This window comes from Sorex fumeus, unplaced genomic scaffold (genome assembly GCF_029834395.1).
Source record: "Sorex fumeus unplaced genomic scaffold, SorFum_2.1 ptg000054l, whole genome shotgun sequence".
Lineage (NCBI taxonomy): Eukaryota > Metazoa > Chordata > Mammalia > Eulipotyphla > Soricidae > Sorex > Sorex fumeus.
In genome coordinates this window covers 34,454,651-34,598,829 of record NW_026606111.1, presented here as the reverse complement: position 1 = coordinate 34,598,829, position 144,179 = coordinate 34,454,651, and the positions used below count along the sequence as shown (strand labels likewise).

Sequence of the window (144,179 nt, the reverse complement as noted above, 5' to 3'; positions counted from 1 at the left end):
TCTGTGGCAAGGCATTCCCCTCTGTTCTCTCTCTCCTTTTGGGTGTTGTGGTTTGCAAAAGAAACATTGAGTGGCAATCATGTTTGGTCTATAGTCTACTTTCAGCATGCTTCTCCCATCCTGGGAGAATCCTCACAACACCTTTATTTGGTGTTCCTCTCTTTATCTGAGCTCCCTTTTCCCCTAGTATGTGTGGTTGGCCTCCAAGTCATGGAATAAAATTCCTGGTACTAATCTCGGCCATTCTTGGGTGTTAGTTTCCTATTTTGTTACTTTATGTTCCCCAGATGAATTCAATCTTTCTATGTCTATCCCTTTCTTTCGAAGTCATTTCGCTTAACATGATACTTTCCATGTGGTACACTTGTATGTAAATTTCATGACTTCGTCTTTTCTAACAGCTACTTTCCATGTAGTACCACTTGTATGTAAATTTCATGACTTCGTCTTTTCTAACAGCTACATAGTACTCCATTGTGTAAATGTACCAAAGTTTCTTTAACCAGTCATCTGTTCTCGGGCACTCAGGTTTTTTCCAGATTCTGGCTATTGTAAAGAGTGCTGCAATAAACAGGCAATTGCAGATGCCACTTCGACTATACTTTTTTGCCTCTCTGGGATATATTCCCAGGAGTGGTATTGCTGGATCAAATGGGAGATCAATTTCTAATTTTTTGAGAATCATCCATACTGTTTTCCAAAAGGGCTGAACCAGTCGGCATTCCCACCAACAGTGAAGGAGTGTTCCTTTCTCATCACATCCGCGCCAGTACCAGTTGCTTTTGTTTTTGTGGATATGGGCCAGTCTCTGTGGTGTGAAGTGATATCTCATTGTGGTTTTGATCTGCATCTCAGCAGGGGATATCTTTCTATTTCCTCTTGTCCTCTTTTATTTCATGTGGTAGCGTTTTGTATTTTTCTTTGTACAGGTCCTTTACCTCCATAGTTAAGCTGATTCCAAGGTACTTGATTTTCTGAAGCATAGTTGTGAACAGGATTGCTTTTTTCATGTCGCTTTCTTCTCTCTTATTATTTGCGTATGGGAAAGCCATGGACTTTTGGGCACTGATTTTATAGCCTGAGCCTTTACTATACAAGCCTATTGTTTCTAGGAGTTTATTGGTAGAGGTTTCAGGGTTCTCTAAGTATAGTATCATATCATCTGTGAATTGTGAGAGCTTGATTTCTTCCTTCCCTACCTGAATGCCTTTAATGTCTTTTTCTTGCCTAATCACTATTGTAACTAATTCCAGTACTATATTGAACAGAAGTGGTGAGAGTGGCATCCTTGTCTTGTCCCTGATCTTAGAGGGAAGGCTTTATTTTTTTCCCCATTGAAAATGATGCTTGCCATAGGCTTGTGATAGATGGCTTTGACTTTATTGAGGAAAATACCTTCCATACCCATTTTGGCAAGAGTTTTCATCATAAATGGGTACTGAATCTTGTCAAATGCTTTCTTTGAATCTATTGATAAGATTATGTTAATTGATTTCTGAATGTTAAACCATCCTTGCATCCCCAGGGTGAATCCCACTTGGTCATGGTGTATGACCACTTTTATGAGTTGTTGGATTCTATTTGCTAATATTTTATTGAGAATTTTTGTATACATGTTCATCAGGGATATCAGCCTGTGTTTTCTTTTTTGCAGTGTCTTTGTTTGCTTTTTGGTATTAGAGAGATATAGGCTTCATAGAAACTGTTTGGGAGAGTTTCTGTTTCTTCAATTTCTTGGAAAAGCTTGAGAAAGACTGACAATAGGTTCAATAAATGTTTGGAAGAATTTGCTAGTGAATCAATCTGGACCTGGGCTTTTGTTTTTGGGAAGACTTTTGATTACAGTTTCAATTTCTTTGATATTAATAGGTCTAGTCAGGTATTCCAGATTTTCTTGGTTCAGCTTTGGGAGATGATAGGAATCCAGGAATTTATCCATTTCTTCTAGGTTCTCTAGTTTCATGGCATATAGACTTTCAAAGTAGTCTCTGATGATCTTTTGAATTTCATTGATTTCTGTTGTGATGTCCCCCTTTTCATTTATGATTCGATTTATTAGGGTTCTTTCTCTCTTTTTCTTTGTGAGCCTTGCTAGTGGTTTATCAATCCTGTTTATTTTATCAAAGAACCAGCTCTTGGTTCATTGATCTTTTGGATTGTTTTGGGGGTTTTCATGTTGTTAATTTCTGCTCTTAGTTTTGTTATTTCTTTCCTTTTGCCTGGTTTGGGCTCCTTTTGTTGATCCTTTTCTAATATCTTGAGCTGTGAAGTCAAGTTATCTATGTAGGGCCTTCCTTCCTGAGGAAGGCTTGCAGAGCTATAAATTTTCCCTTTAACATGGCTTTAGCTGCATCCCTTAGGTTCTGGTAACTCGTGTCTTCATTCTCATTTGTTCCCAAGTATCTTTTGATTTCTTCCTTGATTTCCTTCCTAATCCTCTCGTTCAACATTGAGTTGTTTAATTTCCAGGTGTTTTATTTGATTCTCCGTGTCTTTGTGTTTTTCTTGTCTTGCAGTAGCCCCTTTAATCCTTTTAGGTTTGATTTTGAGTCTATGAAGTTCCTGAGCTGTTTTTTATCCATGAAATAGTGTATAGTTTCTTCTAGTTTGAGAGTATAGCTGGATAAAGCATTCTTGATGAGGCATTCATTTTATTGAGTTTTTTCCACTATATCCCACTACAGTCTTCGGTCTTGGAGGGTTTCCATTGATAGGTTTGCTGTAAATCTGAGAGGTGCTCCTTTATATGTGATTTCCTTCTTTGACCTTGCTGCTTGCAGTACTGTATCTCTATCGGTGGCATCCATCATTCTGACTATGATAGGTCTTGGAGTCCTTTCCTTCCTGAGCCTCTCGTTCAACATTGAGTTGTTTAATTTCCAGGTATTTTATATGATTCTCCGTGTCTTTGGGTCTCTTTTAGCTGGCAATCTTCGGGCTCCTTGGATCTGCATGCCTGCATTCTTCAGCTCTGGGAACTTTTCAGCAATGGTATTTTTAGCTGTGGCTTTTTTCATTGGGGTTGCCTCCCTGTCCTTCTGGTACTCCAATGATTCTAATGTTGTTCCTCTTGAAATCATCCCCTAGGTCTCTGATTCACCTAAGAGCTATTTTGAGTATTTTCCCATTTCTTGTTTTTCCTGTAAGCTTCCTGCAGCTCATCTTCAAGCTTGCTGATTCTGTCTTCAGCTGTAGCCACTCTACTATTGAGGGCACCCACTGAGTTTTTTATTTCATCTACAGAATCATTTCTCAGCATGGTTGTGACTGGTTCCGGAGGTCTTCAGCTGCCAGGGCTCTGCTCTGGGCGGGGAGGGAAACTCAACCCGCCCACCTCCAAGGGGCTCCACGAGGACAGCTAGGCGTGGGGGCAGGAGACGCTGCACTGTTTTCTTCCGGGAGCTGGGTTTTATCATCTCTGGGTCTTGGCCATTGATGGGATTACACAGTGCCAGGAGGGGGGCAGTTGGTGGGTGTGACCCGGTAACTTCACAATCATGCCAGAACCAGCCACAACCATGCTGAAACCACTCTCTACACGCATGAAGGTACCGACAGAGGAATAAAGGCATGCGGGTCCTGGGGCTGAGATATCCAAGCATGCTCAGATCGTGACTGAGCATCCTCCACCCAGATTCTCCATCTTCCAGTAGGTGGGGGTCACACCCACCAACTGGCCCCCAGCACCATGTAATCCCATCAACGGCCAAGACCCAGAGACTCTAAAACCCAGCTCCCGGACATCTTATTATCTCGTTCTTACTTTGAACAACCTGGCAGGCTACCTAATGTAACCTGTCCACACGGCAGAGTCTGGCAAACTCCTCGTGGTGTACCCAATATGCCAAATACTAGTAACAATGATGGGTCTCATTCTCCTAGCCCTGAAAGAGCCTTGAATGTGGCACTTTTTAGAATCTCATGGCTAGGACAAAGGAGACATTACTGGTGCCTGCTAGAGGCAATCGACAAACAACAGAATGATCAAGATTGTGATCATGACAGAATCATTTACTTGTGACACTTCTTTTTGTAGCTTTTTTTCTGCTTTCATTTCTTCCTGTATTTTCTCTGCTGTCATTCCATTGTTTCTTTTATGTCCTCCTTTAATTTACTGGATGTCTTTTGAAACGTTTCTTTGAGTTCATTGAACATCTTCAACATATCATCTCTGAATTCTTTATCAGAGAGATCGTATTTGTTGGTAATGCTTGTTGAGGCATCTGGACCCTTTTCATCATCCTTTCCTCATGGCAGGGATTTTCACTGTTTCTTCATGTTTTTGTAGTAGTATGGAGGTGGGACCTTCCAGTTCACTATCAGTATTTCCCTCTAGTTGCAAGCAAGGATTCTGAAGGAACTCAGTCAATGGTGGTCACCTTTTCCTCCTTCTAGAGTTTCACTTTCCTCTCAGGTGCATCTCTACAGTTATTGTGAGGTCTCTAGTGAAGCTTTTGAGGATGTGTACTTTTATATTCGGCTTATAGACCTTCTTGTGTCCACCAGTATTATGTTGCAATTGGAATAGACTATTGGACTATTGGATTAATGTGTTTGAGATGGCCAGGATATTCTCCACAGAATATCCACTTCTGCAAAGGTCACGCCCACTACAGCAATGTGGGCGAGGTGCCAGGGGGTGGGGGAAGTGGTGGCTGAGTTGGGTTTACTGACCTGCCTGAGGGAGCAAACCCCGTGCAGTGCTGGAAGGGTGGCACAAGGGTCATTCGGGTGGCGCTAGGGAAGGGTGGGTGACTCGGTGTCTGAAAGAAGACCTGGGTGCAGGCGCGAGGGAAAATGGCCACCCAGGGTTGGTTCACTGACCTTCCAGAGGGAAATTAAACAGATTCTTAAACTGTCACCATTTTTAATTTGTAAGTCCTCCACACACTGAATAAAACATCCTGTTGAAAAATACAAATCAGGGAGTCAGAGCAATAGTACAGCAGGAAAGGCACTTGCCTTACATGTGGCCAATACAGATAAAATCCCCAGCATTCCAGATGGTCCCCTGAATACCATTAGGAGTGATTCCTGAATGCAGAGCCAGTAGTGACTCTTGAGCATCTCTTGGTGTGGCTCAAAGAATTAAAAAAAAAAAGAAAAAATACAATAATGCTCCAAGAGGGAGTTAACACTCCAGCATATTACTGTGAAAATACATTAAAATAACAATGCTGGGGAAATCCTTCATGACATGATACTGTAGCAGCATTGTTCAGTAGGAATATAATAAATGTAATTTACCCAGAGGGTCTAAATATCCTTTTATTATTTTTACTGCCAGACACAGTAACAACAAAGTCTCCAATGGAGACGTTACTGGGCCCACTCGAGCAAATCGACGATCAACGGGAGGGCCTTTACCTTTACCTTTACTTCAAATTATTATTTTTGATCGAAACTATTGATTTACTACTATTGATTTACTACAATACTACTAATAATGGTTTCTCATGTACATAATTTCAATATCACACCCATTACCAAAATACTAAGTAGCCTGTTTTTCTCTTTCTTATTTTTCTTTTTTTGCTGTTGGGTCATACTTAGCTATGCTTAGAGCTTACTCCTGGCTCTATGCTCATGGATTACTTCTAGTGGGTGTTTGGGGAATCATGTAGAGTGTAAGAGATCTATCTAGGCTGGTTCCATGCCTACTGTATTATCTTTCTTGATGAGTAGGCTGTTTTTATTTCTTTTTAAAACTTAATTTTATTGTAATTTAGGTATTAATATTAAAGCAAATGGTACTGATATACAAAGTTATGGACACCAACTCCTGCTTGGTAATCTGTTTTGTAATCCCAGACAGAGAATTGTTATTGTTTGATATTGTCTATTCACATCTCTTATCTCTTTCTACTCCGCAAATGTGTACAATCATCCAGTATTTGTTTTTCCCTCTGACATTTCACTCATGTTATATCTTTCCCGTTTCATCCAAGCTGCAGCAAAGTTCAATTGTTTATACAACTGCTTAATTTTCTAATATGTACATGTACTACATACTTCTTGGTCCATTCATCTGTCATTAACATTTGGGTAGCATCCATAGACTGGCTATTATACTAAGTACTGCAATACACATAGATGTGCATACATCTTTTTAAATTAATTCTTGTGTGTTTGGGGAGTAGATGCCAAGAAGCAGAATCTCTGGATAGGGGTATCTATTCTTCATTGTATCACTGTATCACTGTCATTTGTTGTTCACCGATTTGCTGGAGCAGGCGCCTCTTAGCAGTCTCTCCTTACTTGTTCTTCCCAATGGTGCTGTATTGGAGGCTTTTTCAGGTCAGGTAAATGATACCCATTATTGTTACTGTTTTGGCATATAAGATACGCCACGGGGAGTTTTCTGGGCTCTACTGTGCAGGCAGGATACTCTCGGTAGCTTGCCATGTTCTATTCTTACTTCGTAAAGTCTCTCTACCACTTTCTATTGAGGATTAATCAGATGACATTCTAGCAACAGCAAATGGGAGGATTTTTTTTTTCACCACATCCCTGCCAACACTGGTTTTCCTGTATTTAAGATATGTGCCATTCTTACTAGTGAAGTGACACCTCATCATTGTTTTGATTTGCATTTCCCTGACAGTAGGCAGTTTGTAATAAATTAAATTGGCTTGATTTTTCTCTCCCTCTTTGATAAATAGAAACAAGTCACTCTGTAGAAAAACTACAGATAAACTCTTTCTTTTTTGATGAATCTTTCTCTGAATACTGCTATGTTGAATTTGTTTTCACCGCTCTCAGAACATTATGATTCTACATCTATTAAGTGTATTTTTTTCTTACTCATTTGATGACTTTATTTTTGCACCTACATATTGCTATTCCTTGAATGTGGAGTTGAATTGTATGACTGAAATGTAATCATGAAAATCTGTAAATCTGCAACTGTATCTCACGGTGATTTATTTTTAAAAATTGGAATAGAGGGGCTGGAGCGATAGCACAGAGGGTAGGCATTTGCCTTGCACGCGGCCGACCTGGGTTTAATTCCCAGTATCCCATATGGTCCCCCGAGCACCGCCAGGAGTAGTTCCTGAGTGCATGAGCCAGGAGTAACCCTAGTGCATCACCTGGTGTGACCCAAAAGTCCCAAAAAAATGGAATAGAAAAAAAAATAAAGAAAGTGACGTAGGCACCAGAGAATTCAAATACCCTTTTTATTATATGAGGGATGGCTCCTCAGCAGACACCAATTTTTTTGGTGCTTTTTTCATGACACCCAAGTGCTAGAACTGTGAAGAATAAAAACCTGTTGTTCATTAGTCACCTAGTCTGTCGTAATTTGTGTCTAGTTTCAGAGTTCTTAATAAAGATTTCCACACACAGCAGGTGTTTATCTCAAACAACTGAAGATTTTAAGATGTTAATGGTGTCCAGAAAGGCATTATTTTAATGGAGCTCAAAACGTGACAAGAGAAAAGTTGAAAAGTTACCCATTATTTTGGGTTTGGGGGTTTGAGAAGGGGGTCAACACCTGGCAGTCCTAGATTTATTCCAGACTCTATGCTTGGGGATTAAATTGAGGTTTGGCCATGTGTAAGGACCTTAACCTCCATACTATCTCTCCAGTCATCTACAGTTTTATAAGAAGTCTGAGACCTATGTGCAATTTCCAGCAGTACCCTCCCCCAAAAAAGTTCTTACATCAAAATAAATAACAAATGTGCAACAATAGAATTTCAATGAACATATGATAAAATTTCATGGAGTACTATTCTATTCATATAAAATTCAAAAACAAAAAAAACTAAGATTAATAATTTAGGAATAGACACCTAGGTGGTATTGGTAAAAATTATAAGCATAAATAAGGATATCATCACTCCTCAGGTGTAGGTGGACAGAATAAGTATTGTGAAGAGTTACACTGAGGAGGAGTCTTTTGAAGTGCTGAAAATATGCTATTTCTCTTCCATCTATGTTGCTACTTAGAGGTTTTCTTTGGTTTGTAATTTTGCGATTATTCTTAAAACTGTACTTGAACTTTTGTACTTGTACTTCTCTTATATTCCTATTTTTAATACCTCACAATATTTTAAATGAGAAATTACCTGATATTGTGGGGGTATTTTCTTATGTTTTGAAGATCAATTTTTGTTTTTTTTCTTTTGTTTGGGGGTTACACCAGACTATGCTTAAGACTTACTCTGGGCTCTGCACTCAGGGATCACTCCTGGTGGGGGATCATAAGGGACACCATATGTCATGGATTGAACCTGGGTCATCCACATGCCCTACTTGCTATACGATGGCTCAAACCCCTTGTTTGAAAGTTCTCAATGTTCTGTTGTGATGGGGAAAAGAATTTGACATAGCATCTCTCTTTTAAAGAAACAAGTATGTTATATTTAGGTAAGAATATTCTATTGTCCTTACAATACAGAGTAACTCACAGTCATTACAACACAATTCACAAGAGTGATCTTTTCACTTGATCATTTGACATCCCATTACTCATCAATCTGCTCTAGTGGGGGCCAGCAATATCTCCATTCGTCCCTGTCGAGTGCTAGTGTAGCCCAATGCCACCTGCTGGTTCTAGGATCATGAAAAGCTTCAAACTGATTGTTTAGGGTTTTGACAAAGAAGTCTGACCATCTCATAGGTGGGTGGCCACGCGATCTTTTGACATCCTGTGGAATCCAGTCGGTAATGGCTCTAGTCCAGCAGTCATCTCCAAATCTCATTACGTGTCCAGTCCATCTGATTTTCGACATCTTAAAAAACAAGACAGTGTCCCTGATTCTTGACCATCAATGGAGGTCGAAACTCCGGATTCTTTCTCTCATTTGAGTGAAGTGTGATACTCCAAGCATAGCTCTTTTGATTCCTCTTTGGGAGACCCGAATAGCGTTCTCATCCTGTTTTAGTAGTGTCCAGGTCTCTGAGGTGTATGTTAATGCAGGAAGAACAGTGGAATCGAAGAGATGTGCTGGAGCTGTAGATTCTTCGTACACTTAGCTATTTCTTCTATGCTCTTGAAGGCATTCCAAGCCACTCTTTTCCTCCTGCGCAACTCAGGTGCCAGGTCATTTGTCATGTTGACTTATCGACCTAGGTACACATAACTCTTGCATTCGGAGATGTTCGTCCAGTTGAGAGTGAATGGAATGTCAGGAATGAGACTGTTTCTCATAAATATTTTCTTCATGAGATTCAGCTGTAGTCCGACCTTTCCACACTCACGGTCGAAGTTGACCAGCATTTTTGCTGCTTGGTTGATGTTTTCTATTATTAGAACGATGTCATCAGCAAAGCGGAGTTGGTGTAGTGGACAACCGTCTATCTTCACTCCCATTCCTTCCCATTCCAGTCATTTCATGATATTCTTGAGGGTGGCGTGGCACTGACGAGTTTCAGTGAAACGGTATCACCCTGCCAAACTCCTCTCTTCACATCAATGATCACCTCCTTGTAGAATGGTGAGATCCTGGTAGTGAATCTGCAATACAGCTCACAGAGGATCCTGATGTATTGAGTTTGAATGTCCTGATTGGCTAGGGCTTTGATGACTGCTTCTGTCTCAACAAGATCAAAGGCCTTCTTTAAATCAATGAACGTTAGACAGAGAGGCATCTTGAACTCCTGAGAAACCTCAATGAGCTTGGTTATCGTGTGGATATGGTTGATCATGCTGAATCCTTTTCAGAAACTGGCTTGCTCACATGGTTGTCCTTCATCTAGTGTTCTGCCAATCCTATTCAGGATGACTTGAGTGAACAGCTTGTAGACAACAGACAATAGGTAGATTGGGCGATAGTTGCCAATGTCGTGGATGTCTCCCTTCTTGTACAGTAGTACAGTCCTGCTGGTTTTTCATTGGGATGGAAACTTACATTCAGACAGGTAGCATATGAAGAGCCGAGCCAGCGTTTTGATGAGTACTGAAGGCAGGTTCTTCAGGTGTTCAGGTCTGACCTTGTCTGTGCCAGGTGCTGTTCATTCTTTACCAATGAAACGGTGTGTCGCATTTCGAAAGGGAGAACATTGGGAATGACATATCCATCCTGCGGAATTTGGTATGTGGAAAGGCGGACGTGGCTATTGAAGAGATCCAAGTAGAAGTCACGGATAATCTTCTCCATTGTCCTTCTGGAACATGATCTATCAGGACGTTGGAGGGCAGTCATCTTGGTCTTGTAGTTGGCAAAGGACAGGTGGGCATTGCGAATGCTTTTCCCAGCTTCTGTCACAGATGTCAGCACTGCTGATCTTCTCTCTTTGAGGTCTTCCTTTATTGCTTCTCTGCACTGCTTTGCGAGCTCAGACATTCGCTTGTGGTTACCTGAGGCTTGCACCAAGAGACGTTGGTGAATGAGCTCGAGAGTTTTCATAGACAGATGTCTTTTGTGGCTCTCTCTCTCTCAGCATTCTTCGCACAATCATGGAGGTGCTGAACCAGTTCGTCATATTCCTTGTCAATGTTTTCAATGACGGCATCTTCCCAGGTTGCCTCAATAGTGCCAAAGAGCTCCCCGTTGGTGGTCGTTCTGGGAGCTCTCTTCTTAAACTTTGCAGTCCTTTCTCCCCACTCTGTGAAGTAGAATTTTGCACAAAGGAGACTGTGGTCCAATCCTGTTTGGAATTTTGGGACAACAGTGACATTGGTCAGGCAAAACCGTCGATTGAATATGATGTGATCAATTTCGTTGTGGAACTGTCCACCAGGAGACTCCCATGTCCAATGTTTAGATTCAGCCTTCGGAGTTGTGAGTTACCATGGATGGTCTTGGTTGACATGATGAACTCAGACAGTCTCTCACCCTGTTTGTTCCATTCTAGGCCATGGGTCCCGATATGGAGTTCTTTGGCTGATCTTCTCCGTCCTATCTTGGCATCAAAATCACCGATAATGATCTTGTAGAAGGTGTGGTCTTCTTTATAGAACTTCTCCAGCTCCATGTAGAACTTCTCAATTTCTCCTTCATCATAATTGGATGTTGGTACGTAGACAACGAAGATAGAAACTGCCGGAAGTGAGCCATATCTATTCTAGTGTACTCATCCAATTCAGGTTATTAGGCATTAGAATAAATCAATGTTTATGGCCAAATTCGTATTGACAAGGACGCTGATACTGCTGACACCTCTTTTTTCGCATGTCCCAAGGAACAGTTCTTCTCCAGTGTTGAAAATGGCATGATGTGATTGATGCCTTCTTGTCTCGGTCAGAACAATGATGTCGTACTTGCTCTTTCTCGCTTGTCCCATCAGGTCCTCAATGAATGCATTCGATGCCAGCATACATGCATTGAAAGTACAGACAGTCATTTTTGTTCTTCTTCATTTTGGCAGCCTAGTTCGGCCCTGAGATTTTATCAGCCTCTCCTTCCTCATCCTTCTTATTGCTTGCTGCCATATTGGTGGCTCCTTCAGGGTCAGGGGAATGAGACCCATTGTATATACTGGTTTTGGCATATCGAATACACCACGGATAGCTTGTCAGGCTCTGCCGTGTGGGCGGGACACTCTCGATAGCTTTCCAGGCTCTTCAAGAGGGATAGATGTTTTTAGGGTAGCCTCTAATTGTCCTTGCAGGTTCAAACCATGGCTCAAACCATATTTGAATCCTATCAAGTATGGTACGGTAATCTTGTATTAAGTGTTTTATGATGTGATGCTTGGCCGCACAGTCCAGAAAGCGTCCTGGAGCGTGGGGGTGGCTGGGTAGTGAAGATAGTGCAGGTAGTGGAGGTCGGCCAGGCTGCTGGGAGTAGGCAGAGGATCTCTGTTCCCAGGTCCATTGAACCTGGAGTTCAAGGTCACAGAGTTCCACTTCCCTGGTTCTGTGGGGCTTCACGAGTGAGTCTCGGCCCGAGTGTCCAGAAAGTGTCCTGGAGTGTGGGGGCATCTGGGAAGTGGAGTAGGTCTGGAGTTAGAGAGATATCACGGTGAGTAGGGCACTTGCCTTGCAAGAGACTGACCTGGCTTTAATCCTGGGCACGACATATGGTTCCCAGAGCCCACCTGGAGTAATTCCTGAGTGCAGAGCCAAGAATAATTTCCCAGCACCACCATATGTGACCTTCAAACCAAACCCAAACAAAACAAAACAAAAGTAACCCCAGCCTGGAGCTTGACACGGGATAAAGTGCTCAGTGGGAGTTTACATTAGGTGCTGCTGCTGAGGTTCATTCAAACAGGAAGCAACGCCCATTTCAGGAAGAGTCATTTGTTATATTCTCCCTACTAAATGAAAGCTCTTTTGAGACGTAAAAATTTCAACATGTTTTTTCCACCAGATAATTTTTTGTTATTTTTGGGTCACGCCCAGGACTGTTTAGGGCTTACTCCTGACCCTATGCTCAGTGATCACTCCTGGTAGTGCTTGGGGTAGTGCTTATGGATGGAGGCTAGGGATGAAACCCTGGTGAATAGCTTACAAGTCAAATGCTCTACCTGCTAAGCTATCTCTCCCAGCCCCCACCAGACAATATTTCTACCAGAAAGTTTTCATTAGAGAATTTGCCTATGTAATTAGTTCTGGCCAATAATGCTTCAACTAGAATTATCTTTTCCCCCCCCCCCTTTACATAGCACAGCGGGTAGGGTGTTTGCCTTGCACGCAGCCGACCTGGGTTTGATTCTTTTGCCCCTCTTGGAGAACCCGGCAAGCTACCGAGAGTATTGCTCCCACACAGCAAAGCCTGGCAAGCTACCCTTAATGTATTTGATATGCAAAAAAACAGTAACAACAAGTCTCACAATTTGTTGTGAGAAGTTAATGCTGCCCACTCGAGCGAATCGATGAACAATGGGAGGACAGCGCTACAGTGCTTTAAGCATATAGCAAATTTATTTCTTTTTACTCAGCCCAAATTACTTAAGAAAATTACAAATAGAATTATTAGAAAACAAATCAATAAAAGTCAATGTGTGATATTAATTGCTATGTTTTAACCTTTCTTTTTTTTCTTCAAAATATTTTTATTTTTATTTTTTTTTAATTTTTATTAGTGAAACACCATGAGGTACAGTTGCAGACTTACAAATTTTTGTGCTTGTGTTTCAGTTATACAATGATTGAGTACCCATCCCTCCACCAGTGCCCATTCTCCACCACCACTAATCCCAGTATCCCTCCCACCCTCAATCCCCCCATCCCACCTTTTGTTCTCTCTCTCCTTTTGGGTGCTGTGGTTTGCAAAAGAGGCAATGAGTGGCAGTCATGTTAGTTCTATAGTCTACTTTCAGCATGCATATCCCATCCTGGGCTGATCTTCCCAACACCCTTTATTTGGTGCTCCCTTCTCTATCTGAGCTGCCTTTGCCCCTAGAGTGTGCAGCTGGCCTCCAAGCCATGGAAAATTATCCTTTTAATCAATTTGTCCCAGTGTGGATTTGTACTGATCAATGTGTGTGTCCTGGGAAAAGAATTTGTGAGAACCACAAAAGCAAAAGCAAGCTCAGGATTTTAGAAAGTGAAAGTACAGAGTACCAGTAGAAAATCCATGGTGGTCTCTGAGTGTTGTGTGTGTGTGTTTGTGTGTGTGTGTGTGTATGTGTGTGTGTGTGTACTAGGGGATGAACTTCAGATAGGGAGTATGTGTGCCCTTGTGCAAGACTAGTTACTTTACCTCTGTACTATTTCTCCACCCCACCCCTCTTTATATTTTTTCTGGTTCGTCATGTTTGAGGTTCACACCTAAAAATCTTCAGGTGTTACTACTGGCTCTGACTCAGGAATCACTCCTGGCAGTGCTTGGAGGATCATATAGGGTGATAGGGATGGAATCCATCTCACTGCTTGCAAGGCAAGTGTCTTACTCCCTGTACTATTTCTCTCAGTCACTGTTCTTTATAGTCCCTTAATCAATGCTCTCTATGTTAATTTCTCTTGGAAAAGGGGGGTGTTCCCTTAGAGTAAACTGTTGGCCTGACTTCTCTAGGGGCTGCCAAAGGAGAACTGTGAAACCCAGGAGAATGAGTTTCTGCTTTTGGTTGAGATGTGATTATGCATCTGTTCTTTTCTTGGATATCTGTGAAAAGTCTCTGTCTACTAGCCTCAATGTGAAGGTGTTAGCTCTTTTCCCTGCCAGCTTTCTGTTGTTTATGAAAAGTCCCCTCTTTTCTCCTTTTAATTCCCTTCTTCTCTCCCTCTACTGCAATCCCTGCTGATATCTATCAATTCTACCTAGTAGATATCAGATAGATTCTACCTACACAGCTCAGGTTTGCAACCACCTAGTTCCATCAGAATTCATGTTTTTATACATGACATAGGGCAAGTTTCCTGATAAATTATGTTCTGTATAAATTATTTTGTTTTCCCATTATTCAAAATAATGGAGGTTTATCTCCTATATGCTTTTTTTTTCTTCAGAAAATTGCTTCAGCAGGTATATTATATGATTTTTTAAAATTTTAAAATTAAGCCTTTAGGGGATCATAAAGCTTGCATGATTGCAAAAAAAAAAACCAGGATGAAGTAAGCACTGAGCCAAGTATATCCACTGAGCACCATTGGGTATACTCTTCAAACCAAAAAAAATAAGATAATTTTGAATGCCAGCAAATAAGTGTTCTATACCAATCATAGAAATGCTTCTCTAGCAAGTGCTGTGGACTGTTTGGGGCAAGGTGTGAGGACATTCTGTTATATCCTGAGTTTTGGGTTTCCTGTTCACAGAGACATCAGTTTCACACGTGAGAATGCAAAAGCAAAAAGTCTTTATTGCTAGTTTGAGCTAGGGTCCAAGTCTCATCCAACACAGTGGAGTCTTGACAAGGACTCTGACTCCAAGTTACAAGCATTTTATATATGTTTTTGTTTCATAAAAATTGCAACATATGTTGTATAACAGTTTTTCCAAGAACTAGCTAGCGGTCCCTTCTTAATATGGCTATGGGCCTGGGTATGGGGTATCACCTAATTGGTCTGGGCTGCCTACTGAGCTTGGGGATCTTTCACTCAGGATGTGGTTAGTTGTCCCAGCTAGTGTTTTAGGGATGTTATTTCTTGTGAAGCTAAACCCTGTTCCCCGGGAAATAGAAACTTAGATCTAATTAGTTCTTCAGTTTGCTTGAGGCCTGTCATGGCAGTGCCTTTGTGCCTCACAATCCTACCAAACGTTGGTGACAAGGTTTCCACTTCAGACAACTGTGTTGTGCCCTGAGCTCACTGTGGCTATTGAAGGTTGACTTGATGATATACCATTGCCAAGTTTATAAATAAGATTTTAAAAATATTGGGATGAGAAGCTGGAAAAATAGTTCAACAGATTGGAGCATATGCTTTGCATGCAGGAGTCCCTGGTTTGATCCCTGACACTGCATGGATACTGCAGAGTGTTCTAGAACTCCAAGTCTGGAGTACCTCCTAAGAACTACCGGATGTGGCCCCAAATCATGTGTGTGTCTGGGAAGGGGAAGAGGTCACAAAGAATATATGCATATTTTCGTGTATCACAATTACATGCGAACTGAAAGGGAAAAATCAGGCCCAATAGTAATAGCATTTAAGTGGCAAAGTGGCACCTTCAAATCATGTGATTCAGAGAGCCTGAGACTCTGAGTATCAGTTCTGCTTTTGTTGACCATGTGACCTTAGACCAGTAATACTGTATCTTTAACTTTTAATTTCTTACTTGAAATTGTGAGTGATGTTCCTATGGTATGAAGAAACTTACGAAAATTAAATAAAATTACTTTGTTGAGTATCAAGTTCTGCATCCATAAGAGTTATTTTTAATTTTCTAACTAGACAAACTTAATATTTATTACTCCACAGGGCCAAAACAATAGTACAGTGGGTAGGGCATTTGCTTTGCACACAGCTGACCTGGGTTTGATCACTGGGATCCCATATGGTCTCCAGAGATCTGCCAGTAGTTATCTCTGAGTTGAGTCAGGAGTAAGTTCTAAGTATTGCTGGGTGTGTTTCTTCCCCCCAAACAAACCTCTAGATTAAAAGTGAAAATGACTTAAAGAAAAATACTGTGGTTCTGGATAGCGCAGTTGCTAAGGCACTTGCCTTTCATGTGGCTGACCCAGGTTCAATCCTTGGCACCACATAAGATTCCCCAGAGCCTGACACGAGTGATCCTTGAGCACAGAATGGAGTTAAGTCCTGAGTATAGTTTTTGTCGGACCCAGAACAAAAATCAGTAAATACAAACACAAATAAATATCTTTGATGCAGCATTAGGATGCATAATATACAAGAGAGCTTGTTTGGAGGTTCTAGCAGGGGAGTGCAGCCTCGACCGAAGACCTGTCTGTCTCTATTCGGGGAAGGCCGTCCTCTTCGACTGAGCTTCGGGAGGGACGCACATGGAGTGGTGAGGGAGGTAGCGGACACCCGCCTAGCCAGCCAGATCAGCCAAATCCACCCTGGCAATCAATTGGGTGACAGATGTCGCAGCAGATCAGCGGTAGGGCGTTTGCCTTGCACACAGCCAGCCTGGGCAAGCCAGGTTCGATTCCTCTGAGAGCCTGGCAAGCTACCGAGAGTATTCAATATGCCAAACACAGTAACAAGAATTCTCACAATGGAGATGTTACTGGGCCGGCCCAAGCAAATCGATGAACAACGGGAGGACAGTGTCAGTGTTAATATACAAGAGAGTATATATTAAAAATGTGACTATTACGTGATCAAATAATAGGGAAGTGGAGAGAGATAAAGGAAAAAGTAAAAGGGCCCAAGGACTTTTTTCATACAAGAGCACTTTCTTGATTATTTCAAGCTTACAAGGAACCCATGTGTACCTATAATTAGTGCCTTGCTATTCCTGCACAAGGTAAAGTAAAGTAAAGGCCCTCCCATTGATCATCGATTTGCTCGAGCAGGCCCAGTAACGTCTCCATTGGAGACTTTGTTGTTACTGTGTTTGGCATATCGAATACGTCACAGGGGGCTTGCCAGTCTCTGCCGTGCAGGTGAGATACTCTCGGTAGCTTGCTGGGCTCTCCGAGACGGGTGGAGGAATCGAACTCAGGTCGGCCATGTTGGCTGCGTGCAAGGCAAACGCCCTACCGCTATGCTATCGCTCCAGCCCTGAACAAGGTAACAAAAGAAAAGATGATATATAAAACCAATGAGGAAAGTTTGTGAGTTGAGTTAGAGTGATCCCAAGCCTTCCCAGAGGTGACTTGAGAACACAAAATGCTATCTCTAGCATTTCTAGCATTTCTGAATATGCTGACAAGAAAAAAGTAAGACTTAGAGAGAAATAAAGAAACTGTGTCAATAGAGAAAGCTGATAAATGAGTCCATAAGATACTAAGATGCTGCTGGGCTTCCTATTTTGTAACAAAAGGCAGGACTTGGAGAAGTCACAGGGAGAAGACATGCTCCGGTCCATCCTTTCTCATCCCTGAACCTTAAGAAAAAGAAAAAAATAGAGTGAGTTCCTGTTCAAGGTGCGCAACAACCTTAGCAGTTCCACAAGGTGGTCATCAAGCCATACCTATGTCCACTTGATCTGCTTCCACTTGATACATTAAGTCTGGGAATAAACCCTTGGTGCCCTTATGTCACGGGAGCCACGTAACTCAGGTCAAGAAAAGAAATAACATTGGGAGGGTCCAGAAAATGATGTGAAAATGGACTACACCCAATAGATCTGGGTTCTCTGGAATTCTGAAAGAAAGAAATCAGAAGACTAAATTATAAGTCAAGGTTGCTATCATGCCAAAAGAAAAAATTACAATCAAATTACATGGCACCATATGTTTCAGGGGTGTGTATACTTATATGTTTAAGTATAAATAGTGTATCAGTTAACAAAGAATCACAAGGGAAGAACATACAAGAAGAAGTTGAAAGTGAAATTTAGCAAGTGAAAATGAAGACCAGCATGTGATTATTTTCAATATCATCTATTGGAGAGCAGAAACAAACTGGTCATGCAACTTCTGCTACCAACTCTCTTTTAAATATGACTCTTAACCACAGGATATAACATTCAGCTCTGCTCCTGAGCTTTTGCAACAGAGAGTATACAGAAATAAGTACAAAAATCTGCCATGAGAGAAAAAAAGACTATACATAACCAGCGTTCAAGAGTTTTACAGTTTAAAGTTTTTACTTTGCGGGGATATGGTGTTGCCAACAGGTCAACCTGTACCTGTGGGGTGAGTGCATCAGCAGCCTGATGGTGACCTCAGGATTCCTGACACCCCAAAATTTCCACTGTGCCTTTGGTCGGACCCCAACAATTTGGGAGAAAGTTTACCAAAAATTAAACAGCTAAAAGTTAGGTATGTGGAAGCCATGCCCACAAACCACCTGTGCGTCAGCTATAAAAGCTCATTTATAGGCCTTATTTCAGAGACCCATAGAAAAATCTCTAAAGAGATCAAAAGCCACAGTTAATCTCGGACCTGCACATGGCTGAACAATCTGGGGTAAATCAGAAGGGGGTAAGTTGCTTTGTGCCTGCCCAAGCAGAGCCCCCAGCAGTAGCTTGCTTCCACAATCCAAAATCACAACAGGGGTTGGAGAGATAGCATAGCAGCTAGTGCATTTGCCTTGCAAGAGGCCAATCCAGGTTCGATTCCCAGCATCCCCTATGGTCCCTCAAGCACCACTAGGAATGATTCCTGAGTGTAGAGTCAGGAGGAACCCCTGAGCATTGCTGGGTGTGCCCCCCAAAAAAAGAAACACAAAATGCCGCCATACCCTTTCCCCCCCACCCCCGCCTGACTCCACTGTCTCAGAACAAACTTCACCAATATATAAATATAATATACAGAAAATTTGGGTATGCTAGTTTTGTGACTGGAGTTGGGAGGGGTACCTCCCCCCACTTCCCAATACACATAGAAGCACTGGCAGTCACCCCCACAAACCAACTCTAGTGCCACCCTGTAAACTCTATTATCAGCCTTGCTTCAAAGACCCATAAATAAATCTCAAAAGAGATCAAAAGTCAGAGACACAGCAGTGAGTCCTGGAAGACACCACAGAGCCAGAAACCCTATACCAAGCCAATTTCACTGGGGCACCCCAGATGGAGCAGATGCAGTCTCCCCGCCTACTCCACATAAAAAGCTGGCAGTCAAGAGCTTCCACAAGCAAGGCCCCGGTATGCAGATTCCAGAACTAATCTCCCTGCCTCATGGCAGCAGAGGTGCTGGACTGTCCCTCGGGGCTCCCTGCCCACTCATCTGTCTGGCTGTCACACCCACAATGTGCCTCCAAGGTGCCATCTTAGTGCACCAACAACCCTGGTCTAGAGACACCCAATTGAATCCAAAATGGATTGGTGCCCTACAGAAATGTCTCTGGATCCAACCATTTACAATCTAGGATTCAAGAAGTGCACGACTGTGGCACCCAATATATTTGATCAATGGACAATAAATGATCTAGCATCTGCCCCTGGTGGGCAGACTTGAATGGTGGTGGGAAAATTCGAGCAAAACATAATGCCCACTTCTAAGCTGTGGAGTAATCCTCCTGGTACTTATCTCTACTGTTCTTGGATGTTAGTCTCCCATTCTGTTACTTTATATTCCACAAATGATCACATGCGGGGAAAAGGCAGCTCAGAAATAGAAGAGACCACCAAGTAAAGGATGCAAGGAGGGCCCTGCTCGGGTTGGGAGATGTGGGTTGAAAATAGACTATAGACCCCGAACATGATGGCCACTTAATGCTTCTACTGCAAACCACAACACCCAAAAGGGGAGAGAGAGCAAAAGGAAATGCCCTGCCACAGAGGTGGGGGAAGGGTGGAGGGGATGAGGTGGGGGGGTAGGAGGGATGTTGATACCATTGGTGATGTAAAATAGATAGTGGTGGAGGGATAGGTACTTGACTATTGTATGACTGAAATATAAGCACAAAAGTTTGTAAGTCTGTAACTGTACCTCACGGTTATTCACTAATAAAAAAAATTAAATTAAATAACTGTTAATAATAAATATTATTTTAAATAGAAATTTATGAGGACACTTGGGGCATATTTAAGGAGTATATAGTTGGCCTCTTGAAAGTCTTGCATAAAAAATTCAAGAGATCTTTTCTGTACCTATTGTGCAAGATCTGTAAATGTTTTTATCCTCCTAGAATAATAAACTTATTAGAACATGCAAAAAAACCCATAATGCCCAAAAGTAGAGAGAGAGTATTGGGGAAATTGTCTTCCATGGGGGCAGGGTGAAGACTGGGATGGGGTTGCGGTGGAATATACTGGGGACACTGGTGGTAGAAAATACACTGGTGGAGGGATGGGTGTTTGATCATTGTATGGCTTTATCTCGAACATGAAAGCTTTGTAACTGTATTATCTCACTGTGATTCAATAAAAAAAAAAAAACCCAAAGTAATGTGGAGTTCATGCCCAATTCAATCAGCTTAATCAATGGCTGAATATATAGCAGTCTTCCTAACATTAAAAAAATAAAGTTTTTATTTTGAATTTTTAAAAGTGTACAAATTAGACATAAATTTGGACCACAGGAAGAAATGATACAGTGTTTGTATCCTATTAGACTGATGCCTTGATCTTATAAGGCAAAAAAAATTTATTTGTTAATGTCATTGGTCTTAATATCTTTGCATTCCTTTCATGAACAAATCCCATCGCATCTAAGTTCAAAAATCTGCCTTAAATTTATTGACTGTTTTCATTTTGTCAACATCAAGTTAAAGTTCACAAGCCACCTAATTGTACTGCAGAGATCATGAGATTATTTTCTCTATTTCTGCCTTAATCCTTTCTGTTCCCCTTGTCTACTATGCCCAGCTCCCACCTCTTCTCCCAGCAATCTTGAACACCCCACACACATACAAAGAAAAAACGTATATAATTCTTCCAAAGTTGCTCATAGAATGAAAATCAGCATTCTTTGTACATCAACCTCTTCTTGGTTCATTTTTTTTCAGGTACCTTTAATGTTTGAAAATGTGCCAGAATCTTTCTCACCCCAGTTTTTGCACAAACTATTTTTGCATACTGAATTGTCCATAGATCTCTCTAACCTCTTCCTCCCCTCATCAAGTTACAAATGTATTTCTATATTTATTTGTATGGTATGGGTTTTATCTGACCCAAACACGCACTCAGTTGAAGCTGAGTAATGACTATATGACAGTTTGTAACATTATTCTTTCTATTTGAGGGTTTATATGAAACTTTTCTTGGTAAACAGCTTTTAAAATTTCCATCAAAATCATAGCAACAGTTATTGCTATCCTAAGATAAGATTTTCAAATTTTGCATTTAAAATGTTTCTCCATAATGAATTCTTGCATTTATCTTTAGTAACCAAATTAGATTCACAAGTGACATTTTAAAGTTTCCAATATCAAATATGCAAGAAAGTGACCCAAAAATGAATAAAGGACAACTTAAAACAAAGTGTAAATTTCAATTGCCCTGTCACTGTTTTTACCACTAAAGTATTTTATTTGAAATTATTATTATTATCCATTAGTTATGGACCATTTTTTAAAGGATCCTACAGTAGGTATATAAAACTTCTATTTCTATTTTGTAACTTTGAGTGAACTTTTTATTTTATTTATGAATTGTTCATTTTATTAAGTGTTTATTTATTACAGGGGCCTCTGCAAAGAATGCTCAGATGAGCAGTAGGGTTCTAAGTAAGGTACATGGCCAACAGGTGCTCATGGTAGTCAGGGCTATACTTGTCATATCTGAGGGCAGGGGGCCTACAGCACCAAGTACTAAACCAGGATCTTTCGTGAGCTAGACATGTGTTCTACCACTTAAAGTATTTCCACTGCCCCTGAGTAAATTATTTAACCTGGTTTCTTTTTAGTAAGTACTATGATTTAAAAAAAAATTGTTTCAGATGTAAAATTCTTTTTCCACAGTTTGAAAGACTTTTAAAAGGCAACCATAAACAATACCAATTTTTAATGATGTAACCACTCAAAAGAACATTCCATTTTATTCCTTCATCGGGTCATGTACCACGATTGTCATGTAAAGTTTGTTCATCTACCATGCTTTTTAAAGGATGCATAATTTCATCAGTTCTCTCAGACCTGGTGTCATAATTCCCATCTCTCGCATTTCTGTATTTGTGCAACAAACTGTAGTGCTGGTCATTCTTATTGAAAGTATAGAGTGATGAAATTTGCTGCCAGGCTTCAGGACTTGGGATTTGGTTCTCTTGAGAACTTGAAACCTCAAAAAAATAGTTAACATTCTCTCTTGCCAATATATTTGCACGAACTTTGGCTTCCTCTGTAAGGATCTTCTGCTCCTCTTTCAAATATATTTTCCAAAATTCTAGCTGCATAAGACTAAATGGAGATCTGCATCGGGAGTAACATGTTCCAACCAGAAGACAAAGGACAATCAGTGCTATGAGTATCCAGCCTCCCACCTTAGGAAAACACACACACAAAAAAAAAAACACAATTAATCACATTTTCTGTCATTTTCTGAATCCTCAGGTCAAATCTAAAGTACTTCTCTTATTATCAGCTAGCAATGATTTGGAATCTTAGTCCCTTCAAAGGAGGAGTGGCAGGGAGCTCTGGAGCTCTGGACAACTGCTGGCCAGACCCGTCCCCATATTCTAAGTCCACTCGAAGATCCAGGAATGAACCTCTATATCCTTACCCCAGAACGCAAAACTTGGAGCTTTCACAAATGCAAGTAAGCCATACATTTTCAAAGTCTTTTCTAAGCCCAATGGCTGTAGGGCTGGGACCTCCGAGTCAGACAGACTTTCTGCTAACAGCTTTTTCTGGCTGCAAACATCAGAGGGAGTGCCTTTACTCCTTTTCTCTGGTTTGACTTCAATAGTGCCTCATAGTCTTCCTATAAAATAGGCAAGTGACTTTTAGTTTGTTTTCTGATGTCTTAAAATGCGTGATTTGGGGCCAGAGTGAGAGTACAGTGGGTAGAATACTTGCAGGCAGCCACAAGGGGTTCCATCTCTGGCATCCCGTGTATCTGGCATCCCTGAGCACCGCCAGGAATGATTCCTGCGTGCATTAAAGCCCTGAACACAGCTGAGTGTGCCCCCACTCCACACTCGCCCCCAAGCAAAGAAAAAAGGCCCGACTTTTGCCTCCCCGCTGCCTCCTGAGCCAACCCTGACCTGAGAGTGCGCCCGGAGTTCCTGCAGGAGGTCCACCAGGTCCGGCTCTCTGTTCTGCAGGCAGGGCATCTTGGGCAGCAGAGTGATGCAGTCTTCTCGGTGGCCGCTGCACATGAATCGCACAAGCGGGGCTATGCCGCTGGCCCCGCACTGGTAAAAGGTTCCCCCGAGCAGCGCCACGGCCACCCAGGTGAAGGGCGCGACTAAGGCGGTCGCAGTGATCTCCAGGCACACGTTGCAACTTTGCTTCTTCGTCGGGGAGCGGGGCCGGGCACCCCGCAAGCAGCAGCCGGTCAGCCAGCGCCAAGTGCGGGTTCGCAGCACAAAAGCCAGGATAAAGAGCAGCAGCGCGGGCACCAACAGGAAGACCAGCCCATAGGACAGGTTCCAGCTGGCGCTGCAGGGGCACTGGAACACCACAGCGGAGAAGATGCGCTCCCCGCCCGCAGTCAGAAGGGTCACCAGCCCGTAGCCCAGCGCGTAGCGGTGCTTGAGCATCAAGTCCAGTACCGCATGAAACTTCTCCATGGGTTTCTCAAACAAGGTCGCCAGGGCCAGACCCCGAGGTGCTTCTTTCTGCGGCTGGCACGTCCTGTGGTTTGATTGCAGCTGAGGCCAGGGACTTATGTTCTTTGATAAACAATAAACTCGGAAAAGGAAGAGGATTTGCCAGGCCCTCCAGAGATGTCTTTCGCTTTCTTTTGTCAACCAAGTCAGCTCTGGGTCACTGAGAATCTAAGGGAACACATCCTCTCCCAGCCTCTCAGCCTCCCACCCTTTCCTTCCCTCTCCGCCCCCTTCGCTGGCGGAAACCACAGCGGTGATTTTTCTTCCCTGTTTCTCACCGAGAACGACCTTGTTGACTGTTACCTCTACAGCTACCAAACTGATAGCCAGGAAAGTTTCACTTCAGATCCTGACCAGAAAAACATCCAATGGGAAGAGGACCTTTTGCATTTGAATTAGGGGAGAAAAAGCCAGCTGGTCCTCCAATGCAACTACTCCTACTTCCCAGGCCAATTATCAGTAAAATCGAACTTGTGCCAAAATAGCTGCACAATTACTGGTAAAGGTTAAGTAAAATTTCTAGTTTCGCTTTCATAAGTTAGAACACTGCAGAATAGAACCACCTATCTAATTTACACTTTGTTTCCTGCCTGATCCTCTAAAGAACAGTGAACTGAATATATTGCATTATTTCAGCCTTCCCTTCTCCTGCCTCAGTTATTTCACAACACTCTCAGTACCTGGAGGACTATAAAATTTTTCCCACCGACCACCAACTTGGGGAGCAAGCAATGAGGAGTTAAGTGTGTTTTGGTTTTGTGGTGATGGGAATCAAACCCCGGGCTTCAATTGTTCTCTACCACTGAGTTACACCTCTGCTGCCAACCCCCACCTAAATTTTATTTTAAATTTGATTTTGAGGGACCACAAATGGGGATACTCAGGAATTACTCCTAGAAGTGCTCAGCGCACCATACAGGAACTGACAGGGGTTGAATGTGAACCAGCCATCTGCAAGGCAAACAGCCTACCCTGCAGTATCATTCTGTCCCCATCCCCAAGTTTTAAACCCCAACCACATCTAACTAACATGTTTTTCTCCATCTTCAGTTTTCTCAAGGCACCATGCTCTGCCACTACTGTAACTACTTCTGTGAAACTATATTTATTCTGCGGCTTGAGGCATTTGAAGATAGAAATGGGTTTTGAAGTCAGGTGCATTGTATCTGGGTGTATATCTGCATGTATGTTCAGCAAATCAGCTTCTCTAAGGCTCAACCTCCTTATCTATAATGAAATAAAAACTAATTGTTCGCTTTTCAAGACTGTTGGGATAAGAAAATTGACTAGCATATGTAACACACTGCAGTTGTGAGGGCAAAACGGATGCCGTGACAAGCTGCAGCTAACATTAAGTCTCAACTAGGCTTCAGTTTCTGTTTCCCCGAAGTAGCATTTGCAGTTTCTGGTAAACTCTCAGTTGAGTTATTTGCCAAGATAAGTAATTGGGCAGTTAGGTCTGGCCACTCATGAGGGGTCACTGTACCCTCCTTAGAAACTGTTACTAACCATTGCCTAATTGCTGACCACCATTGGAATAAGGTCGATGCTAAAAATAGACCAATATATAAATTGCCTCTTCACTCTAAACCCTATATGAACTGCTTGTGATTTGGAGTCGGGGTTCTTATCAAAACTCCACTGCGTTAGATGAGACTTGGACCCTAGCTCGGGCTAGCACTGGCTCGGGCGAGTAATAAAGTCCTTTTGCTTTTGCATTATCGTGTGTGGACTGGGTCTCTCTGCAATTGGGGATCTGAAACTCAGGCATAACACAGGTTGTTAGATAAGGGATTACTTTTTACTTGCAAGTATGAGAACAGACAAAAGGAACAAGAAACCTATACTGAACATAATTTGAGAGTCCAAATTGCTGTTAGATGAAATAATAAACTGAACTAATATCTATCAACTTTTTTGCCTTTTGCTGTCTGCCTGACTACCAGGGAATGTGTCTGGGGATGGATTCAGGGTGTGCAGGTCATAGTGAACAGAAAACAAATGATGTACATCCACAGGTATAACTTAACTGAGGAGAATAAGCAGTCCAAAGAACTGAGGCAATTTTTAGAGAAGTAGCAAGAGATATGTTATTCGTCTCTATGTACAACTTGCCTTCTTCACTACATCTCAACCACTCCAAGCCTCACAAACACCATACCTTGTGTGTGTGTTGGGGGAGGGGAGTAAGGATGCTACCATTCTGGGTCTGGAGACATAGTATAGATATTAAGGATCTTGCCTTGCATGCAGTTAACTCCAGTTCAATCCCCAGCTTCCCATTATTGTCCCCTGAATACTGTCAGGAGTTAACCCTGAGCACAGGGCTAGGAGTTGAGCCCTGACCATCACCAGGTATTACCAAAATAAAACAAAACCCTCACCATTTTATAGTATTTTGAGGAATAACTTCTCTCTTGTATGAGTGTCAGATTCCATCTCCAGATCAAAATCCTTGTTATGCAGGATAGTTGGGATTCTCTACCCTGAGATTAGACCAGATACTATCAAGATCCCTGTAAACTTGTATATGTCAAATAAATTATTCCTACTCATTCATCTCTGCTCTCTTACATCACCAAAAATAAATTTTTTCCTTGTCCCTCACATGACTCTCATTCTTTTACTGAGGGGCTCTTCTTCCCCACTTCCTAGCCCACAGCATCTCTGGACTAGAGTGATAGCATAGCAGTTAGGGTGTTTTCCTTGCATGTGGCTGACCTGGGTTCAATTCCCAGCATCCCATATGGTCCCCCGAGCACCACCAGAAGTAATTCCTGAGTGCATGAGCACTCATGAGTCAGGAGTAACCCTGTGCATCACTGGGTGTGACACAAAAAAGAAAAAAAAGATATAGCATCTCACTCTCTATATGCCTTCTTTTCTGGAGGGGTCATGCCTGGCAGTGCTCAGGGCTTACTCCTGGCTTTTAGCTTAGGTATTATTTCTGGTGATCTCTTTGGAACCATATGAAGTACCAGGGATCAAACTCATATTGGCAGAGTACAAGAATATCACCCTACCTGCTATACTAACTTTCCAGACCCTCTATATACTATCATTTAAAAAATTCTGCTACATCTACTACTTCATGTATATGGCTTTATTCATATCTCCCTAATTGAAACTTAACTAAATGTATCTTCCTCTTGAGTGAGGTTTCTTTATTCTCCCATATTTCTCAACACAATAAATGCTTGAATTCTCCCATTACAATGTCCAAACCCAGGATTTTCTACCATTATGTAATAGTGTATCTTCAACTAAAGCTCATGCTTTTCAGCATCATCATCGTCATCCAATTGCATCTCCATCTGTTTTCATTATCTTCATTGAAGAATTTACAACTCGTGACAAACTGTCCTTAATCTCTATTATTATTTAATTCAAGATTAGTTTAAAATTTTATTAGTCGGTCTGGAGAGATATTGCAGAGGAGATAATACTTATCTTGCAGTCAACCAAACCAAAAATTAACTCTTAAAAACACATACAATCCCCTTAGTAACACAAGAAGTGTTCCCTGAGCACAAGTCAGGAGAAAGCTCTGAGCACTGCCAGATGTGATCTAAAAACCAAAAACATTTTTTTAAAATTTTTATTAATGAAACATCATGAGGTATAGGTGTAGACTTACAAATTTTTGTGCTTGGGTTTCAGTTATACAATGATCGAGTACCCATCCCACCACCAGTGCCCATTGTCTACCACCAATGATCCCAATATCCCTCCCACCCCCATCTCCCTATCCCACCCTGCCTCTGTGACAGGGCACTCCCTTTTGTTTTCTCTCTCCTTTTGGGTGCTTTGCTTTGCAAAAGAAGAATTGAGTGGCAATCATGTTCGGTCTATAATCTACTTTCAGCATGCATCTCCCATCCTGGGCGGATCTTTCCAACACCCTTTATTTGGTGCTCCCTTCTCTATATGAGCTGCCTTTACCCCTAGAGTGTACGGCTGGCCTTCAAGCCATGGAGTAAACCTCCTAGTACTTATCAGCTATTCTTAGGTGTTAGTCTCCTATTTTTTTACTTTATGTTCATCAGATGAATGCAATCTTTCTATGTCTGTCCCTCTCTTAATAACTCATTTCGCTTAGCATGATACTTTCCATGTAGTACCACTTCTATGTAAATTTCATGACTTCATCCTTTCTAACAGCTCCATTGTGTAGTTGTACCAAAGTTTCTTTAACCAGTCATCTGTTCTCGGGCACTCAGGTTTTTTCAGATTCTAGCTATTGTAAACAGTGTTGCAATGAACAAACAAGTGCAGATGTCACTTTGACTATACTTTTTGCTTCTCAGGGAAATAGTCCCAGGAGTGGTATTGCTGGGTCAAATGGGAGCTCAATTTCTACTTTTTTGAGGATCATCCATACTGTTTTCCAAAAGGGCTGAAACAGTCGGCATTCCCACCAGCAGTGAAGGAAGGTCCCTCTCTCGCCACATCCACGCCAGCACCAGTTGCTTTTGTTCTTTTGGATGTGGCCCAGTCTTCATGGTGTGAGATGATATCTCGTTGTTTTGATCTGCATCTCCCTGATGATAATGATGTAGAGCATTTTCTCATGTACCTTTTAGCCATTCGGATTTCTTCTTTGAGAAAGTTTCTGTTCATTTCATCGCCCCATTTTTTGATGGAGTTGGATGTTTTCTTCTTGTGGAGTTCTACCAGTACTTTGATTATCCTTGATATCAAAACCTTGTCGGATGTGTATTCGGTGAATATCCTTTCCCATTCTGTAGACTGTCTTTGTATTTTGGTCACTGTTTCTTTGGAGGTGCAGAAGCTTCTTTGTTTAAGATAGTTCCATTTGTCTATCTCTGTTTTCACTTGCTTGGTCAGTGGCATGACATTTTTGAAGATACCATTAGCTTCAATGTCATGCAGGGTTTTGCCAACTTTGTCTTCAATGTACCTTATGGAATCTGGTCTGATGTTTAAGTCTTTAATCCATTTTGATCTTACTTTTGTACATGGTGTTAGGCAGAGATCTGAGCCCACTTTTTTGCATATAGCCGTCTCGTTTTGCCAGCACAATTTGTTAAAGAGGCATTCCTTGCTCCACTTCACTTTTCTTGTACCCTTATCAAAGATCAGATGATCATATGCTTGGGGGAAACATTTATTTTTTTAGTCACAGTTCTTACTTTCATCTTATTGGTACCCTCCTCCAACTAGAGATAATTGCCCACTTATAAAATACTTTTTTATTCAATATTTATTTGAAAGTTTGATAAGCACTTAGAATATGCTAAGACCTGGTAAAGTGCCTGGTATTATTGAATATAGGAGCAAGACAAGCAGATTCCCTACTATCATTGAACTTATTTATAGTGGAAAGGATACGGTTATATATGTATAGGGAGGGTAGAGCTCCAGATATTATGCAGGTAATTAATAGGGAATCTTTTGTAAAGAAAAACAAGGGTTCTAGAGTACTAAAGATCTTGATATCTTATCATTTGAAAGAAAACTAATGGCACAATATAAAGGCAGAGATCAGGTGGAAACTTAGTTTTAGGGACTTGATTACAATTCAATTTACTATCCTAATCCTAAAACTCATTGCAAACAGCTGCATCCTGACCTATTTTTCTATCATTTGTTATCTCTGAATGCCACAGCTGTGTTTGCTGTTACTAAGTTCTTCCACTCATGGGTTTCCAGAATGATGGTGCTTTTGTACATACTACTGGCTAGCATAACCATGAAAGTTGAGTTTTAGTCTGGTAACTTAAATTTCCCCTTGACATGTGCAGTTGGGTCTAGCACTCTGCCATCAATTTCTACAACCTCTGGAGCAATGGATGATTCTAAATTCTGCTCAGCCTTTCATGCCCTGCTCTAAGAAGACATCCCCCAGTGCAAAAATAGTAATGTAATAACTATGTGGAAAGTAATCAAAATTCTGTCTGAAATTATTTTGTCTAAATAACATTTTAAAGAGTTTTGCACTTTTTAAAGTCTATATTTTAACCTTAACTTACTTTAAATATTAAATGAGATTCTCATGTTAAGCACATTGGGTTATAAGTTTGGTTTGATTCTAGTATTTTGTTTCTCAGCTTTTCATTATTATGTTTAAACATTAATTTATGAAGCCACAAACACATTTCAGAAAAGAAAAAAATCAAAAAAAAATCTTAAAAGGAAACATTTTCAAATTTTGATTCTGTGAAAAGGTGGAAGTTTCTTGCAGTCCTCTTCAAATGAACTAGTTATCAAAAATCGTTTTTAATTGCTTTCTAAAAACTGAAAAAAAATGGTGTCTCTGCATAAAGCAATACTGCTAGGATCTAATAAAGTGTCACTCACTCCTATCCCAGAAACCCTCCCACACTAGTAAAATCAAAATAACATTAATATATCTTTAAAGTATGAAAGAACCAATTTTCTGTGACAAAATTAAAAACTCAGAAAGTCTGAGTCCAACTAATCTTGGAAAATATTTTCTGAATGCTAAAATATGCTAATCAATATTTATGTTAATTAATGTATTTGAAAATCTGGAGAATGCTATTAAACTTTAGATTTTTGAAAGTTTATAAAACTTCTTCCTATGCAAGAATAAAACAGATCATTTGTTAAATGGGAATTCCATAGCGCTTAAATTTCAACCATTTTACAAATTATTTTTTCCTTTTATTAGCACGAATTTTTTAAACCTTTAAAAAAATTTTAATTAGTCACTAAAAATTTTTTTCAGGGCTGGAGCGATAGCACAGCGTGTAGGGCATTTGCCCAGCACGCGGCTGACCTAGGTTCGATTCCCAGCATCCCATATGGCCCCCGAGCACTGCCAGGAGTAATTCCTGAATGCATGAGCCAGGAATAACCCCTGTTTATCGCTGGGTATGACCCAAAAAGAAAAAGAAAAACAGAACATAAATTTCTTTTTCTGTTTTACGTCCTACCAAGGCCACGAGTTGCCCCCCACGAGTGGCTCTCCGGCACAGCTATGGCTCCAGAGGCACATGGACTTAATGCAGAGCCTGGCAGCTTACGGCAGAAAAGTGAATGTACTATGTGTTAAACTATGGCGCTATGCCTCCCCAGGAGGGAGAGGGTGTCTGTCCCTTCCACCTTCCCCCACCCCCAATCCCCAGCAGCAAGGTGGCCACCACCTCAGAGCTTATTGGAAAGCCAGGTGTGAGCTGGCAGTGACAGGGCAATTGCAGCCTCATGTGAAGGGGGCCAGTACCAGCTTGTCCTTTACGTCTTACTGAAGCCACGAGTTGCCCCCCATGAGCCATGGCTCCAGAGGCACAAAACCAATCTCGTAATTATCTGGCTCTTGGCAGAAATCCCTCCAGACTAAATTAGTAAAACATCAGAAATCCAAAATTGTGCGACTACTATCATGGCCACGTGACCTCATATGGTTCTCATAACCAGCTATAGAAAACAAATTGTTTCACAATGCCTTTTCAGCATTTCTGATTGGTGGGTGGAAACTCTAAACAATAATGGTGCATCTCTTGTCGAAATAATGAATATGATCAAAGTAGAGAGAGAGTTAGGTAAAAATCATCTGCCTCACAGGCATTAGGAGGGGTGGGAGGGGGGTAAATTGGAGTTCTTGGTGGTGAAAAATAAGTACTGGTGAAGGGAAAGGTGTTTGATCATTGTATGACCGAGACTTAAACCTGAAAGCTTTGTAACTTTTCCCACAGTGATTCAACAAATAAATATAACACAAAAAATTTTTTTTTCTATTAAAAATTATCATCTTAATTCTGAGAACCCCTAGAAGTGGCCAGTCTTTGTCACCACTTTTGTTGTTATTATCAGCATCATCATCACCATCTGGTGATATAAGATTATTAATAGTTCTAGCTTTTGCTACCCTAAATTTCCTGAAATTTATATCTATTTGCCTATTAATGAATAAACATATTATTTAATATAGGCTGAAAACTTCAATTATAAGTAACAGAAAATTATGGGAAGGAAAACGACTTGTTATTTCAACAAATATATTGTTATATAAACAAAATTCCAGTATTTTCGATATGTGCCATTTGCACTGGCATAAAATGATGTCTCATTGTCATTTTTGTTCGGAGGTCCCTAATAATAAGTGATGATGAGCTTTTTTTTATGTGCCTATTGACCATCTGTTGGTCTTGCTCAGAGAAGTATCTATTCATTTCCTCTCCCTATTTAACTTTTTACTGAATCATCGTGAGATATACAGCTAGAAAGCTGTTCATGATCAGTTTCAGTTATACAATATTCCAACACTCATCCCTTCACCAGTGCACATTTCCCAACAACAAATGCCCCCAGTTTCCCAGTTTCCCTCTGGGCTGCATCCCCCTACCCGGGTCCCACAGCCTGCTTCTGACAGACATTTTTTCTTCTCTCCCTTTCTCTTTTCCTTTAGGCACTGTAGCTTGCAATATTGTTACTGAACAGGTATCATTCATATCACTTTACCTCCTTTCCACACTCAGTTTTTGTCCAGAATGATCATTTCCAATTGACATTGTCAAAGTGGTCCCTCCTCTGTCCTAATTGCACTCCTACTCTCATTTTGTGTCAAGCTTCCTACCATGGACCAGTCCTCATGACCCTTTTGTTGTTGTTGTTGAATGTGAGTATTTTGTAGATCCTGGCTATCAACCCTTTATCTGATGTGCATAGTGTAAATATTTTCTCTCACTCAGTTGTCTTTAGTCTGTGTTTCTTTTCCCGTACAGAAACTTTTAAGCTTGATGTAGTCCCATTTGTTTAGTTTAACTCTGTAACCTTTTCCAGTGGCATCAGATCATTGAAGACTCCTTTGAGGGCTAAGTCTTTCAGAGTTCTGACTATATTTTGCTCCATGCCCTTCGTAAATTCAGGTGTGATCTCAAGGTCTTCTTTGAGTTGACTTTTGTGTAAGGTGTGAGATATGGGTCCAGCTTTAATTTCTTGCATGTGGTTATCCAATTCTCCCAAAACCATTTGTTTAAAAGGCTATCTTTATTCCATTTCATGCTCTCAGCTCTTTTGTCAAACCACTTAACCATTGCCTCTTTAGAGGTAGTTTGTCCATGATAAACATATACATCACCATCCCTGCATTTATACCCTCTTAGGCAACATTTGCATCTTAGGGAGATTTTAATAATTCTGTAACCGCTAACCCATTGGGCATTTCCTGTTTCTTTTTCACTATAGGTAATGCAATGGTCTGAGTGCCAAACTTCTCAATTCAGAATCTTAACAAATGTGATAGCATTAGTAGATGAAATTCTTGGGAGGCATGTTAGGAGAGCATTCCTGAATGTGATCAGTGGTTTTATGAATGAGGCTCTTGAGAGATACTTTGCCTCTTCAACAATGTGCAATCAAGGGGTATGGTGCCGCCAGCAGGTCAACCTGTACCTTTGGGGTGAGTGCATCAGCAGCCTGATGGTGCCTTCAGAGTTCCAAACACCCCAAAATTGCTGCTGTGCCTTTGGCCAGACTCCAACAACTTGGGGCCAAGTTTACCAAGAAATTAAATGGCCAAATGTGGGAGCCACACCCACAAACCACCTTTGGCTCAGCTATATAAGCTCATTCATTGGCCTTATTTCAAAGACCCATAAATCTTAAAAGAGATCAAAAGACGCAGTTAGAGCCATGACTGACATCTCCAAGCTGCCCGCCTTGATGGGACTGGGCCTCATCCCCCCAGGTCCCCAGTTTTCTAGTAGCTTGACAGTCACACCCACAAACTGCCCCAACCCCCTGCCCGCGGCAGCGTGTAATCTCATCAACGGCCAAGACCCAGAGACTATAAACTAAAGTTCCTGGAAGAAACAACACAGAATTTCCTGGACATTATATTCTACCCATAACAAGCAATACAAAACAAATCGTCTAGCATTGCCTTTTTGGCAGGTTTGAGTGGTGGTGGGAATGGTGTCAAAATATCGAACATAACCAAAGTAGAGAGAGAATATGGGGGAAATTGTCTGCCACACAGGCAGGGGAAGGGTTGGAAGGAGTGTGGGGAGGGGAGAATACTGGGGATTTGTTACCTGACCTCCTCCAGGGTATCAGGCACCTGCACTGCTTACTTCATTAATACTGGGGATATCGGTGGTGGAAAATGTGCGCTGGTGAAGAGATGGGTGTTTGATGATTGTATGGCCAAAGCTCAAACATTTGTAACTGTATCTCATGGTGAATCAAAAAAAAAAAAGGGAAAATAGTAATAAAAAAATAATAAAATAAAATTAACATTCTGAATAAAAAAAACAGTAATGTGGAATTCATACCCAATTCAATCAGCTTAATCAATGGCTGAATAAATAGCAGCACTCCTACATTATAGAAAAAGTAAGGTTTTTTCTGCAAAGATCATTCCTATCTGTATGGCCAAGTTCAGAACAACAAAAAAGGCATTTTGTCTTACCAACCCGGTGACAAACAGAACGTAAATATCCCCAGGAAGGGGCAGAGTAACACCAGAGAGAAGACAGGGCCATACACAGATTTCAGTTGCAGTTGAATGTCCACCTAGACACCCACTCCCTCTACGGTCATCAGTCATAAGTCACAGCAGGAGATGGTGGAGTTACAGGTCTTAACCAAGCAGGGAGTCTCCCACAACTTCCTCTTGCCAACTTTCCTTCCCTTTGCAGTTTGTTTATTCAATGGAGATGTCCGGAATGCAGTTCTTACTCCCACTCACACACAAACACACACACACACACACACACACACACACACACACACACACACAGACACCATCTTCCTCACACCCACACATAACCGAATTACAGGAATGATTTCTCTTATTACCTTTAGCTACACATTAAAACCAAAAGAAGAAATTTTAAAATATTTTATTATTACATTTCTTGACAATTTGAAAGTTTTCAAATGCTTTTTTAAACCAATAAAGCAAGCCTGCTACTTTTTGTTGACACCTAGATTCAGAGTTTAGCAATTCATGACTCCACTTTGGAATGTTACCTGACTTCCTCCAGGGTATCAGGCACCTGCACTGCTTACTTCATTAAGCTTGACTGCGAATAACACCTTTCAGGCTCACCATTTAACCTCATGAGCACTCATGAAACTCTCTTTCCCTGGTTCCTTCTCCAAATCAATACTGGCAATCATTACAGCTGAGCTCTACATATGTGCATTCTGAGTAATCTCCTTTTAGACCCCCACTTGCTCTACAGATGACTTTGGGCAAGCTAATTGGCTCTCTTTACCTCAGTTCTCTCATATGTCAAATGGAAATTATTTTATCTACCTCACTCAGTTATTGTGAATAAACATTAGGTGAGTTGACACACGTAAACTCCTTAGAATAGTGCTTAGCATATAGGAAATGCTTTAAAGTTTGTCACTTATGGTTATTATCTTTGCTGGTTTTGACAGTCAACTTTAATTAAACATTTCTGAATCTTCACCTCTCACTCCTCCCTCCATTAAATTCTACAACAGGCCTGTCTGATTGCCTGGCAGACATTTGAACTTTATAAACTGCAATCATCCCAAACCTAAAGCAGAAATCATTTTCCCCTAGAACTTATTTTGCTTCCAGGAGTTGCTGGCATTAGAGATATCAGTTTTTCAAGCTAGAAAAGTCAGGGTCACCTGTGGATGTTATTCAGTTTCCTGTGTAATCTGTTGCTATTTCAGGGACATCCTTCAGAGTGAACCTCTACTTTACCTTTTAGAGTTAACTTCCTGAAAAAATAATTTGAACATTATTATTATATAATTATTATATAGATATGGTAGTAGTACTGTTCATAATTAGCAAGAATAAGTTTTTGGGGTTTTTGTTAAAATTAATAGCATCATTTATGAACCATGAAATAGAGAATAATGTACAAAAGTGTAAGTATATAAATTCAATACAAATATATAACTGAATATATAATGAGAATAAATCTTAAAGATATATTAAGGAGTTAAAATTAAATGCAAAGAATATGCTCATTGTTCTTTAATGTATAGAATTCAAAATAAATAACACCAAAATTTAATTTCTGAGAATGTGTACTATCACTAAAACTTTAATAAAAAACAGTTTAATCACAAAGATAATGGTTATTATTTATGGTGCTTAAGTGGGATTGTGATTGGCGTAGAAAAGAGAGGTAGGGTGTTAACTATGCTTTATTTCTATACCAAGGTGAAGATTATATCCCATGCTTGTTTTAGTAATTATTTAATTATGTGTTATATTTCTCAAATCATACAGCAAGAAAAATATCCAATCATGTTTTTGTTTCCTTTTGAAATCTCTCACGGTCCATAATTATTAGGATCATATATCCTTTTACTACTTATGTTGTATGGAAGCTCTTTCCAGTATTGCTTCTTTCATCTCTATCCCATTCAACCACTTATACCCCAATTTCCAATAGTACTGACCCCTGAAATACCATGTATCTTCTTCTGTTCTGTATCTCTCTCTTAGTGATTTATGCCTTGAATAAAATTCCTGTGATTTATTTCGCAAACGACTTACCTCTTTTAAATTTCACTTTGATGTTAATTTTTCATTTAAATCACATTCAAAATCCCCAAGAGAAATGGTGGATCTGTCTCTTTTCTCCCACACCATTAAAAAAATTTTAAAAACACACTAATATATATTTTATTGTACCTATTGCAACATCCTTCCAAGATTTATGTTTCTGCTACTGAGAGTTTCCAGAGGAACAAGACATCTTATTAATCATTCATCAGTCAATAGTCAGTTACTCCTGTCTCTACCTCTCACACTGAAATAGCCCTCACCACATTGCATATGAGTTTTCTCTGGAGCGATAGCACAGAGGGTAGGGCATTCGCCTTACAAGTGGCCAACATGGCCGACCCGAGTTCGATTCCTCCGCCCCTCTCGGAGAGCCCAGCAAGCTACCGAGAGTATTCGATATGCCAGACACAGTAACAACAAAGTCTCCAATGGAGACGTTACTGGGCCTGCTCGAGCAAATCGACGATCAACAGGAGGGCCTTTACCTTACCTTTACCATACAAAGTTATTCATCATATGAAATATAATTCTGGGGGAATTGTGTCAAATGCTGCAAGAACTCAGCACAGTATTTAGAACTGATTTTGTAAAACTTCACCTGTCTAAGATTTTCTAGTAGTGACATCTCAGAAATGTGCTAGAGGGCGCTAATTCACCAACATAACAAGCTATTATGCTTCACGGGGTGTCAATCCACCAAAGAAACAAAACCTAATGCTTAGAAAGCAAAATATCTGTTATCTTTAATCCAATAATTTAAGTCTAGAACTTACTTGTAATTATTTTGGGAAGAACAATTCAACAGACAAAAAAAGTCATAATAAACTTGTTTTTTGACCCAATTTGTTTTTTCCCATCCTAGGGTTGGCCCAATTAGCAGTGGAAATGTCAAAGTAGGCAATTTTGATTTTCGTGATTTTCTCACTTTTCATAAAGTGAAGAAATTCCAAACAAGGAGTTTTCTCAACTATAATACAATATGGTGATACTAGATCATCTTTAGATTCCTTTCAATGACGTTCTATAGTATAGAAAGGTAGTGAAATGGAAGGAAGGAAGGAAGGAAGGAAGGAAGGAAGGGAGGGAGGGAGGGAGGGAGGGAGGGAGGGAGGGAGAAAGAAAGAAAGAAAGAAAGAAAGAAAGAAAGAAAGAAAGAAAGAAAGAAAGAAAGATAGAAAGAAAGAAAGAAAGAAAGAAAGAAAGAAAGAAAGAAAGAAAGAAAGAAAGGAAGGAAGAAAAAAGAGTTGTTATAAGAGACAAAATTCAACCAAAAATAAGAAGCATTTAAAAATATTTGAAAATAACAGAAAATGCTCAAGCGGGCCCAGTAACGTCTCCATTGGAGACTTTGTTGTTACTGTGTTTGGCATATCGAATAAGTCACAGGGAGCTTGCCAGGCTCTGCCCTGCGGGCAAGATACTCTCGGTAGCTTGCCAGGCTCTCGGAGAGGGGCGGAGGAATCGAACTCGTGTCGGCCATGTTGGCTGCGTGCAAGGCAAATGCCCTACCGCTGTGCTCTCGCTCCACTTTTTCATTGATAAAATGATGTTATGAAAAATGTAATGTGAATCAAAAATCATTTGTTCTCTGAAAGAGGTACGAATTGTGAAAGGTGTTCTTGTTGCATCTATATCTACAAACCTGTTAATATTTATTCCAGTCAGATATTTACCTTCTTTAGGTGAGGACAATAAAATATTTGTATTTTGCATAAACTATTAGCTGTCCAATTAAAGTTTTATAGATTTTATAAAGATTTATTTCCACTAAGAAATCCCAAAGTTTATGTCTAAGGGAAAAATCAGGGGGGAAATTTTATTAAATAAGAGATGGATGGGAAGAGATTAGCAATTTGTTTATGAAACTCTTAAACTTTAAAATAATAAAAATGACTCACACTCTGGTGCAAGATGACATTAGAAGCAATAAGCAAACATCTTAACTTGCAACTCATGTTACATTGTTCTCTCTGTAGGCTATGCCACAGTATCCCAAACTATGACAAAGAGTTTGTATACTTATTTCTGAAATATGAGGCTGTTCTGAGATTTGGCAAAAATGTTTCTTTCTTTTGCTTGCTTCTTTTAGTTGCCCAGATTAAAGGTTTAGAAGAAATCTGAATTTGGGCCAGAGAGTTAGAACATAGGTTAAGTTGCTTGCTTTGCAAGTGGCCAACACTAGTTGAACCCCTGGCACTACCAAAAGACCGCTGACACAGAGCCAAGACTATCCCCAGAACACTGCTGGTACAGTCTATCCCCCTTCCGTTATATGATGTATTATAATTTTTATGTAATTGATCTTATAGCTTGATTAATAGTTCAAATCATTATGGGGCTGAAAAGATAGGACAGAGCATAAAGCGCTTGCCAAGCTCACGAGTGATTTGAATCCAATCCCTTGGCACCGCATGTGCTCCCCTGAGCACTGCCAGAAATGAGTGATCCCTAGGCAGGGAATAAGTACTGAGAACTGTCAGTTTTTCAGATACTGCAAATAATTTATGACATTTTTATTAATAAAATTTAAAAATCAAATTCAAAAGTTTTTATATTAAAGTTTATACAGTAGCCACTAGTAATTGCTTGCTATGTGTCTCCGGTCACTTTTCTTAAACTTTCAGGTTTCAAAGAGAAGGCCATAAGTAGTATCTTTATCATTGATTTTGCAAGCAGACGTATGAAGCATTCCTGAACTCAGTAAGCTACAGTAAGATGGCTATTATTAAAAATCATTGCTCTCCAATATAGACTGATATAATAATGATGCAAACATGGATTGGGCAATGTTTCATGGATAGCACATTAAAAAGCCCAAAACCTAATATGTGGTTTTTAATATATAGTTTAGGAGGGGGGCAGACCTGGTTGTGCACAGGGCTTACTCCTGGCTCTGTGCTCAGATATCTCTCCTGGCTATCTCTGGAACCATATGAGGTGCTGGGGATCCAATCCAGGTTGGCCACACACAAGCAAGTACTCCATTCAATGTACTATCATGCCAGCTCCCAGATCCCAGCTTCTAAGACAAAAGTTATATTTTTTAAAATTTTTATTAGTGAAACACCATGAGGTATAGTTGTAGACTTACAAATTTTTGTGCTTGGGTTTCATGTTCGAGTACCCATCCCTCCACCAGTGCCCATTTTCCACCACCACTGATCCCAGTATCCCTCCCACCCCCATCCCCCCCCATTGCACCCTGCCTCTGTGGCAGGATATTCCGTTTTGTTCTCTCTCTACTTTTGGGTGCTGTAGTTTGCAAAAGAGGCGCTGAGTGGAAATTGTGTTTGGAAAGAAAAAAGTTATTTTACAGAGTTATCACATAGTCTGTTTTCTAATTCTTCCCCTGGCCCCAAAACTATTAGGTATTTTTCATTTAAAAAATGACTTGTGCAGTAATAAATTCACATTATTTCTCATCCTCTATAAGGCTCTTAAAACATCAAGATAGTATCAAAAGCCTATTTAAATGTCAAGAAAACACAGCCACTTAAATGAGATATTCTCATGTCAGGAAGTTCTTTGTAATCTGAGGTATTCAGGTCTGACTCTCCATACATGCAGGTGTGGCTGAGAAGCCAGCTGAATAACCAACCCTTTCACCACCTTAGCAGCCCACACTCCCTGCACCGACACCACATTGTCTTATGTTGTCTAGGAAGTTAGCTGCACTGATGTGGTTTTGCTTTCTGGATTGCACAATCTCATGAGCTCAAGAGATTCTCATGGCAATTGCTGAAACTTAGCAACTGTCTGTTGATTACTAGTAGCTTACAACATCCCACACAAATAGTGTTATTTAAATTGTGCTTTGGCATCTAGATTCTTTATCCCACTTGTGACCACCATTTGTATAATTGCCATAGAGCAGGTGCATGTAAATGTTGTTAACATCTGTCTTTTTCATGTAATCTGTCGAGATAAAATTTCAAGACCACCATATTACCCAGGAATAACACTATTAAAACAGATCCAGGATATAGTTGAAGCTTCTCTCGGGATCAACATTCTCAGCAGTGTGGGAGGTTAATAATGTTTGCTCATTATTAGAGTCTATTTTCTTCTGGGACTACAGTCTTCTCTGCTCCACCCACTCATTCGGTCAATTTATCAATTTCGTAATATTAAGTGTCAAATACTGTGTAAGCATCAGGCATCTATATTCAACACGAGACAATTCCTGCTCTGAAGGAGTATTATCTGGTGTAGAGGACAGAGCAGTGATTTTTATGGTCTTTTCTTGTCTCCTAAATGCATGTGAGTTACACAAGGGCAGTATTCAGTAATGGGGATGAGTTAAAGATTGTAATTTATATTTCGTCTTTAATAAAACATTAAGTGAGGGCAAAGAGAGATAGTACAAGGTGGGATGGGGACAAGACGCTTGCCTTACAAGCAACAACCCTGGGTTTAATTCTTGACACCATACACGGTTCCCCGAACATCTCTAGGAGTGAGCCCTGATCAGAGAGTATGGAGTAAGTCCTGAGTACTGTCGGGTGTGGCCTTAAAACAAACAAAAACTTTAGTGAATTCCTCCTTGAAAATAATCACATTTCCCTTTCATAATTCCTTTTTGTCGGGCTGGAGATATAGTAGATGAGTTAAGGCACATGCCTTATGTGCCAGAGCCCAGTTCAAACTCCAGCACTGCATATGGACTGCCAAGTGTGGCCCCAAACAATCACAAAACATACTTTGTTAGAGAGTTTCAAAAATATACTGCACCTCCTCAAAATCACAGACCTCTAATTAATGACAAGAAACCATCCTTCTGTCAGTAAAACAAATTCCATAGGAAAAAAAAGAAGGAGCTAAGGAAACCAAGACATCTACATAAAATGGCGGTATGTGAAATTTCTTTCACTCTAGTGATCATCTCTTATCCTAAACAAAATTGAAAGTGACAAAAACCCAAATGTTTAAAAGTTGAAGATAGGGAAAACTAATAAGATATTTTCTTCATAGGAAGAGTTACTTCCAAAGTCCAGTTATTACTATGTCTTTGTAAAAAAAAGTAAGATGTCTTAACCACAGGAAACTTTTTTGTTCAGAAAATAATTTCAAATATATACTAAAGTCATTTCTCATTAGTTAATTTGTAAAGTGAAGGGCTAACTGAACTGGTTTTTATAATCTATTACCTTAAGAATTCTATCTTAAAGAGTTCATCCAAATAGTTTCTTTTGGGGTTAGCTATTGAAATTATATGATCATGATAAAGACTTATGAGTAACTCATTTTTTCCTAGACTCTCACAAAAGAAGCAGCACTTCCCTGTGATCCATTTCAAAAAGTCTGTAACTACCTCAATCAATCAAAATGCTTATAAAAAATGGCACTACTATTTAGAAATGATACTGGGAAAAGAGAACCGCAATTATCTCTTGAATTGAGATAGGTTGATCTATCTCTCTGTCACCCTTTCCATTTACCCTTTAAGAAAACACAGACAACTATTCTCTGTCAGAAATCATTTTTTTTCATCACCTTTACATCCTACATTCTAGCTATACTAATCTAGGTAAAGTGCTTGAACTGGGCAGGTTAAAAATGGAAATGACAGAGGCGTCCTCTGAGACTCTGAGCTGCCCACCATCCCTTAGACTCTTCCTGTTCATCCCCAATGCCATGCCAGGTTTTCTTCCCCTCCCAGGCTGTACCCCCAACATAGACCAAGTACCCATAGGGTGCGTGGCCTCTTCAGATGTGCGCATGGCCTAATTCTGGACCAGCGAATGCTCACACGGCCACAGATAAATTACTCATACCCAGCAATCTTGTGTAACATCTCAGTCTCCATACCACTACACCAACATGAAGAAACAATGCAAGCCCCCACCACGAGGAGAGGACAATGAAAAGAATCCAGAAGCCTCATTAGGTGTTACTCACTTAAGGGAACTTTCTGAGAAAGAATTCAGATATGAAGTAATGAAGATGTCAATGAACTTAATGAAACAGTGAGACAGATATCCAGTAAATTAAAGGAAAACAAAAGAAAGAATCGAGAAAATACAGGAAGAAATGAGAGCAGAAATTGGAAAGCTACGCACAAAAGTATCACGAATAAAACATTTGGTAGATGAAATAAAAAACTCCGTGTGTGCCCTCAATAGTAGAATGGCTACAGCTGAAGATAGAATCAGTGAGCTGGAAGATGAGCTGCATGGAGCCAACAGGCAGCAACAGACAATGGGAAGAGACCTCAAAATAGCCCTAGAGTGAATCAGAGTCCTAGGGGATAATTCCAAGAGGAACAACATTAGAATCATTGGAGTATCAGACGGTCAGGGAAACAGTCCCAACTAAAAAGCCATAGTTAAACAAATCATTGCTGAAAAGTTCCCAGAGCTGGACAATGCAGGCATCTAGATTCAAGGAGCCTGAAGGGTGCCAGATAAAAGAAACCCCAACAAAAACACTCCGAGAAATATCATAGTTAGAATGATGGATGCCCCGGATAGAAACACAATACTGCAAGCACCAAGGTCAAAGAAGGAAATCACATACAAAGGAGCACCTCTTAGATTCACAGCAGACCTATCAGAGGAAACCCTACAAGCCCAAAGGCAATGGTGGGATATTTCACTGAAATGAATGCTTCACCAAGAATACTCTATTCGGTTAAAATCTCACTCAAACTCGAAGGAATGGTACACTATTTTCTAGATAAACAGCAGCTCAGGGACTTCATAGACTCAAAACAAAACCTAAAACAAGGGCTAAAGGGGCTACTATAAGACAAGACAAACCCCAACAAGCACAACAGAACCTTACAGAAAGATGACACAAAACCCCATAACAATAATCTCTCTCAACATCAATGGTCTAAATTCACCAATTAAGAGACACACAGTGACAAAATGGATTCAGAGACAGTACCCAACATTCTGCTTCCTACAAGAAACTCATCTCAACAGTCAGAGCAAACACAGACTCAAAGTGAAAGGATGGAAAACAATCCTGCAAGCAAACAGCTCCCTCAAAAAAGCTGGGGTGGCCATACTAGTATCCTACAACATAAATTTCAGGTTGAAAAAGATTAGAAGGAACAGCAAAGGCTATTTTCTCTTCATCAAGGGATAAATACAACATGAAGAAATCACGCTCTTAAATGTATACACACCTAATGAGCGAACAGCTAAATATTTAAAAAAAAAACTGCTAACAGATTTTAAGGAGGACATTGCTAGCAACACAATAGTCGCGGGAGATTTCAACATCACCTTATCACCTCTGGATAGATCAACAAGAACAAAACTCAGCAAGGAAACAATGACTTTGAAAGAAGAAATAGAAGAGAAAGGGTTTATAGACCTATACAGGGCTTTACACCCCAAAAAGAAAGAATACACATTCTTCTCCAGTGCGCACGGACCATTTTCCAAAATAGACCATGCGCTAGGACACAAAACATACCTCAATAGAATCAGGAAGATAGAAATAGTATTAACAATCTTTTCAAACTACAATGCACTGAGAATAGAAGTGAATCACACACAAACACGGAGAACCAAATCAAACACCTGGAAATTAAACAACTCAATATTGATCAACAAGTGGGTCAGGAAGGAAGTCAAGGAGGAAATCAAAAGATACCTGGAAACAAATGAGAACGAAGACATGAGCTACCAGAACCTATGGGATGCAGCTAAAGCCATGTTAAAGAGAAAATTTATAGCTCTGCAAGCATTTCTCAGGATGGAAGAAAGGGCCCACATAAACAACCTGACTTCACAGCTCAAGATCTTAGAAAAGGATCAACAGAAGGAGCACAAATCAGGCAGAAGGATCACTTGATTTCCCGTTAATCATTGATTTGCCTGAGCGGGTGGCAGTAATGTCTCCATTTGTCCCTGTCGCGTGCTAGTGTAGCCCAATGGCGTCTGTTCGCTCTAGGAACACGAAGAGCCTCAAACCGATCGTTCATGATCTTAGTGAAGAAGTCTGACCATCTGGCAGGTGGGCGGCCACGTGGTCTTTTGACATCCCGTGGAATCCAGTCAGTAACAGCTCTAGTCAAGCAGTCATCTTTAAATCTCATTACATGACCAGCCCATCTGATTTTTGACACCTTGGCAAACGAGACAGTGTCCCTGATTCTTGATCGTCCACAGAGGTTGGAACTCCAGATTCTTTCTCTCATTTGAGTGAAACATGATATTCCAAGCATAGCTCTTTCAATTCCTCTTTGGGAGACCCCAATAGCGTTCTCATCCTGTTTGCATACGGCCCAGGTCTCTGAGGCATATGTTAATGTAGGAAGAACAGTGGAATCAAAGAGATGTGCCCGGAGCCGGAGGTTCTTCGTCCTCTTAGCTATTTCTTCAACGTTCTTGAAGGTGTTCCAAGCCGCTCTCTTCCTCCTGCGCAGCTTGTGAGCCAGGTCATTTGTCATGTTGACTTTTCGACCTAGGTACACATAGCTGTTGCATTCGGAGATGGTTGTTCCATTGAGAGCAAATGGGGCCTCAGGAACGAGGCTGTTTCTCATGAACATTGTCTTCTTAAGATTCAGCTGTAGTCCGACCTTTCCACACTCACGGTCGAAGTCGGCCAGCATTTGTGCCACTTGGCTAATGTTTGGTGTTATTAAAACAATGTCATCAGCAAAGTGGAGATGGTGTAGTTGCTGACCATCTATCTTCACTCCCATTCCTTCCCATTCCAGTCGTCACATGATGTTCTTGAGGGTGGCACTGAAGAGTTTCGGTGAAATGGTATCACCCTGCCGAACCCCTCTCTTGACATCAATGATTACTTTTTTATAGAATGGTGAGATCCTGGTAGTGAATCCGCAATACAGCTCACGAAAGATCCTGATGTATTGAGTTTGAATGCCCTGATTGGCTAGGGCTTCAATGACCGCTTCCGTCTCAACAGAATCAAAGGCCTTTTTTAAATCAATGAATGTTAGACAGAGCGGCATCTTGAACTCCCCAGAAACCTCAATGAGCTTGGTTATCGTGTGGATATGGTTGATGGTGCTGAATCCTTTGCAGAACCCAGCTTGCTCGCATGGTTGTCCTTCATCTAATGTTCTGCCAATTCTATTCAGGATGACTCGGGTGAACAACTTGTAGATGACAGACAATAGGCAGATCGGGCGATAGTTGCCAATGTCATGGATGTCTCCCTTCTTGTGCAGTAGTACAGTCCTGCTGGTTTTCCACTGGGATGGAACCTTGCATTCAGACAGGTAGCATATGAAGAGCCGAGTCAGCGTTTTGATGAGTACTGACGGCAGATTCTTCAGGTGTTCAGGTCTGACCTTGTCTGGGCCAGGTGCTCTTTGTTTCTGTACCAACGAGATGGCATGTTGGATTTCGGAAGGGAGAACATTGGGAACGACATATCCATCCTGTGGAATTTGATATGTCAGCAGGAGGACATGGCTATCGAAGAGATTTGAGTAGAAGTCATGGATAATCTTCTCCATTGCTGTTCTGGAGGATGTGATAGATCCATCAGGACGTCAGTGGGCAGTCATCTTGGTCTTGTAGTTGGCGAAGGACAGGCAGACGTTATGAATACTTTTCCTGGCTTCTGCTGAATCTACCAGACCTTCTGCTCTTCTCTCTTTGAGGTCTTCCTTGATCACATCTCTGCACTGCTTTGCGAGCTCGGACGTTCGCTTGTGGTTTCCTGAGGCATGCGCCAAACCACGTTGGCAAATAAGCTCAAGAGTTTTCGAAGACAGGAGTTATTTTGTGGCTGTCTCTCTCTAGGCGTTCCTCACATAATCATGGAGGTTCTGAACCAGTCGATCGTACTCCTCGTCAATGTTGTCAACAATGGCATCTTCCCATGTTGCCACAATAGTGCCAAAGAGCTCCCAGTTGGAGGTTGTTCTGGGAGTTCTCTTCTTAAACTTTGCATCCCTTTCTCCCCGCTCTGTGAAGTAGAATTTTACACGAAGGAGACGGTGGTTCGATCCCGTTTGGAATTTTGGGACAACAGCGACATCAGTCAGGCAAAACCGTTGATTGAATATGATGTGGTCTATTTCGTTGTGGAATCATCCACTGGGAGACTCCCATGTCCAATGTTTAGATTCGGCCTTCTGGAACTGTGAGTTACCATGAATGGTCTTGGTCGACATGATGAACTCAGACAGAGCTCATCTGAGGCAAAAGGAAAGAGATCATAAAACTTAGAGCAGAAATCAATGGCATGGAAACCAAAGAAACAATCCGAAAGATCAATGAAACCAAGAGCTGGTTCTTCGAGAAAATAAATAAGATCTATAAACCACTAGCAACACTCACAAAGAAACAGAGTGAGAGAACCCTAATAAACTGAATCAGAAATGAGAATGGGGATATCACAACAGATTTTAAGGAGGACATGTCTCTCTAATACCAAAAAAAAGACACCACAAGAAAAGAAAACTACAGTCCGATATCCCTGATGAACATGGATGTGAAGATTCTCAGCAAAATACTTGCAAATAGAATTGAACAACTCATCAAAAAGATTATACATCATGACCAACTGGGATTCATCCTGGGGATGCAAGGATGGTTTAACATTCAGAAATAAATCAACATGTTCCACCATATCTACAAAAGAAAAGATAAAAACCATATGAGCATATCAATAGATGCAGAGAAAGGATTTGACAAGTTCCAGCACCCATTTATGATGAAAACCCTTGCCAAAATGGGAATCGAGGGGATTTTCCTCAATATAGTTAAAGTCATCTACCACAAGCCTACAGCAAGCATCATCCTTGACGGGAAAAACTGAGAGCCCTCCCCCTAAGATCAGGGATGAGACAAGGATATCCACTCTCTCCAGTGCTGTTCAATATAGTACTGGAAGAACTTGCAATAGCAATTTGGCAAGAAAATAATATTAAAGGCATCCAGGTAGGAAAGGAAGAAATCAAGCTCTCACTATTCGCAAATAATATGAAACTATACTTCGAGAACCCTAAAACCTCTACCAAGAAACTTCTAGAAACAATAGACTTGTATAGTAAAGTTGCAGGCTACAAAATCAATGCCCAGAAGTCCATGGCTTTCCTATATGCAAACAATGAGAGAGAAGAAAGTAACATCAAGAAAACAATCGTGTTCACAACTGTGCCCCAGAAAATCAACTACCTAGAAATTAGCTTAACTAAGGAAGTAAAAGACCTGTACAAAGAAAACTCAAAACGCTACTTCAGGAAATAAAAGAGAACATGAGGAAATGGAAAGATATCCCCCGTTCATGGATTGGGATAATTAACATTGTCAAAATGGCAATACTTCCCAAAGCACTGTACAAATTTAATGCAATCCTTATAACGATACCCATGACATTCTTCAAAGAAATGGAGCAAATACTCCTGAAATTCATATGGAACAATAAACCCCCACAAATAGATAAAGCAATTATTGGGAAAAAGAAAATGGGAGGAATCAACCTCCCTAACTTCAAACTGCACTACAAAGCAGTAATAATTAAAAAGCATGGTACTGGAACAAAAGCACAGCTGCAGACCAATGGAACAGAGTTGAATATACTGACATCTCTATCAAGCATATGATCATCTAAAATCTTTGGTAAGGGAGAACGAAATGTGAAGTGGAGCAAGTAAAGCCTCTTTAACAAATTCTGCTGGCAAAACTGGACGGCTACATGCAAAAAAATGGGCTCATATCGTAGAAAAGTAAGATCAAAATGGATTAAAGCTTAAACATCAGACCGGTATCCATAAGGTACATTGAAGACAAAGTTGGCGAAACTCTCCATAACATTGAAGCTAATGGTATCTTTAAAGATGTCATGCCACTGCCGAGCAAGTGAAACAAAGATGGACAAATGGGACTACCTTGAACTAAGAAGCTTCTGCACCTCCAAAGAAACAGTGACCAAAATACAAAGACAGTCTACAGAATGGGAAAGGATATTCGCTGAATACATATCCAACAAGGGGTTGATATCAAGGATTACAAAGTACTGGTTGATCTCCACAAGAAGAAAACATCCAACCCCATCAAAATATGGGGCGACCAAATGAACAGAAACTTTCTCGAAGAAGAAATCTGAATGGCTAAAAGGCACATGAGAAAACGCTCTACATCATTAATCATCAGGGAGATGCAGATCAAAACAACAATGAGAAATTATTTCACACCACAGAGACTGGCCCACATGCAAAAGAACAACAGCAACCAGTGCTGACGCGGATATGGCGAGAAAGGGACCCTCTTTCACTGCTGGTGGGAATGCCGACTGTTCGGCCCTTTTGGAAAACAGCATGGATGATTCTCCAAAAATTAGAAATTGAACTCCCATTTGACCCAGCAATACCACTCCTGGGAATATACCTCGGAGAGGCAAAAAAGTATAGTCAAAGTGACATCTGCACTTGTTTGTTCATTGCTACACTGTTCACAATAGCTAGAATCTGGAAAAAACCTGAGTGCCTGAGAACAGATGAATGGTTAAAGAAACTTTGATACATCTACACAGTGGAGTACTATGTAGCTGTTAGAAAGGATGAAGTCATGAAATTTACATATAAGTGGTACTACATGGAAAGTATCATGCTAAGCAAAGTGAGTCAGAAAGAGAGGGACAGACATAGAAAGATTTCATTCATCTGGTGAACATAAAGTAACAAAATAGGAGACTAACACCCGAGAATTGCCGAGAAAAGTACCAGGAGGTTTACTCCATGGCTTGGAGGCCAGCCTCACACTCTAGGGGTAAAGGCAGCTGAGATAGAGAAGAGAGCACCAAATAAAGAGTGTTGGGAAGATCCTCTCAGGATGGGAGATGTGTACTGAATGTAGACTGTAGACCAAACATAATTGCCACTCAATTCCTCTTTTGCAAACCACAACATCCAAAAGGAGAGCGAGAAGAAAAGGAAATGCCCTGCCACAGAGGCAGTGGGATGGGGGGTTGGAAGTGGGAGGGATACTGGGATTAGTGGTGGTGGAGAATGGGCATTGGTGGAGGGATGGGTACTTGATCATTGTATAACTGAAACCCAAGCACAAAATTTTGTAAGTTTACAACTGTACCTCATGGTGTTCACAAATAAAAATTTTTTTAAAAAGTTAGGTATGTGGGAGACACACCCACAAACCACTTCCAGCTCAGCTATATTATTGGAGGCGAGGCCTCTCTTGTTCCTGATCAAGCTGCTTAATAGTCATGATCCCTAGACTCAGAAACAAACCTTGGACCCTAGCGGCTTTTGGCAGAAATACGTCCAGTCCCTGCAGTAGGTTACTGTCATTGGGCCACCCCAGAGGGGAAAATGGTGCTGTCCCTCCACCTGCTCCGTCTTGGCAGCTCAGTGGCCGGCATCCTCCAGAGGCCATTTGGCTGTCAGATTTGGGCCCGTTGTGATGAGACATGCGGGGCCTCACGGGATGAGTGTGGAGCCGGCCCTTTTGTCCTCACCCCAACGAGACCCCAAGACACCGTCTACAAACGGCATCTCTGGCTCCTGATCAAGCTGCTTAACAGCTATGATCCAGAGACTCAGGAACAAATCTCAGAACCCAACAGGTTTTGGCAGAAATCTCTCCATATTTAGTTGTTAAAATTTCGGAATCCCAAAATCACATGCCACAGCAATAGAAAGCAGGTTGTCTACGGTTGCCTTTTCGGCAGATCTGAGTGTTGGGGTCAGATCCCAAATGGTGGTGGTGGGTCTGGTGTCGAAATATTGAGTGTGATCAAGGTAGAGAGTGGTGTAGAGGTCATCTGTCCCACAGGTAGGGGAAGGCTGTGGGATGGGGGATACACTGGGGTTTTCAGTGGTAGAGAATGGACACTGGTGAAGGGCAGGTGTTTCATCATTGTATGACTGAGACGTAAACCCAAAAACTTTGTAACTGCTCTCATGGTGATTCGAGAAATAAATTTATAAAAAGGGGAAAAAAAGTAAGGTGGAGTTCATGCCCATTTCAATCAGCCTAAACAATGGCTGAATAAATAGCAATACACCTATGTCAAAATAATTTTTAAAAAGTGAGTTGCTAGCAAAAAAAAAACTGCACCCTCCAATCTCAGTGCTATTTGTCTTTCCCAAGCCGCTGTTCAATTTGGATTATGAAATCTTATTTTCAATGATATAATTAATTTTATATAATTTTCTTATTTTATCTCTTCTGGAGCGATAGCACAGCAGTAGGGCGTTTGCCTTGCACGCAGCCAACATGGCCGACCCGAGTTTGATTCCTCCGCCCCTCTCCGAGAGCCCAGCAAGCTACCGAGAGTATCTTGCCCGCATAGCAGAGCCTGGCTAGCCACCCGTGATGTATTCGATATGCCAAACACAGTAACAACAAAGTCTCCAACGGAGACGTTACTGGGCCCGCTTGAGCAAATCGATGAACAACGGGAGGGCCTTTACTTTACTTTACTTATTTTATCTCTTCTAAATTGCTCTAAAGTACATTAATTTGTCAGAACCATCTCTAGATTGCAAGTACTGCAATCTAGAATCTTAATTTTACTCCCTAGTGAAATATTCTGTTCTAGAATGGTACTTACATTAGTTATTACTCAAAAAATATTTGTATGTAATTGGAAAATATAAGACATATTTAGAAACAGAGAAGATGCAAGAAACTAAACATGGAAAGTAAAGATAGAAGGTTATTAAACAGGAAGCTGAAATTCAAACCAGTGAGAATGAGATTGGAGTTGGAAAAAAAAGCAATTTCCCTCTGCAGAATGTAAGATATCTCTAGAATCATCAATGGATACCTTTGAAAGTGGGAATGTGACCAAGCATAAAATGGAGTCATAGCAGGTAGGAAGTAGTAACTTGTAGCAGATGAGGCACTGACTTCCTGAAGAGACAAAACCCAGGGGTTACGCTTTAAAAGGTACTTAATCAGAGGGTGAAATCTACTTATCAGACTCATTTTTCCATTTGACTTTGAAAACAAAAGCAGTTAAGCCAACTAAGCAATCTCCTTCTCCGGTATTCTATCACCAGTCTATGTTGGGGAAAATATTACAATTTATGTTTAAAATTGCTCAGCACAGGAGAAAACACTCAGTAAAAGACTTCTCAACACTTCCACAAGAAATAAATATCATGATCTATGCCTATACAATTTCAAACAACTATTATTTCCAACTAAAAGCTGTTTGATTAACTGACCAATCAAGTGAATAAGAGAACAGTTTTTCTTTTTCAGATGTGAAAGAAGGCAAAAGACATACTTCTATGTATCTTCTTTCAGGAATGTTGAAAATGATGCTTTACCAAAATGAGATTTTAATGAAGTAAGAGCACTGTAGCACTGTAGCACTGTCCTTCCACTGTTTATCGATTTGCTCAAGTGGGCACCAGTAACGTTTCCATTGTGAGACTTGTTACTGTTTTTGGCATCTAGAATACGCCATGGGGAGTTTGCCAGGCTGTGCTGTGCAGGCCGAACTCTCGGAGAGAGATGGAAGAGTCGAACCTGGGTTGGAAGCATGCAAGGCAAATGCCCTACTTGCTGTGCTATCGCTCCAGCCCGAATGAAATAAGAGAAAGAGTGAAATTCAGAAAACAAAATATATGTCTAAAATAGAGCTACAGAAAGTCCTCAGAGTGATGATGAAAGGAAATGTGAGGTCAACCAACAAGTAGAGCTGGGCAAGTGACTCAGCAGCAGTGTTTTTGATTTGCATGTGTAACGCCCTAGGTTTGATCCCTAGAATGGCAAAAAGAAAGAAAAATCAAATCATAATGATCTGGGCACTGTAGTGACTGAGACTCTAGACTAATGAGCTTTTACCTGAAATAATCATGAAACCAGATACAAGAAAGAGGAAGGAAGACCAGCACGAAGAACAAAAACTGCTGTAACACACAGATGGTACTAAATACATAATGAAGAATCACACTTAATTGGAAAGTGTGAGGATAAAATGAAGTTGCTAGACAACTAACCAAGTGAAAACAATACTAATTATTAACTCTGGAGAAACCAAAATTTAATATTAAATGAATTAAAATGTACCCTATATGTATAACCTTCAAGTCATTTACCTATTGCATTACATACAAATTGAATATGACATTAGCTAAAATTACGAAAGTTAGGAAAAAATTAAACAATATAAATAGGAGAGCTAAAATAGAAAAGAATTCTAGAGAGGTAATACAAAGATCAGAATTCATACCAACTCTGGTTCGATCCTCAACACCACATTTTCAGACCCTCTTGTCGAATGGCTGCCCAGTAAGCCAAGATTCACTGAGAGCAGGCCCTGGGATCCCTTATTTCTGCTTGGTAGGTCTACCCACCAAAAGAGATGAGAAACTCTTCATCATATATAGGAAGCTTCTAGCCTTATAAACAAGGACATGTATGCAATAGCTAACTTGTTCACACATTTATTATTTCTGGAAGCATGAATCAAGACTAAGACATTTCGGATATTATAATGTTGCAATTAACAAAGGAGTACATATAGCTCTTTCAAACTTTGTTTTTATTTACTTTGGTTATATAACCTGGAGTATAATTGCTGGGTTATATAAATTTATTTTTAATTTTTTGAGGTACCTCTGCATCACTTTCCATAATGGTTGGACCAATTTACACACTTGTTGTCTTTTGTCTTATCAATGATATGTTTGCTATCCAAATGACCTCAAAGAATATTTTATTTAAAATGTGAAATATATAGAATGGACTATTCACACATGATAAAGAGGATACCCTAACATTTTCAACAACATGAGTGGGCCCTAAGTATTGTATAATGTCACTTATATGTGGAATATTAAAAATGTCAAATATATTTTTTGAAAAAGAATGAAGCATGGCACAATGGCAGTTATCAAGGATTGGGTTTGGGGGAATCAAGATTGATGTGACTGAAGGATATAAACCTTCAACCAAAGTAAATAAACCAGAGTACATATAATATCACATTAAAATTACATAATAGAATAAATATTGATATAAAAAATCACATTGCATATAAACATTAAAATAACATTTCACACCTTAAATTTACATTTTTGTGTCACATTTATCCTATTTTTAAATGACAAGGGAATTGGCTAGATTTTAAAAATATCTTCTTGTACTATTTCAGTTTTATAGTCACATATTCTTGTAACGTGAAAATCCAACCTCCAAAAAAAGAAGGGAAGTCAGGATGAGGAAACTTCAATTTTTTTTTCTTCACATGGTTACTACGTCTCCTTTGCTTGAACCTTAAAAACATGTGACCAAAAATTAAAAGTTTAGTCTATGTAGGGGAATGCGTTTGTCTGAGTCATTTCCTGAAAGCCTGTCAGCACTGTATTGACATTCCACACAAAGAGCTGAAAAATCTGCGAAACATTGCTGAGAAAATGTCATCTTTGCTGATAAGCTAAACAAGGCATACAAACCGACCTTTGCTCAGCATGAACAGTAAGAGGAGGGAATCTGGCAAATGGCTTTGCCAGCAGAATAAATGAGCACAGGAACAAGAACAAGGCAGGGAGTGGGGAGATGAATGACTGCCCTCACTTAATGTTTATCCATATGTAGATTTTAGAGATTTCATCAAAATCACCTCATCCCTTTTATAGCACAAGCCTTCAAGTTTTAACTTCACACACCTTTCTAACCTTTATTTTCTGAATTAATCTATGACATAGATGACCACATTGTCATTTTCCAAGTACAGATCTGGGTCTTATCTATGACTTGTTCCTTAACTTTCAAAAGTTGAGAGGTAAACTACATAACCATCTGCTCATCAAAGTATCTCTTGCATTATACTTCAATGGGAAAACTGGCATTTACATTGTAAATGTAATAAAACATTGTTAATCTGTACCTGTGAGGCGAGTGCATCAGCAGCCAGATGGCGCCTTCAGACTTCCAGATACCCCAAAATTGCTGCTGTGCCTTTGGCCAGACCCAAAAACTTGGGGCAAAGTTTACCGAGAAAGTAGACAGCCAAAAGTTAGGTATGTGGGAGACACACCCACAAACCACCTCCAGCTCAGCTATATAATTGGAGGCATGGCCTCATCTGGTTCCTGATTGAATTTCTTAATGGCCATGATCCCAGAGACTCAGAAACAAATCTTGAAACCCAATGGCTTTTGGCAGAAATGCATCCAATCCCTGTAGTAGGTTACTGGTGCCGGGCCACCCAGGTGGGAATAGATTTTGTGCTTTGGTCTGTTCCCCTCTGGCAGCCCGGTGGCCACCATTCTCCAAAGGTCACTGGACATTCAGGTTTGAGCATGCAGTGATGAGACATGCGGGGTTTCACAGAACGGGGGCATAGCCGGCCCTTTCCCCCAGTCCCAACAAGACCCCGAGTCACCGCCCATGAATGGCCTCTCTGGCTCCTGATCAAGCTGCTTATGGCCACGATCCCAGAGACTCAGAAACAAATCTCGAAACCCAATGGCTTTTGGCAGAAATGCGTCTGGACTGCGCAGTAGGTTACTGTCACCGGGCCACCCCAGGGGCAAAAGGGTGCTGTCCCTCCATCTGCTCCAACTTGGTGGCTTGGCGACCACCATCCGCCAGAGGCCACTGGACTGTCAAGTTTGGGCCTGCAGTGATGAGCCATGCGGGGCCTCACGGGATAGGGGTGGAGCCGGCCCTTTCCTCCCCGCCCCAACAAGACACTGAGTTGCCGCTCACGAACGGCTTCTCTGGCTCCTGATCAAGCTGCTTAATGGCCATGATCCCAGAGACTAAGAAACAAATCTTGGAACTCAGTGGCTTTTAGCAGAAATGGCTGGAGCGGTAGGGCATTTGCCTTGCGCGCAACCAGCCCCGCCGAGCTGGGTTCCATTCCTCTGCCCCTCTTGGAGAGCCTGGCAAGCTACGGAGAGCATCCTGCCCGCACGACATAGCCTGGCAAGGTACCTGTGGTGTATTCGATATGCCAAACACAATAACACAAAGTCTCACAATGAAAATGTTACTGGGCCTGCTCGAGCAAATTGATGAACGGGAGGACAGTGCTACTACAGTGCTGTGTCCGGACCCTGCAGTAGCTTACTGTCGCGGGGCCATTCTTGGGGGAAAGGGTGCAGTCACTTCGCCTGCTCCCCCTAGGCAGCTCAGTGACTGCCATTCTCCAGAGGCCATTGAACAATCAGGTTTGGGCCTTCAGTGATGAGACACGCAGGGCCTCATGGGATGGGGGTGGAGCCAGCTTTTTCCTCCCCGTCCGAACGAGACCCTGAGTAACCACCCACTAATGGCCTTTCTGGCTCCTGATAAAGCTGCTTAATGGCTATGATACAAGAGACACAGGAACAAATACCAGGTTTTGGCAGAAATTTTCCAGATTTAATTGTTAAAATTTCGGAATTTCAAAATTTCGTGGCCACTACTGCAGCCACGCAACATCATATGTTATTCATAACCAGCAATAGAAAACAAATTGTCTACTGTTGCCTTTTAAGCAGTTCTGAGTGTTGGGGTAAAATCCCAAATAATAATGGTGGGTCTGGTGTTAAAATGCTGAATGCAATCAAAGTAGAGAGAGAGAGTAATGTGGAAATCATCTGCCCCGCAGGTAGGGGGAGGGTGTGGGATGGGGGTATACTGGGGTTTTTGGTGGTGAAGAATGGGCACTGGTGAAGGTATGGGTGTTTCATTGTATGACCGAGACTTAAAACCTGAAAGCTTTGTAACTGCTCTCACGGTGATTCAATAAATAAAATTATAAAAAATGAAAAAAAAATTCACAACTTGCTTTCTCTAAACACTTGTAGCAACTTTTGATTCATTTAGAGACAGAATATGATCAATAATAGTTTAATTTCTGAGGTATCTCTGCATCATTTTCTATAGTGGTTGGACCAATTTACACACCTGCCGTCTTTTGTCTTCTCAATGATAGACATTTTTACTACCCAAATGGCATCAAAAAATAAATAAAGGCCCTCCCGTTGATCGTCGATTTGCTCGAGCGGGCCCAGTAACGTCTCCATTGGAGACTTTGTTGTTACTGTGTCTGGCATATCGAATACTCTCGGTAGCTTGCCGGGCTCTCCGAGAGGGGCGGAGGAATCGAACTCGGGTCGGCCGTGTTGGCCGCTTGTAAGGCGAACGCCCTACCCGCTGTGCTATTGCTCCATTTAAAATTTTTTAAATGTCATCATGTCAGGATTTTCTCTTAAACATTTGGAGGTTGTTGGAGAGATAGCACTAGGAAGTAAAACATTTACTTATTTTGCATGCAGCTGACTCCTGTTTTATCCCCAGCACCACATATGGTCTCCAAGAACCACAAGAGAAAGTCAGAAATAGCCCCTAAGTAGCATTAGGTATGGTCCAAACACCCTCCTCCCCACCAGATTGGAGAACTAGGGATGTATTCAGTGATAGAGCATGTACCTTGCATCTGAGTTCAATTCCTGCAAAAATAGAAAAAAAAAACACATTTGGGTGCCTCCTATACTGTTAAAACTATTTTCTAATAAAATAGTCATTTCACAACCTCTTAAAAATTTAAGTTTTTTTTTCCGAACTGCAATGGGGCCGCCCCAGCTCCCAGGCAACCTCTGATTCCGGAAGTCATGCCCACAACTCGCACCCCAGCGCCATCTTACAGCACACAGTAACAAAGAAGAAAACCAGCTGGAGGGCCCCACAGCTCCCGGAGAATGCTCCAGGCCCCAAACTGGGAGGTCCCAGATGGGGTAGGTGCTATCTCCCCGCCTTCTCCAGATGGAATCCCCGTGAACATAAGCTTCTACAAGCATGGCTCTGGCATGTGGGTACCAGGACATTTTCTCCGAACCACGGGGCCGTGCGACATTTCCTTATATGCAAAATGATCAATGGAAAGTAAATCATCTCCCTGAAAATCAGGCTTGGTGGTGGGAAAATCTGAGCAGAAGATAATACCTAACCGAAATGCATCTGGACTGTGTATTTAACTATGGTGCTATGCCACCCTGGGAGGGGAAGGGTGTCAGTCCCTCCACCTGTTCCCCTCTGTGGCAGCGACATGGTGTCCTGCATTTTTAGAGCCTAATGAACAGCCAGGTATGTGACTGCATTGATGAGGCACATGGGGCTTCATGGGATGTGGGGTGGAATTGGCCCTGCTCCTCTCCATGACAATGCTCCGGGTTGCCACCCTCAAATGCCTCCTCCGGCTTCTGACCGACCATGAACCCAGAGGCACACATACTAATCTCAGAATCCAGGGGCTTCTGGCAGTAATCCCTCTAGGTTTATTACTAAAATATTAGAATTCCAAATTCACGTGACCACTACTGTGGCCACACAACATCATATGCTCTTCATAATCAACATTAGAAAACAAATTTTCTAATGATGTCTTTGTGGCAGGTCTGAATGTTGGGGAAAATTCCAAATAACAGTGGTGGGTCTTCTGTCGTAATATTGAATGTGATCAACGTTGAGAGAGAGAGAGAGAGAGAAGTGGAAATCTGCCACACAGGTGGGAGGTGGGTGGGAGGGGGGTATACTGGGGTTCTTGGTAGTGGAAAATGTGCACTGGTGAAGGGACAGGTGTTTGATCATAGTATGACCGACCAAGACTTGAACTGAAAGGCTTTGTTACTGTTCTCACAGTGATTCAGCAAATAAATAAAAAATATGCTCGAGCGGGTCCAGTAACGTCTCCATTGGAGACTTTGCTGTTACTGTGTCTGGCATATCGAATACTCTCGGTAGCTTGCCGGGCTCTCCGAGAGGGGCGGAGGAATCGAACTTGGGTCGGCCATGCTGGCCGCTTGTAAGGCGAACGCCCTACCTGCTAAAAAATTTAAGGTTTTTTTGTGGGAGTATTAATTCAGTATTTTAGGCAATACAAAATGAATTATTAAAATAGTCCCAGTTAAGGTCTTCTACTTGACTTCACTGACAATTGCTCTGATCTCAAAAGTATATTCTCTCATCAGATCATCCATCAGCATAGCTATTTATAAACTAATGAACACAATCTAGAAATAGGCCCCTTTCACTATAGACAAGGCCTGTTTGCTGTTTCCCAAATTTTCTTTAAGACTAGGAACACAAACCCTGCCAGTTCCCCAGATAACAGGTTGTGTATAATCCAATGAATTTGAAACACTTCTTTCATAAAGAGCTGCACTGAAACAGATATCACAATTAATTACTCAGTTTCAAAGGAGACTGAACATTACTTGGTTTACTTGAAGATACAAAGAGTCCCTTAGTTTTATCATGCATGTACTAGCTCTGATATAAACCATATCTCACTATGCAGAATTGATTTGTTTCCACATGTTTTTCACATAGCCACTTAGTCACTCTTGGCAATTTTTTCTATGAAATAAAAAAGAAATTTACTAGAAGAAAAACAAGCCGTTAAATTCATTTTGTTTTAAAGATACATGATTACCTTTTTAAAAAATTTTCTTTAATTTGGACTAATGTTTTAAAATGAATCATGCAACGGAGACTAATAAAACATCTTAACTTAATGAAAACAGAAGGAAAACTGGATTTTGGCAATTGTTTGTACTTTTTGTTTCTAGCACAAAGTGTGTCAAAGGTTTTGGACCTGGGATCAGGTTTACTTGGAAGTCTCTAAGACCAATTTTCCCTTTTCATAGAAATTTCCCTTTGATCATTTGAGACAATTTAACCTTTCGAATGAGAAAAGAGTAGAAGAGAGGAATGTAGAATGAGGTTAAGTAAACGGAGAATCTGTCACATAAAGCAAGTTTAAATCCCAGTAACAGCATCCATGCAGGACAAACGGAAGCATTATTCTTTCAAAAACATTATTCTTTTAAACAGTGTGTAATGACATCCTCCCTAGAGACTTTTTCCAAGAAAGAAAAAAAAAATACTTCTTCAAAAGCCATTTTCTAGATTCCAAGCATTGAAGTATAATGAGTGAAGTACAGTTAAAATTCTGTGTTCTGTTTGTGAGAAGGTTTAAAATGAGAACAATAAAAAGGTGCTCATAAAAGTTTCTCCCGTGCTCATAAAAGTTTCTCCCATGCTTGTTTCAGTTACATATGGGTACTTCCACGAAGGGATTTTCATTACTACTTTTATGTCTAACTGTAAAATTTGAGTCAATCATATTTTATGTTTTTAAGGGAGAAATGACTGAAATAGGCCAAGTGTAAGATAGTTTATTTTTAATTTTTTAATATACCATCTTTTAAATGGTGAAGAATAAACCATAGAATATCTTTACAATTCTCTATGCTGTTGTTACCTCTTGACAACTTAAGTACAAAAATTCAATGTTTTAAAGCTTAGTGTTACTTATCAGAAGTTGACTTGTTTTAAAAGTTTAAAATATTCTTCAACAGTAAAAAAGGGAGCAGAGAAATAACTTTTCCCAATTTTAAACACTGTAAGTTTAATATATGTCCAAATAAACATTTCTCTTTAAAGATTTCAAAACTGCTGCATGCAAACTGAATGTAATGGGACAATAAAAGAAAAACACTGTAAGCGAGAAATGGACCCTCCTTCACTGCTGCTGGGAATGCCAACTGGTTCAGCCCTTTCGGAAAACAGTATGGATGATCCTCAAAAAAGTAGAAATTGAGCTCCCATTTGACCCAGCAATACCACTCCTGGGAATATATCCCTGAGAGGCAAAAAGTATAGTCAAAGTGACATCTGTACTTGTTTGTTCATTGCAGCGCTGTTCACAATAGCTAGAATCTGGAAAAACCCTGAGTGCCTGAGAACAGATGACTGGTTAAAGAAACTTTGGTACATCTACACAATGGAGCTGTTAGAAAGGATGAAGTCATGAAATTTACAGACAAGTGGTACTGCATGGAAAGTATCATGCTTAGAAGTGAAATGAGTCAGAAAGAGAGGAACAGACATAGATTGCATCCAGCTAGGGAAAAAAAAGTAACAAAAAGTAAACATAAAGTAACAAAATAGGAAACTAACACCCAAGAATTGCCAGGAGGTTTACTTCATGGCTTGGAGGCCAGCTGCACACTCTAGGGGTAAAGGCAGCTGAGATAGAGAAGAGAGCACCAAATAAAGGGTGTTGGGAAGATATGCCCAGGATGGGAGATGCATGCTGAAAGTAGACTATAGACCAAACATGATTACCACTCAATGCCTCTTTTGCAAACCAAAGCACCCAAAAGGAGAGAGAGAACAAAAGGGAATGGCCTGTCACAGAGGCAGGGTAGGATGGAGGGATTGGGGGTTGGAGGGATACTGGGATTAGGGGTGGTGGAGAATGGGTACTGGTGTAGGGATGGGTACTCAATCATTGTATAACTGAAACCCAAGCACAAAAATTTGTAAGTCTACAACTGTACCTCATGGTGTTTCACTAATAAAAAAAAAGAAAAACACTGTAGAAGAATGATAATTATATTTATTTAGCAAAATAAACTTGAAGAAATTTTGCTATCAAAAAATATAAGAAATCATAATCAAAATTTAGCTTCCCCATCTTATTTGGTACTGAAATCTATCTATAAAAATACTTAATTTTGAGTTTTAGTTGTTGGATCCACAACCTGTTTTCCAAGTAAGTAAAAAGTAGAGAATTAAATAAACTGTTAATCTCTAATTTACTAGACCCACAATGTATGAAAAATTGTAACAGGTGCATGGTTTTATTTTGGAAACCAAATATTATTCATAGATGTGATTTTAGTGGAAATACATTTTAAATTTTTAATGAAATTCTACCACCACCATAAATAGTATCCAGATAGTAATGCCACATACAATCCTAATATTCACTTGACTAAAGAACTACTCTTTCAAGGAATTACCACCACCATGCCAGGGCAGAGCAACATTACTTTCCCAAAACTATACCATTTAAAAAAATCTATATTTCTCAGATTTTGTGCTCTGGCATTTTCTGTCATTTGGTATCTGCAATTTGGTGAAAACATTAAGATATTTTTAATAAAATTCAGTCTAAAATTCTTGTGTGTCTTTTAAAGTAAAATACTCTTCAAGCTAGACTTTGTTTCTTCTAAAGTTGAATTTATGGATGCCCAATTTCACTGTCACTGTCACTGTCCTCCCATTGTTCACTGATTTGCTCAATTGGGTCCAGTAACATTATGAGACTTGTTACTGTGTTTGGCATATCAAATACGTCACAGGTAGCTTTCCAGGCTTTGCTGTGCGGGCGAGATACTCTCGGTAGCTTGCCGGGCTCTCCGAGAGGGGTGGAGGAATCGAACTCGGGTCGACCATGTTGGCTGCGTGCAAGGCAAATACCCTACCCGCTGTGCTATTGCTCCAGCCCTATGGATGCCCAATTTAGTCAAGACAAAATATAAACACTATATAAGAAACACTATAAGACAATGGAGCCACTCTTATCCCTTTGATAATGTTTTTGCTTGTTCCAATTTGGATTTCTCCACATCCTTGCTTTCTCATATGAAAGTACCTTCACTTTAACTTACAAAAAAGGAACCTGAAGAAAACTCCAACAACAAACTAGGGCAATGGAATTTGGTGTTCTTTGCAAAGACTCTTGTAATCACAACATGTTCAAGCAATTTACAGCTTCAGTGCTAACACTGTGATTGGGAACACGAAGAGTACAACCACAACAGAATACAGCTGTCAATTAGAAGCACGGCATAAAGACATCTTTGGCCATGTAAGCTCTGGGCCCTTTGGAAATAAGTCAGCTGCATTGCCAACATGACAAAGAAAATGGCTATATTCAGAATTAGGAACAGCCTGGTATACGAAGCAGACAGTGATGGAGCTTTGCTGTGAGTTGTTCCCATCCTCCCCTGTCCAAAACGGCCTTTCATCAAGTCACTTTTGTGTTTCTCATAGGTTACATCAGCAAAATCTAGAAGGTCTTTCATTTCTTCATCTTCATCTACAGGCTGTTCCTTCTGTGCCAAAATCTGAGCTTTCTGTCGAATCTTTTTTTCATTGTCTTCAATTTGTGCAAAAATATCAGGAATGGCATCCACAAATTTATAGCGTTTCCCTACCCTTCGGTTTTTCTTCAACTTGATTTGCTGCTGCTGCTGCTGCTGCTGCTGTGATATAGCAAAAATCCTATCAATGGCCTCCTCAGTTTGCCTCTTATCTGAAAATCTCAGCAGCCGTTCAGCAGTCTTTCTAAAACTAGCTGTGTTCCGTACTCGGGACAGGATCTGTTTCTCCAGCAGCTGGAACACTGGCTTAAAATGCTGCAGATTCTGTTCCACAATAGCAGTATAGTCCTTCACCTCCGGGACAAGGGTGCTCTTAATGGCAGAACTCTGGTCAAAGAGAATTTTCTGACGGTCTGCAATGACCTGTGCAAAAGCAGACTGTCCTGTACTGTCCCCTGTCCAAATGTAAGTGGCATAGGCATGCTCACTGGTAGCTATGAACACATCCAGCTGTTGAGAGTCTCCATGAATGCTGAAGCTCTGAACATCTAAAGACGGCCCTATGAAGAGGTAAGCTGTCCTGGTGAGGGGACTTCGGAGGTGCGTGGTAACATTCACATAGTTTGTTCCATTGTAGGGATAGCCCCGAGGGTAGGTCACTGAAGCAAAGTTCCCTTTCTCACTGTAGCCTGTATCATCCATCCAGTACATTTTATATAGACCATCTCGCTGTCTGATGAATGCCCCATGGACCCCATCTACCACTGTTTCCTCAAAAGGCACATCCACATTATGAAAGAAGCTTGCCACAGATTCCAAGGGGGTGTCCTCACCCAGGTGAATTTGGTCCACAAGGAGAAGCAGCTGTGGGTGCAGGAGGATCAGATTCCTCTGGACATGTTTTAGCTTGAGCTGGGGGTTATAAGCTCCCACCCCTTCTCCTCGAATGAAAACCACTCCATTTTTCTCCACTGCTGCAACCACCCTCCCCTGACAGCTAGCCGCCAGGTCATGCTTGTATTTTGACCATTTTGATGAGCAATCTTCTGTGACCTGACCTTCCCAAGGAGAGAAGCAGCTCTTTGACACAGCTGGGGAAAACATCAAGACGTTGTTGAAGAATGTGTATTTTGGCCCATAAAGGGCCTCAGTAATGAAAGGCACACCGTTGGGAGCAAAAGTAAATGAGTTTTGGTCCGGATGTTCATGTCCAGCATTAAAATTTCTCCATCCTTTGATCCAATCTTTGTATTTGTTTCTGTGGACAATGTCATATATTGCACGCCCCCCGAGTTTTCCTGACTTAAAGGAAAGGAAAGATCTATTTATTTCTGCAGGCAGAGCACTTCCATAAGTCACAACACCCCAGTCTTCAAAATAATGCAGTGTAGGGGTGCCAAAATCTGGAGGAGGAACAGATTTCAAGCTGGCATCGTACCTGAAAGAATTAATTGTTAAAGATTAAATGGTGTCTGATAAAAGTGAAAATAATACACAAAACAGTAATGCCATCCACCCCAAAGGCCCAAAACTATATTCAGAAAAGGCATTGCATGCCTGTATAGCACTATTCACAACAGCTAAAATATAGAAACAACCCAAGTGTCCAAGAACAGATGAGTGAATGAATAAACTGTGCACTGGGGTAAGAGAGAATACAGAGGGTAAGAATCTTGCCTTGCAAAAAGCTGACCATTATTTGACCCCCAGCACTCCATATGGTGCACAGAGCCAGAAATAACCCCTGAGAAACAAAACAAACAAAAAAGAAAAGTTGTGACGTATATATCTATTTATACAATGAAATAACCACTTGCTATAAGAAAAGAAAAAAGTCATGCAATATATGGATCTTAAGAGTATCATGCTGATTGAAGTCAAGGGGAGAGGGACAAAATGATCTCTTTCAAATGAGGAAGGAATATAAAGAAATATAGTAAGGTAATAACAAATGGTTAAAGCAAAGGCAACAGAGCCTGAGAACTGGTCTAAAGAACTGAGGTCACCATGCTAGGGGATACAGAGGGTGGACAATTAGGAGACAACCTAATGGAGGAAATGGATTGTTTTAATTGTTGAGGTTAAAGTTTAGAGCTTGGGAGATAGCTCAAAGGGCTAGAGTGCATGCTTTGCATATGGGAGCGTCATGTTTGCTCACTGGCATGGCATGGTCCCTCAAGTACCACTGAGTGTGCCCCTTCCCCAGAAAAAGGTAAAAATTTATGTTTTTTGGTATAATTAAAAGTAAAGGCAGAAACTTAAACAAAAGAAAATAAAAAACAGTGAGCCTACATGGCAATATGGCTACAGAGACCCAAAAATAGTAGCTTGCTATGACAGTGACACTGTTGACTGTATAAGGGAATACTTCGAACCACAACCTTTGATCATAAATGGAAGAAATCAGGACACATGGAGTCAGAAAGAGAGTACAGGAGGCAAGGCAATATCTTGGTTTGAACCCCAGCACCACATTTGGTCCCCTGAATATAGACAAGTATCACTCCTGAGGATAGTGCTTGAGAATTACCCAGGCCTGCAGACATAACATGGCCCAAGATAATATTCTTTACATGCACACACAGGTACCTGTTCAAGGAAAGAAAGCAAGACCCCTATTTTTTAACTCTTAGCTATATTTTTTTCAAAAGTAAATCAATGACTCATGGAATCTTCTTGGAATTTGAATTTGGCGACTTCATCTGTTGTTCTAGACTCTTTAATTTCAGGAAATTAGAAATTGATTTAGCATTATGTTGGCTTAACTGCTGCGATTTAACAAGCCCAAATACAAAATGAGATAGCTATCTTTTTCACGGGTTTTAGTCAGCTTATATATACGTATACTCCTACAAAGGAAGAGTTTTAAAAATCAAGTTAGACTTGGTGTTAATCTGGCTCCTATTGTAAATTTAATAGAACTCTCATGATTGCCTCTTAGGGACAAATTAAACTAGTAAACTATTAAATAATTACTTTTAAGTCCTAGAAACCAGGAATGGCTATATATTAATATACTTAGCTCATCTGTGAAAACAGTTTTTAGAGTTGCTATATAAACTACAAACAGTTACCACTCGACTAATTTTTCTTAATTGTTTAAAAATTAATAATACAGAGAAACAATTAAAGCTGAAAAGAAAAGCTTATTTTGGTGTTGAATGCAAGTTTCAATAGCTTGAAAAGACATCAAAGATTGATGATTAACTAGTTCCCTGTAATTTTTCTTTTCATTTATTGAATGACAACAATATGTTTGGCAGTCCATTTAAAAGGAAAGCCTGGCTTCTGCTTCTAGGCTTAAAAGATTAGGGGGTGGGGGTGGGAAATCACAATTTTTTTTAATTATCAAAGTGAAACTACCTAATACTCTCAGACACTTTTAAGCAGTTTTGAAATTTTAATACTCTCAGACACTTTTAAGCAGTTTTGAAATTTTAGTCATAGCCTGGTTGTTAGATTATAATGCTCCATTTACTAAAACAAAATAAAATATTTTACGTTTATTATTTTTTGCTGTGATTATCAAAATAACCCAGCCAGATTTTGTGGTTTTCTCTTTATGAATTTAAAAAGTAAAGTGATGTAAATCACTTTTTATTCATACCTATGAAATAGTATGAGTCCAAAACATCTCTAATACAAGAAAACCAAAACTGAACAACAGTTAATTAGATCTTTGATAGTAGGAAATTTTTTTAAGAGTTTCAAATGCTCTGATAGGCCATTAAAGTGAAGCTGCCAAGTACTTAGTGATATGGAGAAAAGATTAAAAAGTGTTTTAGGGTTTTTTTTCCAAGTGCCAAAAGCCAACCAGTGTTTTCTGGGCACAAGTTCTCTTTAGTGCCAGCCCCACTTGTCATACCAGAGAAACTCCGTGTGAAGAGTACACCAGCGCTGCCCTTTGGATGGGGTCCCGGGGCCTTCCAGCACACGGCTCCTTCTGATTTGATCAGCCAGCCAGTTGCCACTGCCATTACGCATAACAAATTTATCCAGGAACACTAATTGGCTTTCTGGACCATAAAACCAGTTATAATTTGAGTCTGCGATAGCCACTGTTCTTTGAAATCCTGGGGAAAGAGGTTTGACAAAATTAAGATCAAGAGAAATACGTAGAGTCCCATAAAAGTTTGAACAATTATTTTCAGGCTTGGTTGCAAATTAGAATCAATTGTGCATTTTTGATCACTGTCACTGTCCTCCTATTGTTCATCAATTTGCTCAAGCAGGCCCAGTAATGTCTCCATTGTGACAATTGTTACTGTGTTTGGCATATCGAATATATCACGGGTAGCTTGCCAGGTTTTGCCATGTGGGCGAGATACTCTTGGTAGCTTGCCGGGCTCTCTGAGAGGGGTGGAGGAATCAAACGCGGGTTGGCCATGTTGGCCACTTGCAAGACAAATGCCTTACCCGCTGTGCTATCACTCCAGCCCATTGCACATCCAGCCAAAGGAACATTGGGTTGGTGCATTTTTGATTAAATTAATTATTAAATTAAAGGCCCTCCCGTTGATCGTCGATTTGCTCGAGCGGGCCCAGTAACGTCTCCATTGGAGACTTTGTTGTTACTGTGTCTGGCATATCGAATACTCTCGGTAGCTTGCCGGGCTCTCCGAGAGGGGCGGAGGAATCGAACTCGGGTCGGCCATGTTGGCCGCTTGTAAGGCGAACGCCCTACCCGCTGTGCTATCGCTCCAGCATTTTTGATAACAAAGAACAAACAATGGGCCAGAAAGATGTATCAAGGATTCAGTCACATACCTTGCATGTACCAGACTGAGGTCTATGTCCAGCACCACAGGACCTCTGAGCACCATAGTGTAGCACCTGAAGACTCCAGTGATGCTGGGCATAGACCTAGATGCCCTTGGCACCACTGGAGTGGTCCAGTGGGCCCAAGATTGTATCCTCAGGCTCTAGTACTGAACTGCAGGTCTGAACCTAGTATCTCCAGGAATGGTTCCCCCACCCCTGCCCCCAAAATGGCTTGGTAGACTTCTTTTACACAACCTCCCCAATAAATAACAAAACCACAATATTCACACTTCACCTCTGAGAAATTAATCAAAATTCCTCTGAAAGTGTTCCATAAATATTGTGTGTAAATTTGTATTTTTTCTGTGGCAATATGTTTTTGGTAATGTCATAACTATTAATGCATATATATGTATATATGGGCTGGGGCAATAGCACAGTGGGTAGGGCATTTGCCTTGCAAGCGGCCAACATGGCCGACCCGAGTTCGATTCCTCCACCCCTCTTGGAGAGCCCAGCAAGCTACCGAGAGTATCTTGACTGCATGGTAAAGTCTGGGAAGCTACTCGTGAAGTACTCGATATGCCAAACACAGTAACAATTGCCACAATGGAGACGTTACTGGGCCTGCTTGAGCAAATCGATGAACAACGAGAAGACAGTGACAATGATATGTATATATGCATATCACGATCACGACCATCCTGTTGTTCGTCGATTGCCTCGAGCAGGCCCCAGTAACGTCTCCTTCGCCCTAGCCCTGAGATTTTTTTTTTTTTAAAGTGCCATATTCAAGGCTGTTTCAGGGTTAGGAGAATGAGACCCATCATTGTTACTGGTATTTGGCATACTGGGTATACCACGGGGAGTTTTCCAGACTCTGCCGTATGGGCAGGTTACATTTGGTAGCCTGCCAGTTTGTCCAAAGTAGAAATGAGATGATAAGATGTCGCGTGGCCGCAAATGTGGCTGCGCGCTTCTGGGAGCTGAGTGTGATAATCTCTGGATCCTGGCCGTTGTTGGAGTTACACGGCAGTTGGTGGGTGTAACTGTCTAGCTACTGGCAGGTCCAGTCCCAAACCGTGCAGGCTTGGAGATCTCAGTCCCGGGTCCCACACACCTGGGTTCCTCTGCAGTTCTTTTATGCGTGAGGCTCATCCAAGTGTGTGGAGAGTGGTCCCAGCATGGCCTTGGCTGGGGCCCAGAGGTCTTCAGCTGTTGGGCCCTGGTGCAGACAGTCAGGAACAGGGTAGGAGACTCTGCCTTGTTCTCTCCCGGGAGCTGAGTGTGATAATCTCTGGATCCTGGCCGTTGTTGGGGTTACACGGCAGTTGGTGGGTCTAACTGTCTAGCTACTGGCAGGTCCAGTCCCAAACCGTGCAGGCTTGGAGATCTCAGCCCCGGGTCCCACACACCTGGGTCCCACACTCAGCTCCCGGGAGAGAACAAGGCAGAGTCTCATACCCTGTGCCTGACTGTCTGCACCAGGGCCCAACAGCTGAAGACCTCCAGGCCCCAGCCAAGGCCATGCTGGGACCACTCTCCACACACTTGTATGAGCCTCACGCATATATGCATATATATAAGTAAAGTAAAAAGTAAAGGCCCTCCCGTTGATCGTCGATTTGCTCGAGCGGGCCCAGTAACGTCTCCATTGGAGACTTTGTTGTTACTGTGTCTGGCATATCGAATACTCTCGGTAGCTTGCCGGGCTCCCCGAGAGGGGCGGAGGAATCGAACTCGGGTCGGCCATGTTGGCCGCTTGTAAGGCGAACGCCCTACCCGCTGTGCTATCGCTCCAGCCCTAACACATATATATATTTATATCCAACCCTCCTCACTGTCTAATATCCATGCTGGATTGCTGTACATAACTATTTAGAAAGCTACCTGGGCTATCCCCTTATGCTTGGTGAGTTCCTATACCTGGGGATGCTCCAGCAAAGCATCCCACTTTCATAGACCAAGATAATACAAAAGACTTTATTTTGTCATCCAACAAAGAAGATGCATCTTCTTGCATCATCCAACGAAGATGCAAGATTTAGGGAAGAAACTGAATTCCTATATGAAGAAAACTGTTTCCATAGGAAATCGTGCCAGTGTATAATGCTGAAAGTAAAAGAAAAGTGAGAAAATTCAAAGATCATAGTCAAAAGGGTGAGGAAAAAGAAAATAAAACAGGCATGACTAAAGATACCTAGGCATTCTTTAAAAAGAATGGGAGAAAGTGTGGCTTGGACAGGAATAATCATTATTAGACTAGTAAAAGGAGACAAGAGAAACATTGTTGAGAAAAGAGTCACTTCTGAAATGTGTGCCCATATTTACATAATTTACAGCTAATGGTTTAGTTTTTCTACCAGTAGTTTAATTAATGTACTCCCATGAAAATCTTGTTATAAATGTGATTTTAGAATCTTCTTCTAGTCTGTGTGTTTCTTGACAATAGACAATATTTTACTCTTCCTTGCATCCCCTCCCCAGTACACCACCGGGTACAGAAATATTGATAAAGTTTTATATAACTAATTACACAGAAAAATTAATCTTCCTCATAGAGGTATTCTGTGTTCTCCAGTTTAACCAAGTTGCCACAGACACAACTCACAGCTGCCTAAGCCCAGAGGCTGCTGGCAGGCAGAATCAAATTACAAAACAAGAGCCCTCTTAAGGGTCCTTGTATTCTTCTTTGCTGAAATGAGCTACAAAACAGCCTCCTTCAGCATTTCTATGAACTAAAACCGCCTGTGGTTCTGCGTGTACTGGACACTGGTAAAGGATTGGTGTTGAAACATTGTATACCTGAAACCCAATCATGAATATCTGTTATTTCATTTTGACTTTTTATTTAAAATAATTTTTAAAAAGAATTAACAACAACAACAAAAATAAATAACCCATAAACTAGATCTTAATGTGGTTTTTCTGGTCTTCAATATTTATTGGATAATCAGTAATGGAAATTCTAATTATGTGTCTATAATCAGGACAAACAGACTGCATACTGTAGCCTTGGTATAGAATCATCATTGAAAACTTGCATTTCATGGGGAGGGCTGGAAAGGGGAATCTATTCTGATAAAAATCTGCCTAAGCCTTACTGCAACAGTTTCATCCTTTTAGAAAAGAGCTGTTACAGGGCCTCCTATAAATGAATAAACCTTTAGGTTCTATATATCCTTAAAAAAAACCTGACTGGGAAGATGGTGTCACAAATCAGTGTTCAGGAAGCTGCAAGGGCCCTTCTGGGGATCCTCAGCCAAGCAGGGGAGCTGTTCTACACAAGGCTGGAAGAATCAGTACTGCTTGGATTACCTAGACCACTTTGGTGGTATCCTAGGGCCTTCAGGGCTACACCCAGGGACTGGCTGGGTCATGAACTTTTGGGGCCACACCTGGTGGTGCTCAGGGCTTCCTCCTGACTCTGTGCTCAGGAATCACTCCTGGTGGTGCTCAAGGGACCATATGGGATGCAAGGGATCAAACTCGAGTCAGTTGTATGCAAAGCAGCTACCCTACCCACTGTTCGATGGCTCTGGCCCCCTAAATTACAAGTTTATAGCAATTTGTTTCTTGGTCATTTTATATACTATTTACTGAAATAACATTAAATTTCCCACTTGCATAGCTGTTATCTTTCATTTTGAATCATGTCTGTATAGTTTAGAACACTGAAAACTAAAAAGCAAATGAGGATTTATCAGTGTTCACACAAAGGAAAATTAGCATATGATCACAGATGTTCATGTTCTAACTCATAAAATGGTCTTATATGCCGGTATAAAATCTGTGTATACAAAAATAAAAGTTTAGGAGTTAAGGTCAATCCTGGTTCAAACTCCAGCACTGCGTATGCATCCCTGAGCACAGGGTCAGAAGAAAGCCCCGAGCACTGCCAAGTATCGTCCAAACACTCCCTCCCCCTGCAAGGGGAAAAAAAAGTATAAAAAAGCACAAAAAGTACAAAAGTACAAAAAAGTACAAAAAAATAAAAGAGTTACAAATTATGTTTCTTTCCTGCTCTGTTCCAGGCTTTCCAATAAATCTAAATCACAAATCTTCTCATTAACAGTCAAAATATTATGGCCACATAAAACTCTTGGGATCTTTAATTTTAAAAAAAAGTCCCTTTAATCTTAAAAGGACTCAAATCATGCATTTCTTTTCCTAGACTTGCCCATTTTCATAATCAAAGAACAGTATAATAGTTGATATTTTTTCACTTTAGATTCCTGATATACCTGGCAGGATGGTTCTATACATAAATGCAAAATGTTGCTTAAGCCACGGATGGCCGAAGTGGTTGATGTCAAAGTGCCTCTGAACAAGAAACATGTACTGGAATAGGGATCTAGTGGTGTAGCTGCCGTATGCAACGCCTTCGTAGAGGGAGCCGTCTGTCACCTCTTGGAGCAAGACCAGAGACTTCTCCATGATGGTCAGAACTTGCTTGGTCCATAAGTAGGCTTCTTGAAGGTACCCTAAAAGATGAATATAGTAAGTCAAGGATGTAACAAAGCATCAATAAAACATAGCCAAACAAAACTCTGCGAGTTGACTAATAGTTTATCACAGATTGTGTTTCATAAAACTTTCTTGTCAACATTACAAGTAATGTCTTGCTAATCCAGTTTGTGATGGGCCCATGTTATAAATTTAGTTCACTTATTAAATAAAACTGTGCCTTTCAATATGTATCATTTTCTAATTCCTTATAAATTTAAACTGTACCACCTCTCAGATTATATGACTCAGATCAAAGTGCAAACAACCTTTACAGCAAGAAAACATATGGGTTGAGCTTTTTGTTAAATTTTTCCTGAAACATCATTACTGAAAATATATTTGAAGTGTGTAACTTCACAAAACCTTCATCACTTGTATAGGATTTACAACAACTGCGGAGATAATAAATACTAAGCAGAAAGTATTCAATTTACTCAGTCATCGGGGAACAACTTTTCATTGTCTCTGTGGGCTTAAAGATTCTACAGAATATGAAAAAGCAGCACAGCCCTGGGAGTGAGCACTGAAATGGCACCTTAATGGCAAAAATCAACACAGCATCCAGACTCTGACAAAAACAACAATAACAACCAAAAAAAAAAACCTACATTATGTTATTATTCATATCACTTTTTCTTCTTCATTTTCTTCTTTATTTTGAGGCCACACCCAAGAGTGCCCGGGCTTACTCCTGGCTCTGCACTCAGGGATTACTCCTGATGGGGTTTGGGGGACCTTGTGTGGAGGCAATGATGAAACCCAGTTCGTTGAATGCAAGGCAAGAGCTTTTCTAGCTGTATTATGTCTTGTTGACCCTCAAAAACCTTTGGAAATGCCATACTTTACAATACTGTTTATTATACTTTTCATGCATACATTATTCTAACATCACACCCATCACAAGGGTGCCTAGTCTTTCCACCAATATCTCAAAGTCATGCATTTTTCTAACTTGTCACATGCTTAAATTTCCCCACCTGAAAATGAAAGTGAACACTTCTAAATAAAATCCTTGACTCAGAAATACTAGCTTTCTGTGATTCCTATAAAACTAGTATGTAGGGAGCTACAGAGAGTACAGTGGTTAGGGCAGCTTGCCTTACACACGGCTGACCCTGGTTTGATCCCTGGCATCCCAAAGGGTCTTCTGAGTACTGCCAGGAGTAACCCCTGAACAATGCTGGCCAAAAAACAAACAAAAAAACCCATTAGTATATAGTAAAATAAAACAAAACAAAAACCCTTCACATTTCTATATAACATTTATAATTTACACATCACTAAACAATAATCTTACCTAATCTTTCTAATTGATAATCATACATTATTAGTTCAACAAGAGAGAAGGGCTGACTTGTTAAGGACCTCTGACACATTAATAAAACTTTGATCTGCATTTAGGTATTTAGATGCAAGGTTTGCCTTGTCTACTTTTACTTAAAACACACAACCCCTGCAAATAAAATTATGGGATGACTCTTGATTACCACAGATGTGTCTGTGTGATCATCAGTGCTGAACATTCTACAATGGCTCACAAGGTATGTGACAGGCAGCGTAGACCAGAAGCTCACATGCCAGGCTAAGTAAGTTCTCACTATTGTCTCATGGGGGCAGCAGTGTTCTCAGGCTGGGATGTGCAAAGGTGACTGTACCCTGACTCCTTTAAACTTAAATTCAAACTTCATACATTTATATGATATGTAGCCATTACTTCACAATTACCTATTATTTCACCCTTTGATACTACTGTAACTAGTACACTACTGTTTTCAATATCTGTTTTCAATCCAATTCATTCATGTTATCTTGTGGGTCAGATAGGACGAGAAAACCAGAAAGTAAATTAAAATTCTCCTACTTCTGAAGTTTTTATGTGAGACCATTGGAACCTCAGCATGCACTAAACTACATCGCTCAGTATCTATAAAAAATGGCTTGGAGAATGTGAAACTATTGAATATTACCGAGGCAGCTCCTAATGTTAGAGTGAGTGTTCAGGAGGCTGGATTGTAACACTATTATTAGTCTTAACTGTACTAACTGAGGTAAGGAAAACCAGAGATGTTACCCCTTCTCCTGTCCACTCTACTCATGAATTTGTGTACTGTACTTTACAGGTGGGGATTCTGGAAGGGAGTACCCCAGAGTGATAAATAAATTTAGTCAGAAATTGGATGCATGTGAAAACTCATGCCAGAGGAGAACAACAAATTTAATCCTACTGAAAGCACTGGGCTGGAGCGAAAGCACAGCGGGTAGAGCGGTTTCCTTGCACGAGGCTGACCTGAGTTCAAATCCTCCATCCCTCTCAGCGAGCCCGGCAAGCTACTGAGAGTATCCTGCCCGCATGGCAGAGCCTGGCAAGCTCCCCGTGGCATATTCGATGTGCCAAAAACAGTAACAGTAAGTCTCACAATGGAGATGCTACTGGTGCCTGCTTGAGCAAATCGATGAACAACGGGACAATAGTGCTATAGTGCTACAGTGCTATTGAAAGCATCAGTTTAGGTGCCTGCTTATTATCTGAAACAATTTCATTTGTCACAGAATGAATAAATAAGTTATATTCCTGCAGTAAAGAATAAACATTACTTAAAAGAAATGAAACTATATTAGACTAAAACTCACATTACTTAAAAGAAATAAAACGATATTAGACTAAAGCTCAAAGCCCCAAACTAAGATCCAGTTCATTCAAGGGTTCTTGCCATCATTTCGTGATAACCCTTGGGTTTTCTGAATCATTTCATGAATTTTCACACAGTTTACATTTTAACTTTAAAGGTTTTGTGAGAGTGGAGCACAAAGGGAAATAGAATGAAAATTCACCATGTTGATGAAGTTATCCTTTACTGCAAAAATTCTGCTCTGAGAGAGGCAACAAAATGTAGTGGCAAAAGAATGAACTTTGAATATGATGAAGTGGGCCAACATTCCACCTCCTTCAAAATGTACACATGAGAAATAAAATGCACACACAACTCAGCAGTTCTTGTCTACTCAATTAATATTTCTTTTCCTCTAAGATTGCATTTATAGTAATGGTTGATGAGGTAAGGAAGAAGCTAATCTCACGTAAAATTTTTAATGCTGGATAATCTGTAAAATTCTGTTCCAGTTCACACAAATTATTTTGGGCAATATATAAAATTATTTTTAGATTTATCAGCTCCATGTATACATTTAACATTCTAAAAATTCACTGTGATTTTAGGACTCCTTTTCTTAAATGCAACTTTATTCAGATACTGTATGTCGCCACACAACCTTTGATCTTCCCTTTTACCCCCTTTACTGCATACCCACTTTTGTCTCTATAAAATCACTGCTTGCCCTGAAGAAACTTGTCAGTGGACCACCAGTAATTGGCCCACATCTATTGGCTCCCAGTGAATAGCTCATGTTTTTGTTTATGAACTATCAGTCTTAGACTGGGTTCAAATGGCCCATGGGTCCCTGGTAACCCATCTCCATGGAATGGTGACAATATAAAAACAAAAAACAGTAGTATAATGATGTACATCTGTATGTGAACCACATTTTATCTCCAAATAATAAACCATTTGTTGGACTTTCAAAAACTATTTATTCAGGGTAGATGTCTTCACTGTCAAATGCTTTGGAAAAGAGACTATTTACCACTGACCTATGCTGTAATGAATGGTTTGTGAGAAATCAAAACTCATAATTAAATAACCTTCAGGCTAATGTAACTGGAGGAATGAGATGTCTCTCAATTCTCTAAGAGATGCCCTAGATATTGTTTCATCTCATAGACTTAATTAGGACCCAAGTATGAACATGTTCTAAGGCCAGTAATAAAAATTCTTTGCTCACAACATGGCAAATACAACTGATATTAGCTAGGGCATTCCCTTGATTTTATTCACACATACCTTGATTCATAAGAATTAGGCTTCCTGTGAGCAAAGCCATGCAGTTGGTGGGCTGGTGATTGTGCAGGTACTGAAATCCCCATCCTCTCCTGTATGAAGTTTCATACATATATCCCGAGGCATTGGCAATCACTTCAAGAAACTTTTCTTGTTGTGTCTTGCTCAGGTAGTTGTACAAGAAGTCATAGGCAGTGGCAAAACCAACCAAGGAGTGAGCAAGTGGGACTTCATCCCAAGGAGCATCTTTCACCAACCTACAAAGGAAAATAAGCCACGCAAGTAAGCATAAGAAGGCGTACAGCTTTCATCACATTTTTAAAGTGTCTATTTCCCAAAACAAAAGGACACATTGAAGATATGATTCAAGAGTTTTAATGACACAGAATCAACTTCCCTCCATATTAAACATGGCACCAAATTTGTCTAATGTGAAAATTACAGACTTAATGCTTTGCTCTCTCCAGCTTCTGACAACATAAAGATGCTGAGAATTTTTTTCACTTTCCAGCTTTTACTCTAGATGAAAGGTAATAGAATATATTTGAAGAAATATAAAACAGGGGCTGGAGCATAGCGGTTAGGGTGTTTGCCTTGCACGCAGCCCACCCGAGTTCAATTCCCAGCATCCCATATGGTCCCCTGAACACCACCAGGAGTAATTCCTGAATGCAGAGCCAGGAGTAACCCTTGTGCATCACCAGGTGTGACTCCCCCTTCCCCCCCAAAAATGAAATATAAAACACATGACAGGTAGAAGCATAAAAAAATCTTTGTCACATCATTTAATTAGTGCCTACCCTCCCATAAGAGATCTGTAGTTCTATTCTTACAATTGCCTTGCTAAAACTAAAAACAGGGATCTGAAGAGATCACAGAGATTAAGGCACTGGCTTCGCACATGGCTAACCCTAGTTTGATCCTCGGAACCACTTACGGTCTCCTGAGCACTGCCAAGAGTGATCCATGAGCACAAAGCCAGGAGTAAGCCCTGAGCACTTACTCAGGATGTCCCATCCACCCCCTCCCCCACAAAAAACAGTCAAGCATTAACATTCCATCTTATTTCTATAAACTGATCAAGGTGAACACAGAGCTAAAAGGTCTCTCAATCTGGACCCCCTGATTGAGAGTGAAAAATAGAGAGATAAAATCATGATAAATAGAGTGGCTAAAAACTGGAAATAAGTGAGTGAAATGAGCAGATTTTAACTCAGATGTATAAACCTTATTCTTATGCAATGAACAGCACCACCTTTAAAGTTCACTATCTTTCACAGAAATGTAAATGAGGATCTATAAGGTATTAAATTGTTGTCTTTTAAGAATCAAAAGATATTTGACTTGCTACACTGTTTGCAAGGGCTTTAATAGTGTGAGGACTGTATTAAACAGGATGCTAAAAATGATATTTTACAGTCACACTTATGAAATTATCCAGAAAACCCTCCCCTCTGTTCAGGATGTATTTGAGTAAATTCTAAGAGGGGAAATAAATGGTGAGTGTGTTTTATTTTTTGGAGGTGGAAGAGAGCTTTCAACCAGGGATTAAATTAAAGCTTAATATTTCTATGCCATGAGCCACTTGCAATCTAGTGCAATATTAGCCTTTTTTTCCATATGTTTAAATATATGTCTTAGAGTTCTTTTGAGGAGTTTGGGCCACATACATTTGTGCTTACTCCTGACTCTGTGCTCAGGGATCATTCCTAACAGTGCTCAGATGAACATATGTGGTGTTGGGGAAGAAACCCAGGTCAGCTGTGTGCAAGGCAAGCACTTTACCTGTTGTACTACTTCTTCCACCCTGTTTTAAAACATAATCTTAAGACATAATACTTAGGGATATATTAGGAAACCTATTACTTTGAAATTTAATTCAACACATATACATTTTTAATTATATTGTCTTTGTTATGGTATAAGAGAATAATATTGAACAAAAGGAATAGCTGTCACCAAAATTTTTTAAATTTGCTTTTTTTTTTTGGCTACATCCTATTTGTTCCAGGGTTTAAGTCTGTGCTGGCTTTGTGTTCAGGAATCACTCCTGGCAGGCTCAGGGGACCATGTGAGATGCTGAAGATGGAACCTGGGTCAGCTGCGTACATGACAATGGCCTATGTGCTGGACTACCTCTCAAGCCCAGTCACTATAATTTTTTAAATAAGGAGGCACACGCACACACAGACATACACACACACTGTGTCTCCTAGCAGAGGAGCAGTGATTAGAGATGGTTGGGGACCACCAGAGCTATATTTGGCGGTATTGAGATCATCATGTAGTGCTGGAATTGAATTCAGGTTCTCACATATGCATTGCTTGTTCTTTACCACCTGAGTTATTTCTTTAACATCAGTCCTTAATATAATTTGAAAGTAGTGATGGATATAATGTTGTGAAAAGTCCACAATAATTGCAATGAACATGAAAAGATCTGTTACAGTTACAGGGTTCCGACCCAAGTTTGATCCCTCCACCGCTGTCAGAAAGCCCAGCAAGCTACCGAGAGTATCTCACCTGAATGGCAAAGCCTGGCAAGCTCTCCATGCCGTATTTGATATGCCAAACACAGTAATAACAAGTCTCACAATGGAGATGTTACTGGGCCCACTCGAGCAAATCGATGAACAACGAGGGGACAGTTATTCAAGATTAAAACGCGATATTCACCACCCCCCCTTTCACCCTTTACAAATCACACAGGCCTCAGTTTAAGAATAATTCAAAACTTAAAGCAAAAAGAAACTGAAAACTGGTCTCTAGTAGGAAGCTTACAATAGTGTTGGGGTGGGGTGGCGACACTGGGATGCTGGTGGCAGGTGTTTCATGTATGAAATCTATTAATAACAGTTTTATAAAATCCAGTGCCTAAAATGTAATAAAATATTTTTAAAACTTTCTGAGAGACTACTAACTCTTCTAGATAGTGTTCTCCCATGAGGAGTTGAAGGAAGTTATCTTAGCAAATCCTTCTCTGCTAGGATCTCAACATCATTCCTCTTCAAATTTTTTTCTTTTCCTCACTTTTGTCCACTTGGCATGTACATTTGTACATGTATATGCATATCTGTAAGTACACACATAAACTTAGATATATATGAATATATAAGAGTCCTCAATATGCCATCAGGCTACACTAACACGTAACAGGGACGAATGGAGATGTTACTGGAACCCGCTCGAGCAAATCAATGAACAACGGGATGACAGTGATACAGTGATACAGTGATACATGAATATAAACATATACCTAATCCTTCCTCGAATTTAAGTTCTATAACTGCAGTTGAGTTTCGCCCCCTCTATCATCCCTCTTTAAAGTTTTATTGTAGCTTAGGTAAAATGCTTGTAAGAATGCAAAAAATAATGTTTATTGTTTTGATATACAAAGTTACTGCACTTTTGGGGCTGGAGCAATAGAACAGCCAGTAGGGCATTTGCCTTGCACACAGTCTACCCAGGTTCGATTCCCAGCATCCCATATGGTCTCCCGAACACCACTAGGTAATTCCTGAGCATCGCTGGGTGTGACCCAAGAAGAAAAAAAAAAAAGTTATTGCACTTTCATCCACTACCCAAGACCCTTCACCACTGGCTTTTTGTCACTTCAAGTCCAACTCTCTCCCCTCCCTCATTTCTTCCCCCCAGCTTCTTGGTAATGTGCTTGTTATGAAAGGTCAAGGGTTTCTTATCATCTTATTATCTTCTACTATCTATTCCCTTAATTAGTTTCTCTATACATCACAAAAGGTAAGACCATCTGGTATATGTTGATTTCTCTCTTTCCCTTGATTTCTCTCTCTCTCTCTCTCTCTCTCTCTCTCTCTCTCTCTCTCTCTCTCTATGGGATCCTTAACTCTCCAAAAGAACTTTTAATAAATATTTTTGGAGAGAAAGAAAAAGTGAGGAGACAAGCTTCTAAAATGGGGTCACTATTGACAATAACATTGTGATAATCATGGGATCAGGAATTTTAAGGAACATCTTGGCATTTCAGAGCTTAGTTAGCCATGTTGGAGATACAGCCTAGCATTTAAAAGACTAAGAATGACGAGTTTCTTAACTACTATTTGATCACAAATAAAGCTATCTGCCAATCTGTTCACTGGTGTGTGGGGTCTGAGTGTAAACAAAATAGAGTGGGAATTAATTCTCTTTGCCAGGGGTGAAAACAATTCATGCCACAAGTTCACTGCTAGGGAGTTAGAAACATACTAGTGCCTTCATTTATTCATGATGATCAGTGTGCTAAGAAAAAAATCCGAGTCATTTGTGTCCCTTCCTTGTGTACTTACCTATGTACTGGTGCCTTTGTAAATGACAGCATACACAATAGTCAAGCAAAATCTCTGAATTAATGTCATCTAACAAACCTGGACTTGTAGTATTTATCTAAACTCACTTAGAGTGCTTCTTGATACTCAAGAAATAGTATGTGAATTTCTGGGAAATTTTCCACATAGCTTTCTTCAATTCAACAAAAAAAATTAACATACTAATAAAAAGTTTTTGGTACTTCAGAATCATTCATTTCTTATTATCATTAAGAAATATAACATGTAATAGCTATGTTTATAAAACATTATCTAATATCGTGGGAGGGGGCCTGCATTGGCCCTTTGCTATTTACCAACCCTCAGCTCCACACACACTTGTGGTTAGTTTTAACCACTGACCCTTATCTTATCCCTTTTTTTTTCCATTATTTGCATCTTAACCAGAACAATCTTGCATGAGTGCAATAAAGGAAGAGGCCATATTTTGTTGTCAGAGAAAGCAAAGAAAATCAATTTCCAGCTTATGGATGACAGCAAAGAAATAATATATTCAATACAATCCTGACTAGCGACTGATTAATTTATTAAAATAGTTAACTAAATGAAATAAAAACAATTAAAAATTTTTTGGTTTGGGGGCCACATCTGGCTTTGCTCAGGGCTTACTCCTGGCTCTTAGATCAGGGACCAGTCCTTGCAGTCTTGAGGGATCACACGGGGTGCCAGGGATAAAACTTGGGTCAGCACATACAAGGCAAGCTCCTAATTCGCTGTACTATCTTTCTGGTGGTCCTCTAGATAGGGTTCTTTTAAAGAATGATGCACATATTCATTTTAAATTTTATTTCAGCTTAAAAAATATATATGTATAAACATCTACTAATCTTTTGAAGGTGCATGAAAAATCATTTATTTGAATAAATATATCTCTACAGATTAAAGTTTCATGGCTTCTTCCTCCAGAGTGTATACATAATACATTATTATAATTTCCAGTCAGTTTTATTTATTATATAGAAAGAAATTAAATATACTTATGAGAAAATGTGGACTCCTCTCATATTTTTAGTGCTTACCTTAACTTTTATAAATTTCGCCTACATTAAATTATAAAAGCAATATTTTTACAGAAGTTATTCCAAAGTATTTAAGGTGGCTTTAGGACATTAATTCTTTTTCTTTTGAACACATACTTATTCTATTTACATAATACTATTAAATTTATGTAATTACAGGTATTAATAATTGGCACCAACCAGTTTGAGAACAAAGACAACTAATTTGCTTAAGCGCCTAATTTTCTGGTGGAACAGAAATGAAAGTCTACTTCTACGGATACCTACAAGCCTACTGCTGGCATTCAGTATTTTATGAATGGAGATTAATATCACTGACAAGTTAAAGGAAGTTAGGAGAATTTGTACAATTTCTACTGTTTCACATTTTATAAACTACACATTTTACCCACAGAAAGTTGTTTTTAAAGCAAATCTGTCAGGGGTATGGTGCTGCCAACAGGTCAACCTGTACCTGTGGGCAAGTTTATCAGCAGCCTGATGTTACCTTCAGGCTTCCTGATACCCCAAAATTGCTGCTGTGCCTTTGGCCAGACCTCAACAACTTGGGATTAAGTTTGCCAAGAAATTAAGCGGCCAAAAGTTAGGTATGTGAGAGTTACACCCACACACCACCTCCAGCTCAGTTATACAAGCTTACTCAGAGTTGGGATGGCTACCTTCCCCACTTCCCAATACACATGGAAGAACTGGCAGCCACCTCCATGAACCAACTCCAGCGCCACCCTGTAAGATCTACTATTGGCCTTGCCTCAGAGACCCTTAAATAAATTTCAAAAGAGATCAAAAGCCACACTTAAGCTCAGACCCATACATGACTGAACAGTCTGGAGTAAATTGGAGGGGGCGTGGTGCCCTGTGCCCGCCCAAGCAGAGTCCCCAGCAGCCACTTCCTTCCACAATCCAAAATTGCCACTGTACCCTAAGCTTTACTTCACTGTCTCAGGATGGACCTCACCAAGATATAATCTGCTGAAAATTTTGTAATGTAGGTCTTAGCGCACCAACAGCCCTGTCTCAGAGACACAGCAGCAAGTCCCAGAAGACACCACCATAGTGCCAAAGATCTCTCCGGGCCCCATACCAAGCCAACATCACTGGGGCACCCCAGATGGAGCAGGTGCAGTCTCACCTACTCCAGATGGAATCCTGGTGACCAAGAGCTTCTACAAGCAAGGCCCAAGTATGTTGGTTCCAGGACTACATCTCCAGGCTGCATGGCGGCAGGGGACCTGGGCTGTTCCTCCTCGGGTTCCTGCCTGCCCAGAAGACTGGCTGTCATCTCCACAATTAGCCTCCGGGCGCCATCTTAGCTCACCAACAGCCCTGGTCCAGAGACACAGCAGCAAGTCCCAGATGACACCACAGCACCGTAGATCTCTCCAGGCCCCAAAACGAGCCAGTATCACTGGGGCACCCCACATGGAGCAGGTGCAGTCTCCCCGCCTACTCCTGATGGAATCCCGGTGACCCAGAGCTTTCAAAGCAAGGCTCAGGTATGCGGGTTCAGGACTAGATCTCCAGACCACATGGTGGCAGAGGACCTGGGCTGTCCCTCCCCGGGTCACCACCTGCCCAGAAGACTGGCTGTCACACCCACAATTTGCCTCCCGATGCCATCTTAGTGCACCAACAGCCCTGACCCAGAGGCCCCCAATATAATCCCAAAATGAATTAGTGCCATATAGAGATGTCTTTGGAACCCAACATTTATAATCTAGAAATTTGCATTTACAATTGCACCCACGTGAGCTCTCATGATATTCAAAATGAGCTCTGGAAAATATATTATCTAGTATCTGTCCCTGGCAGATAGGCTTGAATGGTGGTGGGAAAATTCGAGCAAAATTAATGCCCCAAATTAGAGAGAGAGTATTGGAGAAATTGTCTGCCATAGAGGCAGGGTGAGGACTGCGATGTGTGTTTGTGGGGGTCGGTGGGTGATACTTGGGATACTGGTGGTGGAAAATGTGAAGTAGTGGAGGGATGGGTGTTTCATCACTGTATGGCTGAATCTCAAACATGAAAGCTTTGCAACTCTATCTCATGGTGATACAATAAAATAAAAAAGTAATATGGAGTTCATGCCCAATTCAATCAGCTTAATCAATGGTTGAACAAATAGCAGTACTCCTACATTATTTAAAAAAAAAATAAAGCATATCTCTGCACCTCTGGGGTCTGGTCTCTGAGACACTTTTAGGAAAACCAATGAGCAAAAACCATTTTGACAATAATAAGGTCAAAGATATCATTATATGATATTTGCACTGATGTTAAAAAAATTAAAAATGCAGAGCTAAGAATACTGGCACCAGACCTGGGGAAATGGTTCAAAGAGAGGCAGTGCCTGTGCAAGTCCCTGGGGTTCGTGCCCAGCATCACATACTCCCCACTTCCTAGCACCACTTGGTTCCAGCAGTATCACATTGCTCAGACCTAGCATTTAACTCTCAGTCCCACCTCCCGATAAAACACCACTGGGACCACCCCCACCAAGTACTTCTGGAGAGTAAAGGCCTCCAATCCCAAACGTTGGCCCCTTAGCAGGAATCCAAGTAGAGGCACCAAACATCTCTGATAATTCTATTGCCTTTCCTGATGCTAAACTTTAAAATTGTTTTGTACTTTAAAAAAAAATAAATGGGAACAAAGAAAATTAACTGTCATGAGACAAAGAAATTGGGCCTTGAATTGAGTGCTATTTGCAGTTTTATTCACTTTTACTTCAGGACTCAAGTGAAAGTTTTCTTGAACATTAACAAAAGAACTTCCCTGTTCTAGAAAGATCGAAAGCCTGTGCTGCCAATGACAAAATATGAGCATTCAAGAAAAAATAAGAGTGGTTTTAAGTATACTTAAGTAAGACTCGACTGCGTTATTTCCCAAAGTGGGTGGCACTATCCCATTAGAAGGCACTAGAGGTCTCTAGGGCGGCAGCAGTAGCCTTGGGGTCAATCAGAAGGCACTTTCAGCATATTCACTTAAATATGGTAGATTTCCAGGTAGGTGCTGAATGATTGTTTCTGTGAAAAGGGGGAGGATGGCCGTATTGATAAGTCTGGGAACCTCTACTTCTATTTATTATCTCTACCCCCAGATCAACGGAACTCAATTTTTTGTTCCTCTCTCAATTTGAGATAACATGTAGTTTCATAAACCTGTGAAATGCTTATCTTAGTAAATCCATGAAATAGAAGATTCATGTTTAAAACTCAGGCAGAAAATATCTCACATGATAAAAGTACATTTTTTAAAAACATTTATTTTTGAATTTATAAAAACACATGCTTTTGTTTGGTTTTGGGGTCACACCCAGTTGTGCTCAGGGATCACTCCTGGCATAGACTGGGCCATCTGGGATAGAACCCTGGTCTGCCTCATGCCAGGCAAGCACCCTACCTATTACTATTGTTTACTACCTAGTATTATTACTTAGTATCTAGCACTGTAGCACTGTAGCTTGTAGCGCTATCCTCCCATTGTCCATCGATTTGCTCAAGCAGACACTAATAATGTCCCCATTGTGAGACTTGTTGTTACTGTTTTTTGGCATATCGAATGCGCCACAGGGAACTTGCCAGGCTCTACCATGTGGGCGGGATACCTCGGTAGCTTGCCAGGCTCTCCAAGAGAGATGGAGGAATCGAACCTGGGTCAGCCACATGCAAGGCAAACGCCCTACCTCCTGTGCTATCGGCTGGAGTGATACCTAGCACTATTACTTACAATCTAGAAAGTAAAGTAAAGTAAAGGCCCTCCCGTTGATCGTCCTTGCTCGAGCGGGCCCAGTAACGTCTCCATTGGAGACTTTGTTGTTACTGTGTCTGGCATATCGAATACTCTCGGTAGCTTGCCGGGCTCTCCGAGAGGGGCGGAGGAATCGAACTCGGGTCGGCCATGTTGGCCGCTTGTAAGGCGAACGCCCTACCCGCTGTGCTATCGATAGTACTAGTATCCATAGTACTAGTATCGATAGTTACTAGTATCGATAGTACTAGTAACAATCTAGTACTGTTGCTTTTATAGTACACTACTGTACTATAAAAGCACTAATTTAAAAGAAAGTGAAACAAGCTTTAAAATATGTGTTTAACTGAAATGTGGAACACAGAGATGAACTCTGAGAATTGCCAAGTGCAAACTTCATGAGACAGTGCAGCACCAACTTCCTATTTTCCAGCTCCACTGCAGCTGTGTATACAGCACATCAACACTCCTCTGCCGACAATGTGTACATGTCGCATCACCAAAATATGCAGTTCTATTTTAAGCACTATTTTTTTTGAATGCTTCGTCTATTCATTCTAAAGTACTGAAGGCAGTAACTAATCTAATAGAAAGTCATTTGGGTTCCAACCAAATGCCTTTGCATGTTTAGAAGTAACTTCTAATAGCTGTAGCTGCAATTACCCATGCTTTTAAAAACATGACTAATGGCAACTATGATTCATCTTTTTCTGCCCCCGGGTAAATAAAAAGTGAAAATTTACCACAAACGTTAGATGTCGATAATATGTTAAATTTTATAAGTAATTTTTGTAAAATTTAGCAAAAAAAAAAGGATTTCTAACCTAAGGTGGCCTCACCTGTGAAGCCTTGGAAGTGCTTTGCAGAACAGAATAATCTTGCAATATAGAGCTATTGCAGTAGTCTCTGCATGGGTGGCCACTAACCAAAGATGGTATTATCAACTAAAGTCAAGTTTTGCTTGGTGTTCATATTCCAGGTGTTTGATCAGGTGGTTAAGGAGCAGCATTAGCATCGTCAAACAGAATTCACTATTTGTACTTGGGAGAAAAGAGAGAGGTTGTATTTCACATTAATTAATCTCTTAATATGTGCCAAGTCCTCTAATTACTTCATTTAATTTTCAAATGCCTTATTATGTTTTACACCCCCATTTTATAGATTGTAAAGATAATATTTGTACTGGAAACTTATTTGTGCAAGATCACAAAGTTAAATGGTGGAACCAATGATGGAAACCAGAATTATCTCAATTTAGAATTGTTTTAACTTCTTCATGGCAAAGGAAAGTAAATGTATTTGCAAAGAAAATCACCAGGTTTTAAAGAACAATTTAGCCATAAGAAAGTAAAAGCTTTAGCAGAGCTACAAGAAGTCAAAGTACACTGGTGCTAAAATATAGAACAAGTTTCCAAGCTCTGCCAGTTATGGCACTATGACAGAAATAAGGCATGAGGTGTGGATATGTGGTGCACATGAGGAAAGACATTAGAATATCTATTATAGCCTTATGTTATTGTGAATGTTTAGGGTTCTACACAAGAGACAAGAGATACCACTCTTATAGAATCCCTAACATAACCTTCTTCACTCGAATAAGTTCAGAGAAATATACTGTTCCCAGTGGAATTGGTCTAGGAACTGGTGGGACTGAACCCATAAGTTCAGAACCTTCTGACCCTTAAGCTAGTGAAGAGCCAAAGTACACAGAAATAGGAAAGGAGCTTTACCTTTTTAAAATATACTTTGTTCCCTACTTGGGAACAACTCTATAAAGGTTAGACTATGAGAAAATAAAAATTGATTATATATCAAGACATCTCCAAGGAAAGTAAATTCTCAACCCTGAAATGTAAAGAACCATTTCCACCCCAGACCCCGGTGCATGGATCCACACAACAAAGGAAAGGATGGCAAGATCACAGCTGTGCAGATAGAGATAGCAAGTCACAAGGCTCTAGCCAAATACTTAAGAATATAGTCTTATTTAGAAGTTTCACTTGAGTGAATTGAGACAAGAATCGAGTGTCTGGTAACTAGAGATAAATGTATATAAAACTAAGCAAATAAAACAAGAAAACTATAATGAATCCTAAAGAAAAAAAAAAGCTGTTCACAAATTGAAGAGCAATGAGTGCAATGTACCATCATCTTTTTTCACGTTAAAATAACCACTTAATGGGGGTATAGTGCCACCAGCAGGTCAAGCAGTACCCGGTATCCTCAGGGAAAGTGCATCAGCAGACTGGCAGTACCTTCAGTCTTCCTGATATCCCAAAATTGTCACTGTGCCTCTGGCCGGACCCCAACAACTTGGAAACAGGGTTCCCAAGAAATTAAATGGTTAAAAGCTAGGAATTTGGGAGCCACACCCACAAACCACCTCTGGCTCAACTAACATGTTCATTTGTTGGCTTATTTATCAGAGACCCATAACTAAATTTAAACTTAAACCCATAAAACTCAAAAGAGATCAAAAGCCACAGTAATCTCGAATACAAGTAAGGTTGAACAGACCAGGGCAAATCGAGGGGGCGGGGGCGCGGTTCAGCCTGGTATCTGCCCAAACAGAGCCCCTACCAGCCCTTTGCTTCCATAACCCAAAATCACCTCCATGCCCCCAGCCAGACTCCACCATCTTGGGATGGACCTCACTGAGATATAATCTGCTGAAAATTCGGGTATGTGGGTTTTGTGAGTGAAATCTTGAGGCTTTCTCAGGGTGCTACTTCCCCCCACCTCCCTATACTTTCTGAAGCCTCAGCAGTCACATCCACACCCCAAAGCTGCCACTCAGTTAAAAAAAAAAGCTACTCCAGACTACCTTCCTGATAAAAATAGTGATTACCCTGAACAAACTCAAAAACCTCTTAGGACCTGTATTGCTAATCATAACGAGAGAGAGAGAGAGAGAGAGAGAGAGAGAGAGAGAGAGTTGCCTGCCATAGAAGCAGGCTGGTACAGGGGGTGTTGAGTGATGGTAGGAGGGAGATGAGGGACATTGGTGGTGGGAGGTATGCACCGGTAGAGAGATCAGTGTTGGATCATTGTGGGACTAAAACCCAATCATAAACAGCTTTGCAGCTTTGTAATGGTCTATCTCGTGGATATGCAATAATTTTTTTAAAAAAACAGGCATTTAGTGATCAACTAATTAAAAATCACAAAATGGCTCTATTTTAAGACTGAACAATAGGAATGTGTATGTGCTAGGGAGTGATATGTGTAAGAAACAGATATTAATATGTCTAGGAGCCAAAAAATGCCAAATATTGTCTCCATGGTGTAAAACAATGTGAAATTAGGAGAACTTCCTGTGATAAATACAAAGCATCTTTCTGCAGCCCAAATATGTGGTTAATCCCATTTATTCTGAATACTACTCTTCTAGGGAGTGCTATTCCTGGCAAAGCTCAGAAAACCAGGCAGTACCAGGGTTTGAAACAGGGTAAGGCACACCCTTTACTAATAGAACCCTATACTCTCCCTCTTACCCTTGAAAGCTGCCTGTTTAAAGCAGTTAATGAACTCTGGCAGATTTTAATCCTAGACACAAATAGGAAATAATATGTTACAGAATTTACTTCACTCAACTCTAGAAACCTAGATAATAATCTATATTTTAGTTTTACGATAGTTATATTACATTTAGATTAATGATAATCACTGACCTGTGCTATTTTTTAAATATGCTTTCTAGTATATTTTAGGAGCAAGTATTTCAAAACACAAAAATTATTAAATAGGGACTCAGCTCAGGGATATGTCTGGCATGTGCAAGTATCATGAGTTTGATTGTGGTACCATGTGGCCCCAGAGTACAGTCTGATGTGACCCTGCTATATTGTGGTGAACCTCAAGCACCACCAGAGTGGCCCTGATGCGTTCTGGCACTGTTGGTCACAAGCAGCACTATGTTACCAGGCCCTAACATTGACCTGTCAACTGCTGTGAAAGCTTTCCCAAGAGCAGACCCTGGGTATCCTGACCTCTGCTTGGGAGGACTCCCTATTCAAAAATACAATTTATGCAACAAAAAGTGCACATCGAGTCCCTCACTACAGACTGTAAAGAGGAGATTCTGAAAAGAATTCCCGTGTCTATCAGATTGTTCAGAAAAATTTTCACATTATATGCCACATGTTAGGCTGGAACGATAGTACAGCGGTAGGGTGTTTGCCTTGCGCGCAGGTGGCCTGGCTGAGCCAGGTTCAATTCCTCTGCCCCTCTTGGAGAGCCCAGCAAGCTACCGAGAGTATCTCACCCACGCGGTGGCAAAAGCCTGGCAAGCTACCTGTGACTTATTCAATATGTCAAACACAGTAATAACAAGTCTCAAAATGTCACTGGGCCCTCTCGAGTAAATCAATGAACAATGGGAAGACAGTGTTACATTGCTACATGCTACATGTTATTAACAGATGTGGAATGAATACATTACATTATGACCAGCATTTTTTAAAGTGGACCTTAATGCAATGGAATAGGAAGGAAAACAGTGCAAAGCATGACTTAAATGCAAGAACTGACTCATATGATTTTACTTATACATTTAAATATGAGGAGTTAAAGTTATGTGAGTACTAGAATTGGGTTACAAATTCTATTTCTGATTATGGCCAATCAAAAAGAAAAAAAGTTTGAAAATCACCGTCTTCAAGGGAAAACATGGTATCAAACAAGTGACCCAATAGATCTGTCCTATGGGTAGAGAGGAACTGGGTCCAGGACCTGTTTCAGAGTGTGGTGCAGGGTTGAGACTTAGAGACTACCCAGATAATTTTTCAACAGAGGCTCTAGATCAGCACCAAGGGAAAGTCACATTGTGAGTTCATCAGGAATCCTAAACCCAAAGAAGACCAAACAGAGGGGCAGAGGTGCTGTAGGATGGAGGTAGAAGTGAAGCCGCGTGGGCCCAAGAAGTCAAGGCAAGAATAAGAAATAATGTATCACAACAGAAGGATATCATGCTCAGCATAGTTAGGCAGAAGGAAAAAGACAAGTCACACTGGATGATCTCACTCATCTGTGGTGCACCGGGAAAGAGAATAAGGGACTAGATTATATCAACTGATAACCAACTCTTGGCACTGAAATACATACTGAGATCTCCAGATTTGGGTTAGGGGGAGTAGTCAGATGGGGTGTGACACAGGTGCATGGGCGGCAGTTCTTGATGGTGCAGAGATGAGGTAACTGTTCACACCAAGATCATAAATGTCTATTTCACTGTAGACACATGACCTTAAATATAATTTTAAAACTATCTTTAAAAATTATTTTTAAAGAATTATTTTAAAGATTTAAAGATTCTTTAAAAAATTATTTTTTAAAGAATCTCCTGCCCCCGCACCAGGCTGTCTTCACTGGGGCCCCTCGGAGGAGGGCAGGTTGAGTCTCCCTTCCTGCCCCAAGCAGAACCCTGGCAGCTGAAAACCTCCAGAACCCAGTCACAAGCCATGCTCAAGGCCACTCTCCACATATTCGGATGAGCCCCAAGCATGAAGGAACCAGCAGAGGAACCCAGGTGTGCGGGACCCATGGTTGAAATCTCCAAGCCTGCTTGGTTTGTGGCTGGGCCTCCTCCACCCAGATCCTCCATTTTCCAGTAGCTTGGCAGTCACACCCACAAACTGCTCAGGCACCATGTTATCTCATCAACAACCGAAATACAGAGACTCTAAAACAAAGTTCCCAGAAGAGAGTGACACAGTATTGCAGTATTTCCTGGAGCGCATGGACACATTTAATCCTGTTTTAATCAGTTTTAATCCTGTAAAAGAGATTAGGGGTTACCTCAAAAGCTTCTATCCCTCTTGGAGAGTCCAGCAAGCTACCGAGGGTATCCTGCCTGCATGGCAGAGCAGCAAGCTCCCCGTGGCATATTCGATATGCCAAAAGCAGTAACAATAACGGGCCTCATTCCCCTGATCCTGATAGAGCCTCCAATATGGCAGCATTGGGAATGACAAGTAAGGAGAGGCTGCTAAAATCTCAGGACTGGGGGACAAATGGAGATGTTACTGGCGTCTGCTCAAGCAAATCAATGAACAATGCAGGATGACAGTGATACAGTGATCTTTATTTGGCTTTGAAGCCATTAGATTCAATAGAGATAAGAAAAACTGACAGGAACAGCACCCTGAACCAAAAATACTTTATGTCTTGATGACACAATTTCCAAAAGTATTTCTTTAAAAGTAACTGGGGGCCTGGAGTGATAGCACAGAGGGTTGGGCATTTGCCTTGAACATGGCCGACCTGGGTTCAACTCCCAGCATCCCATATGGTCCCCCAAGCACTGCCAGGAGTAATTCCTGAGTTCATAAGCCAGGAGTAACCCCTGTGCATCGCCAGGTGTGACCCCAAAATCCAATAACAATAGTAATAATAATAATAATAATAATAAATAAAAGTAACTGGGCATCAGGACAAGCAATAGCAATTAGATAGCAATAGCCCAGCAAGCTTCCCAGGGTATCCTGCCTGCACGGTACAGCCTGGCAAGCTCCCCACGGCATATTCAATATGCCAAAAACAGTAACAAAAATGGGCCTCATTCCCCTGACGCTGAAAGAGCCTCCAATACGGCCAGCATTGGGAAGGACGAGTAAGGAGAGGCTGCTAAAATCTCAGGGCTGGGACAAATGGAGACGTTACTGGCACCCGCTCAAGCAAATCGATGAGCAATGCAGGACGACAGTGATACAGTGATTTAAATCACTGTATCACTATTTATATAGTAATAATAATAATAATAGCAAGCTATTTAAATCTTAAATCTATTTAAGATTTTCTTAGGAAATCATAAAAATATGGAGGATGTGCTATAGCATGTTATCACAAAATAGAATAAGTAAACCAAAATTAAATTATGAACCATAATTTAGGAACTAACTTCAGAATATATGGCATTAAACAGTTTCCCAGCCTTCTGCTCCTAACTTACCTGTCTTATGAAAATGGAAGTTAAACCTTCTCCAAAGATCAGATGTGAGCACATTCTCTCCATCTTCTCTAACCAAGGGACAGGCCATGGCAGAAAATCAAAGAGCTAAGAATTCAAACTGACTTCAATAAAACTATAAAATCTTTCCCATATCAATAAGATCTCCAATGATTGTAAAAAAGTAAAGTTCACGAAATATTTTCAATATGAGGGTTAAAAGCTTTGGGCAGGGAGATACTGAAGTTGAAACAATTATTTTTTTAATTTGTTCATAACTTTTACTTTCCTCATATTTTTTCTTATGATAGTGAGTTCACTGTAAATTAACTAAAAACTAACATAAGTGAATTAAAAATTGCTCACTGAATTGTCAGAAGTCCAAATCACTGTCTGTAGGCTTCATCAAGAATTTCTTTTTATTTTTTTAACTTAGGAAGAAACAACATTAATTCACTCAAGCTGAAGCTTTCCTACTAGAAAGCAGCCTGCATGGCGTTTCGTTTGGCTTCCAATTTTGAGAGTGATTTAGGGACACCCATGTGGCTGTAACGCTTTATAAGCACCTTGCCTTCTCAGTCTTCTGGCTGTTGCTCATTTATCTATTGTGGCAGACCTATTTTAATCCTGTTCTTCTTTGAACTTTCTACATTTCTCTATCACCAACAAAAACTATGTCTTGAAAACATATTTTATTCTGAATGAAAATATTTTTTTCTGTTGATAAAGTTTTTTACATTACCATGCACTGCCAGTAAACAGGAAGTAGCTTAAAGTACAGCCTGACAGATATGAATGCCCACATCTCCTCCTGGATTCAGGCAGTTCAAACTCTGCATACCCTAAACCTTTTTTGTTGTTATTTTGGGCCCACACCTAGTGGTGTTCAGAGCTTACTTCTGGCTCTGTGTTCTGTGATCACTACTGGTGGTGCTCAGGGAACCATATACTGTGCAGGTAAACCCAGGTCAGTCAGGAGCAAGGCAAGTGTTCTATCCACTGTTACATCTCTCCTGCCCTCAAACCAAACCTTTTATTAGAATTTCCTACAATCTTACTGAAAGACCACATACCATCGTCTCAAAGTTCCATCAAGAGATTTCTTTGTCCTTTATTCCTTAAATACAACTGTCCAGTCTAATTCACACTAATTCTTAAAACTTTCTGGAATTCGTCATTGGTTCCCTATTGCCAGAGTCCCTATTTCAGGTTCTCATCTGAATAAACAGAAAAGGCCTAATTAGTTTTCCTGGTTCAACTTCTGGAATCGACTCTCTACATGTGGTCAGAGATTCTTCCTAAAACAAAATCTGTCACACAGAGAAGCTTGCAGTCATTTTATGACTCCTGTCGAGAAACAGCCATCACCTATGCCTGTGTCAAAGTGATCCAAACAGCTGGAGCAAGGATCGACGTCCAGCTGCCAGCGTGAAGAAGCAAGGGCGGAGCCTCAGTGAGTTGCACCTTGAATGTGTGGTGGAAGCCTGGGTTCTTCCACAGATAAAATGTAAGAAAAATAAAGGAACAAAGAGGAAATAATACATTTTAAAAAAATAATTCAGGAACACTAAAAACAGGAAGAGGTGATGGTATGAGTGTTGGAACATTCTATGACTGAAACTTGAACAGTTTGTAACTGTATATATCATGGTGATTTAATTAAAAAATTAAATTTTCAAAATAAAATTAACTAAAATTTTTAAAAGGAAGAGAACTACCTTTATGCCAATGATGTACACTTGGTGAACAAGAAACACAAGGACAGAGATCATAGATATCAGAGTATCTCGTGGGAACAGTGTGACTCACCCGAGAGCATCTCAAGGTGTCAGGCAATATTCTATTTCTTGAGTTGTGTTGTTACCAGGCATTGTTTTAAAATACCGAGAAACAAGTTTGTTCTCTGGTGTTTTGCTTTTATTTTACAGTGAAAAGACTAAAATACACACACAACTGATCCTGTCACTGCCCTGTTGAAATCCTCAGTGGCCTCCCAGAGCTTGAAGGGAGATTTCCAAGCTGTCACAAGGTGGCCATGAGGCTTGAACCATCTGTTTCTTTACTCAAATTCAGTTCATCAAGAGCACTCTGCTTTTTTACATCATGGACTTTGAACAAGTTATTTCTGCTCAAAACAGTCAAAACATATTCTCCTCTATCCAGATTTATTTGATTGTTACCTTCAGATCCCAATAAAAAGAAACCTTCCCCAGTACTCTGTACAACCCCTAGCCCCCAACCAGCCCCGCCCCACTCCAGATCCCATTATATACTGTACTTTCCAAACACTGGCATTCATAATTTGCATTAGTATTGTGTATCTGTTTATATATTCTATTGGTAATCAACTCTAAGCAAAGACATATAACGTGTCCCAATTTTTTATCCCTAGTAATTAGCATAATATCTAGAGCAGAATAAGTACTCGTTAAGTGTACAGTTGATGATTTTGCACACACATTTATAAATGAAAAATGACTTTTACTATCAGCAATTCAGAGTAGGGTGGGGAATCTCTTTTCTGCCAAGGGCCAATTGTATATTTATCACATCATCCACAGGTCCCCACAATACAGGCAGAGGAGGAAGCAGGCCACACACATGATTTTGCAGGTCACATATGGGCCAAAGGGCCCACATTCCCCATGCCTGAATACGAAGAACAAGTTAATGATCACACAATAGCTAACATCTTATGCCAAGTACTGTTTCATTAACTGATTTAATCCCCTAAACACTATGAGATTAAATATAATAGCACCAAGTTACAGAGGAGGAAAATGAGTCATGAAGAAGCCAAGTAACATGCTCCAGGTCACACAGCTCATAAATGAGATCAGAACACCCATGGTTCAGTTGCATAATCCTCATTTTTAATCTCAATAAAGTATCATCCTCCATCACTTTGTCTCATTACCGTTTATTTCAAAGATTGAAGCAGGTGGTTTTAAAGTGAGTAAAAACAAAATGCTATTGAAGTTACTGATATGACACACCCATGAATCTACACACAATTTGAGATGATGGATGGAAAATTCAAGGGATTAGAGAGGAGAGAATACCAGGTGCAGAAGGAGCACTTCAAAGAGCAAGTAATGTGAGACTCTCCGTTAACTATACACTAAGACGTCAAATCCTGACATACTTCCTACCAGCTTCCAAGTGGGTCAAAGGTACAATAATACCTCTGTGATTACAAGCTGGTTTCCAGAGTAAAAGTGAGGTCAGATGAAAAGAGTACGCACAAGAAACCAAATCAGATTTAAAGTTGTACATAGATCAGAACTTTAATTATTGGTAAGATAAGATTTTTGATAAAAATACAATCATTCAATCAGTCATTCATTCAAAGTGACGTTATGTGTTTGTAGTCATTATACTGTATTTGGCTTTCAGGACACAAAGGTTAATGTGATGATAGTGCTACTATCTATAAGCTTATGCGCTAGTGAGAGAGGTAAACCAATCAAACCAATCAAAGTTGTCCAGGCACAACTTTCTGTCAGAACTTTGCATAAGTTCCTGAACATGGAGGAATCACACGAAAGAGTCAGAGGGGTAAAAACTGAAGGTTTGTATAAAAAAGTTTCTTCTAAGCAACTTGAAAACATATTTCCAGTCACTTGCTTCTTACAGCAAACCCATAAGCCACAAGAAATGATAATTATGAGAATTGAGAGGAATGAGGCGTTAGAGAAGATAAACAGGAGCAAGAAAAATTAAAGCTAGAGATCTTGAAATCTGAACAGAGTTTGAGAGACAGGAAGAAAATATGGGAGAGATAAATTTGGGATCTCTGCAGACAGAAAGACCAGTTCAGGGGTGGTATGTAAATGATTAGCAGCCAGTCTCAGAGCAAAACTAAATTGCAAGTACAAGTGTGGGTGAACCCCAGTGTGACTATGAACCTCAATGTCATCCATAAAAAAATTTGACACTAAAATCACAAAATTCTAGAGAAAAGAAAAAAGGTTTATAATTGATAAGCTCTGGTTTGGTACAAGATTCATGGTATTGTTACACCAGCAGGCTGATCTTTTCTTTTTCTTTCTAAAGATACATTTTACTATAAACCTTACTCATGCTCCACAATGGCATAATCAATAAAGGGAAAATGTTTTCATAGAGCAGTTGGAGTGAAGAACTGAAAAAAAGAAAAAGGACAAAGATAAGGAAAGGCCATGAAAATAGCAGCAGCAGTACAAAAGCTATATATTAGAGAAAATGAAAGATGGCAAGCTGATATGTAATAGAGTCAGAACCACAACACCTCAATAATTATAGTAAAAACATATATACACCAAGATTTTATAGGCCCCTTTAATGAGGACAGGTTCAGAAGACTGAAATCCATGTATCTAGTAACAAAGCAAAGATAAACAAAGTAAAGATAAAGTAAAGCGGACAGAAGAAACAGTCTCTTTTACACACCACACAAAAAGTGAAATATCTGTTCTCTCCCACAAATTGTGTCTTTTTGTATTCTATATCTTATCTGGGTTCAATGGGTAGCAATACATCCAAGACAAACCAGGTACCATTCTGTACACATGCTTTCCTTCACCATTTAAATTTTAGTGGGCCTCACAATCACACAGAGGACTGACCTTTTAATGAGCATCTTCTTCTGAGTTAAAGTAGAGTGAATTTGAGAAGGCTCAGGAATCTGTTTTTCCATGTCTATGATTCTGATAAATCATACTTTATGGTGCACTCAATTCTGAGCTTGCTCCTACCTCAGCTTGGGATGCATAATTTCTGCATACTGCAAAGAAGTTGTCTGTGCTCTCTTTAGAATAAGAATTTCCTTCACCTCTGTTATCTCTCTTTGTAGAAGTCCACATTTTCCTTAGAAATGTCCCTCCTTCAATCTGTCTTACTTTTTAAAAGAAATCATCTTTTGAGAAGCAATGCTCCTTACCCAATCATTCTGGTACAGATTTTTGTACCTTAGTAATACTCCTTCTCAGCCTTACTCTCTTACTTGTGGTCTTTATTTCCTTCCTCGGTTAATATAATAAACTTCTACCAAGTTCCTCTGTTCTCAAATCCCCTCCTCCAAGCCACCTCACACACCAAAGTTTCTAAACCACAGGTTTACATGAGATAAGTGATGATCTGTCCTTTCCCTCGGCTTTCGGCTCTAATTCAGCACACTTACATGGGAAAAGAAAAGGAAAAGATGGGAGACTGATATAAACATGGCTAAAAATGTCCCTTAATGGATATGGCAGAAAGAGAAGAAGTAAAAAGTTCCCCTGGATGTATATGAAACTCTGTGGGTATGCTCATTCCACAATTATTCTGTAGTAGTTATAAGAGCTATAAACTATTAAGAAGAACTCAAAGCCAGCAAGATTATACATCTTTAGTAAAGTTATAACTGAAGTATTATTTATCAAATAAATTCAACATTAAGCAAAAAATCACTATGAGGCAATATTGAAAAAGATGCACATATACATGCAACACTTTCCAACTAACATTTTACCACAAGAAATGCACAAAATTTAAATGCTATGCTTGGTAAGTTTTTTATGCTAGAAAATAGACTACACTGAACTGAATTTGATAGTGTTGCCTTTGACTGTGGGGGGTGAGGGGAACTTATTTAGAATCACATCGAAAGAACAACAAGCTAGGGGCTGGAAAGATAGTACAGTGGGTAGAGAGCTTGTCTTTTGCACATAGCACACCTGGATTCGATCCCAAGCATCCCATATGGTCCCTGTAAACACTGCCAAAAGCGATTCCTGAGTGCAGAGCCTGTAAGTCCTGAACATACTGCATGTGGACCCCAAATCAAAAACAACAAAAAGAGCAACAAAGCATTTCTTTGGAATTAAGCACAGCACCCACTCTAACAACTATAAAAGCCCAAGCAGCATTTAAAAAGACAAGGGGGTGCTGCTACCAGGGTGGGAGAGAGCCACTGGTCAAGAAGTCTCCTGGGCTTTGTAAAGAGCAGGAGGTATCAATACTGAATCTCACAGCCAAACAACAAATCTCACAAAGAAACAGCTTTAGCTTTCACTTCAACTGGGTATGATTCTAGCTGTTGTAAAATATCTTAAGTTTGGCATTAGAAAGCAGCATTATTAAAGCCGCTTTCTCCTTAGTTGAACTATCCGAGAGACAATTAGTCATCAGTTCTAGCCTTCCATTTCCAAATAGCGAAAGAGGGTCAAAGGGAATAATTACTTCCTTACCTATTTTTTAAATAATGGTGCATTGTAGAATATAAATCTCAGCTTTCATCATTGAGAATCAACATGTTTATATAGTATGTTAAGTTCACCTATGAAAGATCAACTCTAGGTTTCACCATCTATTTGTGTCTCCTTTGTCCTAATATACCTAGGCTACAGAATAAAAAGAAGAAAGAAAAAGAGAGACAGAAAGCAAGACAGGGAGAAGCCTAGGAAGAAAAAATACTGAAAGAGTCGGAGAACTGGGGGGGATGGGTTTCTGGAGAGCTATATTCACAACATCTTCTGGATTTGTTTCCTTGAATTCAATGGATTCCAGGTGCACTCTGAGCTATGCCTGACAGTTGTCAACACTGTAAGGTCATGAGAGGAAAAACCTAATCTTTTTATTCACAAGGCTGGGGCTCCACATGTCAGGACCCAGCTATACCCATCCCCTCTGATTCCCAGCCTGAATGTGCAATTTAGAAAAGCATAAAGCCTGTGAAACAGCTGTTGGAGAGCTGGTTTGCAGCCCAGCAGGCCAGGCTGAGAAAGACAGGCTGGCTCCTCCCTTTGGAATGTGCAGCCAGGAAACGGATTGGTTTGCTTCAAGATGCCAGAGGCTTTCCTTTTCTCTCTCTTTACTATTTCATTTTCTTTCTCTGATACACACTCAGATGTCAACCTCTGAAATTCCGTAATCCACAGGCAAAGATTTAATAGGTGGTCTGTTGTGAATAAAAATACAATTACTTCTCTGTCTGAAAGTTCAACTTTCTTTGTTTCCTTCACGAGTTCTGATTTCCTGTAGCTGACTGGCTCCAATGCAAGGGTGAAGTAATTTCTTTCCTCTGTGATTTATTTTCTGGCGATAATAAAAAAATATTGTAAAGGGGGAGAGAGCAATTCACAACAATCACAAAAGAATGATTCTCAAAAACATAACAGAGTGAAAAACTGCATGTCAAGAAATGAGAATAGGGCTACCCTACTTCTGTGAAATAAAGTTTTTCGGTCAGACTTTCAGCAGGCACAGAGTACAAAGAGTTTTACGTGCATTATCTCATTTTATCCTCGGAACAATCTAGCCTGGGAAGAATTGCCCACACTTTGTAGAAGCAGAAATGGAGGTTTACAGAGAGTAAGGAACTTGTCTCATGAAATGACACAGTCTAGATGAAAGCACAGCTCTGCCTCCAAAGACCACTATGTGCCCCACAGTTATCAGTGTTTAGACAAGAGCACCCCCAAAATATACTGCTCAGAAATGTGCATTGGATGTGCGTTTAAAGCTTTAAAAACAAAAAAAAAAAACTTTGGTTATAATCCAACCTTAAATCTCTGTTAAATGCATTCTTCTCTTTTAACAAGGGAAATATGATCCATTTAACCAACACCGTTGTGAAGTCACTCAGGATCGTCAGTGTTTTTTAATAATCATTTGAACGAGCTTTTAACTGCAGGTTTTTTTTGGCTATGGAAATCACTGGAAGAAGGATTAAGACTGTATATCACGCCATCACAACTCATGATCATTACTTAACTGAGATAACAATGCAGAGGAAAGGGGCTGAACAATAAGTAGTCATTTCATTCTTCTACATAAGAGGTTCCTAAAATCTCTTATGTTATTTGACCTATTGCCCCATTTTTAGAAAAAAATCACTCAGCAAACCCCTAGTGATCTACCTTTGTTAGTTATACAAGAGAAACACACAAGAGAAACACTCTCAACTGCACATAAGGCTTTTACCACCTCCCCAGATCCTTCCCGCACTCTCCCAGAGACATTACATTCCACTTTAAGAAACACCATTCAACATAAATGCTGCTGACAGGGTAAGCAAGGTTGGAAAAGCAGGTAACCCCGGGGGGAAAAGTCTATGCTCACCCCCTCCACCTCAACCTCAGTTTGAGTGAACATTACTTTTGCAGATGCTCCAAGAGATGCTGCTATTATCCATTCAACAAAAATCCACTGTGCTAGGTAGGTACTTGGGGATATATGTCTGAGTAAAACAGCTAGTTTTGTCCTCATACAAGTCTGGAGCAAAAAACAACATTAAGCCATTCATCACATATACACTGAGGTTGTTGTGAGAGCTCATCATGAAAATCCCAGGAGAAACACCTTGCTAATTCTGGCGTTGAGTAGCAGTTCTACAAAGCAACTATTCTATTTTTAATTCCACGGACACTGCATACTTCAAAACAGAACTGAGCCCACTTTCTTGTTGCTGAAAATAAACCAGGGAACATGTCGGCTGGCTCATGACATCTAAGACTCTTTTCAGCAATCACCTCATTAGTTAGACTAGCTGGTGTCCCCAACTGCTTTCTTGCGACTTTTCTTTCTCAGTAACTTCGGATTTGAATATTTTATTTTATGTTTTTCTAATCTTTTTATTTGATAAAAATAGAGATCAGTATCTAAAATACACTCAAGTTACAAAAATATTAAGGAAATATATGCCGATTCCAGAATCTCATCCATAAAATTGACATTGTAGAAATCTCTAACAACTGCTTTTAATGTTTTGCTACAGTAAAGTTTGAAGTTCTTTTTGTGGTTGTTGTTGTCCATTTTTGTTTCTATGCAAGGAATCAAAAACAGGGTCTCACACATGCAAGGCATGAGCTCTACCTGATGAGAATTTGGCCCAAGTTTAAGTTCTTAAGAAAAAAATGAAAGATTGATAGATGATTTTCAGTTATTTGGAGTCTGTTTACCTTTATTTTTTAGCTATGTAAAGACTACAGAATTATTAATAAATGGAATATTCCTCAAGTATCAACTGAAATATATACAGAAATTACACGAGTAATAGCAGTTTACAAAAATGAACTCACTTCAAATATAAGATGCATATTCTCATGCTAACAGATTTAGATTTATGATATCAACTCATTAAAAATTTTTAGACTAATTATATATTAAGTGCACATTAAGTTTTTATAAAACACAGTGCCAGTTGCAACCTAAATCCTAATTTTCATTTGGAAGACAAGCTCTCTAGGGAGCAAGACTTAATTTAACAAAGCAAAAAGACATTATAGCACTGTAGCACTGCCTTCCTGTAGTTCATCAATTTGCTCGAGCGGGCACCAGTAACATCTCCATTGTGAGACTTGTTACTGTTTTTGGCATATCGAATACACCACGGAGAGTTTGCCAGGCTCTACCATGTGGGCAGGATACCCTCGGTAGCTTGCCAGGCTCTCTGAGAGGGACGGAGGAATCAAACCTGGGTCGGCCTTGTGCAAGGCAAACGCCCTACCCACTGTGCTATCGCTCCAGCCCAAAGACACTATAAATACAGAAAAACTAATTTGTCATTTTATATGTCTCCTGCCCCCGCTCCTGGCTGTCCTCACCGGGGCTCCTTGGAGGGGGGAGGGTTGCGTTTCTCCCCCTCCCCCGCCCCGAGCAGAGCCCCAGCAGCTGAGGACTCCAGAGCCAGCCACGGCCATGCTGGGACCACTCTCCACACATCCAGATGGGCCTCATGCATGAAAGAACTGGCAGAGGAATCCAGGCATGCGGGTCCCGGGGCTGAGGTCTCCAAGCCTACTCGGATTGGGACTGGGCCTTCTCCAACCAGACCCCCCATCTTCCAGTAGGTAGGCATCACACCCACCAGCTGCCGCTAGTGCCAGGTTGGTCCCATCAACGGCCAAGACACAGAGACTATAAAATCCAGCTCCCGGAAACCCACAGCCGCATTCTCAGCCACGTGACATCTTATTATCTTATTTTTCCTTTGGAGAACCTGGCAGGCTACCAAAAGTATCCTGCCCGCACGGCAGAGTCTGGCAAACTTCCCGTGTCGTACTCAATATGCCAAATACCAGTAACAATGATGGCTCTCATTCTCCTAATCCTGAAAGAGCATTGAAATGGCTCTTTTAAAATCTCAGGGCTAGGAAGAAGGAGATGCTACTGGTGCCTGCTCAAGGAAATCGAGGAACAACAGGATGATCGTGATCGTGATATGTAAATACGATAATATGTGGGTCAGGATGTGGTACTAGGTCAAAGAAAGGTCTTGAAACATAGGACCAGGGTTTGTTCTCCCAAAACTACCAGGTTATCATCTCCACAATTGCCATGATAACAACAAAATCATCTCTCTTCAAGTTTCATTTTTAAAACTAATTTAAGAACAAGTTTAAATTACTGGTATTTTAATTATTTTAGAATTAGTAAAATACACAATGTTTTAGAATTAGTAAAATACACAATGTTTTAGAATTAGTAAAATACTGAAGAACAAAGGCTTCTGAGAGAGGATGTGGGCATCTCTGCAAAAACAGGTAAAGCATGTAGGTGAGTGTCAACTTTCTCACATAAAAGAAGACAGAAGCTTTCCCGTGGTTTTGGATTATAAAAATGATTACCAAGCAGCTTGTATGTTAGGAGGTGAGGAGATGAAGAGATAACAGGGACAGTGGTGAAGGGTACTGATGGTGGGGTACAGTAACTTTATAAATCAATGCCCTAAAGTTTATCAGTATTTCTTGGTATTTATTGTAGACAGTTATATAAATCAGAATGAAAATTAAATATTTTTAATAAAAAAGTTTTGAGTGTTATTTTTCTTACTGCCAACATTATTATCAATCTATTAGATTCCCATTCTGCTTTGTAGCTCATTTTTTAATATGATGATACATGACAATACCAATAGAATTAGATATTAGCCATTTAACTTTTCTTTCAGCAAGATTCTCAAATAAATAAACCCATAAACATTACCTTTTACTCTTTATTTACAAAATACAAATTATAAATGAAATGATCCAAATAGGAGAGAGAGAGAGAGAGAGAGAGTACCACAGGCAGGGCACTTGCATCGCATGCAGCCAGCCAACCCAGGCTGGATCCCCTGCACCCCATATGGTCCTCTGAGGAATATCAAGAGTAATTCCTGAGTTCAGAGCCAGGATTTATTCCTGAGTACTGCAGGATATGACCCTTAACAGAAAAAAAATTATATTAATAAATCAGGGTGTATGTATAACTCAGATCTCCTACTTTTTAAAAGTTCTATTGGAACAAAACCAAAGGAAATTTTTTTTGTCTTACTTTTTTTTTAAATTTTTATTAGTGAAACACCATTAGGTACAGTTGCAGACTTACAAATTTTTGTGCTTGGGTTTCAGTTATACAATGATCGAGTACCCATCCCTCCACCAGTGCCCATTCTCCACCACCACGGGTCCCAGTATCCCTCCCACCCCCCAACCCCCTATCCCACCCTGCCTCTGTGGCAGGGCACTCCCTTTTGTTCTCTCTCTCCTTTTGGGTGCTGTGGTTTACAAAAGAGGAATTGAGTGGCAATCATGTTGAGTCTATAGTCTACTTTCAGCACACATCTCCCATCCTGAGAGGATCTTCCCAACACCCTTTATTTGGTGCTCCCTTCTCTATCTAAGCTGCCTTTACCCCTAGAGTGTGTGACTGGCCTCCAAGCCATGGAATAAACCTCCAGGTATTTATCTCAACTATTCTTGGGTGTTAGTCTCCTATTTTGTTACTTTATGTTCACCAGATGAATGCAATCTTTCTATGTCTGTCCCTCTCTTTCTGACTCATTTCACTTAGCATGATACTTTCCATGTAGTATCACTTGTATGTAAATTTCATGACTTCATCCTTTCTAACAGCTACATAGTACTCCATTGTGTAGATGTACCAAAGTTTCTTTAACCAATCATCTGTTCTCGGGCACTCAGGTTTTTTCCAGATTCTAGCTATTGTAAACAGTGCTGCAATGAACAAACAAGTGCAGATGTCACTTCGACTATACTTTTTTGCCTCTCCAGGGTATATTCCCAGGAGTGGTATTGCTGGGTCAAATGGCAGCTCAATTTCTAATTTTTGGAGAATTGTCCCTATTGTTTTCCAAAAGGGCTGAACCAGTCAGCATTCCCACCAGCAGTGAAGAGACTGGCCCACATCCAAAAGAACAAAAGCAATCGATGTTGGCATGGATGTGTTGAGAAAGGGACCCCCAAAGGAAATTTTTGTGTCTTAAACAGATATGCTAATTCTGAGAGTAATCTGAACAACCATGCAGAATCTAAAATAAATCCCAAACAAATACCATTTTCTATTTTCTTATTTTCTATAAGCAAATAGAGTCTATGCACTAGACTTTTAAAAAAGACAACCCACTATAACAATTATTATATTGTTATTATTCTTATTCAGTGACTTAGTGAAGGCTTACAATGTGACAGAAACTGTGCTTTTATGCTGATTATTTCAGTTAATTCTCTTAATAACCCTATCAGGTAAATAGTACTACAAACTTTCATCATTAGAAGACTAAGAGTCAGATAAATTATGCAAATTAGTCTTAAGTAACACACTGAAGACTGAGGAGATTAAATACAAAGATTGTAAATCCAAGACAGTTGGAACTACAAGAGTTTTCTGCTGCCCAGAACGCAGAATGACACAAACCTTCAGGTCATGAATTCACTCAGTTCTGAGCATAAGATATATACTGAGTTTGGATTTCAAACACCCAACGATTTTCAAACACCCCATACTCAAGGACAAATTTATAAAACATAAATTACTGTGTTATTTCTTCATCTTTGAATCTCTAGTACTCAGCATGATATAAATGTTCAATAAATGCTAAGTGAATGAACACAATTTTGTTATATGTTTTCATAGAAGTACTCTTCAAGGAAAATGGCAAATGTGTTCAGTTTCAAGAAGCCATTGTAGTGAGCTATTTTCCTCTGCTCCAGTGTATTAATTATTGCTCCCTTTTATAACTAAAAGCTAGTATTTTTTTCTACATATAGGTGAACTATATCCACTAGAGACAATGATAACAATCAAAACATACTTATTTGCATAGAGAGGGAGCATGTGATTTTGCTTGATTTAAATGTAGCTGAATAATAAGATGATGAGTGATTCAAATTGTCAGAAAGCGATAATGTTCACTTAGAGAGTTCATAACCTTAAAATGAGTTTTGGAAGACGCATTAAAAGTATTTCTCTAAAGGACAGAAATTTCTCAACATGTGGCACTGAGTTTGACACTAAGAGTAAATGGTTGCCCTCTACTAGTAATGCTTACTCCTAGCTTGCTGAGAGAGTTTCACATTTTCAATAATGGATTAACATCTTTTTTATTGTTAAAATCACTTAGCAATCAATGATCACAAATTGACTTTTATTGATTTTTCTCTTAATTCTATTTGCCATGTCTTTAAGTTTTGATGGAGCACGCAATATGACATAAATCTGTTGTATGCTTACCAAGATGGCAGGCTTGCAGGTTGAGGGAATGTGGAGATATTTGTGGACGGAAGAGAGCACTGGTGCGGGGACTAGTATTGGAATATTGTAGGCCTAAAACAACTCTATTATGAACAACTTCATAAGTCATGGTATCTTAATAAAATAAATTTTTAAATAAAATAGAAAACCTAAAACCAAAATGGAAAAGAAAGTGATAATACTCAACCACAAATCTGAATTAAAGCTTATGAGTTTCAGTCTTGGGTATGGTAGCTTTTAACAAGATACAATTTTAATAAAGCAATTGAAAGAATAACCTAGTAGCAGAACTTACCAAAACAAAATGCTTTTAAACTAGCTTAATTTTTTTATGCTAGGATCATTTTGGGAACAAGAAAACAGACATAGGATAAATTCTAAATTTATGACTTCCAGTTTCTAAAAGTTCAAGAGAAAGAAGTCAACTGTTCAGCTCTATTAAATCTGACTTTTTTCAGCTCTATTAAGACTGACTTTTGGATTACTGGCCTAGAATAACCTATTTTTAATCAATATTGCCATGAGTAATGTACTAGTCTTCTAATAAAGTTCAACACATCTCTAATAACCAGTAACTAGGAACCTGTATAAACTATGTAAAAGTTATTATTTTTCTTCTATTATTATTTTCTTCTTTTAGCATTGCAGTCTATTACTTTTTAGTAAGCACTCATCTCAATTCATCTAAGTTGGTATTTGTAATTTTGAATGTTCTATAAAATAAAATTAGCCTGGTCTTAATGCAATTCTTCTAATCTACTATATCTGTGTTTAAAAATACCCATTAAAAAAGAGTATTTGACTGTGAGGTATTTTTTAAGAGGTAACACACTTAATGGCTTTTTATTGTCTCTGGTACATTTTCATCAGTATCTTTATCTGTCAAATTTCATTTACTTTAAACAAAAAGGACTTTAAAAGAAAAGGCACTCATATTGGTGGGAATGTAAATTGACGCAGTCTCTATGGGAAAAGGTATGCTGACTCTTTTAAAAACATTAAAAATACCATGTAATCTTGATCTTCTACTCATAGGCATTTTTCTGATGTATATGAAACCACTTATTTGAAATGATATTAGCACCTATGTTAGTTGCAGTGCTCTTCACTATAGCCAAAACATGGAATCAACCTAAATTCCTAATTTAAAAGAGTCTCCTAAAAGACAGGACAATTTTCCAGCATGTGGCACTGAGTATGACACTAATTAACAGTGCAAATGTTTGCCCTCTTCTAGATTAAGAAATAGGGCCAGGAAGAATGTTCAAGTGGCACAACACATATTTAGATACTTAGCATGTTCTAGGCTCAAAATTCTATTTCTGGTACCACTTGGCCCACTGAATTTGACCAAGTAAAGCCCTGGTGGGGACTGGGAATCAGTAGGAGTGTCCTGGTCCCTCCCCAGTCCCACACAGTCCAGTATGATCCTATTAAAAACAAATTTTGAAATAATTCAATTTTTTAAACATTTTTGGTAGAACTTTAAGCTTACCACACTGTCAGAATTTAGAATGCTTACACACAACCATTCTAGTTTTTATCTTTGCTTTTTTGCTTTCTGGTTTTTTTGTTTTGTTTTGTTTTGTTTTTGCCAGGCTGGAGCAATAGCACAGCGGGTAGTGTGTTTGCCTTGCAAGCGGCCAACATGGCCGACACAAGTTCGATTCCTTTGCCCCTCTCGGAGAGCCCGGCAAGCTACAGAGAGTATCTCTCCCGCACGGCAATGCCTGGAAAGTTACCTGTGACGTATTTGATATGCCAAACACAGTAACAATTGTCACAATGGAGACGTTACTGGGCACACTCAATCAAATCGATGAACAGTGGGAGGAAAGTGACAGTGACAGTTTTTTTGCCACACGTGGTAGTATTCAGGTCACTCCCTGTGGTGCACAGGTGCCATATTCCATGCTAGGGATTAAACCTGAATCTGCCACTTGTAAGACAAGGGTTTTATCCCCTGTACTATCTCTCCATCCCCCCAAATTGCCACTCTATCATCTGAGATGCAATTTATCACTATATTTAGTTAAACATGTTCACTGATTTTTTTAAAATCATTTAAAACTGAGTTTTCCAATGGACTTGTATAGTAAAGTTACAGGCTATAAAATCAATACCCAAAAGTCCATGGCTTTCCTGTACGCGAATAGTGAAAGAGAAGAAAGTGACATGAAGAAAACGATCCCATTCACAATTGTGCCCCAGAAAAATCAAGTACCTAGGAATCAGCTTAACTAAGGAAGTAAAGGATCTGTACAAAGAAAACTACAAAATGCTACTTCAGGAAATAAAAGAGGACACAAGGAAATGGAAAAATATCCCCTGTTCATGGATCAGGAGAATTAACATTGTCAAAATGGCAATACTTCCCAAAACACTGTACAAATTCAATGCAATCCCTATTAGGATACCCATGAGAGTCTTCAAAGAAATAGAGTAAACACTCTTGAAATTTACATGGAACAATAAGCCCCCACGAATAGCTAAAGCAATTCTTGGGAAAAAGAAAATGGGAGGAATCAACCTCCCTAACTTCAAACTCTACTACAAAGTAGTAATAATTAAAACAAGATGGTACTGGAACAAAGGCAGAGCTGTAGACCAATGGAACAGGGTTGAAAATACTGACATCTTCCCCCAAGCATATGATCATCTAATCTTTGATAAGGGGGCAAGAAAAGTGAAGTGGAGCAAGGAAAGCCTCTTTAACAAATTGTGTTGGCAAAACTGGACGGCTACATGCAAAAAAGTGGGCTCAGATCTCTGCCTAACACCATGTACAAAAGTAAGATCAAAGTGGATTAAAGACCTCAACATCAGACCGGAATCCATAAGGTACACTAAAGAAAAAGTTGGCAAAACCCTCCATGACATTGAAGCTAATGGTATCTTCAAAGACATCACGCCACTGGCCAAGCAAGTGAAAACAGAGATACACGAATGGGACTACCTTAAACTAAGAAGCTTCTGCACCTCAAAAGAAACAGTGACCAAAATACAAAGACAGTCTACAGAATGGGAAAGGATATTCGCTGAATACAGAATACACATCCGACAAGGGGTTGATATCAAGGATATACAAAGTACTGGTTGAACTCCACAAGAAGAAAACATCCAACCCCATCAAAAAATGGAGTGATGAGATGAACAGAAACTTTCTCAAAGAAGAAATCCGAATGGCTAAAAGGCACATGAAAAAATGCTCTGCATCATTAATCATCAGGGAGACACAGATCTAAACAACAATGAGATATCATTTCACACCACAGAGACTAGCCCACATCCAAAAGAACAAAAGCAACTGGTGCTGGCGTGGATGTGACGAGAAAGGGACCCTCCTTCACTGCTGGTGGGAATGCCAACTGGTTCAGCCCTTTTGGAAAATAGTATGGACGATTCTCAAAAAATTAGAAATTGAACTTTCATTTGACCCAGCAATACCACTCCTGAGAATATATCCCAGAGCGGCAAAAAAGTATAGTCGAAGTGACATCTGCACTTGTTTGTTCATTGCAGCACTCTTTACAATAGCCAGAATCTGGAAAAAACCTGAGTGTCCGAGAACAGATGACAGGTTAAAGAAACTTTGGTACATTTACACAATGAAGTACTATGTAGCTGTTAGAAAAGATGAAGTCATGAAATTTACATACAAGTGGTACTACATGGAAAAGTATCATATTAAGCGAAAAGAGTCAGAAAGAGAGGGATAGACAGAGAAAGATTGCATTCATCTGGGAAACATAAAGTAACAAAACAGGAGACTAACACCCAAGAGTGGTCGAGATTAGTACCAGGAATTTTGCTCCATGGCTTGGAGGTCAGCCACACATGCTCGGGGGAAAGGGAGCTCAGATAGAGAAGGGAGCACCAAATAAAGGATGTTGGGAGGATCCTCCCAGGATGGGAGAAGCATGCTGAAAGTAGACTATGGACCAAATATGATTGCCACTCAATGCCTTTTTTGCAAACCACAACACCCAAAAGGAGAGAGAGAAGAGAGGGGAATGCCCTACCACAGAGGCAGGGTGGGATGGTGGGGATGGGGGGTGGCAACAGTTAGGATCCGTGGTGGTAGGAAATGGGCACTGGTGGAGGGATGGGTATTTGATCATTGTATAATTGAAACCCAAGCACAAATTTTTAAGTCTACAACTGTACCTCATGGTGTCTCACTAATTAAAAAAAAATAAAACTGAGTTTTCTCTGATCTGATCTATATATTTTGAAGGATATTTTGAAATATATTTATAATTATTTTTAGAGTAATGAAACCATTACTTGTGGCTCATTTGGGGGGTCATGGCCAGAGTTACTATGGATTATTCCTGTCTTTGGACATAGGGGGCACGCATAGGTGCTTAGCAGAACATATATATATATATATGTATATAACCATATATATATGACCCAAATATATACATATGTATACATATATATTTGGGCCACACACAGTGATACTCAGGGCTTACTCCTAGTGATGATCGGGGAACCAGATTTGGTAGATAAAATAGTACTGGGAGACAGAGACTAAGAGACTGAAAGAGAGACAAACAGACAGATAGACAGACAAAGTACCTGCCCTAGAGACAAGCTGGGGAAAGGGTGGAGCCAGGGAAACTGGATTCATTGGTGGTGGGAAATGTACACAGAGGGAGAGATGGGTGTTGGAACAATGTATGATTGAAACCCAACCAAGATCAACTTTGTATCTCTGTATCTCATGGTGAATCAATTAAAAAAAAGAAATAATAGTAACTGTAGTCAACCACATGTAAGACAAACATACCCCACCCTACCCAGTACTATCTTTCTAGCCCTAAAGCATCCTGTAAATAAAAATACCCACAGGGGCCAGGAAAACAGCTCAAATGGACCAATCACACAACCCCCTAAGCATCTCTGAGAGCAAACCCCTCCCCAGCAACACTCTGGGAGAAGCCCATAAGTACTGCCAGGTGTGGCCCCCAAACAAATTAATTGAATTAAAATCCCATAGAATCCCAATTTAACCAATTCTCCCTTAAGCATTCTGGAAGCAGATGAAGGAATTCACTTTATTCGATTTATTTATTTGGTTTGGGGGCCATTCCCAGCAGTGCTTAGAGTTTACTCCTAGCCCTGTGCTGACACACCATTTTTTTTATTTTTATTTTTTGACACACCATTTTAAACAGATAAAATAATGTTAAGCTAACCAAAAACCGGGGCTTTGTTTCTCAAATCTGAAACTTCTGAAAGTAAATTATTACATCATTAAAATTCCTACACAATTACACTACATTGATTTTACTACAGGTTTGAGCAATGTGCTGGCTATTGGATAAAATCTTATTTATAAATTGCCGGTTAATCTCATCACATTTACTTTTAGTTCCTTATTATCATAAGATGCAAATCAATCTTAATTAGAGGAAATCTCTTATTTGGTAAAAGATTTTAATCACAGGAGGGGGGAGAGGAGGCAATCAGTACCTCAAGCCAGATGATGGGACCATGCCTTTTAAACAAAGGGGAAGAATTCTTAACAAGATGATACAATTTACTCAATTCAGCAAATTAGTTTTCTTTGGTTCTGGGTTGTAATCTAAATGTTTTCTTTCTAACTTCAAATATGGAAGTTACTAGGTCTTTTGAAACTACGTTCCATTCATAAACCACCAGCAGCACAAACAATAAATCACTTTTCCCTTCCCTCATGCACGTGCGTGTGCGCACACACAACACACACACACACATACACATACATACAAGTCTGGCATATGAGATTAATTGTTGTCTTTAAACTGCAGAATTAATACAGTAAGAAGAAAAAGATAAAAATCTACCAACTAGGCTGCGCTGCCATCCTCTCCATGTAGTCTTTAGCCATGTCCCGGGCTTCAATGTTCTCAGGATACAGCACACAGAACATTGCCAAGGCACCTAAGTTGTTGCCATAAATTTCATTCCATCGGGCACTGTATTCCTTGGGATCCCAGGGAGGAAGGTACTCCAAGGGGCTGGTCAGCATGGCGTGTACAGCTTCTGTGATCCTGGCAGCTATGTGCTTGTGTGAGCTGGTGGCCCTGAGCTGTAACTCAGACACCTCTGATCTGGAGAAGAACAGCATTGGGTGGCTGTCATAGTTGGCATTGGTGAACGGAATCATGACTTCTGGATTCTCGTCAGTGATATAAGCGGACACAAAGCAAAACAAATATATGAAAAACACACTGGGAGCCCCCCGTGTGTGAGTCCTCATCGTGGCATAAGATCTCCAAATCTCCAAGGCAGCCAAACCATCTTTGAAAGATCCTACAGGAGAAAAAAAAAGAAAAGGAAAATGTGTCAATCAAAGGGAATATTGCGTACTTAAAGGAAGCACAGTCAGTGTCAACTTCAGCTGCATGAAAGAAAACTAAGCATTGAGAAACAAATCTTATTCATTTAGATTTTTTTAAAGATACAACAAAAATGCCTGAGTAATAAACATACTGAAACCTCATAATTTAAATAATAAGTTAAACACAACACACCAAACAGATATTCATTGTGGAGAGAAGTTTGGACTTGGGGAAACAATATCATTAAAATAGGTTCAAATAAAGAACACAAACTCTCTTTGGCATTCTTCTAACATTTTTTCCACACAACCAAATTTAGATGTTATAGTATCTTTTAGACATTAACCACAATAACCAAAGGCTGGTAGTTACATGTTGTCTGGGAATCTAAATGGACGTTAAAAAAATATTAGAAAATGTTGTCTTTCCTAATACTCTCTTCCTTTACTCTTCTACACACTTTCTAACATTCTACATTCTACATTCTGAGCCAGGGATTAAGATCAATATGCCTATCAGAATGTGAACAGACATAATATTATGAATAAGGCAAATTATGCTCTTTGTGCCAGTACAAGGTGGGGACAGACAAGATAAAAGTAGGGGAAACTTTTGCCAAGTCTGTGCCTTGGCTGGGCTGACATCAGCAAGTCTGCACTGAAAGATCAGACGCAGGGCCGCTGGAAGTAGAAGCCGACATGCCTTCATTCAGAAAATAAAATCCCAGAATCAAAAGACTGAAATAACATGTGTGCACTTTCCCTTTACTATCTAAAAACTTCATTTTACACGTGGGATTTCAGTGTCATTAGGTAAGTCAGAAATTTAAAGGCGGCTTACATGTTTTCTTAAGGACTTAACTTTCTTAAAAATCCTTTTTTTAAGCTACAAGTTAAAGAATGTCTTTCAAATGTAGGAACATTAAACACACACACACACACACACACACACACACACACTCACATACAAACACATACACAAAGAAAACCTCAGCCTAGTCTACGTCCAACATCTGGGATAAAGCAGGCATAAAATCCCCCAGAGGAAAGTCAGGGAATTCTTAAAATTCTTCAGGGGGGAAAGGTTATAGAAAGCAGACCAGCAAAAAGACACTTTTATGTAAATAATGAACAGTAGTTTTCAATTATTAAAGAGAGAAACCAAAGAAGAAAAATTAGCCTCCCAAGCTGAACGCAAACTATTTTTACAAGGAAAAACTGCCTCATACCGTTCAAAAGAAAGAAGACTAGAAAGAATTTAATGCACCTAAATGATTAATTCATATCCTCAACTTACAGTCTCAAAAAAAAGTAAATATAGCAAAAGGCATTACTTGAGGATGCTACCATAAAGTGTAGTATTTCTCATATATCTGAATGTACTTTAGACTATCTATACAAAACTCAAAGGCAGTAGTTTTGCAACACCATTTTTGATGTACCACAAAAGTGGAACAGGTGATGAATTAAATAAATGAACATAGCCATGTTAAATACATAAAATAGAAATAATTCTTGGACTCTATCCGTATTATGTCTAGCACCCAAAACTTCAAGGCGGTTGGCTGGATCCTGCAAGGTCAGAGACTGCGCCAAAAGAAATAATCTTCCATAGTTATGTCTGTACAGGGGTGTGGTGTCAGGCAACCCAGAAACATGGCTGTGTCTGAAGTAATATTCAGTTTCTCCTTCACTTCACAGTCATGATCAGGTTTATCTCATATGCCTTTTAGAGCACCATTTTTCAAGTCTATATAATTAAATCACTGAAAGTCTCATTTTAGATGCAGTAATCAATGCTACTAGCATTATGTGTGTGGGTAGGTGAGGGGTGGTGTGGCAGAGGTTGATGTTAGGTACCCATGTTAATATAAGAAAGTTTTTCCACATTAAGTGATCCCATTGAATTTAAGATCTCTAAACTCTCCGGTTCTGAATAAGCAGTTCAAATTCCAGGTGTGTAGTGGGTAGCTTTGATTGTAGGGAGACTGGGAAAGAATCTAAGTGGAAAATAGATTCCTCTCTCAGATTCTGTACACATTCCCCAAAGGTGGCTAGAGCAGATTTGTTTTATTTTTTTCTCCTCCAAGCAACTGTGCCTCAACTCAAAGAAGGAGTCACTGAAAAGCCAGGACTGAGCCCAAAGAATCCCTCCCAATGTGAGTTTGCAGGCACTTCTGCCATATTGCTTCCAGTTACATAGATGTGCCTGAATATATGTGTTTTAATTCATTTATTTTATCTTATTTTTATAGTTATTCACAATATTCGATTCATTTAATATCCAAACACCAATCCCACCACCATTACGCCTTCCCAGCACCATATTTTTATCATGAACCCCAAACCCTGCCACCAAAGCAGAACTGATATTTAAACAAGAGGAACTGATCTCAGTTTACAGGACCTCATCACCATCTTATATGAGGATGATGCCATTTCAGTGTGCTAATTGATACTGAAAGTCTTCTCCTTACTGCTTCAAATTCAAATGAGGGTGGCTGTGATTTTCCAAAGACAAGCGCAGGCACGCGCAGGACTCCAGCATTTGGTGGCTAAGAACCGTTTCCCTGGCTGGCCCATGGCAATGGACGGATGAATGGATGAAGGACTAGGGGAACGGAGAAACAGGGCCTGGGCCCCAGACTGGTTGGTAGCCAATTAATTTCTCTCTCCTCCCCAGCGTAGTCCCATCTCTTCCAACAGCACAACTGCAGTCGTAGTTTTGGTCATAGTCCCAGTCATCATCATGGTTCCATCATCCTAGTTCTTGTCATCATTTTTCTAGTTCCTTCTTTCCCCTTACAGCATAGTTATATAGAAATCATGAAGGGTGGGGGTACACCTCGGTGGAGTTGAACATTGTCATAACAACAAACAGAGGTAAATCAGCACTCTAGATTACTAGGAGATCCGCTCAAGGTCAGGATTCCATTCAGAGTGTGTTGCTTTCTCCTTTCCTCAGCTGGTAATCCATTTAAACAGTCATAAGGCTGGAGCAATAGCACAGTGGTAGGGCGTTTGCCTTGCACTCAGCCAGCTGGCCAACCCAGATTCGATTCCTCCGCCCCTCTTGGAAAACCCGGCAAGCTACTGAGAGTATCTTGCCCATATGGCAAAGCCTGGCAAGCTACCTGTGACGTATTCGATATGCCAAACACAGTAACAACAAGACTCACAATGGAGATGTTACTGGGCCCGCTTGAGCAAATCGATGAACAACGCGAGGACAGTGCTACAGTGCTACAGTGAATTTACTTCTTATAATATTTCTAGTCATTTTGTATGAACACAGTAGCACTGTCCTGTCCTCCCATTATTCATCGATTTGCTCGCGTGGGCACCAGAACATCTCACAACAAATTGTGACACTTTTTAGTATTTTTGGCATATCGTATACACTACAGGAAGCTTGCCAGGCTTTGCCATGAGGGCGAGATACTCTTGGTAGCTTGTTGGGCTTTCTGAGAGAAAACACCCTATCCGCTGTGCTATCGCTCCAGTCCATGAACACAGTAAGGGATCTATTAAACTTGAATGTTGGCTCTTCCTGAGGACATCTTGCTATATATATTTCCAGACCACAGTCCTCCAGCCAGGTTAGTCTTTCCTAACCCCAACAGGTCCTTATTCAGGTTCTTCTTTTTGGGTCATTAAAGAGTTTGTTCCAGGTCCGTGCTCTTAACTTATACTTCTTATGGCACTTAGCTTGTCCCCTTTTAATGCCAGGGTAGTTTATAGCTTGCCCTGGGTCCGTCCTATTCCTTAGTCAGGACCCTCCTTTTGGGGGCGTTAGGAAGTAAGGGCAACTGAGGCTTAAGTCAGGTAAATATGATGGATGTCCAGGAATAAGTATTATTTGGAGTCAATTAACTTCCATGTTACAAAGCATAACATAAATTGTCTTCCTCTATCTATACAAAGGGACATTGCTAAATAAACCATGCAAATGACATAAAGGAAAGAGAAAAGCAATATAGGATTATTAGTGCTTGATGGAATTGGATGTGCCCCAGGGGCACTGTTGTGGGAGTAACTCAATAAACCTAAGCTCCCTGTGGGAGGAGCAAGGATAACCCAATGTTATCCAACAGGTGACAGGGTGACAAGGCGTTTTTATCACACATTGAAAACTAATTCTTATTGAAACTCCATATGAACCACTGCAGAGTTCATAGGAATTCTGTACTATAATCATCTGTACAGTATAGTACAATATAGTACAATTCTGTACTATAATCAATATAGAGGAGAAAGGCACTGACAGAGGTACATGTTGTATGTTTTCTTCCATATCAGTCAATGTGTCCCATACTCACTGTTCTCCCAACTTAAGGCCTTTGTGGACCAAGGAGTTTATTTCTTCTGTGTATACCTTGTGTATTGCTTCTTCTGTGTATGGGCTGGAGCGATAGCACAGCGGGTAGGAAGTTTGCCATGCACGCAGCCAACATGGCCGACCCGAGTTCGATTCCGCCGCCCTCCTCGGAGAGCCCGTCAAGCTATTTCGCCCGCACGGCACAGCCTGGCAAGCTACCCGTGACATATTCGATATGCCAAACACAGTAACAACAAGTCTTATGATGGAGATGTTACTGGGCCCGCTCGAGCAAATCTATGAACAACGGGAGGACAGTGACAGTATTTCTCAAGACAAGTTAAAGCGAACCACAGAGGGGGTATGGTGCCGTGAGCAGGTTAATGTGTACCTGTGAGGTGAGTACATCAGCAGCCTGATGGCACATCAGACTTTCAGATACCCCCAAATTGCTGCTCTGCCTTTGGCCAGACCCAAAAACTTGGGGCAAAGTTTACCAAGAAAGTAAATGGCCAAAAGTTAGGTATGTGGGAGACACACCCACAAACCATCTCCAGCTCAGCTATATAATTGGAAGCATGGCCTCTCTGGTTCCTGATCGAATTGTTTAACGGCCAAGATCCCAGAGACTCAGAAACGAATCTTGGAACTCAAAGGCTTTTGGCAGAAACACATCCTGTTCCTGCAGTAGGTTTCTGGCTCTGGGCCACTCCAGGTGGGAATAGGTTTCGTGCCTTGGCCTGATCCCTCTGGCGGCCCGGTGACCACCATCTTCTAGAGGCCACTGGACAGTCAGGTTTGGGCATGCAGTGACGAGACACATGGGGCCTCACCAGATGGGGGTGGAACCGGCCCTTTCTCCCCATCCCAACGAGACCCCGAGCCACCGCCTACAAACGGCCTCTCTGGCTCCTGATCAAGTTGCTTTATGGCAATGATCCCAGAGACTCAGAAACAAATCTTGAAACCCAGCGGCTTTTGGCAGAAATGCATCTGTACCATATACAAGGTGGCCGCTGCCTCAGAGCTTATAGGAAAGCCATTTATGAGCCGGCGGTGACAGGGCAAACGTACTGGCTCGTCCTTTAAGCCCTACCGAGGTCACGAGTTGCCCCCCATGAGCGGCTTTCTGGCACAGCCATGGCTCCAGAGGCAAAAGGACTTAATCCAGAGCCCAGCAGCTTGCGGCAGAAAAGTGAATGGACTATGCATTAAACTATGGTGCCATGCCTCCCTGGGAGGGAAAGGGTGTTGCTCCCTTCCGCCTTTTTCTGCCCAGCAGCAAGGTGGCCGCTGCCTCAGAGCTTACTGGAAAGCCAGGTATGAGCCGGTGGTGACGGGGCATCTGCAGTCTCATGGTAAGGGGGGCGGTACCAGCTCATCCTTCACACCCTACTGAGGTCATGAGTTGCCCCCCCACGAGTGGCTCTTTGGCACAGCCATAACACCAGATGCACAGAAACCAATCTCGTAATTATATGGCTCTTTGCAGAAATCCAAAATCATTATATGATTGTCATAACCAGCTATAGAAAACAAAGTATTTCACAATGCCTTTTCAGCAATTCTGATCGTTGGGGGGGAAATCCTAAACAATAATAGTGAATCTTTTGTCAAAATAATGAATGTAATCAATGTAGAGAAAAGTTAAGTAGAAATCATCTGCCTCACAGGCATTGGGAGGGGTGGGAGGGGGGTATATTGGGGTTCTTGGTGGTGAAAATGAGTACTGGTGAAGGGAAAGGTGTTTGATCATTGTATGATCGAGACTTAAACATGAAAACTTTGTAACTTTTTCCACAGTGATTCAATAAATAAATATAAGAAAAAAAAATAAAGTGAACCATAGAGGGACAGATTTTCTGTTAACTTTATGCCTATGTGTCAATATATATAAGGAAAAAATCTTTAAAAATATAAACAGCTAAGTCAAAAACTATTGAAATTGGTATTTGAATGACTAAAGTGTGAGAGATGTTGAAATGCTAGTGAAACAAAGGTAATTAAATACTAAAGGGTTTACCAGAACTGTCAACTCTGACTCTCTCACTCACCCTACCATAAAACATTCACACATCTCTTGAACAAATTAGTCTGTGCTTTCAAATGTCTGTAGACTATCATCCCCTAGTCTATTATGTTGCAGCCACAGCAAAACACTGTCAGCTCCTTTTTACATTTTACCCAAAGTACTTGGTCCAACTGAAAAACATCATGGCAAAATTGAAGGATCTCTTCAGTAGCCTCGCTACACAATTTACCCTCAATAAATTCTCAGGATGTTTCTTAATGATTCCAGAGAGTCCAATTTCCCCTGAAAGTCTCTCTCCATTTTTCCTTCCCATACTTGTCCTTACTCTTCAATGAAGGAATAACAAAACGTTTCAAATTTCCATCAAACCAATGAATACAATATAATCATTTATGAAGCAACATTTCCTAGGCACCCTTTTATAAAAAAAAAAGGGGGGGGGGGAGAAAACTAAAACAATAAACCTGTTATACAAAATAAATTCAGGCAGCAAGTCTTCCTATATGATATATATGATATATGTATATATATCATATATATGTGGTAACCCACTGTCTGTAGCACTTTCTTCCCATTGTTCATCGATTTGCTCAAGCGGACACCAGTAACTTTTCCATTGTGAGACTTGTTACTGTTTTTGGCATATTGAATATTCCATGGGGAGCTTTCCAGGCTCTGCCATGCGAGCGGGATACTCTCAGTAGCTTGCCAGGCTCTCTGAGAGAAATGGATGAATCGAATTCAGGTCGGCCGCATGCAAGGCAAATGTCCTACCTGCTGTGCTATTGCTCCATCCCATAATAACCCAAATTTTGCATAATGTTTAACCAAGTCAAGTGGCATGAAGCATTTTAAGAGGCCAAAATTCTAACTGTCTTAAATAGGTTCTTTGCAAGCAACAGTATGTGTAGATTGTTTTGCTTCCATTCTGGTTCCAATAATCCATTGCAACAACAGCAATTGCTGACACAGGAGAGAAATTTTGTGTGAAAAGCTCTGCACATATTTTATCTTTTATTTTACAATAACAATATGGGCAAACAATATTAAGAGCTACTGAAAAACTAGACTAGTACATCCAGTTTCAAAAATGGTACGTGTTTCCAAATGCCATGGTAACATTTATAAACAAAACACATGGTAGTACAAAAGTTCCTTCAATTTTTCTGACCCCACAAAATTTAAAAGCTAGAAATCAACCTACTTAAAAAAACACAGAATGTGTAAAGATGAAATAGAGAAACCACCCTATTGAAAGTAAAACAAGTTCCAGTTAAGATGGATTGAAAATCCTTTTATGTGGGCCAAGTCTAAGGCACACAGTGCCATGGTTAATAGCATGGGTGTAGAACTGGAAAGAAATGGATAGAAATCCCAGTCCTACTGTCCGCTACTTTTGCTGTCTACCACTGATTTCTGCTTTCAAAGTTTCAACTTTCTCATTCATGAAATGGTCCCAATTTCAAGGGACAATTAAATATCTGATGCATTTAACACAGAACCTAACCAAAAGGAAAAGGTGTATAAGTCATTTTTAATAATACTGAAAATGTTTTAGACATGGAAGAATTTATTTACCTATCTATAAAATATTTTATTTGGATGAAACTATTTATAGGTAAAAGAGTGAGAATCAGAGATGTTAACTGGCTATGGCAAGGTAATGCCACTTCTTAGAGACTTAGCTGAAATCCAATACAATGTTCCTAAACTCTTTGACTCATCATTCAAGGTAAGATTCTCACTGAGAGCAGGGAAAACACCTGACCCTTAAAAGTTTCAAATACTTTATTATTGCAAATAATAATGATTATATAAACTATTTGCTGATTTTGATCACTTCTCAAGTATAGTAATTCTTACTGTACAAAAAGTCACTGCTTCTTGTGTTCTTTTGGAAAAAGGACAGTGACACAACAGAAGTGGGACAATCTTCATTGGAGAGTAATAAGTTGGTATTGTGGGATGAGTATAGGAACAATCAGGGAACATGTGCTGTTGTTGCCAGTGTTGATGAGTTAACCTCAGTTCCAGTGTCTGGTCTTGCTTAATCAATGTCATCAGTATCTCAGTTGGTCATCATGGGAAGTGCTACTTGATGTACACTAAACCCCTCCACCCAAATAGCACTGCACTGTAGCACTGTCCTCCTGTTGTTCATCGATTCTCTCGAGTGGGCCCAGTAATGTCTCCATTTTGAGACTTGTTACTGTGTTTGGGATATCGAATACATCACGGATAGCTTGCCAGGCTTGGCTCTGTGAGCGAGATACTCTCGGTAGCTTGCCGGGCTCTCCAAGAGGGGTAGAGGAATATAAAAGTAAAATTAGGGTGACAACATACTTATTTACAACAAATCAACCTATTAAGCAGGTGAAAAATAATTTCCAGATTCTTCAGAAAACTACACAGGATGTAAAATGATTAGATAAGTAACTGGTAAACAGGTATCAGAAGAAAAGCAGTGAGAAAAACCCTGGACTTGGACCAATTCAATCAATTAAGATCACTGCACTTGAAAGGAGGCTGTACTTTTTGTATCACTCAAGGATGCATGTGGCATATCATCAAAAATATTTTTTACTGAGTTGCAGTGGCATTTCAGAATGAAGTGCAAAATATAAATCTACTCTGATCCTGCCACCATCACCACCAAGCTAGCTCAGACCAACAGTAAGTCCTCCAGTTTGACCGATTTGATAGGTGGGACAAATTGTTAATTAAATGATCAAGACAGTTAAATAACCCCCAAATTAGCACACATTACCACAAAAGGACTAAAACAGCCAGGTTTACCAGCAACTGCGTGTTTCCTTCTCTGATCTATTTTACTATTTAATGATGAGAAATCTATTTTGAAGTATTTGAGAAACATTTGCCATGGTCTCACAAATAGTACTTGGCTGTTTCCATATATACGGGTTAATGGAATGTACACATCGTTTAAGCTCGCCTCACTTTACTTTGAAATTTTATTGAAAGTATAATTAATTTTCTGCAAAAAAATTAAATAGATCTAAAATAAAGCCTTATACAGCTTTGGTAAATATTATAGGAAGTAAATCACATTGTTAAATATGTCAAATCCTAAGAAAACATATGGCTTCAGTACTATACAATCATTCCCTAAACTGATACTTTCTGACATTTAAGTCTTTTGACTCAGTTTTAAAAAAATGAAAATTATAAAAGCCAAGATTCCTAAATCAAAAATGGAAATTTCTTTTATCGAGGCTTATTTTTTCTTAATTAAGAGTGAAATGAAAAAGAAATCTCTCCCCTCAAGTCATTTCCAAACACAAACCCGCAATATGAAGTTATAGCTCACAGAATTTATACACTACTACTGAGAAAGTAATTACAACTCTGAGCCCACACAGCAAAACCACAATGTATAATAATACTGCTCACCATCTTCCCACTAACACTAGAGAAACTTTAGGTTAGATTTGTAAGTGAAGTTCTGTGCAAAGAACATTTATATATTGTACTCAAGGAAGTTTTTGTGAAGATGCCACTTTCTCATAATATAATCTGAACCATATTTTCTTTCTTATACCAACAGGCACAACTATAACTTCTTCATATGAGAAGAGTAATTATTCTAAAGTATACTTAAAATGACCATAGGGATTTCCTAATTTCTAGTCTAAAGACTTTGCTTCCCACTGAACAGACACTATAAAATAAGTAGTTTAGTGGCTAATAAACTAAATGCATAATTAAACATTAGAGTTTTGCCTGGAAATACAAAGCGAAAAATGTTAAGATCCATGGTTTGAAAGAGAAGCAGTGTTTTGAATACACAAAGGAAGTAAAATCCGTTTCATTTTCAAGGCAGCAAAGAAAAAGCAGAAGTGGAAGGGGAGATATACAAAGCTACTGATGACACTATTAGAGTGTTTCATTTTTAAAAAAGTTCTTTAATTATAAACACTAAAAAAAAAATTTTAATAGTGAAATAACCAAAGATTTTCTGGAAGCATCAAGAAGATCAGCCATGCCTTTCTCAGTGGTAGCTATAACCATTAAAATGCTCATTCACATTATCAGTCACTTAAAAGTAAAACATAAAAGAGGACATCAACAAAGATAGTGAACTCAACAGCTACACACCACAGTTAAATTAAACCAGTAAATGCTCAAGAAAACTAAAGGTTTTCTACCACCACACTAAGGCAGAGAGGTGAGAGTGTAGAGAGCCTGCAGGGAGGTTAGAGTGACTTTTCTTCAACACCGCAGGACTTTGAACAAGAAAACTAACCAATTTCCCTCATATAAAATGAAGATAAAAAGTGTTAGTTGTCTCATAGAGCCAGTGGGAGATTAAAGAAGATAACACCTATAAAGCATGTACCACTTTATGATAATAAGCTTTCCTTCCAAATTCCAGTTATCATTCACCACGGAATACGATTAGTGGTTGAGGGCACAAACTGGAGCCAGACTTCCTGGGTTTGAATTCCACTGTCACCACATCCTTAGCTCTCTCCCCAATCCCTCTGTAAAAACGGTTAAAATACAAATACCTTTCTCATAGGTTTTGGTGAAGTCTAAATGACCTAATATACTTGAAGCATTAAAAGGATACCTCAAACTTATAAAGCGTTTAATAAATGCTCTCAGACATCCTCCTCCTCCTTTCCTCCAGAACACCAAGGTCAGTCTAATAGAAAGGAAGTGTGCCATGACACCAGCAGGAAGCACTCACAGAACTATCATTCACAAAAAGTTATTTTTAAAGAGGCACAATGCATTGTGTGTTCATAACCTTGCATGCTCTTCAGAAGCCTAAAAATATCAAACATTTTGACAAATATTAAGTATTTGCTGCCAAGAGGTTTCTCCTTCCTGCTCAACTGCACGTTAACTTTCTAGTTACAAATTCTAGCAACTAAACATATCTGAGGAGAAAATAAATATCCAAATCAAATGGTATTATTTCACCAACATAGAAAGATAGAGCTTAGTGATGCATGATAGTAATTTCACAGAATCGAGAAGACTTCTGAAACAGAGAAACATGAGTCCAAGTGAAGCTTAAAAGATAAAAACGTTTTCTAAACTTACACTTTTAAAACTCTTATACTTGTTTGAAATATTGTATAATTCCCACACAATGTCAATATACAATAACTTTAGGTTGGTAATGTAACGCCTTAAATCATAGATAAAATTTGCTTATCCTTATTTCTGTAATCAAATTGCCCCTTTGGATTTCTTTTCTTACCAACTGTAATGGTTAGATTTGTGTATAACCCCATGATTTAGGCTAAATGCATTTCTGGATGTATCTTTGAATGGGGTTCCACAAGAGATCAGTCTCTGACCCAACAAACTGAGTAAAGTAGATTGTCTCCCCGAAGTGGGTAGGAGTCATTCTATCTGCCAAGGGTTTTAATGAACAAAAACGTCAGAAAATGGGAAATCCTTCCTTCCTTCCTTCCTTCCTTCCTTCCTTCCTTCCTTCCTTCCTGCCTTATACCTTCCTGTCTTCCTGCCTTCCTTCCCTTCCTTGCCTTCCTCCCTCTCTCACTTACCTTCCTTCCTCTTACTCACCTTCCTTTTTCCCTTTCCGTCCTTCTCTTTTTTCCTCCTTCCTTTCTTTTCTTCTTTCTCCCCTCACTTCCCCTCTCTTCTCTCTTTTCTCTCCTCCTCTTCTCTGCTTCTGTAGAGAACTCCTAAGAGTAATACTACGCAAAATGACCCAGGTTGAGGACTCATTCAAAATCTCATTAGAAAACTTGGTGGCCTTTCCTGGGCCTCACTCTCCCTAACCCACCACCACCTATGATACTACACAGCATTTTCCCTCCAGTGCTTTAAGGACACAAGTTCCAGGGTTACATGTACTCTTGTTTCTTCTAGAAAAAAAATTAAGTACTTCTTTCTCCTTAAAAATGTTAAGTACTTCTCTCGGCTATTCTTGGGTATTAGTCTCCTATTTTGTTACTTTATGTTTCCCAGATGAATGCAATCTTTCTGTGTCTGTCCCTCTATATCTGACTCATTTCGCTTAGCATGATACTTTCCATGTAGTACCACTTCTATGTAAATTTCATGACTTCATCTTTTCTAACAGCTACATAGTACTCCATTGTGTAGATGTACCAAAGTTTCTTTAACCTGTCATCTGTTCTCGGACACTCAGGTTTTTTCCAGAGTCTGGCTATCGTAAACAGTGCTGCAATGAACAAACAAGTGCAGATGTCACTTTGACTATACTTTTTTGCCTCTCTGGGAAATATTCCCAGGAGTGGTATTGCTGGGTCAAGGTAAAAAAAAGGTAAAGGCCCTCCCATTGATCGTCGATTTGCTCGAGCGGGCCCAGTAACGTCTCCACTGGAGACTTTGTTGTTACTGTGTCTGGCATATCGAATACTCTCGGTAGCTTGCCGGGCCCTCCGAGAGGGGCGGAGGAATCAAACTCGGGTCGGCCATGTTGGCCGCTTGTAAGGCGAACGCCCTACCCGCTGTGCTATCGCTCCAGTCCTATAAATAGGCAATATTTTTATGCTGCTACACTTACTGAGAGAGCTGTCACTGTCACTCTCCTCCCGTTGTTCATCGATTTGCTTGAGCAGGCCCAGTAACGTCTCCATTGGAGACTTTGTTGTTACTGTGTTTGGCATATCGAATACATCACGGGTATCTTGCCAGGCTCTGCTGTACGGGAAAGATACTCTCAGTAGCTTACCGGGCTCTCCGAGAGGGGTGGAGGAATTGAACTTGGGTCGGCCATGTTGGCTGCATGCAAGGCAAACGCCCTACCTCTGTGCTTTAATTTCTAATTTTTTTGAGAATCGTCCATACTGTTTTCCAAAAGGGCTGAACCAGACGGCATTCCCACCAGCAGTGAAGGAAGGTCCCTTTCTCACCACATCCATGCCAGCACCAGTTGCTTTTGTTCTTTTGGATGTGGTGTGAGATGATATCTCATTGTTGTATTGATCTGCATCTACCTGATGATTAATGATGTAGAGCATTTTCTCATGTGCCTTTATGACTTGGAGGCCAGCTGCACATGCAACGGGAAAAGGCAGCTCAGACAGAGGAGCACCAAATAAAGGGTGTTGGGAGGATACTCTCAGGATGGGAGAAGCATGCTGAAAGTAGACTATGGATCAAACATGATTGCCACTCAATGCCTCTTTTGCAAACCATAGCACCCAAAAGGAGAGAGAAAACAAAAGGGAATGCCTTGCCACAGAGGCAGGGTGAATGGGGGAAGTGGGGGGTGGGAGGGGATACTGGGATCAGTGGTGGTGGAAAATGGGCACCAGTGGAGGGATGGGTACTCGATCAAGCACAAAAATTTGTAAGTCTACAACTGTATCTCATGGTGTTTCACTAATAAATATTTTTTTAAAAGTTAAGTTCCGGGGCTGGAGAGATAGCACAGCGGGTAGGGCATTTGCTTTACACACGGCTGACCCGAGTTCGATTCCCAGCATCCCATATGGTTCTCTGAGCACCACCAGGAGTAACTCCTGAGTGCAGAGCCAGGAGTAACCCCTGTACATTGCCAGGTGTGACCCAAAAAGCAAAATAATAATAATAATAATAAAAGTAAAGTACTTCTTTCCTGGAAAAGAACTTTGCTTGCGCTGTTCAAATCATGCTCATTTCCTTTCAGAAGACTTTTGTTTTAAACAGTGAAGAGGGTAAAACTGGTGGTGGGAAATGTACACTGGTGAAGGGACGGGTGTTGGAACATTATATAACTGAAATCCAATCATGAATAACCTAGTAACTGTGTATCTCATTGTGATTCAATTTTTTAAAAAAAAAAATTTTAAAGAGGGTTAGATTTATGAGGGGTTAAATGTCATACTCAGTTACTCAGTCAGTTAGAAGATTGGTTTTGATCCTAGACCTTATAAGGGGAAAGTTTCCCACTATGCCTAACTTCTCTCTCTCTCCCAGAGGGAAGGCCCTAAGGCCTCACTCCTGGGACTTCTCCCGAGTATATGGCCACACACTAACACATGGAGGGATCCTGATATGCTGTGCACACCCATTCTCTTCTGTATAATTAGCCGCTCAAGATACTAATTTTGAATCCAAAACCCAGTCATCATGTATTCAAATCTCTCTTATCTTCTTCACGACATATTCTAATTTGAATTTTGTCACTATTTCCCATTCCCTCTTCTTTTCTCTCCACATCCAACTCTCTTACAAAGATACATATTTTTCCCCCAAACCAGACTTCATTGCCCTGCCCCACATGATGAAATATTTACCTATATAAATGTCTGTCCAGGATTTCATATGAGTTTCCAGTGTACCTTCCCTCATTCAACTTCATTCCTGATTTCAATCAATACTACAGTATATTATACATTCCTCTGTGCTTCTAGGCAGCATTTAAAAACTTCTGTAGGATGAGTCATGATATCAATTACTGGTTTGGGGGTAAAGTTGCACAAAACTTACATGAACTCTTTTGTGACTTACTGTGATTAACACATTTATAAATTTAGATAAGCTATATACATTTTAGATATTTCCATATCATCTTTCCAAGATCATAGTCGATAAGTTTAATCTTTAATAATAATGGCTCTAAGAAGCAAGAATGCCATGTGCAAGACCCTGACAAAGTATAAAAGAAAGGTTAAGAAAGGTTTGACTCAGTAGACCATAGTTCAAACCCTACTAATTTCTAAAAATGTTCCTCAAGAGTCGCCCTTGTCTAGTGCAGGACAGATATAACTCTAATCTTTTATAATACTCTGCTTGATAAGAGTTCTTGGAAGTCTGAAACTTTGGGTCATATGGTACTAGTTTGATCAGATAATTTATACTAACAATGTGACTTATCATGAGTTCCCTTTTTTTTCTGTTCAGACATGCAAGAGTAAGAAATGCTGAAGTCAGTCATGCAAAGGTCTAAATGCTTATGCAACTGAACTCCAGTGAAAGTCTGGACAGAGCCAGGAGAGAGCTGAAAGGACTGAATGCATGCTGTATACTTGGGAGCTCGAGGTTAAGCCACAGTCTCATCTCCAGTACTGCATGGTCCCCCAAGGACTGCTGGGAAACAACCCCCTCCTTAGCAGTGCTGGGAAGAGCTTCTGAGCACCACCTGAACTAGCCCCAACACCAAAGAAATGGCCCTGGATAGCAGGGCTTGGGTGAACGTCTTCCTCTCTCTAGCAACACTTTGCATGCGTTGTCAGAGTACTTCTGGGCATGTAGCTCCACAAAAGACTACGCCCAGTAGACTATGCTGGTTACTTCTCAATTCTGCCCCCACAAATGCTTCCGCTTTCCTCAATTTAATCCGTCATTTGTCAGTAATAACCCATAAATTGTAATTGTAGCAGTTTTTTTTAAAATCAGTCCTTCCCGTGAATCACTGAATTCTTTGGTGGTCTGGGAGGCCAACCTTCATTTTCAAACATCCAATCATCTAAATCCCGGTTCTATCTATGAGTTCATTTAAAAAAGTCTGTATACTTTCCACCAAATAGTTATCTTTTCTTCATTGCTGCTATTCAGAGATTCCCACATTTCTTTAAACTACTGTTCTTTTTTCAGAAAAAAAAAATTACTCAGCATGCCACCCTTCCCAGATGTCTACTTTCATTAAGTGAACAAAGAGAAAGAGCCCTACCCTCAACTATATACCAGCATTTCAGTGACTCCTAAATCCATCTCTCCAGGAGTAAATATTACCCACTTTGGAAACACTGACTTAGACCCAGAAAAATGATACATGGGTGGGTTCAAGGAGGTCCACACTGAAGCAAAGGACACACCAGAATGGAAAGAACTTAGCGACTTCTTAAAGGCTTTTATATTACTGATAATGGAAAACATAAATGTCAGGCAAAGGCTTGAGAAAATTTTACAGCAGTTATTTACTGGCACTAAATTCTATATTTTATTTAAATGACAATTTTATTTATCATATGAGTACCATGGAGTAACGCTTGTATCACTCACTAGATATGAAGTTCTTTTTCATTCTTATACATATTCAAACATTTTTCCATATTTTTAATTTTCAAATTCTCACCAATAATACAATTTCCTCTTTCTGCTGTCTTTCAAATTCTCAAACATTTTCATACGTACTTTTTCTTCCATCTTCATTTTTGTCTAACAGATCATAGTTTTTCTGACATCAAAAATCCCTAAGTACTTTCCAAATGTCCTCTTATGAGTCATGATCAAAATCAAGAATACCACAGATTTGGTTTGTAAAACAATGACATGCTGATGTAATTAACCCAGAGCTGTAGACACTGGCTTTTCAAACTTCTCCAATCTCTGTCAACTAACCGCAGCAATTCAGATTCAAACTTTCCCTCCTTTCATTGTCTCTCTGTCTCCATATCAAAACCTTCAGCAAATTCTGCTGGTCTCATTCTCAAGCACACACAGACTCTAGTCACTTTTACCGATAAGCCGAAAATAACCTGTCTTGCCTATTCCCTGCGGTTGCCTCCAAATAGTTTCTCTGCCTTCCCTCTTACATTTCCTGATACCATTTTCAACATAGGGGCCAGAGCCATCCTGCCCATCAGAATTCTGATTATGTCACTACTCAGAAGGCCTCATGTGTATTCTGAAAACAATCTTGGAGAAAAGTCTTGGCTAGACTGTCAGAAACTACAAATGCTGAATAAAATTAAAGAGAATGATTTTTGAATTAATATATACACATGGGGGGCAGGGGAACACACTCCTGATAGACACTCCAATTTAAATTGAAAACATGGCTAGATATGTTAGTGTCTGTATGTTAAAGGTCGTGAAGTATAATTTAACAAAGCCTTGCCAGAGTACTCAACTATCTGAACTTCACTCTGTCTTTAGCATCATATTCTAGAATATGAGCTCCATTTTCTGCCTGTGCTAATCTAAGGCTATACTCATATCTAGCCTACTTATCTCTGCTCATAGCCACATTCCACTAGCTACTACTTTTGGACAAACCTAGTGAGATTCTTCTATATCCATGCAAAAGAAAACTCTATGAGTACTAATCTCATTTTTAAAACTTTTCATATCTTGTCCTAAAAGGATGTGGAAACAGGAAGACTGTCAAGTAAGATTATTAAATTGAATAAGACAGGAAGGGAAACTAGATGTAGCAGAATTTTTCCAATTTAAGATTTTCTGATGGAACTTTGGTTCTTTGTCACTGTATCTATGGTATACTCTTCCACTGAGGGGGGGGGGGGGGGTGGCTGGACAGTCACCCCAGAGGATGGTGTGGTCACTCCCTGGTGCAACCACTCAGATCACACAGCACATGGCAGTGCAGTGGCTGAGGATCCAGGGTCAGGCATGACCAGGGCTGGGGGGCCGGAGGGAGAGATCAGGAGGCAGGGAGCTCACCTCGCACTCGGCTGACCCGGGTCCAATCCCTCGCACCACATGTGGTCCCCCACGCCCCACCAGGAGTGATCCCTGAGTGCAGAGCCAGGCGCGAGCCCTGAGCCCCACCGGGTGTGGTCCGACCCCCCACCCACCCACCCACCCACCGCCACCACCACCAAAAAAAGTACCACCTGAGTTGTTTTTTTAAAAAACAAAAACCAAAAACCTATTTAATAAAGTGCTGTTGGCACTGTGCTGCGCCTCATCAGGTCCTCCCGGGAACCCCCCCGAGACGCAACCCACAGACCAAACGGGCCTGAAACTGCGTGACCTGCCAGCCCCTCAGCCGTGGAGGCCCAAGCTTCTTCCTGACGCCCAAGCTCAGCTGTCATGGGGCCTCGGTCTTGTCTCTAATGAAACGAGGCAGCAGCTACCCAGAGACTGCTTTTCCAAGGACACTGAATCTCATATTCTCTCCAACCCTCAAGGAAGATGGAGCCAACACTGGGTGCCACCTTAATTCCCTTAGTGGTTTTCAAGGAATGAGATCTTTCATAGCTTGAAAATCACCATTTGTTGGGGCTGGAGCAATAGCACAGTGGGTAGGGCGTTTGCCTTGCATGAGGCCGACCCGGATTCGATTCCCAGCATCCCATATGGTCCCCCAAGCACCGCCAGGAGTGATTCCTGAGTGCAGAGCCAGGAGTAACCCCTGAGCATTGGCTCGGTGTGATCCAAAAAGAAAAAAAAAAAGAAAACCACCATTTGTCTATGTACTCTTGCTACTCTTTGCAGGTAATTTTTGTTGGCTTGGGATTCTTTAAATGCACAATGATTTGGAAACCTTACTCATATTTGTCCATTTTACTTCAATCCCTACTATAAACCTGGGAGACATCAACTTCTGTCTGACATCACAGCTGCACATGCACCCGCCATCTCTCTTCACCCCCAACTGACTTCTCAGTAAAGTCTTTACTGTGGAGCTTTAAATTTGGGTTTTTGTTTATTTGACTGGGGGGGAGTTTCCTGTACCCAAAAGTATTCCATTTTTCCTTTGACATCTATATTTTCACTTTCCAACTCGACAGACTATCCTGCAGAGCAAAATGAACAACATTCTCATCCAAAGTTTCCACAATTTGGCAGTGCTTTCTGCCCCCACCCCTCAACCCCCCCCCCAACTCCTCCAAAGGCCCAATTCCCACCCCCCACTTCGGTCAATGTAACATCCCCCACCCCCAGTCCCCAGCCCTCCCACCCCCTGCTGAGCATCTCTTCCTTCCTTTAGTCCTACTGCAGTCATTTGTCTCTGCTCAGCACTTCACTGTTCTCATAAAGTTTCACACACAGTTTACCCTTCTCCAGCCAGATTTTATAGTTCCCTAAGTCTGGAAACATGTCATATTTATTTTGTACGCCTCCCTCTTTGCCCCCACCCAGAAGTCCTCAAGGACACAGAAGTACCTGGCAAATACTCACTAAATGACTAAATCCTTTCAGTATTTCTATAGCTAAAGTATAGCGTTCTTTCATCTGACTCTCTGGGTTCAAAAGTACATTGGAAAAAGTTGTATGTCAAAGCATTCATTCCCAAGTAACACAGATTTATCTTTTCTAAAACTTGCAATCATTGAACCAAATTTCAGTGGCTTAACCAAGAAAAAAAGAAGCACACAAAGAAGGAACTGTTATATAACCACCCAACACTACTTAGAAAATTCAACTTTTTTAGGTATAGGGTTTATCATTTTACGGCAATGTTGCACTATAAATACTACCACACATTTCTCTCTGAAGAAAAAAGATGCTGGAAATGATTCAACTTAAACCTAAAACTTGTAAGATCCAATTTAACAAGAGGGGAAACTGATTTTATTAAAGTTCCCACAGCAACTATTCAAATCCTATTTGTAAATCTGTATTTTATATGAAATGGTTTCATGTAATCACAGTCAGTCTAAACATCTAAGTGAAATATCTTAGAACCCCAACGTAACACATAGCAAGTTGGATGAATTTATTTGAATACTTGACTGCATAACAAGAAGATTCTTAAAATTTCACACTAGTATTTAAGAAAGGATCATTTAAACTCTACTAACAATACAACGGACTGGTTGCTGGTCTGTTTGTTCTCTGCTTCTGGGTTCTTGTTAGAATCTGAAGCTCTTGTGTAAGAGTAAGAAATGATGGGAAAAAGAGAGAGAGAGAGAGAGAGAGAGAGAGAGAGAGAGAGAGAGAGAGAGAGAGAAATGAAGCACCCACTAGAAACATAAGAAAAATTCAAGTAAGACAACTTTGCAGTTATCTTTCAGGGCTTCCAATAATTTGTTTTCTTCGAGAAAAGTAAGTGTGAAAGGCATTTCAAAATTGCATCAAAATTTTAGGTTGTAAAAATACTTTTAGCCCACACTGACTTTGTTGGGCTCCACTTGGTAACGTCCCCAAAATCCACTGCTTCATTGTTGGCATTTTCCAACACTTTTGGCTATATCAAAATAAACAGTCTTTTAAGATAATTCTATCTTAAGCAATTCCTAACTTTAATATTAAAAAAAAGACAGAACCAAGGGCCTGAAATCACACAAATCAATTCTCCTGGAGATTCTAGTTTCAAAACAAAACTGAAATAAAATCCATACCCCATTCACATAAATATCATTATCAATCATAAATTTGATTAGAATAAGTGTGGTATAGGAGAGAATTTTCCAGGCTCTCTGACACAAAAAAACTCTGTAACTTGACCACATAAGTGATGAATGCTTGTTAAATTCATATGTTCACTACTATTAAAATATGGAACGTGGGTACTCGATCACTTTGTAACTGAAACCCAAGCACGAAAATTTGTAAGTCTACAACTGTACCTCATGGTGTTTCACTAATAAAAAAAAAAGAAAGAAAAACTAAATGTAAAAAAATAATACTGAAAGTCTAAAGGGAACATACTGTCTTGTGCCAAAACTTTTAATTTTTTTTCAGAATAAATAAGAAATCTAAAGAACTGTAACCTGTTTAATAATAGAACATATAGAGGATATGATAATGTTTGTCTGAAGACGTGTTAATAGTTGGTTAATATTTAACCTATTTGTAAATATTTTGTTCCAATAAATAAAAGTGCTAAGTACAAATTATAAAGGCAATTTATAATTGAAAAATAAAAACTATTTTTTCTGCATTTGTATCATTAAATGAATTTTAATTTCTAAGATTTTCTAATTCAGATGAGCAGAAGTCATAAAATTGTAAGTTTAGAAGACAAATTTTAACGTCACAACAAAACATCACTTAAACCTTTCTAAACAACAACAAAACTCAAAGGCCTCCTTCAGAAAGGTTAGAAACATTCAGAACACCCCAGTATTTAGCATTAATCCTTCTTGATGCTTGCTATAAGTCTATTTCCTTTTCTTTTACTTCAGCGAAGATGGAAAACAGCTGTTCAACATTCCCTTTCAGGCTGCTTTTTTCCTTCCACAGGCCCAGTGCCCCCCTGGGAGAAAAGTAAACACTGCAGGTGACTCCAAAATCCAGCTGGCTCATACCTGATTATCCACAGGGCTGGTGACTAGCCCTATTCGTGCCCCCTAGAATGATGTCATTAAACTGCAAAATCTCCAAGACAAGTTATTTACTAGAACTTGTGGAATCCTAGACATTTATTACCTACAGTCTGCCCTCAGATATATTGAAACAACAAAATATGCAGTTTCAAGAAGAAAAGGTTACAGTTAGATGTGTAAAATTTGGGCTCCAGAGATAATATTGGGGTTAAGGTGCTTGTCTTTCTTATGGCCAACCCCGTTTGATGCCTGGCACTGCCAGGAATCTCAATCCCTGAAATCCCATTGGTCCACTAAGCACCATCAGGACTCATTACTGAGCACTGCCCAAAAAAGAACAAGAAAGAGAAAGTGTGAAGAAGTTTCCAAAAAGAAATGCAAAGACAAAAAATGTTGTCCTGAAGCCAGGCCATCTAGTTCTTCATTACTGCTCTACTCCAGGCTACTTTAACCTTTTCTACTGGCAACTCCTTTTCATCCAAAAATATGAACACAGTGAGAGTTGCCAGAAACACCTCAGATTCATTACGCAGTTAGTTAATTTTCAATTAATTTTCAATCATTGCTTGTTGAGAAACCTTCTACTGTTGCCAAGATTTTTGTGACCCTCCAACTCAACTATGAGATCCTATAAGGGAACCCACAGTTTAAAAAGCTAGGTTCTCTACCCTACCTGTCAGATGTTACAAGCATCTTGTCATGAAACATTTTAAAACTCAAAACTATCCCTTCTGAAGGTTAAATTTAGGATTTTTTCACTTTAAGTTGAAGACCAAGCTATACTGTTCAGTAAATTAGGACTATTAAATGCATTTTTGATATTCTAAATTTACATGAGATTTTATCAGGGCATAACCCAATAGAAAAGCAAGGTAATTTTAGCATACAATTCTAGAATTTCTTATGACTAGTGTAACTTTCTTGATCTTAACTTCAGAAATATCCTCTCAATACTCCAATCTAAACAAAATTATATTGAGTTTACTTTAAATGAATAATCACTACTAGATTCACAACATTATCTATAGATTATTACATTTTACACTAATTTACATAACCAAATTAAATGTTACAACCTTCTACTTTAGGAATTGCTAACAACTATCCTCATTTTTCCCCTTGCAATAGCTATTAGACTCCCAACAGTAAAGCCACTATATTGCCTGCATACTTAACCAATAAAAAATTATAGATCCACAAGGCTGCTGAGCCCATTTCCTTTACAAATTCCTTTTAAGAGTTATGGAATGCGGATTCAACTTTATTGTGGTATAATATCTGCATACATTAAATACCTAAGGCTTAGAAGGTAAATTTGTTACAAGAGACAAATACAAAAGTCCTGATCTAATCAACAAATACACATTTGCAACTCAATAGCATCTGTATTTGCAATGAAAATTTCAAGCGGGAAAGACTTACATGACAGGTTTTTTTTTTGTTTTTTTTTTTTCCCCCTTTATTTCATTTTATTTTTTTTAAAGTTGTAGATTTACAATTTTTTGTGCTTTGGTTTCAATTATACAATGATCAGATACCCATCCCTCCACCAGTGCCCATTTTCCACCACCATGGATAATATCCCTCCCACCCCCATCCCCCCATCCCCCCTGTCTCTGTGGCAGGGCAATCCCCTGTGTTCTCTCTCTCCTTTTGGGTGTTGTGGTCTGCAAAAGAGGCATTGAGTGGCAAACATGTTCAGATAGAGAAGGGAGCACCAAATAAAGGATGTTTGGAGGATCCTCCCAGGAGGGGAGATGCATGTCGAAAGTAGACTATGGACTGAACATGTTTGCCACTCAATGCCTCTTTTGCAGGTTTTGTTTTTAATGGCCAAATTCAGAAGAGATTTACTTAAAAGAATAGAAAAAAGGAGTGTGAGGGTGGGGTGGGGAGGAAAAGAGCAGGAAGTTCCCATAGTATGGCAGGGTTTCCAAAGAGGGTTTCCCCATGACAACTTTATAACTAAATGTGGGCCTAATCAATTTCTTTTAAAAGAGCATATGTACTAATTTAAATAAATATAATTTTATTACGGTTATCCTGTTATTTTTCATGCTAATTAGGATAAGGGAGACACTAATAATTCAATAAATAATACCTCCTAAAATGTGGCAATTTTCAGTACTTTCAGTATTTTTAAAGACACACTTACACTTACCTAATTGCTAGAATTAGTCCCAATAGGAAACACCAAAGCAAGTGCTGTTTATCATTTTGCTTATAGTTTCTATATATTACTGGAGAGGCAAATAATGACAACACTTACCATGATAATATCAATGGAAATACCCAAGAATATTCCAAGGATATTTCCAAGATGAAAGGAATGCATATTAAAATTCATAATATTATCCTGAATAGAAGACTGAATAAACTATTCCATTCAAGAAATAAACAGATGGTCTCAACAGTTTTTCCTTCTCATTCCAAGGTAAAATCAACCCTTTTGCCTTCCTAACACTCTGCCTCCTGCAGGTTTATACTCTTCTGGGCATCAGAAAGAGAATCTAAAATCTACATTCTCAACAGGCTGGAGCTTGCCTACCTTGGTAGAAGTAAGGAACACAGTAAAGCTTAAAGGCATTCAAAGACCTTGAAGGCAGCTAATGAGAACTGAAGAAGGAGCCTAGGGCTCTGCAGGAATCAGAAGAGTCTCACCTTGCACCTTGGAATCCTCAGAAGGCATGAGAAGAGACAGTAAAGTGGATGAAGGAGGAGCTGTGGGAAAGAGCCCCATAAGTGGCCAGTTTACAGAGGCATAGGAAGCTCATAGCACTGTAGGGAGCTGACAGTTTATTGGCAGTAGTTGTGAGTAGCAAAAGGGATTAACAAAGCACAGACTATATTATAATATAAATTTGGAGTCATAAAGAAAAAAATGGACTTAATGCGCAATTAACATGAATCGCATCTTAAAGTAGATCATGAATTATTTGAATCATAGGAAAATTTCTTACTTCAAGATACTTTTCTTTCCAGACACTTTAAAAATAAGACACCTGTTTTACAGTCTCCATTTTCATGGGAGGAAGAAATATTGTTATTCCCTGAAAAACAATTTTAAGTACTGAATAATTTAAAATGCAAGTATTCGTGTAGCTATATCGTCTCTCAGAAATTTATTCTTCAATTCTAAATGCACATGTTTTTGTAAACAAGAGCTTATTAATTCTAAAAGGTCCCTCTTTATTCTAATGACAATACTTTCTATTTCTCTTTTTAGGTGATTCTTTACTGCAACAAACACATCTCCACCAATAGCTAACCAAACCACTCTTTCATACATAATTTAAAGGGGGGGCTGGAGTGATAGTACAGCGCGTAGGGGGTTTGCCTTGCTCAAGGCCACCCTGGGTTCAATTCCCATTATCCCATATGGTCCCCCAAGCACCACCAAGAATAATTCCTGACTTCAAAGCCAGAATAACTAACCCCTGCACATTGCCAGGTGTGACCTCCCCCCAAAAATTACTGGGACATGCATAATTAAAAGTTGCAGAATACTTAAGTTAAACACATCAAAACTTAGGGTTACATTTATTTACTAAACTCTACAGAGTTTTCAAGCTATTAAAAATAATATTTTTAAATTAAAATATAATCCACTTATGGAAAACTTAGAATTTTAAGGATAATTTCTGATTAAGTTGAGCATTAGAGGGTCAGAGAGATAGTACAGGAGGAAAGGCACTTGTCTTCCATGTGGCTTACCTAGGTTCAGTACCAAATGCGATTCAGTACATATGGTATGTTAAGCACCACCAGAAGTGATCCCTGAGCACAGAGATACAGAAGTAAGCCCTGAGTAAAGCTGGCTGTGGACCCCAAACCAAGAAAAGAGTGGGAAAAATTAGGCATTAAAGTTGGCAAGACTTTTTGAAATTCCTCAAAATATTATTCAAAAAATTCTGCAAAAATATTCCTTGATAATATTATTCCTTCAGGAATATTATCCTGAAATTTCTTAGTATTGCCATGTCCTAATGAAAGCATGTATTAGTACCTCTGGGATCTGAGATTTTAATCTAGACCCCATTCTCAAGGGCTGGAGCAATAGCACAGCGGGTAGGGTGTTTGCCTTGCATGCAGCAAACAGGGCCCACCAAGCTACAGAGTATCCCACCCACATAGCAAAGCCTGGCAAGCTACCCGTGATGTATTCGATATGCCAAACACAGTAACAAGTCTCACAATGTTACTGCACCTGCTCAAGCAAATCGATGAACGGGAGGACAGTGACAGTGATGAATTTCATAAGAAAATAATTTCTCTTTCCAATATTCTGAAATTATACACACTTGGCAGAGTCTCCTGCCCCCGCGCCTGGCTGTCCTCACCGGGGTACTTGGAGGGGGGCAGGTTGAGTTTCCCAAACCCTAACCCGAGCAGAGTCCCAGCAGCCAAGGACCTCCAGATCCAGCCACAGCCATGCTGAGACGACTCTCCACACTCCGGACAAGCCTCATGCATGAAGGCACCGGCAGAGGAACCCAGGCATGCGGGTCCCAGGGCTGAGATCTCCAAGCGTGCTCAGACTGGAACAGGGCCTTCTCTGCCCAGATCCCCCATCTTCCAGTGGGTGGGCATCACGCCCACCAGCTGCCACCGGTACCAGGTTGGTCCCATCAATGGCCAAGACGCAGGACCCAGCTCCCGGACATCTTATTATCTCATTTTTCCTTTGGAGAACCCGGCAGGCTACCGAAAGTATCCTGCCCGTACGGCAGAATCTGGCAAACTTCCCGTGTCGTACTCAATATGCCAAATACCAGTAACAATGATGGGTCTCATTCTCCTAACCCTGAAAGAGCATTGAATATGGCTCTTTTAAAATCTCAGGGCTGGGAAGGAGACGTTACTGGTCCCTGCTCGAGGAAATCAACAAACAACAGGATGATCGTGATCGTGATATACACTTGCCTGATTCCCATCCTAGGTACTGATTCTAAGTTTAGATAAATATTTAGATAAATTTATTATGCCATCTTAATATCTGATGGTAACTTGGTGACCCCAAAGAGTTTTATTAAACATATTATATGGGAAGTTAATATAATTCCAAAGTGAGAAAACTCTACAATATTTACTGCAGTAATAAGAACTGTCCTGTCTTCTGCATAGGCACATTGTTTTGGAAGCATTCCTGATAAGAAATCACTGGCTTTAAACACCACACTTTCAGAATAGGAAAGATCCATCCTTCCTACACTGTAAAAGTAGTAATGGTATCCCCTATAATAATGAATACACCTTCTACAGAATACACCTTCTACAGTACAAAGATATCCCAAGATAAGTATTTTTCTATCTTTTTGCTTTCATTTGTTTTGGTTTCAGGGCTATAACTAGCTATACTCGAGGGCTTACTACTGGCTCTGTGCTTAGACTCACTTCTAGTGGTGCCCCATGCAAAGCAAACACCCTACCTGTGGTGCTATCGCTCCAGCCCCCTGCATCCTTCTCTCTTAATTGAATATTTCCTGATTATACTAGAGAAAATGGGCATGTAACTTTCTGCAATTTACAGTAATAAATGAACTGCATAATTTACTACTTAATTATATGTTTTTTCTTAGATATGTGTCATGATATTTTTATTCTTACTGCCAAAATAGAATCCCTCATGGGGAGAAAAATTTTAATTAATTTTTGATTGGGAGGGTTGAAAAAGTTCAAAATTGCATATTTTTTTACTCAAATATACTTCTGGCTAAGTCTTCTGACCCTCTCAGAAAGCCCGGCAAGCTACCGAGAGTATCTCGCCCACACGGCAAATCCTGGCAAGGTACCTGTAACGTATTCGAAATGCCAAACAGACTAACACAGTAAAACACAAATTCTAAATTTTATCTTCCTCTATTCCTCTCAAATTATTTATTCATATTATAATGTCTGAACCATGTAATTTTTCTCATACCACAGTGGGATTCTAGGCAAGCAGAAATAAACACCAAAACATTCTATCACAAATTAAATCGTCAAATGTGTAAATATTCTGTTTAATTTCTGAATGCACTTTCCATCTCTGATCTCAAAACACTTAGATAAATGCATTTTTATATAATAAAGCACTATGATAAGCTGGGCCACAGCTGTGGAGAACTTTACCTCATGAAGGAAGGACCTCTGGTCTTCTCAAGATAGCACTTTGAGATACTAGGCTGGATAGTCCACAAATCTCATTAAAAATCTCTATTAAGACATAGAGACAGCGAGACAAAGACAGACAGAGAGACAGAGAGACACAGAAACCAGAGAGAGAGAGAGAGAGAGAGAGAGAGAGAGAGAGAAGAAAAATGCCTGCCACAGAAGCAGGATGGGTGGTGGGTGGGAGGGAAAATGGGGGAATTGATGGTGGGAAATACACACTAGTGAAAGGATAGGTGTTGGAATATCGTGTGACTGAAGCCCAATCATGACCAACTTTGCAACTGTATATCTCGCTGTGATTCAATAAAAAAAATTTTTTTAAAGACATCTCTATTAACTAATTTGTGAACTGATTTTATAAATACTAAATTGAGACACACACATCTCAAGTGACATCCTGCCACAACCAGGCTCCTAACCTCTGAGGGAGGAACTTTTAACAATTTCCACCCTGGAGAACCACAGAAGTTATGTGACAACAGAAATTATGTGTTTGATGGCAAATCTCCCACTTGTCCAAGTTAATTCATTTGCGTATTTATTTTGGGAATTTCCTTTTATTTGATAGCTATACCATCAATGAAGGTTAAAATGCACGTCACAGGGCCACTGGTTTTATTTAATGAACTAAAATGTGATGAAATATATATTGGCATCAAATACCAAACAATGAAAAGTCATACTTCCTGAGTTCAGGCTTCCAGCTGTTGCTTCTGTATGTTTTCCCCTTCCACCTTAGCTGTCCCAGGGGGAGAAAAGGCAGTTTCTTGCATACCCAGCACAATTTTGTACTTTATACTGAACCCACAAAGAGGAGTCACTAAATAATGTAGGTATCAAATTCAGTCTATTCTTTTGTCCATTTTACTTGACCACATATTACTCACATTTACTCATTTACCGTCACACATTTACCATTTACACACATTTACACATTTACCATTTACAATTTACCATCACACATTTAATTACTTCATAAAAGGATTGTTGCTTGGGTATTGGTGGCATGTTGTTGTTGTTGTTGTTGTTGTTGTTGATGGGCTGAGCCACATCCAGCAGGGCTCAGTCAGGGTTTATTTCTGGCTCTGCGCTCAGGGATCACTTCTGAAACAGCTGCAGGGACCATATGTGGTGCCCAAGATGAAAAGCTGGTCATCAGCATGCAAGGCAAGTGGCCTACCAGCTATACTATATCCTTTTGTTTGGTTTTTGTATCAATTTTTTCTGTGGGTGGAGCTACCCATCGGTGAAGATGCTACCAGAGTGACACCAACATTGTAAGATGTGGCACGTGGTGTTCAGATTTCCGAGATCAAACCCAAAGTCCCTTGCATGCCAGGCATGCACTCTAGTCCTGTGAGCCAGGGCCTCAAAACAGATCTTAATCTACATGAAGTCTTTTAAAGGGTAGTTCATGATAGACAAATACCTAGATAATCTTGTATTTTATTTCTTCGTGGGTATTACAAATTGTTGCCCTCCCTTTCTGGTGGTACTGTCTGGATAGTCAACCTAATATTGCAAGTCAATATTTACTTTTGTCATCAGTAGAGAACTCGCCCCAAAACGGAGAAAAGGTAATTCTTGAAAGGTTAAACTCTATAACGTGAAAACTAAAAGTTTTTTAAAAATCATTTTGAAACTCTGTCCCAAGGAAAACGCCCGTTCTTAAACGGAATGTAACAACACTAAGTCATGATTCTCTAACCCAAGACAATAACGAAATAAACTTTTCCCAGGGATCACTCCTGCTCCCAGCTATGAAGTGTGGGCTACGGGAAGTTTCCCAACTAGGAAACGTGATCGTTCTGGCTTAAGGAATTCCAGGTAAATATGGTTCACCTCCCGCTTTTGGCGATGGATTTCGTTTCGATCATGAATGTCACCCGGCCTAGTAAGCAAGAGGCTGCTGCCCTGAAGACGCGCTGAAAACCACAAAGGTTCCTGGGTCCCACACTTGTCCCAGATTCCTGGTGAGACAGATCCGGCGCCCGGGCGGCGTTGCTCACCGAGCTCCCCAGCCGGTGTGCGCGCCCCGAACCCCAAATTCCTCTAGCCGAAGTGACCGCGAGGGAGGTCTGCCCACACTTCCCCCCGCCCCAGTGCCGGCGGCGTGGGGGGAGGCTAGGAACGCGTTGCCCAGGCTTCCGCGGCCACCACCAACAGCTCAGACTCGCGGAGAGCACGAGGGCGCAGCTCTGCGCCACCCAGCCCGGTCCCGGGGCGCGGGAGCCCAGCTGGCCATGCAGGAAATCTCCGATGGGGGGGGGGGGGGATCCACGAGACCCGACGCCCCAACAGCGATCTCTGGGTTCTAGCGTGGCGCCACGCGATCGGCGGGTGGGAAGGGGCTTCGGGGCTGCCCCGAGGCCGCTCCCTCGCAGGGGGCTGGAGAGGGGAATCCACGCTTGGGCTGCACGCCCCTCCCGTCAGCCGGAGCAGGAGGCCGGCGCGGGACGTGGCTCGCCGCCACCCGCCCGCCACTTGGGCAAGAAAGTTGCGCCGCGCCGGGCCCCGAGCCGGGTCCCCGGCAGCGCCCGCCACGCGCCCCTCGGCTTACCGCTCTCCGCCGAAGCTGGGTGCTCCCGGGCGTCGCCTCCCCAGCCGCGGCTCAGGATCCGGAGCTCCTTCCCCGGCCCCCTAGCGCCCCTTTTCACCCCAGGGCGCCCGGGCACCTGGCGCCCCCGGACCCGAGCCCTCAGCGCGCCCGCCGCACCATGGGTGCCGGTGGGCGCCGCGCCCCGGGATGCGCCGCTGCAGCCTCGGCTGGCGCGACGGGCAGTCCCGGCTGGGCGCGGGCGGGTGCGATGTGGGCGAAAAGGGAGGCGGGCGCGACGCGGCGGCGCGGAGGCTCCGCTGGAGGGAGGAGGAAAACCGCAACGTCACCAGCGCAGGCGAAGATGAGGAGGGGGAAAGCGGGACGCCCCGGCCCCCGGCTGGACCCCTACCCGGTTCCCGCCCCGCCGACTCCCTCTGCGCCCCCCGAGTGCGGCGCCGGAGCTGCGTCGGGCCTTCCCGTCTCAAGGGCCCGGACTCCAGGCACCCCTTGTCCTGCCGGGCCTCTTTGGCTCCAACTTGGTCTCTGGTTTCTACTGGCCCGAACGCATTGGGTTCCACTCGGTAATTGCCTCCCCCCCACCCCGAAAGATACTTTGGAAGGCCCAGGGGGAGGAGCTGATGCTGGGGTGTAGCCCAAGGAGAGAGAGAAAGTTGAGAACCTTATTACTGGGGCTTTTGCCCACTCCTCCCTCTACAAATCCTTACTCCTCCTTTTCTCTTGCAGTTTCTTCTCTACTCCGGGGAAGGGAGAAAGTCATCTACTTAGCCGCACTTTTCCCCCTTAGCTCTATTAAAGAAATGCATTCAATCCCTAACATTTATAGGGCAAACGGGATGGATCTTAATCATTAAAGGTAAAGAAAGGCTAACAGAACTTTTGATGTATGCAGTCACAAGAGAAAATTTCATTGAACTTAACCCCCTTGGCCTAGGTGGATGAGATCAGGGACCCCCACATTCACCTGAGATTTTAACTTAATAGTCTTTCAATCGTAGGGGCCACAGCGCCATGGGAAAGTCTGCAAGCAGCCAGCCACAGGTACTGCACAAGGGTTCCTACCTGGTCCCAGAAGAGGTGGGTGGATGGTCACCATCTCAGGATAACTTCCCCTCCTTCAGTGATAGCTTGTAATTAACCTCCCCCAGCTAGAGAACTCGCAGAAGGAACAGTTACTTAGTCTTTCCTTAGAATCGAGACAGTTTTACCTGGGAGCAGTGCTTTTCTCTGTGCTTAAAGTGCTTTGAACGCTGTATGCATGAAACTCTATCATTAACAGTATCAAACAATAACAAGGCATGGGCCTCAATTAAAATTGGAAAAGGAAATAAAGTGCTTTAAGTTTTGAAGGAACACCTTTATCGTTTCCACTATCCTCAGAAAATTCCTAGATCTACAAAGGAACATCCATCAGAAATTAAGGAGGTGGGGAAGTGTATAAGTGTATATCTTCTATTATTTTCCAGAAATTGCTTTCAAAAGAGAATTCTTACAAACAGGTAAAAGCGTGGTTTTCTTCAATTTTTTTAAATGTTCTCAAGTAATATTTTCTTTTTAAAAAAATCAATGTTCACAAATCCATAAGCTTCCAGATGTTGTAGAAGTGACCTGTGGAAGACAAAAGGGTTCTAGAATTTAAAACCAGCTTTAATCTCATTTAAGACATTATTTTACAGTTTACAACTGAGAGGCTTGGAACTAACTTTGGAGCCTCTGTTTCCTCATCTGTATCATCCAGATATCATTTCTTCATTGAACAATTATAGAGGGTATCATAAAAAGGAATAAATATTCCATAATAATTCATATGAGACTGTGTTAACAGGTTTATATGTACTCATTCAGCTATTAGGTTAAATTGTGAATGTGCCTGATATACTATGATGTAACTCATAGGCATAAATTTACTCTTGGTTTTTTATTATTTTTGTTTTCTTATTTAATTTAATTTATTTTATTATTCAATCACCGTGGGATACAGTTATAAAGCTATAATGTTTGAGTTTCAAATATCAAACTCATGTTTCAGTTTCAGTCATACAATGATTGAACACCCATCCCTTCACCAGTGCATATGTTCCATTACCAGTATCCCTACCCCTATCCCAACCCTCCCCCTGCCTCTATGGCAGACAATTTCCCCCATATTCTCTCTCTTCTTTTGGGCATTATGATTGCAATATAGATACTGAGAGGCTATCACGTTTGGTCCTTTATCTACTTTCAGCACACATCTCCCATACCGAACGATCCCTCCAACCATCATTGACTTAGTGATCCCTTCTCTATTCCAGCTGCCTTCTCCCCCAGCTCATGAGGCAGGCTTCCAACTATGAAGCAATATTCCTGGCCTTTGTTCTTGGGTGGTCAGTTTCATATCATGTTATTTTATATGCCACAAATGAGTGCAGTCATTCTATGCCTGTCTCTCTTTCTGACTCTTTTCAGCTCTTGGTTTTTAAATTCAGAAGAATCCCAGAAATTTATTTATTTATTTATTTATTATTGATTTATTTAGCCTTCCAGCAAATAGTCATCTTGTTCAGTAACTCTCCAATCTGAAACAGCAGCAGAACCTGAAACATCAGCAGAAGAGCTTTGATGAAATAGTTTTTAAGCAGGTGTCATATCAGATCAACAGACCACAGTCTCTGGAATTAGATCCAGCATTCAGAACCCTCTTCTCAGGTTATATGCAGCTGGCACTGAGAATTCTTCAGAGGATATACTGTCATTTGCTCCCCTTGAACCACCAGTTTTGTCTATAATTACCTGACATTTCCATCCCAATAACATGCACTATTTGCAAAGAATCATCATAGAGTAGACCTCAAAAATCTGGAATTTTGTCTTCTTGCATCAGTTCTTGATTCCACAGATAAGTACTTCAATTTGCCTTTCTACCCACCAACTCCATCAAATTTCCTCATCCTTTCTTGAAAGTTCTTAGAATGAGAAACTTTGCCATCATTCCTCTCAAAGTCTTATCCTAAGCAGTGAATTTGGTTTATCCATATAACAGAGGATAAAATGATGTTTAATAGCTTTGTTCTAAATACTGTATTTCCCTATGTAGATCCTAAGAATTATTATGCAGAAATATTCCTACTGACTACTGTATTACAATCTATTAAAACTCTAAAGTATTTTCCTCTTTTTATCATGTGGCAAAATAAACCTTCCCATTCTACACTCATTATCAACCTGAAATTAATGTGAAATTCTACTACATTCTACTGTATTTGTTAAGT

General features: G+C 40.3%; 2 protein-coding genes across 4 annotated transcripts; both read right to left on the bottom strand.

Moving 5' to 3' along the window:
- Positions 1–21,903: 21,903 nt before the first annotated feature.
- LOC130033668 (calcium homeostasis modulator protein 6-like) lies at positions 21,904–23,598 on the bottom strand. Its single transcript, XM_056125462.1, has 2 exons — positions 23,053–23,598; positions 21,904–22,329 (listed from the first exon to the last, which is right to left on the bottom strand). Exons 1-2 carry the CDS (start codon positions 23,578–23,580, stop codon positions 21,904–21,906), a joined length of 954 nt encoding a protein of 317 aa, XP_055981437.1. The 5' UTR covers positions 23,581–23,598.
- A 37,716-nt stretch (positions 23,599–61,314) lies between these two features.
- On the bottom strand, positions 61,315–140,974 carry DSE (dermatan sulfate epimerase). 3 transcript variants are annotated; one of them, XM_056125073.1, is made up of 6 exons: positions 140,932–140,974; positions 110,463–110,931; positions 75,080–75,333; positions 70,916–71,155; positions 65,776–65,983; positions 61,315–63,348 (listed from the first exon to the last, which is right to left on the bottom strand). In XM_056125073.1, exons 2-6 carry the CDS (start codon positions 110,876–110,878, stop codon positions 61,587–61,589), a joined length of 2,880 nt encoding a protein of 959 aa, XP_055981048.1. In that variant the 5' UTR covers positions 110,879–110,931; positions 140,932–140,974; the 3' UTR covers positions 61,315–61,586. The 3 variants fall into 3 exon arrangements, with proteins under 3 accessions (XP_055981048.1, XP_055981050.1, XP_055981049.1); XM_056125075.1 differs by lacking the exon at positions 110,463–110,931 and having other exon boundaries at positions 61,316–63,348; positions 140,932–140,960; XM_056125074.1 differs by lacking the exon at positions 140,932–140,974 and having other exon boundaries at positions 61,316–63,348; positions 110,467–110,592.
- Positions 140,975–144,179: the final 3,205 nt, after the last annotated feature.

Coding starts and splice junctions, on each gene's coding strand:
- LOC130033668 (XM_056125462.1), bottom strand. CDS start 23,580: ATGGAGAAGTTTCATGCGGTACTGGACTTGATGCTCAAGCACCGCTAC. Junction 22,330..23,052: donor AACTCCGGGCGCACTCTCAG/GTCAGGGTTGGC, acceptor TGTTTTCCTAAG/GTGGGAGGCTGGATACTCAT.
- DSE (XM_056125073.1), bottom strand. CDS start 110,878: ATGAGGACTCACACACGGGGGGCTCCCAGTGTGTTTTTCATATATTTG. Junction 71,156..75,079: donor CCTAATTCTTATGAATCAAG/GTATGTGTGAAT, acceptor TTCATCTTTTAG/GGTACCTTCAAGAAGCCTAC. Junction 63,349..65,775: donor CTTCACACGGAGTTTCTCTG/GTATGACAAGTG, acceptor TAATTCTTTCAG/GTACGATGCCAGCTTGAAAT.